General features: G+C 33.6%; 11 protein-coding genes and 1 non-coding gene across 14 annotated transcripts; 3 read left to right on the forward strand and 9 right to left on the reverse strand.

Annotated features, from left to right (window-relative positions):
* The first annotated feature begins 1,536 nt into the window (after nucleotides 1-1,536).
* Nucleotides 1,537-2,067, forward strand: LOC133297603 (uncharacterized mitochondrial protein AtMg00810-like). Its single transcript, XM_061496770.1, has one exon. The coding sequence runs from the start codon at nucleotides 1,537-1,539 to the stop codon at nucleotides 2,065-2,067; it is 531 nt and encodes a 176-aa protein (XP_061352754.1).
* Nucleotides 2,068-6,453: 4,386 nt separating this feature from the next.
* On the reverse strand, nucleotides 6,454-6,525 carry TRNAW-CCA (transfer RNA tryptophan (anticodon CCA)). The gene has a single exon. It is a non-coding gene; the product is annotated as a tRNA-Trp (tRNA).
* Nucleotides 6,526-6,745: 220 nt separating this feature from the next.
* Nucleotides 6,746-11,316, reverse strand: LOC133297611 (nuclear poly(A) polymerase 3). The gene is made up of 10 exons (XM_061496779.1): nucleotides 10,670-11,316; nucleotides 10,499-10,576; nucleotides 9,905-10,012; nucleotides 9,669-9,731; nucleotides 9,417-9,578; nucleotides 9,042-9,155; nucleotides 8,714-8,776; nucleotides 8,310-8,615; nucleotides 7,895-8,059; nucleotides 6,746-7,513 (listed from the first exon to the last, which is right to left on the reverse strand). Exons 1-10 carry the CDS (start codon nucleotides 10,871-10,873, stop codon nucleotides 7,124-7,126), a joined length of 1,653 nt encoding a protein of 550 aa, XP_061352763.1. The 5' UTR covers nucleotides 10,874-11,316; the 3' UTR covers nucleotides 6,746-7,123.
* A 7,758-nt stretch (nucleotides 11,317-19,074) lies between these two features.
* Nucleotides 19,075-23,767, reverse strand: LOC133297612 (uncharacterized). The gene is made up of 5 exons (XM_061496780.1): nucleotides 23,661-23,767; nucleotides 22,585-22,726; nucleotides 22,081-22,276; nucleotides 19,855-19,874; nucleotides 19,075-19,436 (listed from the first exon to the last, which is right to left on the reverse strand). The coding sequence occupies exons 2-5, from the start codon at nucleotides 22,698-22,700 to the stop codon at nucleotides 19,406-19,408; spliced, it is 363 nt and encodes a 120-aa protein (XP_061352764.1). The 5' UTR covers nucleotides 22,701-22,726; nucleotides 23,661-23,767; the 3' UTR covers nucleotides 19,075-19,405.
* Nucleotides 23,768-28,440: 4,673 nt separating this feature from the next.
* Nucleotides 28,441-30,424, reverse strand: LOC133297604 (ferritin-like catalase Nec2). The gene is made up of 3 exons (XM_061496771.1): nucleotides 30,099-30,424; nucleotides 29,288-29,513; nucleotides 28,441-28,824 (listed from the first exon to the last, which is right to left on the reverse strand). The coding sequence occupies exons 1-3, from the start codon at nucleotides 30,422-30,424 to the stop codon at nucleotides 28,441-28,443; spliced, it is 936 nt and encodes a 311-aa protein (XP_061352755.1).
* A 2,856-nt stretch (nucleotides 30,425-33,280) lies between these two features.
* LOC133297614 (protein REGULATOR OF FATTY ACID COMPOSITION 3, chloroplastic) lies at nucleotides 33,281-37,364 on the reverse strand. The gene is made up of 5 exons (XM_061496781.1): nucleotides 37,045-37,364; nucleotides 36,545-36,599; nucleotides 36,363-36,419; nucleotides 34,800-34,877; nucleotides 33,281-33,823 (listed from the first exon to the last, which is right to left on the reverse strand). Exons 1-5 carry the CDS (start codon nucleotides 37,342-37,344, stop codon nucleotides 33,345-33,347), a joined length of 969 nt encoding a protein of 322 aa, XP_061352765.1. The 5' UTR covers nucleotides 37,345-37,364; the 3' UTR covers nucleotides 33,281-33,344.
* Nucleotides 37,365-39,263: 1,899 nt separating this feature from the next.
* LOC133297610 (uncharacterized) lies at nucleotides 39,264-45,256 on the reverse strand. Of its 3 annotated transcripts, XM_061496777.1 has the most exons (11): nucleotides 45,013-45,255; nucleotides 43,826-44,723; nucleotides 42,902-43,031; nucleotides 42,237-42,685; nucleotides 41,914-41,994; nucleotides 41,728-41,826; nucleotides 41,002-41,160; nucleotides 40,740-40,826; nucleotides 40,514-40,585; nucleotides 39,689-40,054; nucleotides 39,264-39,510 (listed from the first exon to the last, which is right to left on the reverse strand). In XM_061496777.1, exons 2-10 carry the CDS (start codon nucleotides 44,642-44,644, stop codon nucleotides 39,737-39,739), a joined length of 2,214 nt encoding a protein of 737 aa, XP_061352761.1. In that variant the 5' UTR covers nucleotides 44,645-44,723; nucleotides 45,013-45,255; the 3' UTR covers nucleotides 39,264-39,510; nucleotides 39,689-39,736. The 3 variants fall into 3 exon arrangements, with proteins under 3 accessions (XP_061352761.1, XP_061352762.1, XP_061352760.1); XM_061496778.1 differs by having other exon boundaries at nucleotides 39,264-40,054; nucleotides 43,826-44,657; nucleotides 45,013-45,256; XM_061496776.1 differs by having other exon boundaries at nucleotides 39,264-40,054.
* A 2,362-nt stretch (nucleotides 45,257-47,618) lies between these two features.
* Nucleotides 47,619-49,017, forward strand: LOC133297605 (serine/threonine-protein phosphatase 7 long form homolog). Its single transcript, XM_061496772.1, has 4 exons — nucleotides 47,619-48,150; nucleotides 48,272-48,336; nucleotides 48,425-48,703; nucleotides 48,877-49,017. The coding sequence occupies exons 1-4, from the start codon at nucleotides 47,619-47,621 to the stop codon at nucleotides 49,015-49,017; spliced, it is 1,017 nt and encodes a 338-aa protein (XP_061352756.1).
* Nucleotides 49,018-55,970: 6,953 nt separating this feature from the next.
* LOC133297609 (F-box protein At5g49610) lies at nucleotides 55,971-57,924 on the reverse strand. Its single transcript, XM_061496775.1, has 2 exons — nucleotides 57,472-57,924; nucleotides 55,971-57,375 (listed from the first exon to the last, which is right to left on the reverse strand). Exon 2 carries the CDS (start codon nucleotides 57,363-57,365, stop codon nucleotides 56,283-56,285), a length of 1,083 nt encoding a protein of 360 aa, XP_061352759.1. The 5' UTR covers nucleotides 57,366-57,375; nucleotides 57,472-57,924; the 3' UTR covers nucleotides 55,971-56,282.
* A 3,071-nt stretch (nucleotides 57,925-60,995) lies between these two features.
* On the forward strand, nucleotides 60,996-61,791 carry LOC133297615 (uncharacterized). Its single transcript, XM_061496782.1, has one exon. The coding sequence runs from the start codon at nucleotides 61,134-61,136 to the stop codon at nucleotides 61,602-61,604; it is 471 nt and encodes a 156-aa protein (XP_061352766.1). The 5' UTR covers nucleotides 60,996-61,133; the 3' UTR covers nucleotides 61,605-61,791.
* A 1,043-nt stretch (nucleotides 61,792-62,834) lies between these two features.
* Nucleotides 62,835-70,922, reverse strand: LOC133297607 (protein AGENET DOMAIN (AGD)-CONTAINING P1). Its single transcript, XM_061496773.1, has 4 exons — nucleotides 70,485-70,922; nucleotides 69,772-70,254; nucleotides 68,685-69,251; nucleotides 62,835-62,989 (listed from the first exon to the last, which is right to left on the reverse strand). The coding sequence occupies exons 1-4, from the start codon at nucleotides 70,920-70,922 to the stop codon at nucleotides 62,984-62,986; spliced, it is 1,494 nt and encodes a 497-aa protein (XP_061352757.1). The 3' UTR covers nucleotides 62,835-62,983.
* Nucleotides 70,923-132,042: 61,120 nt separating this feature from the next.
* LOC133297617 (gibberellin 2-beta-dioxygenase 2-like) lies at nucleotides 132,043-139,779 on the reverse strand. The gene is made up of 3 exons (XM_061496785.1): nucleotides 139,400-139,779; nucleotides 133,167-133,536; nucleotides 132,043-132,489 (listed from the first exon to the last, which is right to left on the reverse strand). Exons 1-3 carry the CDS (start codon nucleotides 139,777-139,779, stop codon nucleotides 132,235-132,237), a joined length of 1,005 nt encoding a protein of 334 aa, XP_061352769.1. The 3' UTR covers nucleotides 132,043-132,234.
* Nucleotides 139,780-144,179: the final 4,400 nt, after the last annotated feature.

The raw sequence follows: 144,179 nt of genomic DNA on the forward strand, positions 1-144,179 counted from the left end.
AGTTGTAGATGATCACACTCGTTTTACTTGGGGTGCTCTTATGAAATCAAAATCCGAAACTAGAGGCCATATTCAAGCTTTTGTAACACTTCTTGAAAATCAGTTTGGTGTTACTGTCAAATGTTTTCGAAGTGATAATGGCCCAGAGTTTTTAATGCATGAATTTTTCAGAAATAAAGGAATATTGCATCAAACATCTTGTGTGGAGTCACCTCAGCAAAATGGAGTTGTTGAGAGAAAACAACAACATATTTTAAACACAGCAAGGGCTCTTTTCTTTCAAAGTAAACTTCCACACAATTTATGGTCTTACTGCATCACTCATGCTATCTACCTTATTAATAGACTATGCTCACCAATGCTGCAACAGAAGTCCCCTTTTGAGCTCTTATATAGCAAACCACCTATCATCATCCATTTAAGGAATTTTGGATGCCTAGCATATGCCTCTACTATTCACAATGGTCGGTCAAAGTTTGATCCACGTGCTAGGAGATGTGCCTTTATAGGACATAAGGATGGTGTTAAGGGTTATGTCCTCTATGACTTTTTTCTAAACAAATCTTCTTATCAAGAGATGTCATATTCGATGAGAAGTTCTTCCCCTTTTCTGATTCAGGAAATTCAAAGGAAGACACTCCATGGCCTTTCACAGTTGACTCCTACACCTCATATGACCCAAGCATTCCACAAAAAAATCATATGTCATCTACTCCTACTCCTGCACCAGTTGAACAGCAACCTCTTATGCACGAACAACAACATTCTGCACCTATAGCAGATATTTCAAATGAAGAGATTCTTTCACATTCAGAACACTCCATTGCTCCTACTGCTCCACGAAGATCCACTAGAATGAAGGGATCCAAATGGGTTTATCGCATAAAACATAATGCAGATGGCTCAATTACTCGATACAAAGCAAGGCTCGTGGCAAAGGGTTACAATCAAATGGAAGTAGTAGACTATTTTGAAACATTTTCACCAGTTGCCAAGTTGACTATCATTCGACTTCTCCTTGCTGTTGCTTCTTCTCGTGGATGGTTCTTAGAGCAACAAGACATCAATAATGCATTTCTTCATGGAGATCTCTCAGAAGAAGTATACATGTCAATCCCAGAAGGTGTTGTTTCTCCCATTCCAAATCAGGTTTGCAAACTTGAAAAGTCTCTTTATGGACTTAAGCAAGCTTCACGCCAATGAAATGCCAAATTAACTACTGAGCTTCTCACACTGGGATATGTCCAATCTACTGCTGATCATTCCCTATTTACTAAACAAAATCATGATTCATTTACTGCACTTCTTATCTATGTCGATGACATGATTTTGACTGGGAATGACATGAGTGAGATACAAGCTGTCAAAAGTCATCTTGATGATTTATTCAGCATCAAGGACCTTGGACCCCTTCGATTCTTCTTGGGTTTCGAAGTTGCACGATCAAAATAGGGCATTGTGCTGAATCAAAGAAAATACACACTTGAGTTGTTATCCGATAGTGGTTTAATTGGATCTAAACCTGCTTCCACTCCTATGGAGCCTACCCTTCGTTTGTGTCAAAATCATGGAACACCTTGCCATGAACCAGCAGTATATCGCAGACTTGTTGGACGTCTTTTGTATCTTACAAACACTAGGCCTGACATCTCCTTCGTAGTTCAACAACTCAGTCAGTTTGTAGCTCATCCAATGCAATCCCATTTTGATGCAGCCACTCGTGTAATGAGGTATCTTAAAGGGTCTCCATGCAAGGGAATTCTCTTTCCTTCTCAGAATTCTTTGCATTTATCCGGGTTCACAGATGCAAATTGGGCAACATGCCCGAATACAAGAAAGTCTACAACCGTATTTTGTGTTTTTCTAGGCTCATCTTTGATTTCTTGGAAGTCCAAGAAGCAAAGTACAGTCAGTCGTTCTTCAGCAGAGGCTGAGTATCGTGCACTCGCTACTTTGACATGTGAGGTGCAATGGTTGACCTATCTTCTTCATGATCTTCATATTCCAATTTCTGCTCCAGCTATGATCTATTGTAGTACATTTAGCACACAACCCAACATTTCATGAAAGAAGTAAACATATAGAACTCGACTGCCACATCACGCGAGAGAAAATCACCAAAGGATTGATCCATTTGATTCCTCTTTCTACTAAGCAGCAGCTTGCTAACACATTCACAAAGGCACTTCACCCAGCCCCCTTTCGAGAGTTTCTGTCCAAGTTGGGATTGTATGATATCCACCTCCCAACTTGAGGGGGGATGTTGAGTATCAGTTAACTCAGTTAGTTAGTTTTCTATTATGTTAACTCAGTTAGGTAGTTAGTTTAACTCAGTTAGTTAGTTTTCTGTTTTAACAGCTGTCACTTTCGTTATGTATTGAACTAACTACATATTTAGGGAACTGTGTATTTTCTAGATTGATTTGATTCAATGAAATATTCAGTTTCTACTTTCTCTCTTCACCCTCAAATGGGTTCCTTGAGTTTCGCTTGTTTCAGTAGGCCAGGTTGAACGTAGGTCGGGCAGTAGGCTAGGCCAGGCCAGCCTGGCCCATTTACACCTAGCATGATTAATGCTAGGCCTCTTACATCTGCACTTGAGCTATGAGGGTATGCTTCAAGGAGTTGATTGCAAAGATCAGGATCGACTGTTTGCCTGCGTGTTTGCTCCTTGAGTTTCACATCATTTGGCTGATAAACTCTGCAGTGACCAAGTGGCACTGAAATTGTATATAGAATAAGAGTGCTACATATAAGAGATAGGTGCTTCAAGTTTGCCATCTTTTTTAGAATAAGATGGGTAATTGAAGTGTAGAAAATTTAAGAGGATGGATGAACTGAGAAAGTGAAAGGAGAGAACTAAAAAACTGCAATCAGAGTGAATATGTGTGAACTTCTTAAGCTTTCAGCATCTAAATAGGAAATTGTCTCTGTCAATCACAAGACACATCATTTGGAGCGAGACATCAGATGGGATTTTCACTCTAAAGTCAGCTTATGATTTGCTAAATAACAACACAGCTACAACTCTAGCTTATCAATGGGACAATATCTGGAGGTGGATGGGACCGGAATGAATACGTATGTTCCTTTGGTTGTTGGTTGGAGAAAAGTTATTGTCTAATAGTCGGAGGCTTCAACGTCACATGACATCTTCGGGTGTTTGCCCTAGATGTGATATCTCTTGTGAAACTAATCTCCACGCTATCCGGGATTGCCCTCAGTCAAAAGAGGTTTGGAGGTTGGTGGTTCATCAAACCAGTTGGCAGGTATTCTTCTCGCTTAATCTGCATGACTGGATCTTCTCTAACTTAAAAAATTGTAGAAGCTTGGCAATGGACGATGATTGGCCTTTGACTTTTGGGATATTAGCGTGGAGCATTTGGAGGAGCAGAAACACTTGGGTTTTTGAAGGAAAAATCAATAATGCTTACACAATTGCCCACTCAGCCTTGGGGTATAGCAATTGTGTCAAGCATACAGCTACCACTCTCCATGCAGCAGGTCTTCAACCGAGAAAAAGTGTAGAGAAGATGATAGCTTGGTCTTGTCCTCCGTTAGGATGGGTTAAACTTAATGTTGATGGGGCTAGAGCTGGTAATGGGAATAGATCAGGATGTGGTGGTGTTATTCGTGACCCGTCCGGAGCTTGGATTATTGGTTTCTGCAAGAATTTGGGGCCAGGTACTGTTTTGCATGCAGAATTATGGGCTTGTTTGGAATGTTTGCGTTTAGCTTGGGAAAAAGGATTTAGAAAAGTGTGGTTGGAAGGAGATTCCCTCTCAGCCCAACAGATTATTTCTAATGGGTGTCATCAGGATCACCCTTCGTCGAGCTTGGTGCAACATATTAGAGGAATGTTGCAAAGATGTTGGCAGGTGCAGATTTCTCATGCCCATCGTGAAGGAAACAAAGTAGCTGATTTCTTAGCTTCACATGTGTATAGCTTTCCATGGGATGTGCAAGTCTTTGATGACCCTCCTCCTGGCTGTCTTCAAAGTTTATACAGCGACACTGTAGGTGTTCGCTGGGCTAGGTTCTGTACTTAGGCCTTTTTGCTGTGTTTTTCATTTCCATTATCTTTCAAAAAAAAAATTAATACACTAATTAATACTTTATTTGGTAAGTAATCAATATTTTTGTGGGATGAAGCAATATATTTATTGCTTTCTGAAGTAATTAAATACGCTATTAAATATTACTTATTTTGTAAGACTTCTTGAAGTAATTAAAGATATTATTAATTAATTACATTTACTATTGCCTTAAAAATTAATTGATTACACTATTACGTATGAAAGTTTCTTTAGTGTTATGGATACGTCGAATTTATTTTTTATCAAACCATCCTCTCACCTGATTTTAAAATAAATTATTTATTAATAATTTGACTAAAATAAGACACATCACACATTATGAGTGGAAGATGCACCGAAAACTCGGTGCATCCGTAACACTAAAGATATTCTCATTAAGTATGGCTATTAATTTCATACAAAATTACAAATAGTTTTTAGTCAAACTACAATTAATATTATTATTAATTATTCAAGAAATAATATTAATTTGTGAAGTAATTAAAAACATCATTAAATATTATTTTTTTCATCATTAAATATTAACTATTAAGTAAATTTTCTTGAAATAATTAAATATATCACTAATTAATCAAATTTAATAATAAAAAAAGTCAATAGTCTTCCTTTTGTTTCAAAGTATCTGTCACTTTTAAGAGAATTGATTTCTTTTAACTCATTTTTCTCTTTAGAGAAAAATTAATAAAAAGGTAATATTTTGAGTATTTAGCTAAAATCTAATTAAATTAAATATAGTTTTATTTTCCGAGTATTTAATAGAATTCTTAGTCATTGTGCCTTACTTTGTTGATATATTTTGATATATGTTTCCTTTAATTTGAACACATGAGATATATGAAAAAATGTTACTAAAAACAATTTTTTTTTTTTTTTTTTTTTGCATTCTTAACACATTGTGCATTACTTTGTTGATATTATTTGAGTATTTTTTTCTCAATTTTATTAAAATTATAAATTTATAGATATATTTGCATTATTTAAAACACTTTAAAACTGTTAAACAAGTTGATATTACAAATGATTTTGAATCAAAGTTTAGAAAGTGAATTATAAAATATCTCTATATTATAATTAAATATTAGAGATATTATAATTAAATATTTTTAAATTATTTACAAATACTTTACCTATTTTTTTTTGGTAAATCATACTTTACCTATTTTAAGTGTATCAATTCTATTATCTTTCAAAAGAAATTCCGTAATCGTTATCTATCCTATTTTAATTTCTAACATATTTTTAACGTAATTTAAATTATTGGAAATTAATTATAAATTTGATGAAGTAGCTGCCAACATAAATTATACAAAAAATTTAGAGAAAAAATTAAAAAAATTCAATATCATACATTTTAAAAATAAAGAAGAAAAAATCACATTTACTAAAAGAAAATTTTAAATTTTATCCTACAAATTATTAGTTCGTAATGAATTTTATATAATTTTGAAAAGTAAGAAAAGTTATAATTAAACTTTAATTATTAGTAACACAGGGCGTTTGTTTTAAGCATATAATACAAGGCATTTAAACTTGCAAGAATAATAAACTTTGTTTAAAATAAATTTATTCAGACTTGTAATATGGATTCAAATTGTAACTAAAATTATCAAATTTATAAATGTTTAAGCTTCAGTAAAATAAAGCATTCAAATTTGATTACCAAAAAAAAAAAAAAAAAAGCATTCAAATTTAACATTCTCTTTCAGCATAAAAATAAAGTATATGTTTTAATTTAGATGCTCAATTTTATTATGTTTTTATCCAAAGATTAATTTGTATTATTGTCGGATGTAAATTCACTATTAAGGAACGCATCATGTTTTATAATACTAATATTTTTTTGGGTATAAAACTTCTCCTGTAAAATCCAACTTTTCCTACCATTCTCACATGAAAAAACAGCCATTTCTTTTCTTTCTTTTTTCTAAAAATGGTAGGGCTCGCTTGCTTTTCTTCTATCAGTTGCAAAAATTATTTTCTCTATAAAGCCCTAGTTTTTTTATGAGGTAGGATATTTTTACTACCAAAATTTTCTACTACTAACTTACTACCTATCTAATCACCATTGAATCAAAGAGAGAGAATACTAAAAAGTTTTTGAAAAAAGATAAAATATTGATCCAATGATGATTAGATAGGTAGTGAGTTGGTAGTAGAAAAATTTGGTAGTAAAAATATTTCTCCTCATTTTTTATAACAAAACTTTAAATTACTAATCTTTTAATATTAAACTATAGTATATTTTTCGTGTTATTCCTAGGAAAAAATATTATAATATTGGTCTCCCAACCGTATGAACATTAAACATATATGAAATATTAACTACTGAAAGGCTAACAAAAAAAAAAAGTAAAATTGAACCCGACGTGAATCGAACACGCAACCTTCTGATCTGGAGTCAGACGCGCTACCATTGCGCCACGGATCCTCTTGATGTTGAGGTGCATCATAAATAATAGAATTTATATACCCGAATCCTCAGTGCATATTATTAAAAAGGCTTATTAGAACGTGTCATTCTCTGATGATTCATGAAGATGTCTCATGATTCAACCACTTCATATGGATTATGATAATGCCACATAATATACAATATTCAATGAAGCACATTGATAACTACGTGACAAGGACAAGGCATGAATACATGGCTTGTTTCTGTTTCTCTGAGCTTTCCCATTATATAAATTGCGTACAATAGTAAACATCATTGACACCAACACACGTGTCAAAATTGTGTGTATGTCTTTGCTGAGCTAGTATCATTTACCTTAAAATATTGTCAGAACAAGATGTAACTTTCCAAGTTCCAACTAACCATTCCTTTTGTCTAACACTATTGTTTGAAAGGCAAACTTTTCTTTTTTTCCTATTGCACGAGTAGAGACTACTCATTCAAGTGATCCTGTGTAACCTATGCTCCTACTGAATCTAGAATCAGAATACAGAATGGGAGAAGAAGAAAAAAAAAAAAAAAATACAGGGCTATAGTGCATACATGAAGCTGGCAGATAAATTAGAAAACATATCTAGCCACCAGAACTTAGGCACTCAGCTTCACCACTAGGTGCCACATGGCCAACAAGGCAATGTGAAAGATGCTGTGAGTAGACTTGGCTTCTTTTCTCATCACAATCAATTATTTTCCAGCAATGTTTTCTACCCTTAACATTCCCATCATCAAACTGAACATTCTTAGGTAGCTCAGAAGCTAACAGGGTAGACAACTCCATCCTCCCAGAAGAACCTTCACGGCCATTGCTCACAATCTTCATGAACTCTCCCTCTACCAAATCTATGTCCACAAAGTTATTCTTGCCTGGTTGCAAGCCCCAGTAGAAAACCACATTTGGTTCTGTTTTCTCATTGTCAACATATTCTGTAGGGTTAGGGTCACAAAAACCTTGGACCCCCTCCAGCTGCAGCAAACAAAACCACATGAGGAAATGATGATCAAATATATGGAAAGATGAACAATAAATTCCTGTCATGATTCATGATCACAAGTGAAGTTCCCAAAAGCAACAGTAAAATCTAAAGCTGAAGAGAATATTTTTACTCCATAAATATTTATGCCTAGTCCTTTCGTGTCATCTTGATATAGTTATAATCTATAAAGCATCATGTTCAATAATAGTGGAATATTTACAAATAAAATGGAAAAGTTTTTTCCAGTATGATTGCAGTGAGTGAATCGCAACCATAGTCAATTCTACACTGCCCCCCCAAATTTTCTAATGTCAAAGTAACCATAACTATATGATGAGTTAGCTAGATTTACCATTAGAGCTACTACTTACAATGAGAAGAAGACCACGAAAGCGTGACTTGACCCAACCAACCCAGTCTCCAAGCTCACATTGATCAGGAGTAGACAGGTAAATCTTGACAAATTGGGAATATCTTTTTGAGTATGGAAAAGGCTCAAATACATTATCCCAAGTGAAATCTGGCTTCAAAAGATCCTTCAATGCAACCAAATAAAAAAAATGAGCAAAAAGCATACTCAAAGGGCAAGTTATTTTAAAAAAGCATCCATGTACTTCATCAGGTAAAAAAATAGCAGCATCAACTTTAACTCCAGTTGTCCAAGCAAAAGCAGAAAGGGAGAACAATATACAGAACATTATGATTAACTGGCTCTGAATAAAAGTAGTAACACAAACAGAAAAATGTATAGCAAAAAGGAAACTTAGGTTAAACAACATAACATACCCTCGTCATATTATGTGCCCGTAAAAACTCAGACCTGATCCGGTAGAATGTGCTTTTAGTTACATTTGAATGGACATACTCATAAGGGCTAGCTGGCAGCCGAATAGGCATGAAGGACCGTATTTCCATAGCATCTTCAGCTGTTGGTAACATTCCTTCCTGCAGCATCACTGGTGTAGGCCAGGGCCAAAATGCAAATGTTCGAAAAAAATTCACAATTACACCATTTAAGGTGGCATCAGGATGTCTTTGACAAACATAAGCTGCAAGAACCGCCAAATGAATTCCTCCCAAATAACCAAGTAACTGCAAAGGAAAAATGTTGCTTCATATGAGCCATGAAAGTTGAGTTCATGCATGAAGTTACGGAAGTAAACATTACTTAAAAGTACAAATGCACTTACAGTTCCATACACTCCTCGTCTTTTCGCCCATAATTTGAGACATCGTAGCACGGATTGATAATTCTGAAATGCATAAGTTTTGCATATGAGAGACCACAATGCACAAGAACAATAAAACAAAACTAGACCAACGGTCCTCCCAGTCCCCCACATGCATAGAACTAAAGAAAAGGGGGATCTACTATCCATCCTCTAGTCTCAACTACAAGAACAACAACAAAAGTTGACATATTTTAAGTCCTTTGCATGATCCAGAAAATTGTCTGATTTTTTATGAATATGATTATTTTCTTTTATGGGGGGAAGAAAGGATGGACATGCATCATACCTCAACATTTGGAACTAGCTGAAGAATGCGTTTGTTTGCACGTACACCAGACAAGCTTTTCCAACTGGCATCGTTAATATTCCTCATGAAGAATGGGTTTAGTATGTCAACATTCTGTAGAATAATTAACAGCATCAATGAAACAATAATTTATTTCACAAACCAAGTTCAGAAGACTATTAAATATAAAAAGAGTATTGTGGTGCTAAAACATAATGTTAATGCACAACTCAAAGAGCCAATGACATTATTTTGAAGAAATTTTGAACATGAATGTTCACAAATTTGAAGGGTCTCCACACATGCACTAGTCCAAACTTCATTTTAAAGTTTTTTTTTTTATTTGAAAACTAGATTATGTTTCTTCATACTGACCTGAGGAACGTATAGTACTTTAAGTCTAGCGAATGGAAGATCAACGGAAATCCCATCAAATTTAAATCGCATTAGAGGAACTTTTGCACTCTTTACACAGTGAATCTCTGATACTTCAGGTCTCTTTTCGAGCATGTTGAGCATCACAACAAAAAAATCGTCCTGCATAGATCATATTCCGTAAAAATTAAGACAAACATTACATATCCAAAAAGGAAATGATAAAAAAGATGAGAAATATAATTAACTTACTGCAATGGAGGCAAAGAAAGGAGCAATGCACAAAGCATCAATGTCAGACTCGGAGCTGTGAACCTGAACATCATTTGAAGTTTAGAAGAGAACAAACTTTAGACTTGTCAACAAGTTTAAAAGTCAGATGCCAATAAATTAAGAGAATCTAAACTTAGACAAACTCTTTAGCTCTCAGCTTATAGACCAAGAAAAACCAAGTAAGTAAGGGAAAAACTAAAAAGGGAAGAACTTACTCCAAGGCCATAAGATCCAAATGTCAATATGGTGGCAGAAGTAACAGCAATCTGGTGCTTTGGTAGTCGACGCTGCCACGCAACCTTCTTGATCCATGATGAGACTATCTGCAAAGTGAAAAGTATGATAAATAAGGTAACAAAATAGAAGAACAAGATTTGTAATTAAATAGCAATACGTTCAAGACAGTACTACAAGGTGAATAAACAAATATCGTGATACAAGAAAACTAAATTTATATTAACAAACAAATACAGGGATTTGTTAACATACAAAATATGGTTTCTTTTCCCGTGTGGACAGGAAATTTAAAAAGTTGCAACACTTATAGCTATGTGATAGTTTCATGTGTAAGTCTTATCATCAAAATAAGTTCACTGAATTGTGCAATTCTGAAGAACTTACCTATTTTCTCAATCAAGCTTTGAGAAAAATCCCCAGAATATATGTTAATAGTGCATCCGACCCACAATTTATGCATTGACCGAAGAAGTATGAAACTTTAAAAGGGAATAAAAGAAATATTCAAAATGCCACAACAGAAACACACCACCAAGTTAAGGACAAACTGGGGGAATGTTGTACAAGAAAACCTGTTTGAGCTTCTGAATAACATGTTTCCTTTTCTCTTCCTCTTCTGGCGAGGGAACAAGTCCTTCATCAGCAATGAACTGCAGAAAGTAGAACCCCCCCAAAAAAAGAAAAGTTATAAACTTTAAAGAATACCAACCAAAACCCAAAAACAAAAAGCAAAAAGGGTTCACCTGAAGCAGAGACATAGACCTTTGGTTATCCATTGTGAAGAACAGAGATGGGTTCAGAGGGAATGCAAGCAGCCCCCCGGAGGGTGGTGGTCGTGGTGGCGGCGGCGGCGGCAGAAAAGGGTCAATGACCGTAAACGTTGGAGAAGGAGGATAAAAAACGACGTCACTTCTGATTGGGTGAGAAGTTAAAGCTTCCAATTCCATAAAACTTCGGAAAACCCCTCCCGAAATTGCTAAACCCAAAAATAATGCCTCCAATAGAGAATTCAAACAAAGTAAGGACAGCAAATTAAAAATTATATATTTTTATTTAAAAAAATAAAAAAACAGCTATTCGTGCGTTATCAGAATTTCTAAAAACAAAAAAGAAACACAAAAGTTAGCGGTTTTCTGTTGAGACCGTCCACAATAAGAATCCTGCCACCTATTTTTAGCATTAACAACATTCACAATACCCTCTTTGTCTTCTTCTTCGTCTTTTCTTTTCAGCTTCTTCACTTCACTCTCTCTGAGTCTAAACTCTGAACTCCATGACATTTCTTGTGTCCAAGGTTTTTGTCGGACACGTGGCAATGCATTTAGAAGCCAACTGTCAATTTACGATCCATCAAGAATGACACGTGGCAATTAAAACTGTGATATCTTGATATCAGAATCAGAACAAAGATGCATGTTTTGCCATTTGGATTACGATTTTTTAAGCAGTCAAGTTTGGTTTGTTTTCATGAAGTTCACGGCATCAATTTTGGGGTGAGTGAGTCAGTCAAGTTGAATGTTGACATAATCAAACAATCTAGAAGAAGTTCTGCGTAATGGTAATTGTGACTTGGAGCTTAGCTAGCAGATAAACACCCACCACCAATTCGCATTTAACAAGCAGGTAACTGGCTAAATTTACATTACAAATTTGCATCTTTCGCGTGCAAAAGTGGTAACGTGAGTCTATCATATTATTTGGTTATAATCACTTATTTAAAAATTATATATTTTTCTCTCACATTACCACTTTTTAATATGGGAGGATACAAATTCAATTCCCGTTACAATACCCCTAAATTTTTTATTTTTTATTTTAAAAGAAACTCTCTTTTTTCAAGATATTAGACAAATGAAACAAAGAGATTTTTGTTTATTAAAATTTCAAAAATGTAAGTAATATTTTTCTTTATTTTTTTATATATCCACCTATTTATCAATTATCCAATTAATCTAGTTTGAGCAGAACCTATTACAAGGGGTGACTTTTTTAAAATCATTTTTTTATTTCCTAAACACATCAAAATAGTAAATAATTTTAGGAAAATATAAATATTATGTCACAGGAATGAGTTTTTTGGTCGTGCAACTATTTTTTAACTATATACTAAAGATAATAGATAATTAAAATATTAAAGTTGGTGATGAGAAGAAAAAAAAAAAAAACTCTGATATTATAATTGTAGCACACGGACATTAATTTTTATGGCTCAAATGTTGCTAAACCTAAGCTGGGAAAATTGAATTTGTGCCTACTGCCGTGTGCCTACATTATATATTCAATACAAATCCCACCTCTTTCCTTTTTCACCGTCAGATTATTAAGACAATGGTGGTTATTAAGTGCCTCTTTGCTTCCGAGTTTGCCGTCAATAGAATTGCCTTGTTAACCTTCAAGAATTTTTTTTTTTCTCTCTCTGTTTTTTAGGGAACTTCAAAAGTTATATTTATTAATTAAAATATGTTTGGCTCCACCATTCTTTGGTAAGAATAGTTAATTGAGTTTCAGACCTTATATTCTATATAAAATTTCTTCTCCTACAATGTGACATGGAATTTGTTTTTAATTTTTAATTTTTATTTATTACTTTATTAATGATTTTTCATTTCTCTCATTTATATTTTTATTTATTTTTCATATTTTCAACATTTTATTTTTTTAATTTACTTAAATATAATTTTAAAGTAAAGATTCATCTGTTTTAAGTAATACTTATTTTTTAATATAACTTAATTTCAGTTTTTAAATCTTTGTTTATTAAATAAATAATTAAAAACAACTGTACTTATATAAATAAATAAAATAATAATAAACTAACAAGCTAACCTAAATAACTCATATAGGATTGGATTAAATCAACGGACCAAATTATATTTGATACACTGTAAAACTCAGCTCGCAACAAACCAGGCCTAATGAACCGCTCAGCTCGAATTGACCTTGTAATGAAAGGATTTTTTATTTTTATTTTTTGTTTACCCACATTTCTTGGCTCTTACAGTGAGAATTCAAACATGACACAAAAATTTGTGTTCCAATTGAACTATATTTAAATTCATACTATGTTTATGGTAGTAAAATATATTTATCCTTTTAAATGACACAACTTATGTCATTTCACTCTCACAAAGAAATAAAACTCACACTTTTATTTTTTTTGTCAATTTTCTTTTCTTCTTTATCTATCATTTTCTCTCTTAAAATGAGACAATTTTACATTATTTAAATAGCACACACTTTTCTCTAAAATATATCACATAAAAATTTGTGCCACATCGTGCATACACAAATTTAACCCATATTTGTTTGGCTAAATTAGTGCTTTGACCTTATAAATTTGTAGTTGTAATTATACTTATGCTTTTCATATCGTATTGTGTCAAAAAAAAAAAAAAAAAAAAAAAAAAAAGTGTGAGAAACGAGTTAAAAAAAAATTGGTTTTCCCTTTATTTTAACATTTGTTATTATTAAGTAAAATCTTATTTAATTTAAAAATGTTTTTATTAAGTAAATCTCAAGTTTGCCTTTACTAAAAAGGAGTGGTCATGTTTTTTTATTGCTCCACTAATTTCTGGGGCGAAGTCCAGTTCGACCCGGGTAGATTACCTAGCATTGACAGGTGAGTCTCCCAGCGAGGATTTTCTGCATACACAAGATTTCAAACTCAAGTCCTTGAGTAAGCAAACCCAAGTACCTTACCACTTGAGTCAACCCTCATTGGTAAAACGAGTGGTTATTTAAATAAAGGGTTTTATTAGTGTTATCTTATATGATTTAAATGTTGTTTCCAACACACACAATAAAATAAAGAGAGAAAGTAAAATGATGAAAGATAAAGAAAAATATGTAGACCCCACCTCTTTAATGTGTTTAGAAAAGTGATGTTATATCATGTTACATGGATAAACATAAAACCCTTAAATAAACCATATCACATTCTGCCCATGACCTATCTTCATTTGCCCTTTTCTAGTGTGCTCTTGGTGATACGCAGATCTAGTAATTGTAATTGTTGAGTTATATTTACAAATTTGCAAAAATTTATTAAAAAAATTTATAAACGATGCTTCCATTGTTTGTTGTAGAATATGTGAAATGTGAGATTAGAAAATAAACCATTATGCAACCCCAAAGGGAAAACCAGAACGTATATGTTAAAAGCAAAATGTGTTTTATCCTTTTAATCTGCCACAATCTAAAAAAAATTTAACAATGATTCACTCACATATCTACAATACAAATGTCATGTCATGAAAAATATTTACAGAAAAACAAAATAAAGAAAGAAAAAAAAGGAAGGGAAAATTAGAGAGTACAACCACAGCAGAGGAAGAAGGAGCAAAGCATAGTGGCTAAGACTAAGGACTCGAGAACCGTCACAAAAGTCCAGACCACATCGTCCACCAACGACAAGTTCCACTGCCGCAGACTCTCCAAGTTCCAACCTGTGCTCCAATACGACCAGCGGAGCATCGACCACGGCAGCGATAGATCGATCTCCGGCCACCGGAAGTTGGACGTGTACCACCATCTGCCGGAGCCAGACCAAGGGCACATCCTGCCTTTATCTTCCAACTCTTTCCTCGTTGTTCCTTTTTGTTCTTTTTCTTTCTTTCTTTTCTTTTCTTTTTTAGGAATTTCTCTTTACATAATGATGTCGGGGGGCATTTATTAGTCTTGGGCTTGGCTTATAAGTGAGGGAAAGGGTCGGGATGGGGCATTTGATACGAGTGGATGAAAGAAAATTGTGCGTAACACGTGTTCACCCAAAAATGTTTCCACCGATTTTTCTCTTCCGATAATCACGTAAATATATTGCAAAAAATGTGTCACGTTTTAAAAAATGTAAATTTGGATCATTTTAATTGAAAAATATATATATATAATAGAGGAGAAACAATGAACAAAAAAAAATAAAAATGTAAATCTCACCTCCTAATGACATAACTTTTGTCATTTATAAAAACAAATATTTTTTCCAAATATAATTTATATAATATGGTTTTTATAATACGTAGGGTATTTGTTGATATTTATATGAAAAAAAGAAGAAGGATTATATTATAAATGTTTTTTATATTTATATCAATTTGATATTATTTTGTATTCCATTTTTACCGTTGTTTAAAATTTAGTATCTTTTTTGTCTGTATAAATATGATAATTAATAATACTTTAATAGTTAATTTAATTTTAAAACAACTTTTTGTGTGAGTAATTATAAAATTTTGTGATTACTGCTTTTTAATATTTTTGATTATTAATAATTTTCTTTTTGTTTTTAAATGTTGTCCAGCACCTTTTATTTAATTGTACATTATCAAGAATATAATTAGTCCAATAGCTAATGTTTTTTTAATAATTAGTCAAAAACAGAATTAGAGTCTATGTGACTATGTCATCCGATCAGTCTTATCACATACCTTATATGTTAATTAAACTTTTATTTTAATGTAAGACAATTAGTTAATTGTCATAGACCGATTTCTCGAAGTTAGTATAAGCAATTTTTTAAGACAATGCTTTTACACAAGTGCATTGTTTAATATGATCTACTCAATTTATGTAAGAATATCAAAGTTTAGATTTACATACTGAAGATGTGATTTTTGATATTTCAAAAGATTGTCTTATTTGTTTTGATGTTCTTTGCAAATTAGTTCTTGTTTTGATGTGATCTACTCAATTTATGTAAGAATATCAATGCTTTTACGCAATTTGTGCATTGTTTTGATGATCTACTCAATTAGTTCTTGCATTGTTTAATATTTGTTTTGTTCATAATTTTTTTAGGGCAAATTGTAAAATGACTATTTTAACAACTTGGGTAAATATAGAAATAAGTGAGTCAAACTTGTCAACTTCGGTGCGCTTTTTGTTATGGGTCTATGAGCTTGTTTGGATGGACTTTTTTTTCTTCAAAAGCTGCTTTTCTTAAGAAAAAAAAAGCACTTCTCGAAAAAAGTTTGTTTGGATGTCTGTTTTTTAAAAAACAGAAGTCATAAAAAAAATCAAAAACTTACTTTTTTCGAAAGTTAAAATTTTTAGCTTTTATAAAAAGAAGAAGTCAGAAGTCAAATATTTTTTTTCATAAATCAAATATTTTTTTAAAAATCTAAATAGCTGTAAATTTTATAGAAATTACTTTTTAAAATAAGGAAGTGATAAAAAGAACTTTCTTCAAAAGTCAATACAAACGACCCCTATGTGTTAGACCTATATTATAATTCACATTGGTTAGTGTTATATTAGAAATACTTTTCTTATGTTGTAGGAAAGTAATTATCTCATGTTGTAGAAATAAAATTATAAATGGGACACACAGATAAGAGGAGAAAAAATGGCAAATCCACCCCTCTTTTGTGTGTAGAAAAATTATTTATCTCATGTAAAATGAGATAAATATAACCCGTGTTATATATATTCAAACTTAAACACAAAAATCATTCTATTAAGTGTTTATAAAAAAAATCATTCTATTAAGTGAGTTTTACACTGCATCCTTATATAAATCATTACTTGGCCCATTTTTATTTAAAAAAATTATAATTAATTGAAGCCCACAACAATTAACAAAATTTTAACAATTTTTTACTTTATATTTTATTTAACATTTATATTTAATATACAGCTAAGCAAAGTCAAATAATTTTAGCTTCATGGGTGAAATTATGCCGGTATTAAGAGAAAAATGGACGTTTATATTTTTAGAATAAGCTTTCCCCAAAAATATTTTATTGAAAAAAAAAATCGCCCACAATCCACATCATACTTAGCTCATCAATTTTAGATCTACGTTAATCCCCTCTTTAAATTAATTAATAAGTTCAAGTAAAGGTTGATGGATCAAATGAATGAACACAGAGGCACACGATGTTAGGGGTTGGATTTTCTTCCTTTTTATGAAAAAGGTTGATGGCTATGACAAGCCATTCGTCATAGAATCAAGTTGGACTGGGCTTTTGGCATAGTGGCATTACGATCTATTGAATTTGTTGCATTTGGATTTACGAGGAACATCTTTTTTAATACACGTTGTGGCAGGAGTTAGGTCACCCAACTCCCTCATTTTCTCTCTATTTTCAAATTTTATTTCAATTTTTTACGTAACTACTTTTAAATTTAACTGTTGGGCTTGTCAGGAAACTACTACATGACGTGGGAATAAGTATATAATCACATATTTGTTTAGTAGTATAGAAACATGTGACGTGCGAGTATGTATATACAATCACAGACATAGGGAAGTAAAATAATCAAGGTACATGTGAATCAACTAAAGCACCACTGAATCACATTACAAAAAATAAAGAAAATAAAACTTCACTCATTGAGCCATTGTCATTATATTTCGATTTGTTTACCTAATAATATTTTTATCAAACAAAAAGAAAATATCAATATCATTAGGAGGATTCTAAGTTGTTCATGAGGTGTTTAGGTGTCACGAGTGATGTAAAATAAAAATATAGTTAATTTAGTTAAATAAGTATTTAATTATATCATTTTTTGTAAAAAAAAATTTAGATCAAATGGATATATGATTACCCAATATTATGTAGTAAATGTAAGGATTTATTTATTTATTTATTTATTGAAAATATTCTAATCGGTTAATGGTTTCACGACTAATCCGATTCGGGGCGGGTAAGTTTTAAATTCCTCCCAAATGTGATACTATCGAACGCATGCTCTCACTCCCACCTGTTCAGCTCACTTACACCAACTGAGCTACTACTGTTTGGTTTGATTAATTTAGTTTAAACTTGGTTAATTAGTGTAACTCGATATCATATTAATGCCTTCTACGAAATTTTACAATAAATTTTGATAAGTCTTTAATTTCATAAATCGTTAATCATTTTAGGGTCTTTTAAAAATGCATTTAAGTTTATAGATAACTCGATGCATGGTTCGGTTTTGGTCTATAATTTCAACTAATGAATAACTGGCCTTACGAGGCCATTTTGAAAGAAGAAGAAAATGTATATTCCACTTTATATACGTTGTTAATGATTCGTTTCTCTTTTCTACACACAATATGGAAACGTATACATATTGAAAATATATTTTTCTATTTTTTTAACCATATCTATTTATTTTACTTGCTCTATTATTAAATTTTTTATTGTTATGTAGAAAGTGAATCGTTCTAATATGCGTATCGATGACGGCGGCTGCAGATGGAGCATATCTTTAGTACTAGTGTAGTATCTACTCCTTTACTAAAAGTAGAAAATAACGATGGTTTTGGAGAAAATAACCATACAAGGAAGGATAAAATGATAAAAAAATATATATTATATTTTTTAAATTGAATAAATAACGCACCGAGTCTTCAGTACTACTGTAGATATTTCCCTGCAGATGGCACACCACCGGATTTTTGTCATGTAATCTCATTTAATTTAGGGGGGAAAGTGAAGAGTTGTTTAAATTTACTCTTTCAATTTTCTCATCAAGAATTGTAACTCGAACCTTTTTTTGTTATAAAGTAAATTTCTCACTTTAAAGGAGTTATAAAGTCAAATAGATAAGTAGTTTCACCAAGCAAAAAACGACATATAGTGCCTGCCTTTAATTATAAGAAATGTTTTTACAATTTAATCAAGTCGCAAATATCTTGTACATTGCATAAATATTTGTAATTTTAAATAAAGAATAAAAATACAAATTTTTAAAACATTAAAATTACATAATCAATTCAAATAACATCTAAAAAGTAAAAACACGTATTACAATATTTAAAATTGTAAAAAGATATACATCCAAAACAATTTAAGTTTAAATTTAAAAATAAAAAATAAAAAGTGATGTGTTATGATAGCGCAAAAAAAAAAAAGATTTAACAGCATTTTAATGAATAAATAATAATTTAATACATAAGATTGGATTCTGATACTTTTTACCCTACTCCCCTCATGATTGGAAATAATTTCTTTATAGAAAACAACCATTTTTGTCAATAAAAAAATCAACTTAAAGTTTTTGTTGAAAAGCCTTTTTCAATACAAAAACTAATCTTAACATGCACAGTATAAATGTCAATCCATCCATTTTACCATCTCTTCAGAACTCACAAATTGAAAAGAAACTAGGGTGCAATTTAGAGTTACTCGGGGCAATCGGAAGGTAATGCTACCTAAACATCCTTAGAATATAATTTAGCATTAAGTTTTAAGTAGTATGGGTTCATGGCAAAATTGCAATAACACAAAGCAAACTCCAAGAACAATATCCTTGAGTCCAATTTGACAGCCACAAAAGGGACTACGTTGTGCGTCCTTCCCACTTGAGATTCTATTTTAAATAATACATAAACAGATAAAATAATGGAAGTAAAGCTTACAAAGTTTAAAAACGGTAACATCATGAAAGCTATCTAGTAGCCGGAGGATGTAACTGCATTCTGGCAAGGATCAACAGAAGCGACAAAAGCCAAAATTGCCTTCTCTTGAAACATTTGCACGATCCATCCATCAAAATATATGAACAATGTCATATGCAAATCTTTATTTTGTCAAGAAGCACAACATAATAGCAAGAATTTCAGCACAAGAGATAAACACGGTAAGTTCAATTTTGTTAGGTTGTGTTTTGGTAGAATGCCACTAATGTTTAGTCAACCATAGCACATATCTAATAAACATGGCAATGGCTGCTCAAGAGCATCTAAAAATTTATACTATTTTACTCACAACGTTTGGAAGTTGTTACTTTTTGTAACTTGAACATAGTAAATATACTCAAATCCCCACCAACCCCACTTTTTTTTCATATTTATGAATTAAGTTCTAGTGCAATTTTGAAAAAACTTAGTCCATTACTCTTAGGTGCGACTGTGCTAGACATACAAGTATATGGTATTGAATTAAATTAAAATTTGCAATCATACTCCATCGAGTATTATTATAAAAGAGAAGGATACGTCCAGAACAGCACGAACGACTGCAGAAGTTTAAAAAAAAAAAAAAAGTTAAAATGCTGAACACATTACACATCCACAGACAAACAGTGCAATATATATATATATATATATATATAGAGAGAGAGAGAGAGAGAGAGAGAGAAGATAACACAAACCCCCCGCATACACATTATGATCTACATATACTGTATGTTTAACTGGTCACATAAGATCAGTAAGACGACTACATAGACCTCTAGTTCGGAAACTGCACAAACCATCCATTTGAAATTTGAATATAACATTAACGCCCCATCTTGTAATTTCAACAAACCTCAAGGACCTCTACATAACTTACCAATATATCAAGTAAATTATGCATTTGATAAACCCCCCTTCTTTAACTATTCTGTTCTCCCTTATTGGCCAGAGGAAAAAGCCCTCTTTTTGGCCTTCTCATATTACAAAATTTTATCAATGTTGATCAAAATTTTCGGCACCAAACACATGTCACACTCAAAACTAGAAATAATGCAGAAGAGAGTGTCTTTTAAGGTATGCCAATAAAAGAAAAACACAATATTTTCCAATGTTACAATAGCTGACTAAAGAAGTTTGCACAAAATCATGATCAGGTAACCAAGAAGTACATTCCGAATAAAAACATCAGGAAAATTTCTTATGGCTACTAATAGCAAAATTCAAGAACTGAGTAGTTTACATTACAAGCTTGCTAAGACAGAGACCACAGAGTCAAATGCTTCAATAGGAGATCACTCAATTGCATGAAATTCATAACTGTTGACTAAAAAATGAAACAGTATCAGATTGTTTTCTCCTTTATTTGATTGTTTTGAATTGGATTTTTTATTTATGTAAAAAAAAAAAATCTCTTAAAGTAATAGTTGTATTCCAGATGATATAAGAAAAGCAAGTTAGATACTTAGATTCTTGGAGGATCTTAGGGTGGAGCCCGTGGGGGATATTCCCTTTGTGGAGGCTTTCCCTTGACTCTTGTATTTCTTCCCAGCATCAATGTTCCATCCTAAATTTCTACAATACTAAAGATTAAATTTTGGAACTGTTATTTCCTTAGGAGCTTAAATGATAGAGAAGCTTTTCAACTGGAATCTCTTCTATACATGCTTGACTCTGTTCATTTGTCAAGTAACACAGAAAAGAGGATTTGGACTCTTGATTATTTTATCATATACTTATTTGTAATTCATTCTTTGACTTTCTTAACCATTTTCATAGTCCAGACTGAAAAGCTCATTGAAAATTCCTCAGTTCCTAGTAAGGTCCATTGACTTGGACAGAGTAGTGCTCAATATGATCAGAACTAATCATATGTATATACATAGACCCAACAAGGCTGTATTTCCAAATATGTATGTCATGGGTACCTCTAATTTAGAAAATGATGCACATTTATTTTTACATTGTTCAGTAGCTAAGTAAATCTGGAGTATGCTATTTGGCGTGTTTGGAGTGTGCTAGGTTTAACCTCTGGTTTTCTTTCAATTATGTTCAGAGAATCGGCCGGAGTATTAGGAGGGTAAAGTGTTATGGTAGTATACTTTGTATGCTATGCCTTGGCGTCTTTGGCTGGAGCAGAATGCTCATTTTTTAAGGGAAAACATCTGACCTAGACTTGCATTTCCATTTCAGCACATAGGTTTTTCTCATAAGGAGTCTCCTTGGTAAGCAAACAGAGAGCTTCTTTTAATAACTTTGTTTTGCTCTACTAGTTGATTGCTTTGTCTGAGAATATCTTATCCTAAATTTCTTTGCATTGCTTCCTTGTGTCTAATAAAGTTTATTCATTATAAAAAAGAGAGAGAGAGAAAATCAGGATCAAAATAGTATATAAAAGATATGGATATGTTCAGTCTGTTTAAATCTTTGCTGCTAACACAATTTCATGGACAAATCTTTGCCACTGCATCTTTTATGGGATAAAGAGGTTTTTTTGCACCATTCATGTTGTTCATCTAATGGTTTGTTTTGAGGGGGGGCTTTCAGTTGTATATCAGCAAAGAGTTTGGCTATGTCTACATCGTTGGTGTGCCTTTTGTTGCTTTCCCTGACTTTTTTAATTTTTATTTTCTTCCAGAATGATATATAATCCTCTAATTGTATACATCTCTAGCTTATCCAAACTAATTGCTTCTTTCATGAAAAATAAAGAAGTTTCTCATACACAAATCATGCCAAAGAAAGATGAAATGAATATAAACAATGTACCATTAGGCCACCCAAGAAGCCATCAAGTAGCACTCGATTCCAAGAGTCAAAGTATGTATGGATTGAAAATCTTGCTTTGGCTGCGAGTCCAAGTGATGTAACTGCCATAAGAAGTAAATAAAAGACAAATCCTTTCAAGCCTGTAAATCCCAAAATTCCAGCAACAACTCCGCCAATTATAGCCAAAAATGTTCGGCTGCAAAAGAGAGAAAGAAATTTTGATTGTAAACCATATACAATGTCAAACTGCTGCTTCTTTTCATGTTCCCCCCACCCCCATTTTCTCCTTTCTCCAGGAGTGCATTATATTTACATCTCCATCCATATTAAAATCACTATCCCAAACAAATTTGGGTCTCATACTGTTCCATAATGTGGTAGAGAAAGAAAGGGAAAAAAAGCATTCCTGCAGTTCGATAGTCCACCCCAAATACAATGCTCCTAGCTATATGTATATATTCAACACAGTATTAATAATTAAATTAATCAGCAGTCAAACCAAACCTGTAATAGACAATTTTCATGTTGCTTTGCATATTCTCAGCATTAAAAGTCAGCAACTCATTCAGTCCATTGCTTGATTTCTTCTCTGATGAACCTGACTCAGAATGTACAGCCATTATATCTGCCTTGTGATGATATGTTTCTGCAAACAGAAACAGAATTGAGTGATTTTGGGAGAAATAAAATAAAATAAAATAAATAAAGCTGTTGAAAGGGAAATTATCGGACAGGAACATGATGGACCACAAAGTCATGAATTCCATCCTAATTAAATCGCGTCATTAACAAATAGGATACTTGACACAAACACAATAACACACAGAAACAATGAAACAAATTAAAATTAAAATATTGGAACCTAAATCCTCCCAAAAACAATCAAGAATAACTCCCAAATTTCCCAATCTGTTCAGTTTCAAATTTTGCATATCTCGATGCTTACCCATTCCCACCTGGATACTCTTAATTGGCACAGATATGTTATTGCCAAATAAAATTTCTAAACTGCAGCAAATTTAACAGAACAAAAGGATAGAAGCAGAGAACATCATATATATCCAAATGGCCATAAAATAAATAAAACATAATTGCTATTTAAACAAAACCACGATTTAGGGTTTAGGGGGAGGAGGGGTGTACAGTTTAGCTAAACTAGTAGTTGAAACGCTAAACATTGAGAATTGAACTCCAACATTCTGCTATGACCACTCTCGCAATTCACACAAAACACCAATGTTGAAATTTCAACCGATGCATGAATTGAAACCCATTCAAAAGCATAAATTTTGCTCCAAAACGGCAACAGTTGACTATAAATTATCAATTTTAATTCAGCGCAGAATTATGGGGAGCATAGAGCAATCTCTTAATTCGAGAATAACCAAAACGCGGCGAAAACCGACTTCGTTGCTTGAATCGATTCACATCGAAAATTGCGAACTCAACAACGTTCTGATACTTTGGTATAAACATTTGGATTGGAATTTTTCAATTGAAGAAAAACATATTCTACATGAAATTCTTGTCGAAGTAAGAAGATCGAAAAAAATGGAGAAACAAGAGTTAGATTCGCTTACCAGTGGCTTGTTTCGTTTGTATGTTGATGTGGTGCGGTCAATACACTCCCTCACACCACCCTTCTTAGTTCTTAACCCTTTATTAGTCTCTTCTGGTCTTCCTCATTTATATATGGGATTTATCTAATATTAATCTCCTTATATATATATACAGAGTGAAAGTTTATTATTTCTTTTAGAATAAAGTTATTTTCAAAATTTATATAATAAATAAATTTTTTAAAATATACATCTATAATTATCTTAATTTCTAAAACAACGTAATTTTGTGATTGCTAAAAATAATTTTATTTTATATGACAGAAAATATATATATATATATATATATATGGATTTATTATTTCTCATATAACATGAGATAAAGTCATATCCTGCAACTTTAAAATTATGTCGTTTTGAGGGTTATATGAATTAGTGAATAGTGTTTTGATAAAATTTCTATAATAAAAAAATTACTGAAACACCCTTTATAGATTCACCTACCCTCAAAACGACGTTGTTTTATATATATAAAAAAAATATTTCTCTTGTCATATGAAATAAAATTATCTCCAGCAATCCCAAAACTTGAGAATTGAGAGAACTAATGAAGATTATTTCAGGAATTTTGTTTGTTCTTAATTATATAAATTTTATAAAACTACTTTTTATTAATTCTCTCAACCTTCGAAACGACGTAATTTTGAGTTGTTAGAAATAAATTTTTTTCTTGTGACATAAGAAACAATAATAAGACTCATGCTAAAGAAAAGAGAGAAAATACTAGTAGGATTACTCATATAATGTGACTCGCTCACTTTTATATGTGTATGATAAAAAAAAATTCTGCAAAAAAATACAAACATTAAACCATATACATATGAGGGAGAATATTCATACTACCTTTTTTCCACACCTCTCTTATTACTGTTGAATCAGCATTTTTTCTTTGAAAAATTTTATGAAAAAAAAGAGAAAAAAACTTTAATATTAAGACTTTGTACTTTTCGAAATACATATCTACAGTGGATGGTAGTATATAATAGTGGGGGGAAAAATGGTAGTGTGAATATTCTACCTCTATACATATATAGAAAAATATTTTGTCCTTTTAAAGAACACAACTTGTGCCCCTTTTAAAGGACAAACTATTTTCCGTACGTATATATCAAAAAAGTTTAGACGTGGTTTCGGGATTTGAAAATTTCACTTTTCTTTTATATCATAAAGTACTCTGCATTTTTTTCTCCTAAACTCCAAAATGACGTTATTTTAAGCTTGCAAGATATATTATCTTCAGGTACAGAAAATAAAGTTAATCCATATATAATATGACTTTAATGTTTTTACAATGAATATAGATAATAGATAAGTTATCTATATTCACTCTTAAAACGATGTTATTTTGGGTTAAAAAAATTATAATTAGAAAGATTTTTATAACATTGAAACAAATTATAATTATAAAAATACCTTAATTTTCACTTCAAAATGACATCGTTTTAGGCTCAATACAGATAGTTTATCTACATTGATTGCAGAAAAAATGAATCATATATATATATATATATATGAATTAGGATCATTTTATATTAGTATAAGTTAAAAACATGGGGCGATATTTGGGCTCAATGATGCAACATGGAAGAGCTACTAGGAATTTATATGAGAATGTTGTGGAGAAAGTTAGAGGGAAACTTCATATATGGCAGCAACAATGTCTTTCTCAAGCTGGCAAAATTGCTTTGGCTCAGTCAGTGATGGCAGCAGTTGCTTATTTTCATATGCAAAATGGTAAAATTCCTAGAGGTATCTGTTTGGAGTTTGAAAAAAATTCAGCGTCGGTTTATTTGGGGTGATAGGGAGAACCATAGGAAGTATCATGATATCAGTTGGGATATCCTTACATTGCCTAAGAATAGTGGAGGTTTTGGTCTGAAAAGGTCGGAGGTGATGAATGATGCCTTCCTAGCTAAACGCACTTGGAAACTTTATCAGAATTCAAATCAGCTTTGGATAAAGGTGCTTCAAGCAAGTATTGTTCTGGTAGACGTCGAAATAGCAACTTCATAGATAGGAATGGTGATTCGAGATTATGGAAAAGTATGTGTAGACTTTGGAAAGAATTGGAAGTTCGGCTTATTTGGAAATTGGGTGATGGTACAACTATTAACTTTTGGAAGGACAAATGGCTATTAACCCAAGAAGCTTTGGCGGATGTTGTGGATATAAGGGGGAATAACATTGATTTAAATAAATCGGTGGCTCAGTGGATAAATGATTATGGTGAGTGGAATTATGAAGAGCTAAGAAAATATTTAATTGGGAATTCAATTGATATGTTCTATAATACTTTAGCCCCTTGCAGAATGGATGGTCCTGATAATAGGTTCTGGAACCTTTTGGGAGATGGTACTGTATCGGTTAAAAGTCTATCTGGTTGTATCAGTGGTATTAGAGGTAATGGGGTTGAGGAGTCAAGAATATGGAAGAAAATATGGTGTTGGAAGGGTCCTCAAAAAATTAAAATATTTATGTGGAGAGTTGTTCATGGTAGATTGCCTACGAAAAGCATCTCTGCTTATTGGAATAGAGGGGATAATTCATGCCCGGTTTGTAGTATGCATAATGAATCTATTTTGCATGTTCTAAGGGATTGCCATGAAGTCAGGAACTTATGGCATACGATTTTACCTGGTCTTCTATGTGTTTCGTTCTTTAATTTGGACTTAAAGTTGTGGCTTGAGAAGTGTATGGATGTCGAGAGAGAGCCTTCAGAAGCGGGTCTATGTCTCACTACTTTTTTTTTAACTTGTTGGAAATTGTGGAATTGGCGTAATAGTTTTATACATGGTAATGTAATTCCTACTTTTGCCCACAAGGTAGAGTTGATTCGAAAGCTAGTTCATGAGGTGTCTGAAGCTTATTTGGGAGAAAAGGACATTGCCATAAATAAGAGATCCATGGTTATAAATGTTTCTTGGCAGTTTCCAATGGAGGGGTTTGTGAAGCTGAATACGAATGGTGCTGCGAGAGGCAATTCGGGTTCTGCTGCTTGTGGTGGTGTTATTCGGGATTCTCGTGGTAATTGGCTAAATGGTTTCGCCTGCAAGTTGAAAATTTGTAGTTCTTTCAAAGCCCAGCTCTAGGGTGTGCTTAGAGGCTTAGAATTGGCTTGAAGAGTTGGGTTCAGACAACTTATCTTAGAAAGTGATTCCACAAGTGTGATCAATATGTTCACCCCTCATGGTGTAGCAGCTCGTGAGAGTCATTCGATTTCTCGGATAGGAGCATGGCTTCATGGAGATTGGACTGTTAAAATTAATTACACGTACAGAGAAGGAAATGCTTGTGCAGGTATGACGAATTTTATTCTTAATAAGGATGATAATGTGCAACAGGTTACTTGTGAATAGCCTCCTACTGATATTCAGCTGATTTATTTGACCTTGCTGCTGTGGGCAGTTTGTGTGCTGTTGGTATACAGTGGATCTTTATTTTATTTTATTTTTTCTTTCTTTTTGGGCTCTAGCCCTTTTGTTTACCAAAAAAATAATTATATTCTTAATCTTAATCGTTAATTTCACTTATATCTAACTGCTTTAATTTTTTAATTGTAAATTGGATGTAGTTAAAATTTTTTGGATGTAATTAAAATTTTCTATAATGATATGCGTGAGTTTGTATCTCGAATAACGTTAGATCAAAATTTATCTTTCCATTTCTATCTCAAGATTCCAATATAATGGTGTTGAAGAAAGTAGATAAAGTATGTATAAAAAAAAATAGACATAATATCATATCCCTTATTATATAGCAAAATATTTTAACGTTACTTTTTTTTGTTTTTTGTTTTGGGTACACTCTGACCTTTCTTGCTTGCATAAAAACGATATGATACGTCGATTAAACGACTCTCTTTAATTGATTTGAATGATGTATTTATCAACAGGTGATTCAACAATTAGACTAGATTTGAATTATATTTCAAAAAATAAGATAATTAAATTTTTTTCTGTTTGCATAATTAATTTTTTTTTTTGGTAAATAAATAAGTAAAAGTGTGGGTGCTGTAGAAAAATTAAGATACTCTTATATTTAATAATAATAGGGTAAATTATTCTTCACAATCTTGAAGCTTGCTAAAATAACAGTAAATATTAAACTTGATCATAAATTTCAATATTTAATTGTCCCTGTTTTTTACTAACTATCCACTACTTTAAATAAAAATAATATTTTAAGTATAACTTTCTATTAATTACATTTGTAATAAACTATATTAATAATTTTTCATGTAAAACTTAAAAAGTTTTTAAAATCAATATTATTTCTTTTTATGTTTTGAATTAACATTTCCTTTAGTTTGTTATGATAGGAATCAGCTCTTACTCAAATTATATGGATTAGGTAATCCTCACTTTGCCGCTGGCCAGGTTCCCTTATAATGCGAGTGCAAAGCATTTACATTGGTTGTAAAAAATTAAAAAATTACTACAAGGCAACACCATGTCATTGCATGATATTCTTGAATTTTGTAGTTGATATATTAAATAGATTTTGCTAATATGGTGATGTTGAATACTAGATTATAATATAATATTTGGTATCATTCTGCAGTTTTGGTTTGAGAAATTGCAAAAACTTTTGCTTGAATTCCTGTCCTTAGGCCTAACTCTATATCAGTAAATCTTGAATGCAACATAAGGAAATTTTCAAACCAGATCGTCACATAGAGTGCTTTATTAGTCATTATAATTCATTGTCTGAGGTAGGCATAACAGTTTGACTAGAATTATGCTTAGTTTAAGGTACTCTGTAAGTAAGATCTGGCTATACGACCACCTGCACCATGAGGGTGGAAGCCACCAGGGACATGTTCATCACCTGTACCATATATTATCCTCAGTATTTCTTGTGGGGTTCTGGGATATGACAGTGAATCTCTGTCAGCAGAGAGAATGTTGCCAGAGACTCTGCCCTCAGCACCTTGCATCCTAGGAACCACAAGACCCTCATCTTTCAAACCTGTGTTTCCTAGCCTATCCCTAAGGGCTGAAATGCGGTCTGTGAACTCTGCCACACTTATTCCATAGGGCAGAACCTTCAAGGATCGACGTTCATATAGCAATGCTCTGATAACTGCATCTTGGCCAGACTCTACTCCCAGAAGACCTGCAACAAGCTGTACATGCAGCATCACACTATGTCATTATATGCATCATCTCTTTGTTTTAAGGTGCATACCATTTTGATTTTGATTTTATTTTATTTTTGGCAATTCTTAATTTTTGGGGCACCAAACATGTTAAAATTGTTTATTTACCATGCTATTTTCTTCTGTCCCATTTTTAACCAGATCAAATAAACATTATAACAATTATATGTTCCTTTTCATCCTAACAATTGGGATTTTTTGGATATCTTAAATACTTGAATTAGATATCTATAGTTAGCAATTAGTATATTAGGGAATTTGGCATTCCCTAGTAAAAAGTCTCAGCCAACTTCTGTAAAAAATACTAATTGTAACATTTCTTGACAAGTCTCAACTTCTTGTACCATATATTTTATAAACACGGGTATATCATATTTCATGTACCTAAAATACACATTACACCAAATGTTTTTGAGTTTGGGGGCTGTACCTTCTTGGCAGTAGCAGTTTGCAGAAGTGGATTGGCTCCAACATAACCAGTAAGGCCAACATAAGGAATAACATAAGATGCAAGCAGAAAGTTGATCTCATTGGCATAAGGATCAAAAGGAGGATGCAGAGGTCGCCCAAAGGCACTGTCCATTACTTTAGCAAATGATGCTGTGCTTAGATCCAGCAATGGTCTAGGGAACCCTCTCACTGTGCTCTTTATTGCTCTGCAACGAGAACACAACTTTACTTTAGAACTCTTCTCTTGGAAATACATATACATATACATATAAACTAATCCAAAATCCATCAAATTAAGGTCTTACAACATATATATATATATATATAAAAAGGGCCGACCCAGTTCAAATACCCACTTCGTGAGTGTCTGGGGAAGGGAATACTCTAGGCAGTCTTTCCCCTGCTTTTTGCAGGGAGGCTGATTCGAACCCGCGACCTGACACACCACGGCAAGCAAGCTTACCGCTGAGCCAAGCCGGAAAATAATTTCTACAGCCACTTTAGATAAGGTTGTCTACAGCTACCCCTTTTTCACTAAGTACGACCAGTCGTACTTAGTTATAACAATAAAGCTGTTCTTTTTTTCTCTTTCCTCAGACATTGTCGGCTGACGTGGCAGAGAGAGAAAATACAATTTCAATATACGATCGGTCGTACTTAGTGAAAAAATAGTAACTGCAAACAACTTTATCTAAAGTGGCTGCAAAAATATTTTCCCCGTATATATAACATAAGATATTGTAATTTTTTTTGCCTAAAAGAATTATAATTGAAGAGAGAAGAGAGAGAACCTCAAATGTCCAACTTCCTGCAAACCAAACTGCAAGATAACATCCTTAACAAGGATGTCAAGGTTGGCCAATCTGGCACCAATGGGAGGGGGTCCTCCCTCTGCTAAGTGTGGAGCAACTACATCCAATCCATGACCCAAAGACCCAAACAAGAAGAACTCAGCCTCTAAATATTCTAAATTTAGAGGAAATTCCAGAAGATCAACATCTGATTCTGGGGTTGCGTCACTTGCAATGAGCACAGAAAAGTAAGATTCTTGGGGGAGAACAAGGGAAGCTAGCAAAACAACAATGGAGGCAGTGACTCTAGAAATGTGGGGTGCCATGTTTTTAGGCTCTTTTTCTGGGTGATGATGTGCATATATATATATATATATGTCACTTATGATCCCGTCACATATTGTGCACTTATATATATAAACAATCTTTTTGGTTCATGCGTATGCTAGATACGTGGCCTGAGGATGCATAACATAGTCTAATAAGAATATCTTCAGTGATACACGTATGCAATGGATACTAAGTTTTCGGTGCATCTTCTACTCATAATATGACACGTGTCTTATTTTTGTCAAATTATTAATAAATAATTTATTTTAAAATCAAGTGAAAGAGTGATTTGATAAAAAAAATAAAACACATGTCATATTGTGAAAGAAAGATGTACCGAAAATTCAGTGCATTCATAGCACTAAAGAAAATTTTCTATTATTGGGATTTGCTACGTGGAGTAAGATACTAGCGGCTAGGATTTAGAGAAATAGGTTTTAGAGCATGTGTTCAATCTTTTTTAATATTATATTTGAGAGAGGTTCAAAACTTTAATTCTGATACCCGTCCCAAATCGGACTAGTCGCGATAAATCAATTAAAATATCTCCAAATTAATAAAGAGAAGTAGGTTTGAGTCATTAAATGGTGGGGGCACCTTGGAAGTGTGGAAGAAAATGATCTTTCTCTTCATTTGGATAGTGCTTCATTATCTTTGGTACTTGGTAGAGATATGTTGGTTCTCTTTGGGTTCAGGCTTTGGTTGGATTTGGAGTGTTTCAGTTATGAGGCACCGAAAGGATGCACTCATGAGTTAAACTAACTGATGATAATATCAATGGTTGCAGCTAATCTCGCGGTGGTATGATCTTGTATGATACAAAGTTTTATGAGTATATAGAATTAGGACGGGAAATAATTGATGCACAATCTTTTGAAAGATTGTGTAGTATTCAAATATAGCTCTATCTTTAAAAATTATTACAATTTCTGTTTAAATAAACTCTCTGAAAATAAGAAAATATACACATTAAGAAATAATTTTAAAAAACACATGCCATGCATTTAGTGCATGGTGGCTGTTTACTTTTACCAGCCAAACAACATAGATGGAAGAAAATTGTACTTCATCTTTTCTTTCATTTTAATAATTGCCAGTTTATAAGGGAGTGGGAACACTGACCCATCACCTAACCGAGACTTGTTAGATTTCATGGAGGATTTATGCACGAAATCTCCATCAATTTGTGGAGTCATTTAATCAAACCCGGCAGTTTTAGCGGATTGGGAAAGAAAATTACATTTCAATATTTCGCAGTATATATTTCTTTTTTCATTTTTGTTTCTCTTGACACGCAAAGAAAAACCAAACTTTGTGGTAAGTGACTCAATATATTTTAGGATGAATCAGTCTTCCTCTTTTAAGACATATTCAAATTATAATTCTGTCTCTTTTATTTTTTAAAAATCACATTTGTCATCTCTGGAAGATAAAAATGTTCTACTATATATATAATTTGAGAAAGATTATTCTCACAACCTATTTTTGTTTATAACCTCTTACAATCATATCTTAACCGTTGATTTTCGTCAATAAACAATTATCATTTATTGAAAATTAATAATTAATTAATAAATTTGATTGGCTGAAATGATAACCGTTGATTGACATAAATCAACGGTTAAAATATGATTATAAGATGTTGTAAACAAAAATAGATTGTAAGAATAACTTTTCTCATATAATTTATGGAAAAAATATTTGTCCTTTTAAAGAATATAACTGTATGTCATTTTACATAAGAGAGAGAATATAAAAAATTACCAATTATGCACCAAAATAACGTCGTTTCATTTAAAATGATACAAAATTGTATCATTTAAAAAAAATCCCATAATTTATTCTAATATTCAAAACTATTCATTATGAATATTAAGTTGCAGGTAATGAACAACTGCCCGAGATATACTCATTCATGACTACTCATAGAACAAGTAGATGGCAGCTCTTCAAATGTATATTAAATCTGTGAAACTATTCATATCTGTTGTTGTAAAAGTGTTGCTTTCAGAGAGAAAAGAACTTCTCATAAAAATATTGCGTATATACAAAATCATCCCAACCAGGTAGTTTACGACAACGATTTAGTTTGACAAAATCAAGGCCTAATTAATATAAGTTTGTGTGTTATGTCATCATGTGACCCGGGTTTCGTGTGAGATGGTCAATTACTAAACAACACCATTCAATGCTTTCTTGTGCACCTCATGCCCAATATTTCCTTGAAGACAATGTTTCTTACGCAAATGCATCCAAAGAATTAAATTATGTCCAACATCACCCTAACCCAAACTATTGCAAATTCTGGTACCCCAAAATTCTAGTTTTCATCTCAATTCTGAATCACTTGAATCCGGGTTCTACACCTTAACATATTTACAATTTTAGTCCAGTGCTCATTCCTTGTACGAATTACACATAGCGAATGTATTATTTTCATTTTCCCTCTTTGCTGGTATCAGCTTAAATTCCCAGCTATTCATCATACAAACATTTTATAATTTAATAATTTGAGCAAACCAGACATCCTAGTTACTTAGATCTTGATGTAATTAGAGCCATAATGTTTAGAACTGCTCTGCATTCCTATGGAAACAAAGGAACAAAAGAATCAGTGATAAAAGATAACGGTCTGTTTGAAATCTATTTGAAAAACAATTTTTTGATTCTCAGAATAAAAAAATAAAAAAATCGATTTGATATGATCTGTTTTAAAAAATAAAATAAAAATTGTAACTTTTTTTTGTTTTTACAATCAAATTTAGATAATATATCTTGAGTTAATTTTGTTTGATATTTTAACTTTCAACTTTCAAAACAAAACAAAAAAAAACAAACATAAAAAACACATATTCCATTAACTATTCTACAAAACAGTTTTAAGAACACAAAAAACAAGAACATATCCAATATTATCTACCTAACTACGTTCTCATCCCTCAATTTTCTTATTTCTGGCTTTCTAACATTTGTTAATGTCTCATTTCTAGAATCTATATTATTGCCATCGCCATCTATAACAATAATTTCATCCCCTCCATCATCATCATAGCCATCCATCTCATCTTCACCATCCAACTCATCATCATAATCTTCATCAAATTCTTCTTCTTCATCATCATCATCATAATCATCCGCATTTGCGCGCAGAGTATGAAACTCCGGAGGAGGAGGGCAATCTTCAGTGATTGCCTCATCCCTCTTTATCAAGAGATGCCGAATGACTCTTTCATCTTTGTCCAACAGAGTCTTGAACTCGTTGATATATTTGGCATCCAACTCGAAGTTCATCAAAATGTAGTGGGCATTATTAGCTTTCTTTATTTTGTAAGCTAGCTTTCTCATGCCCCAATCATTCAGTCGCCACACCCTGCCTTTCTTCTCCCTCAAAAAGTCTGCAAAGTGTTTCCAAAAATTTATGACAAATAACCAAAACAATCAGAAGCTAATTTTCATCAGAAGATAAAAAAAATATTTTTTTTTGTTAATCTATACATTGCAGCAACTTTTTACACTACTATATCATACAATTACAGTATCCACTATCCAGGTAATTATTAAAGAATTCAAACAGCAGATTTTGTTTGAAGTTCTCAAAACATAATCCAATTCTCAGACTGAGACTGTTGTTCTTGTATTTCCACAACAAACATTTTACCACCACCAGTTCTATGTGGAACATAAAGAGTACCGAACGCCAAAGTTTTGCATAGCATGTTCTTCCTACTGAATGAATATGGACAAAAGAATCAAAACCCCTCATGAAAGTTCCAAATAGGGCATTAGAGAATACTATTACCAGCTACAACTTGTTAACTTTTGGCGAAGGTAGGTTAATCAATAACACCTAAGAGTTAATTCCACAGGTAAGGGCTGTAAGAAAACACCTAGCCAAATTATAGATATTGTAAAGAACCAATTCAACCCAAAAGCTTAAGCTATTGGGTAAGGCTACATTAATGATTTTATATATCTCAACACGCCCTCTCACATGAAAGCCCACTGGGCTTAAAGGGTGGACAATGCACAGGCCCACCTACCTGTGCGAAGAAAGAAATTCCACTACAAAGAAAGTGGGGGACGGTGAGGTTCGAACCCGGGACACGAGGCTTTGATACCATGTAAAGAACCAATTCAACCCAAAAACTTAAGCTATTGGGTAAGACTACATTAATGGTTTTATATATCTCAACAGATATTTTGCATCTGTCACAGACCACCTGATACTTCCTATCCCAGTATAGCCATTTTAGAGATAGCTAGAGTAGGACATGACACCCAGAAATGGTAAACTACTGAACTCATTTTATATGGCATCAGGGGAATATGAACAGTTAAAAAAGAAGATGTGAGTGAACTGTGAAAGATTACCTTGAACTTTCTGATTGACAGCTGCAACCTCTTCTTCATGCTTCTCATGAATTAAGTAAACAACCTCGTAGTGGCGCACTGCATAAGTAAAGAAGCAGAGTATGAGAGATAGAGCACTTAACTTGCTCCAAGAGATATAGACAAATATTGGCTCACGGCTATTTTCTATTCCTACATACTGGCAGAAGATAGGTAGCTACGATAAGAAGCCATATTACATCTTAAAATCTTTAGGGTTAAGACACATACATATATATAAAAGGAAATTGAATATTACAACATTATTTAAAAAAATAAAAATATCCATTTTAACTTTCAGCAAAGAAAGGACTACAAATTCTTCTAGCTAGTAGAATGTGTAAAGACCAAATCTTTGAACGGAATGGTTGATCACATTATTTCTATATGAAAAACCATACACATAAAAGAGTTAACGGCTTGCAAACAAATAAGAGAGTTACAAAAAGGATTAAAATAATTAAAAAAAGAGTCGCTACAAAATTACTATGATTATGCAATTGCATTAGTGCAATAGTTACGTATCTTCTCTAACATACCCCCCCCCCCCCCCCCCCCCCCGCGCGCGGCAACACAAATCAAAAAAAAAAAAACCAAGATGGTGGACATATCATGGGCAAATGACATTGGTGTCTCACGACGAGTGTTAAAGTGAGGACAATGACGTTGAGGCCACAAATTTGCAAAAGCTGGAACATAAGCCGCCTACTGTATAGATAACAAGATCCAGATTGTAAAAGGAAGGACAAATGGGTGCCAGTCATTGGAGATGCTCTTTATAGAGCTATGGTAGTCCGTGACTGTGGACATTCTTTTCTTAATGGACGCTAAGTGTTCCTTGAGAGACATAATCCTTGAGCGGGAATGACTAGCATAAGCTTTACTGAGGCTATTCCAAGCCTCAGCAGAGGTGTCCGCAGATGACATAAATGGAAAGTGCATTGGCCAGTTACGAGCTCAGAAGGGTAAGATATAGGAGTTGATCCTGAAACCCAGAAGTTGTGTGCAATGTTAAGAACATCTACATCATTGGCCTTGATAGTTTGGGGTGGGCATGGTTTGGTACATCCAACAAGGTCTCGGCTGACTAGAAGAGAATGCCATTGTTTGTGCCAGGTAGGACAGTTGGCACCCGTGAGTTTGATGGAGAATGGATGGAAGTGTTAAATTGGACGAGGTCCTTGGTGTCATGGGAAGGAAGGGGGTTGGAGGTTTTGGTGGGGAAATCAGCAAATATCATTGAAAAAAGAGAGAAGAAGAGAAGGGGCAGGGGAGGGGGAGAAAGAGTTATGGATCATATTGTTGGTTAAAGATTATGAGCTCCGGATACCATGTAAAGACCAAATCCTCGAAATTGAAGGGAATGGCTCATACATCATTGCTATTTGAACAACTATACAAGAGTTGACAGCTTGCAAACAAACAAAATTACAAAGAGCATGAAAGTAATAACAAAAGAGACGATACAAAATTCCTAGATTATGCAATTACATTAGTGCATTGTTACATTTCTTCTCTAACAGAAACGAGAAAGAATCAACTTACTTAGTTCGACGTCCATATCACTTTCCAGGTCAAGCATCAGCGATTCATAGAGTTCTCCTGTAAATCAAAATGGAAATTTGGAAAAAAGCAATAATCTCAGCGCAATAATCCAAACCATTTAGCCTACCAAGACAGATGCAACCAACTAGGAAAGATTGAATAACTGAACTATAACCACTCACTTTCTTCAGCATCTTCAAACTCCGGGAGAAGCTTACCATCTTCCTCAACTGTCTTCTGAAAATTGAAGTTAAAAACCCCAATTCAATATCAATGAGAAAACTCATCTCATAAAGAATAATAACATAGTTAACTCAAAACTAAATTCTTCAAACAAGGCAGGCACAAAGGATGCAATAACTAGTGCCATATGCCTCCTTCCTTGTCTGCTGTCTAAAACTAAGTCATATACTATCAAAATGTGCAAAATTATCCTTTGATTGTGAGGAATTTTCCCTTCTAAACAAAACAGATTAAGATAAGGTTTTTCAACAGAAAAGAAAATGGGTTCAAAAAACCTTAGTAGTACCAGTAGCAGTGAAATTCCAACTAATATATAAGTCTAAACTGAACGAATCTTCAAAAGGGTATCTCGTTCTCAAAACTAAACCCATAAAAACTTGCACTAAACTGAGAAGAACAAGAAAAGCAAATAAAGGGTATGTGTAAAAAAAAAAATCACCTTTTTAAGGAGCACAGCTTCGGGGAAGAAGCCCGTAACCTCCTCTGGTTTGGGTACAAAGCTGTGGCTATCTTCTTTCTTGTCTTTCTTGCGGGCATTAACAATCACTGATATTGATTTTCTGGGCTTATTCAGAACAGAAAATGACCGTGAAGAAGAAGAAGGGTACCCATTTGCGAATATGAAGCATGGGTTATGATTAAGATTGAATCTAACGTAGTTGCCTATTATCATCGTTGTTTTTGGAAGCTTGGGTAGGAGATAAGGAGCAAGAGATGAACCCTGAAGCAGTGCCTCCATTAGAGAGAGTGACCAAACCCTGAAGCTTATGTATAGTTATTTTATGGATTTAATTTCTTACAACACTATAAAACATAATTTAATTATCATTTCTATTTTTTTATTATTGGCTTTAAAAAAAATAATATCAATAGCAAGGAATGTAACAAGCAAACTAAAGGTTTTAGTTTTTAAAATGTTACTTGTATAGAGAATCTAACTCCATTGTTCAATGTTTCAATATAATTCACTCACATTCAAAAGATATAATAAGAATACATTGAAAAACAAAATAAATAAATAAGTAGTATTAATAAAACTGGATTACACTCTCAAGTATTAATAACATCATAAAAATAACCAACCTAAAAATTCATAAGAACATTCGGGAAATATTTAAGAAATAATTTTTTTAACAAAATTATAAGCTGATCGGTTAAAATAAAACCCATCAATAGTCATCTAATTATGAGTTTTGAAAAGAAAACATTTTTAGAGTAGACTATATATATATATATATATATATATATATATATATATATATATATATATATATACTTTTTTACCTTATGATGAAATGTTCAAAATTACTTTTAATGCTTTTCTTTAAAAAAATCTTATCTAATAACATTACAATTTTTAGACAGGTTTTAAACTTAAAATGTTTTTTTTTTAAGAAAAGAAACAAACAATTGAAGTTATTTCATTTACTACTAATCCATTTTTCTTCTTTTTTTATGTAAAACAATGAGATATCTTCATAAATTCAGTCCAATTTGAACTATGTGCATGATGATGAAAGCACAAGTGTTATGCTATCTCTTAACAAAAATCCTTGAACTCACATTTTATTCTAGGAGATATTTTTTAGGATTCTCGAAAAATCGAGATGGTAATCTTATTTACCTATGTTTGATATAAGATTTCTAAAAAATTTCCAAAAATTTAATTATTTTGCGATTTTATTTTGTGTATAATTTTTTTTTAAAATACTATCCAAAAATACCACCAAAGGGGCGGTATTCTAGGATTCCCATGACAAGGGAAAATATAACACAATCAAATATAGCATCAAAAAAATTAACTCAACATTTCCAGGAATATTTTGGCCAATCAAATAATTTTTTGATAATATTTCCGGAAAACTCATTTTTTCCATCATATTCTTGAAAATGGTGATTTCCGAATAAAAAAAAATTCTCCTCTATCAAATGCCCCCTAATAATTTACTTATTATTTTTTTATGAAAATATTTTCTCATTTTGCTAGAGAAAATATTTCTTCTGACATTTATTTATGTGTCAATTTTTATTTTATTTTTCTTAACTGTGAGCCCACCTAAAACATGTGTCTGCACGAAAAAATTTCCTCTTCAGTAAAGCAGAAAAATAAATCCCTTATTTTATAACATCCATTTCATGCTCCAATTTTTCTTTCAGGAAAACATTTTTTAGCATTTATAAATTTAGTGGTACGACACAAATGTGAATTTACAAGTTATAAAGTCATTCCAAATCCTAGATATGCATACTAACTATATTAATCAAAAAGCTGCATTTTTTTTTTATCAAAAATGGTAGCATTTAGAAGTCACTTGCACTTCAGGTGACAGTAATTTATTTTCATATATTAAATTAAAGTATATATTTTTAAATAATTCAATTAATTAGTTTACTCTTATTTCAATTTTTGAATGATTAGAAATTTAAGTTCCTTTAAACTAATTATGTATATCACATAATAATTAATAATTTTTTAAACAATTATATTTTAAATTTTAACTAAATTTATAATAACAGTACAAGACACAAAAAGTATACATACTAGCGATATAGTTAGTTCTAGAAAGACAATAACATTTCCTCTCATTTGTGTTATTTTGTGAGCAAAGTTGACCATTTCTAGCAGATATATAGCTAAATTCAATACCAAGCTAACCACAATCATCTTTTATTTCAATATGTTTATAATTTGAATTAACTAATTATTTCAATTAACCACTATAGAGTCACAAAATTATGAATTGAACCAAAATATGGCTAATGTTAGGTGGCATCTTTGCCGCCTGAAGTACTAGTATGGCCTATTTCTGCTGGAAATTGCAGCTCGGTACATTTTGTTGCCTCTGGTATACCATTAGATAAAACATTCCTTTGTCCCACATCATGATTCATGCATGAGTTGCACCTAGACAAGGAAAATCATGTGCAGAAGGATCATTGCCACAAGCCTGTACTTTGCTAAAGGGATACCAAAAAAATCATTGGACAACAAAAAATACACTTTTGAAGAAATAAAAACGCTTTACAATGGACTCCAACTCTATTTTGGGGCTTCATTAACAGATAGCTACTCTGAAACTTACATGCTTTCCAAGGCAATATGGCCATAATGGTAAAACATGATCTGGTTATCACCATTGCTTTTTTCCCTTTTTCTTTCTTTTGCTGCCACTACCACTACCACTGCCAGGGTTTTTTGTTCCATTTCCAGATTTAGCAGATGGGTTGTCTGTTGCAGTGCTGCTACTAAAATTGTCAAACGCGCCTGTGTGTACTGCATTCTGTAACCACTCAAAGAATTCTACCTCATTCATGTTTTCATCCATATTAGGTGTTGGTCGCCCACCTCTTTGACCTGAACTAGGTCCTTTGCCAGAATTATGCTTGGACATTAAACTGGTGTTTACATGAAAACTTGGCTTGTGGGTATTCGCGGGACATCTCATACCCTGCAATAGAAGTGTTCATTGTCAATGCCTTACGCATTTTTAATCTCAACATGTCTCAATTCTCAAAGTGCAAGCTATGCAGTGTGAACAATGAGGCAACCCACCAAAAAGAGATGACACATCTCTAGCACATATAACTATTCACATGGCATTGCTGAAGAAAATAGACCTCAACCCATTAACACATCATACTGCAAAGCTGGCGGTCTAATAATCAAAGCGCGACAAGCGAATCACATAAATCCCCTAAGGCACTTAAAATAAAAACTTTGGTACAAATTTCAGTTAATACACAATCAGAATGACACTATGCTGCAATATTTACAAAATCATAAAAGTTTTTTTTTTTTTCAAACAGACACTGTTGGTATCTTATGTGAGCTGAACCAAATTCTTTCAACAAGCATGTCAAAACATTCACACACAGATTCCCGTCAAGACAATAAAGAACTAAATTACCTGACAGATATACCATTCCGTGGCATTATATATCCTGCTATCAGCACACACGTATGCAGAAGGAGAGTCAACCTAAAGATAAAACAAGCCAAATTATTAAGCAAAATCATATTCCGACTTCTTATCTCATGCATCCAGGAATTGGCTCAAAAATGTAAACTTGAACTACAGCTTATACGGTGTTTGAGAATAAGAACACTTTTCAACATGGTACATTGATACATACCTTCTGCAGTAAGCCAAAAAGAAATGGTTGGGAAGATTGTTCAACCCATCCATCACCATCCTTGGCTTGATGAAAATCTTGGCAATCCTTCAAAAGGAAAAACCCCACTGTAAAGCATTAGCACCATGCCAGGTACAAGGGAAAGCATGCTGACTGTGACAGAATACTGGCAAATATCTTGTAAAGATGTAATATGCTTAGCCAACTGTCAATTAAGCACGCTACCTAGGCTTCATTGGGATTAAAAGGATGAAAGAGAAACCTGGCACCATCTTGCCCGAGACTTCTGTTTCTTGGTGTGTATCCAGACATGAAAGCCACCACACCTTTTGCAGGCTATTCGCCTTGAATCACCAAATGGGTCCTCACCGTCTGCATCTGACCGTGCAAATCCTGAAGGAAAGAATCCATGCCTACCATTCTGGCAAATCATTTGCATCCACCGCTAAAGTTAGACAAGATAATAATACATTAAATCAGAAAATAGATTAAAAGGTTCTCTAAATGGTCTGAATAGTTTAGAGAGCACAGGAATGTCTAAAGAAAAAAGAGACAGCAGACGGCCCCTTCCAGAATCCAGATAAAAATTACGTGTATGGGTACACATCAGATGTAAAACTCTAAAGCAATTATGTACATACCATTCAAAATCACCATTAAAACAGGATTCATTACAATTTTGTTTTTTCTGGATTCTAGACTCTAACTTAAGCTGTGCCACCACCTGTGATCTCAAATTTCTAAAAATGGGACAGATATATGTTATATTCATGACTAGAGTAGAAATGCTTCACTAATCTAATATAGTTCATGAACAATGGATACTCATCCTTTCTGGGTCTCCTATCTTTTCACGGTTTTTATTCTCATTCCCAGTACTCTTCATGAACATTATTCCTCACCACAATGTGTCAAAAGCGATAAAATAGGATATTTATGTGCAGTTCCCACAATACTAAAACAGCTGGAAAAAATGCATAAATCATACCTTATGGGAAGCATTATGAAATCTGTGAAATACACTCAAAAGCTCTTCTCTCCTTAGCTCATCATCATATGCTTTTCGTTTCAAGGAATCCATTAGAATCTGGGAATCATTATAACAATACAGTATATCTTAGGAAAGGATTTTCTCTTTTGATTCTCAGGGTGAGCAAAAACATATAAAACTTACCTCATATGCATTTTGAAGTTTCTTAAAGGCTTCTACAGCCTTTTCATTACCCATATTTTTATCAGGATGTACCAACATTGCCTGATAATCAATGTAAACAGGTTATTAGAAATGAGGAGAATTATCAAGGAAAATAACAAGCTGCAATAAGGTGTGTTGTAAAGTTATAGAATAAAATTCAACTTTCATCCTACAAGGAACTCATTATCCAACCTCTAATGACTAAACCATAACTCCCAAAAGTATGAAATCTAAGAAAGACTCCCAAAAGTAAAAAATAAAGCATGGCTATGCAAGTATTGACATCAGAGAATGACAATGACCTTCTTCCTATATTCCCGCTTTAGTACTGAAACATCTATATTTTGATACCGCGTCAAGCCCAATGCTGAATAGTGATCAGAGCAGTTCAACAAACGGACAACTTCATCCTCAGAAGTTACATCAGAATCATCTCCACTAGTTGAAGGGACTCCAGCATTACGATCTCCAGATGGTCCCGTCCCATTTTCAGAGGAAGAAGGCTGCACCGGATCATCATTAAAGAAACCTGGTTGACCATGCATTCCAGCTCTTGGCTCAAAAGGATTGGACCTATTCTGTTGATCTATGTTTTTCTTGAGGAAGTATATCAGAACATCACTTGAGATAAAAGCTAGATTAAAAGCCAATAGCAATCCAAGCCACCCAACGTACAGCCAAGCACAATAGACAGAATATACAGTGGTGATAAGTAATGCTACACGTTCATGGCTTAACATAAATGCCAATCCTGATTTCAAATAAAGCCAAAGGATTAGTAAGTTTGGCAAGAAAATACATCAAACAGCACATATCTATACTTTTTTCTTTTTTTTTGGTGAAAACACATATCTATACTTTGTATACATATCTATGCACAATTAACACTTATATTCCACTACCCATAGAAATGATACACAAAAAAGCAGACAGAAATTCAAAGCAGCACAGAAAGGCAACAAATCACCTCCAAGGATCATGAAAAATGCCGTTGTCCAAAAGCTACCATAAAACCACAAGGAAATAATTCCAAGGATTGCAATTACCAGAATTGCAAGTGTGAGACCAACAAAAAATCCAATCAAGGCAGCCAGGCCCTGATCAATTACAAAAACTAGTTAGCATAGGAAGGGGGAAAATTACAAGACCAAATTTAAGAACAGAATAGAATGAACAGATACACAAAGCAGCCAAAAAATAACAGAGGATTAAGTGAGGAAGTGTATCCAGAACTAAGACTTTCATGCTTGCTAAATTTAGCACTGTTATATAAGGGGCTCGAAAGTCAAATAGTTCTAGGAGAACTGAAGCCCAAGGTGATTCAACGTATGTATAAACTGAAACATTTTGTATAAAGGGTTTTATAATTAGTTATGCACATTCCCAGCCCACATGAACGTTTGTTAATTGGACAAAGATTTACCATGTAGCTTTTTTTCCTCTCACTGGATTATCACTGACATATCTTAACCTAAAATTTCATCAAACAGAACAAGTGTGTGCCAGGAAGTTGGAAATTGCATCCAATATGTACAATCTTGTGATAGTAAAATAAAAAACCACCGAAATGAAATTATAAAGCAATAAAAAGTAGGTCAACAGGGATAGGTTTTAAATCATACTGTTCAATGAACATTTTTTATAGAGCTTTTTTTTCTAGGTAAGTAAATGTAAATGCAGGTGATTAATCAACAAAATATACTAGAACACAAATGTTGCATACACATTAGATAAGGGGGGAATATGAATAAATATATGTGTATCTTAGAAAGAACTAACAAGAAAAAATTGAATTAACACAATAATTATAAAAACTTCAATTATCAAGATTTGCTCATCAGATTTAGCTCTCAAGTAATAAGAAGCAAGAACAATTGCGACCAGGGCATACCAGGATAACAAAAAACTTGAGCATCCCTATCATAGTAATGACTGAGAATATGCTGCACCATATAACAGAGAAGAAGGCTGTTGTACCCATCCGTACAAACGAATCGACACCCCGAAGGGCACAGTCCAACCAAAACACTGATATTAGGAGCATTATGTTCCCAAAATGCATGAGCCACTTCAGAACAACCGGATATGCCAGCTCAATTTTCGTTCTGAGATTATAACAAGCTTTAAAAATTATGGTCCAAAGAGATTCTAACAATGGCTTCTGCCTTGTTAGCCACTCAGTAACTGCTGCAAAGATGGAAAGTACTGACAACCTTAATCTCCAAATAATCATATTATCAGCAAGCTCTACTTTTTCTATCACATTTTGCAGGTGCAAATCATCCAGTAAACAGCTCAATCTACTCTTTATACTCTGTTGACCTTGATTACTTCCCGGTAAAGTCCCATTTTCTTCTTGTATTGGAACTTCGGATTTCAGACTGCCATCCCCTGAATTACTCCCAAAGGACAATGATTCCTCCAAGTCATGCTTTCCAACCATCCCTTGCTTCTCTTTCCTAGAAAACTTCTCAGACTTTTGCTCATTGTTATTGTCATTACCAGCAGAAGTAGTTTCACATGCATTCTGCGAAAGACCGTTTGGCCGGTTGCCATTTGCGAGTTCCTCTCCCGGATAAACCTTTACCTTTTCCGGCCCTCCTTTAGCATGACCTTTCATACCCGGAAGTACACCCTCGGAATCCCCTTTTTTGTGATTCAATCCATGACGGTCCACTCCATTCTTCTGTTGACTACCCTTCCGAGCCATGAAGCTTTTAAACCTTGATGAATTACTCAAAAAAGTGGGTTCCAAGTTAAGCCATTTCAAACTCCATTAGTACTAACACCTGATTAGTAGAGGAAAAGGAAAGACTAAGCCTGTAATTACCGTGCAGTAATCAAGCAGATAACAACAACAACAACACACACACACACACACACAAAAGGTTATACGGGAAGAAAATTGAAATTCAATAACCCATTCGATCAATAAACCCTAAAATTGCAGATTCCCAGTAAAAACAATTGAATTTTATTCACCGCATGAAAAAATAAACTGAAAAAAAAGGGGGAGACCAAAAATACCCAAATGATCATATAGGAGAAATAGAGTAAAGATCATGGCGAAGAACATACCTTGAGCAACGCTGTGCGACGATGAGAGAGAATATAGCAAATTAGAGAGAGAAATAGATAGCATCAAAAACCCTAAGGAAAACGATCGTCTTGTAGAGAGAGTGAATCAGAACAGAACAAAACTACAGACAGAGAGAGAGAGAGAGAGAGAGAGAGAGAGAGAGAGAGAGAGACTCACTAAGCTGTGCAATGTGTAATGCTTGGACATGCCTTCTTTTCATCCACTCACATGTCCAATGCAAATAAGGGACTGTTTGGCTCTTTCATATTTCCTGTTCCACTAAAACCAAACACACCTGTTTGTGCAAACACAAATTTGTGACTTTATTGTAAACAAAGAATACCATGTAACAAGCCAAACAGATCTTAATTCACGTATAACTAGGGATAAAAATTGGTTGAGTAATGAGTGGGCCTTTTCTTAAACGGGCTTCATTTGTTTTTCTAAAACTAGGGTCTGAGTTTAGTCTATTCATTTCATATAGACTTTTTTAAGGTTTCTTTAGACCTTTTGAAATAATTTGGTATAGTGTACTAAAAAAAATTGGTATAAAATTTATTTAATAATAATACTTTTAAATAAACAAATAAACTTATTTTTGAATAGGCTAATGGATTTAGACTTTCATATAAATAATATATTTAAACTTTAAGATAGTCTAACAAGTACATGATTCTAACTTTCTAAGACATTTCAATACAACAATAATAATAATAATATGATTTAAGGATACAAGCATTAAAACAGGCTTTTTCACCCTTTTACTTCTTATTAATTAATTAATAACCATTTTGCCCCTGATTCGAAACTATTTATCAATCTGCCCCTCTTTAGTCGACTACTTTGCATTTTTAATCGACTAAATGGCCAAAACAGACAAAAAATGGCTGCTGGGAGATTTAGTCGACTAAATCTCCCTATTTAGTCGACTAAATCTTCATATTTTACAACAACAAAAAAATAAGTCAGTATGATTTTAATCGATTAAGTAGAGAGATTTAGTCGATTAGATCTCCCAACAACCGTTTAGTCGATTAAAAATGCAAGGTAGTCGATTAAAGAGGGGCAGATTGGTAGATAATTTCGAATCAGGGACAAAATGGTTATTAATTAATTAATAAGGGGCAAAAGGGTGAAAAAGCCCATTAAAACATTGAGAAGGTTCTAATTGACTGTCTAACATGATTAATAACTAATTACAAAATACTGTCAAATACTTCTTTTTATTTCAATATTAAAATTAGTTATTATGTGCATAAATATAAATATAAATCTGTCTACCAAGGGCAAAAAAATTAAAATAATGCATTTAAATTAAATAATTACGCATTTAATGCTGTTTTGTAAAAAATTACACATCTGTTGCACAATGAGACGCCACCTTTGGGCGTCACATGTGACGCCCCAGTGAGGCGTCTCTCCCCTGGAGAAGACGCCCCATTGGGGCGTAACATGTGACGCCCAAAGGGGGCGTTTCATGTGCAACCTATATATACCCCACTTTCCTTTTTTCACTCCTTACTCATTTACCTATCTAACCTCTCTCTAACCGCGGTTCGTAGCAAAGCTCTGCCAACGTAGGTAAGGTCATAATACCTCATATGTATACATTTAAATAACAGTGCTAGTTAGTAATACATGTTAGGATTGATTGTATATTAGAGACTTGGAACATTAGGATAGTCACTTAGAAATTTTGTGGCATGCTATGAATGTTGTAATGATATAGTAATTTTATTATTACGTAGTTATTATTATTAATTTTTAATCATGCATTAGGGTTTAGCATATTAATTAGTGATTTATAAATAGTGTTTGGGACTTCGTAAATTTCGTATGTATGATGTTATTAATGCGGTAACTTTGTAGTTAGTTAGGTGTGATGATTAGTACGTATTGGACAAATTGGTAGTGACCTAGGGTTAAGTATTCAGTTAGTATTATATTATTTTTGTCCGATGTATTATTATTATTTAATTGGAAATAAATAACTGTTGTACGTTTTGGCGGGACTTCATAAATTTCGATTCTAGTTAAATAAATGACGCATATGCTTAATTTTTGTGATAATTAATTATGACATTGCTTAATTAAATTGTAAATAAAATGGGTTGTTACATGTGATTAATTTAAATGTTGTTTTATATTATATAGTTGAGGATAATGGCTGAGTCATCATCTTCATCGGGATCTGAGTCGGATGTAGAGCCCACTGATCCCAGCATGTGGATCATACCTGGGCCGTACAGGTGGGAGGTCCTTCGAAAGAGGACGCAAAAAGCTCATATTTCACAACGAGTGTGGAATACAGAACATGTACGAAAAATTAAGACCGGGCGTGGGAAGCCACAAGGGGGGCCACCTACCGGTGCTATTCCACAGGTTGTCGAAGAGTACCTAAGACAGGCGGGATTCATACATGTTGCCAAGATGCAACATATCCAGGTATGTTATTTACGTCGTTTTGTATTTATGTAATTATTCAATAAAATTCGTTAACACGTGATAACTGCGCAATTTATCACAGATCGATACATTTTTAATTAGTGCTCTGGTCGAGAGGTGGAGACCAGAGACACATACCTTTCACATGACCCAAGGTGAGATGACGATCACCTTACAAGATGTGGCAGGCATATTGGGCTTGCCGACTGACGGCATTGTCGTCACCGGATCGACCTCTGAGGATTGGCACGCTGCTTGTGCTGCTATTTTTGGACATGTTCCAGAGGCCGGTGAGTTCCATCATTCCGGCGACCTCCGCATCTCATTCTTGGATCGGCATTATACCCGATGGACTGATCATGAGGGGAATCACGCTGCCGAGATCTACTTCACAAAAGCCCACATTGCCCGGATGTTGGGGACTTGGTTGCTGGCGGACAAGTCTGGAGGTAGCAATTTTGGTTGCCGGCTTGTCCCGTTGCTAGGTGGAGGATTTGAGGACATTGGCCGATTCAGCTGGGGATCTGCGGTTTTGACACACTTGTTCAGGAATTTGTGTGAATTGACAGATGCCCGTCGAACTGACATGGATGGTTGTCATATTCTCCTTCAAATTTGGGCGTGGATACGATTCCCACCCATTGCTCCACCCTTCCTCCTCATCCAGAGTCGGGCACACATTATGGATGCCGGTATGATTTATTTACTTCATTTGATTTCGATAATGTATGGTTGATAATGTATATACTAACTGTATACTTTTTTATTATGATTGATAATGAATGTTTCTGATTGACAGGTTTAATACTATAGAAAAGTTTAAACCTCATGAGGTCACCCATTATCGGGCAACATTGGACACACTCTGTAGAGATGAGGTTAGGTGTTGGATACTTACGATGTTGTTATTTCTCTATGGGTTTATTTTTTTTTGTAACTCTATATATTGTTTCGCTTTTTTTTTAGGTGGTTTGGCAGCTATATATCGATTATGAGTGGCTTGACGTGACTCTAGAGCAGCAGTACTTGTGGCTTGCTGTCACACCTATTATCTACTTCCACACAGTAGAGGCATGTCAACCGGATAGGTGCATGCGACAGTTCGATCTTGATCAACCCATCCCGGATAAATCTAGAAAGTTGAGAGGAATACATGATCATACTCTACGGGGGAAGGTTGAAGAGAACTGGAGACGTAAGCTGAAGGATCACATTGATCGATGGAATACCAGGATTCAGCATATTGTACTGCCACCTCCATTATATGGTTTGATGTCACCTAATCATGCGTACATGGAGTGGTTCAGAGAGGGGAAAGCGTTACATATCTCGGAGGGCAGCAAAGATAGGCCGCATAGTGAGTTTTGTACATATTTTACATTTGTTTCACATTTCTAACATGTTTTCGTAATATGCAGATTGACGGTCTTGAAATGCTTTATCATGCAACAACGGTGGAGGAGTTTCCTCGATTTGGCCTAGAGTATATCCACGAGGAGATTGGCCGGATTATTGGAATGTTTCGCGAGAGTTCACGAGTTGATGAGCCTGGACCTTAGGCACCCACCGTGCAGACACAGCCTGATCCTCAGTTGATTGTGGATGTTCCTCGTAATAGACGGGAGGGACGCGGATTAGGACGTAGACGTGAGAGAGTTGCTGCTGAGCCTGTCCCGATTATAGCACCGAGACCAGTGGTCGAGACTCAGGGATGATTCAGACCTCCAGTCATTGGTCCTACTTACGGGTCACAACCGATTTATCATCACGGATCGCAGTATGCGGCAGGTCCCTGAGCATCCTTACATGAGTGGACAGGAGCCAGTTTTCCAAGCGAGTCTGATGGCTATGGCAGGAGCGGATCTGGCATCCTCGCAGCCTGATTTCCAGCCATATTCACAGGGACTTGATGTCGATTACCACTTTTGGTCTGCAGAGGACACGATTGAGTGGTATCGCTCTGTAGGCCTGGTTACAGAGAGCCATGACAGTGGGGAGACTCTAGCCACATATTCTCACAGTCAGGGACACACCCCTTTTGATGTGCCAGGCAGTAGTGCAGGACCATCAGATGATTTAATTTGTGCGACGGTGGATGACTTCCACACTCCACCACCACAGGCACAAGTGCATCAGGGAGACCCAGTCTGGGACAGACGGATACTGCCAGATAGGGATGCACGACATAGGCCATGGCCGCCGTGGTCGTAGTTTCATTGCCATTTGGAGTATTCACTATGTTGTGAACTGTTTCATATTGTTATTATTTTATTATTTTGTATTAGTTATGATTGTAGCATGTTGTTATTTTGTGGATGCTACATTATTATATTATTTGGACTATTCACTATGCTTTATTATTTATGTTTTGTTTGTCGTTCTTCGCGCATTTATGTTACGGTAACTAATAGCATCAGTTACTTAATAATACAAGAATAAAAACATACATCAACAGAACGTAAAAAGTCCGCCATAACGGACATTACAATTCATACAATAACATAACCAACAGCAAAATAATGACATAATATGTATCTCAGTCGTTTCTCCCACGACTTGGACATCGCCGACGATTATGGTCGTGTTCCTTGCAAAGTCCACACCTGATACGGCTCTGGCTTGTCTCAACTTCATCCATCTCGTTGCGGATGCGAGTTGACTTTGGACGACCTTTTGCACGCAACATAGTAGAATCAGGAATAATCTTTGGGCCACTAATTTCAAGTATTGTTTCCTCATTTCCGATTGGCTCCCACAGAAAAGAATAAGCCTCGACCAAGTTAGTTATCAAAAAGACGTCGTCAACGTAAGTGAACGCACTCTGCCTAACACTTAACGCAGCAGCAACGACGTGACTACATAGATACTTAAATGCCTTGAACTTTCCACACTGACAGAATCTCTGTGGGAGGTTGACAGAATATGAACGCTCCCAACCTGCGTCAACCTCGAAGACAGTATGTTCAACATTGTATGCACGAACGTGGTGGCCTGTTGCATCTACCTGGTTCTTCTTGACCAATTCAACAACAACTTTGGAGTGACGATGAGCTGATTGAAGTTGTGCAACAGCATTTGTTCCTCTCTCAACAAAATATGCAACCAATCTACTATATGTATGCTTAACCAATGCTGTTATAGGCATATTTCTGGGCCCCTTCAAAACCCTATTGACAGATTCAACCAAATTTGTTGTCATATGATTGTACCTTCGTCCTTCAATATCGTAGGCGCGCTGCCACTTTTCCTTAGGAATCGCATCAATCCACTCAGCAATTTGAGGACTACTTTCACGGAAACTCGCAAGATTCCTTTCAAAATCAACCATTGCTAGAGTATAACCTGCACAAATTGGACATGAACGAATTAAACATAAATTCACAGTCATTATGGAAAGAAATAATTACGCATCGTGTCAATGAGTATACCTAAATTTTTTAACATCCGCTTCAAATCTTTATTCCGAAACTTTTGATTGAAATTGCTTGCAATATGACGAATACAGAAGACGTGATATGCATTTGGCGGCTGCCAATTAGGGTTATTTTCCACAGCAGATATTATGCTTCGATGCCGATCGGATATCAAACATATGTTTGACATGGTAGTAACATGAGCACGAATATTAACGAGAAAATAATCTCATGCTTCCAAAGTTTCGCCTTCTACGATGGCAAAAGCAATCGGTAAACATTCATTATTACCATCTTGGGCTGTGGCCACCAACAATTTCCCTTTGTACTTCCCATATAAATGTGTTCCATCAATTTGTATGACGGGTTTGACAAATTTGAACGCCTCACAACACTGTCTAAACGTCCAAAAAATGCGATGAAAAACCTTTTTTTCCAGAAACTAAGCTATGCTCCGCATAAAGATCATTTGTTTGTATATGATAAAATGAACCTGGAGAAAAGCGAAGCATGTATTCGCACCACCTTGGCAAAAAAACATACGATTCCTCCCAATCACCGAACATAATTGCCATCGCTTTCTGCTTTGCATACCACGCCTTTCTGTAGGAAACTTGAAAGCCATATTTAGCAGTTATCCTTTCTTACACCAAAGAGATTGACACAGATGGTTCTGACTTTATCATCCCTGCATTGAAGAGGATATCAGTGCCTCGATAACATCGAACGAATTTAATTGCACGACAGTACGTAAACATTGACATGTCAATACGGTAAATAAATACGTACCTATGACGAGATCTGCAATAACGTCCGCATCGAGCTGTCTATGACCCTGGGAAATGTGCTCATTCACACATTCGTGTTTTCCACCCCATCTCGTAATCTTTCAATTTTCACGAGACACCGGTTTGATCGCCCTTACGCGCCACGGACAACCTTGATCATACGCACAACATTTCATGGACAACTTTGCAGGCGTGCTCTCAATTACAATGGCTTCTTGATGCTCCCTAATGAGGTTATGCTTAAGTGTCATTTGGACATCTTTTTTTGTTACAAATTCTTGATTGACAAATAACATGTCACCCAGTTGCCACAGACCTTGTATTGAAGCCGATCCAGAGACCGAACCATCAGTACATGATTCTTGTTCGCTCTGATAACTCCAATCAATGTAGGAATAATGCGAAATTCTTTCCCAAAAAGGAATAACATCTGTGTCACCTGCAATTGCGGATTATAATTTTTTAATACAAACTTACTAATTCAGGTATTAAATCAGTTATCTATTCAGCTATATACAAATAGGATCAATTACCTTCATGGTGAATACCGAACGGGGCAGACGTAACGTCATTCAACTGCGGCATTTGCGCGAAGACTGGTTGATGGAATATTGGGATTTGAGACGCACCCATCTCACGGGATTCATCTCCTTCTGAAGCACTAGCATCCTCCACCAGAAGACGTTCTTCCATTGCCATATTTTCATCGTCGTCGTCGTCATCTTCGTCGTGCATTTCCCAAGTCGGATCATTTTCATCTCCCTCAGAAAAGTTACCAACAGGAGACGCATGAGCGGCAGGAGAAGCTGGAAGACGGGGAGAATTTAAATAAACTGACCTCACAGGTAAGGGAGCATTCTCGGTTGCGGCGATGTCGACATACAACTCTAGAAAATCTGTCCTTGACTGGTTGCAAAATTCTTCAATTGTCATCTCCAAGTCTTCATCATCAAGCACTTTCACACTAATGTATTTATCACCTTGCCACACCCTTGTCGTGATCTCAGTGATACATTGGTTGTCTGGAAAACTTAACTTCTGCCGAATTCTCTGATGCAGTTCGCCAATGGTTGTGTTGCGTTGGATACGTGTCGGCCTTTTTTCACCTTCGAAGATGACACCTCGTCGACCTTCTACCTTCCTACCATTGTAATATAACACAACACAAACAGAATCAGGATTTGAGCTCATTTTTAAATAGAATAAGAAATAAAATTCAAATACTAAATTAAAGATAAAGGAATGTTGGTGGAGAAGAGAGATATGAAGAGTGAGAGAAGAGGTGAGAATTGAATGGAGGGGGTGAGAAAATATATAGAGCACATATGTGAAGCCACTTTTAGGCGTCACATGTGACGCCCCAATGGGGCGTCTTCTCCAGGGGAGAGACGCCCCATTTGGGCGTCACATTGTGCAGTAGATGTGTAATTTTTTACAAAACAACATTAAATGCGTAATTATTTAATTTAAATACATTATTTTAATTTTTTTGCCGTCTACCAAGTCTGAAAGACATTTTTAAAGGTTAAAAATATTTTTTTTAAAAAAAAAAAAACGAAACACAGCTTATTGCTAAATGGGTTAGGAAAATTCAGATCATACATAAGTTAGGCCGCAAGGATCTTATGTCCGCTGGTTTATTCTAATATTCTCACCTATAATGTAATTATACGATTTAGAAGTCTTGGTAGGTGATCCATAATAAATGAAAAAACGTAAAGTAAAAATGAAAAAAAAAATTGATTATAAAAATGATGTTTAAGATTTGAGTTTAATGAGCAAATTTAAATGAGTTTATTTAATTTTTTTAGTTAATCATTTTTTTTTATATTTTATTTATAGATTCGTTTTGTCGGCAGTAAACGCAAATAAATTATATGCATTGAGACTAAAACGATATCGTTTTAGAAATAAATATAAATAAATTATCTGTATTCATTATACAAACATTAAAACCCTTATTTATTATACGAAGTCAAGCAATTATGAAGACTTTTTAATTTTGATTAATAACCAATATAACTGTTAGAACCTTTGCTAGTTTCTAGTATCTTCTTTTGGGTATTTGTCAGTTTTTTGTGTTAGTGATATAAAAATTGTGATACAGATATCAAGTTGCAACGGAAATTCGGCGCAAACGAAACATTGTGCAAAGTGAAGTGCGTGTTCAGTTTCACATGCGGCGAACTTGCTCACCTCTTTCTCCATGGGATATCAGCCTCTCTTTTCGCTCTGAAAAGTTTGTTAACAAAAGATATTAGAAACTGGCAAAGGTTCTTCTAACAATAACCCCAGGGATAATTGCTCTAATTTCTCCCTAAGTGATAATTACACTTACACTTTTGTGATTTAGAAAATTACACTTATCTCCATTGATTTATGTATTTCCTAGGCTTTGATACTCTTGTATTTTATTTTATTTTATTTTTAAATTACGTATACTTTCTTGTTTTTATATACGGTTTATGCACATGTAAGTTTAATATTGTATGTTCAACACTGGTGAGGCAGGCCTTACTAAATTTACCATTTTTGTTTCTGATGCTCACGATATACATCACGCACGTGGCATTGAATGGGTTGGTAGAGTGAGGTTTGAGTTTTTGACTAAATGACTAATCCCTCCAGAACCAGAGAGTAGGTAATTCCAAGAAAAATACAAGTGAAATTGACTTTAATATATCTCTAATTGTAAGATGCCTACTAGTCAATGGTCACACATTAATGCAGGGGAATTAAAAGGAACAGTGATCAAAGTGTCACTGTTGGCAAAAAAAAACCAAAATGTCACGTCAATAGTAAATTTTATCAAAATGTCACGTGATATATTTCGCTACACTGTGTAACGAAATATATGTGCAAATAATTCGCTACACAGTGTAGCGAAATATACCACGTAGAATGCACATGATCAAAAATATCACGTGTCAGACAGGGAGAATTTCGCTACACTGTGTAGCGAAATTTTCCCTGTTTGACATGTGACATTTTTGGTTCTGACGTGGCATATTTCGCTACACCGTGTAGCGAATTATTTGCACACATATTTCGCTACACAGTGTAACGAAATATGTCACGTGACATTTTAACAAAATTTACCGTTGGCGTGGCATTTTGATATTTTTTTTTTTGCCAACAGTGGCAAAATGGTCACTGTTCCGAATTAAAACCCACAAACAGAGCAAAATAATATAATTTTGTTTATATTCAGAAAGCATGACCTACCCTACTTTAAAGAAAATTTAAGTTAGCCATACATATCATCTTCATTATAGATAGCATCATCATTCAAATTAGGATTGATTCTTATGATAATGAAACTAGAACGGAAAGAGTATGCATGCTTTTAAACGAATATAAAACAAAATCTGCTATTTTTCTCTATGGACTACAATATTTAGAAGAAGAAAAAAAAAACAAAAAAAAAACTCTTTAACCTTAAAATACTATTTGTTAAACACTTTTGATGCCCACAAAAAAAGGTAAGCTGTATCCTTCAATCAATAAATTGTATAGTAAAACAACAAATGAGTGTATAGTCCTCCGCCATTTGATTACCTACAAGATTTCCAATGTTTTCTTTTCGAGTTAGTAAAAAAGAACGTGTTCTGTCATAACAGTAACTAAATTATTTCAATTGCAAAGATTTTAAGTTTTTAAATACGTGACACAATGCCTTACTGGTAACACAAAACTGTTTTACATTATGAATTCTCTTTAGCTCGTATGTGAATCCAAGAGTTATGATATGTCATGGTTGCAAATATTATATTCACAAGCATACAACCTATTCTATAACAAGAATGCTAAATTAGCCTACATAAAAATTGGATGGCATGGATATCTAGAACTTGAATTCATCCCTAGAAGTTGTCTGCGTATGAAAAAAAGGGGCAGTACTCATGCAGTTTTCAATTTTGTACCAGGAGAAAAGTAAATTATTAAGTAATTGAGCAAGTTGTATATCAATGAAAAAAGTTGCATATGAGAATTGAATAAATTTAACAAAATAAAATCAGAACCCAGCACTTTACATAAGATATAGCCTAATGAAGGAAGATATTAAGATTGCACTGTTTCAGCTGGAGAAGATAATCAGATAGCATAAAATAGAACAAGTAAATAACTGGCTAATACCTCGAACAAGAGATATATTGTATTTCCATATAGTACAAGTAACATAACAGTTTTAAAAACAGAGAAATCAATTAGATGATGTTTATATATGAGTATAGATACTGCATAAAAGGACATCCATCGCAAAGCCAACATAACAGTTTTAAAATAAATATACCATATCAGAAACATACAATATCTACAGCAGATAACAATGACCAAATGAGTATCAAATACTTGCAACTAAATTATATTTACAAAGGTTATTTAATGAAGCCACACCTAAGTTAGAAGAGAACATGGAAAATACTACACCTCCATGGAAAAACCAATATCACAATGGCTAAATGAGTATCAAATACTAGCAACTAACAATGGCTAAATGAGTAAATATTTTATGTACCAGAAACATACAATACCTTCCGCAAATAACACTGGCTACATAAGCATCAAATACTAGCAACTAGAAACATATGTACAAAAGCTATTTAATGTAGTCACCATGCCTCAGTTACATGAGAACATCGTGCTGCGATATGCATGTGCTGAAAACCATAATGGGAGTGTTGAGCTATACTTCACAGAGTACATTTCTTTCCAAACTTGACTCTTGCGATGATACACTAAAACCTGCTTATGAGTTGCCAAAAAAACATATTCACCTGTCTGACTGATTGGGAAAATGCCTGGAACCATACCTCTGATACACCTCAGACTCACCTTATCCACCATACACCATTCACCTTTCCAATAATCTTTTAGCACCCATATGTTCATCCATGCTTCTGAAATTTGAACAACAGACAAGCAGCCATCGAAGTCCAAGAGATAAATCCTATTTCCCATTCCATAAATCAAGTCATATGGTAATGGCATCTTCCTCCAAATGTCACAACTCAAATCAAGCACAAGTATATAAGTGGAGCTAACAGTCAACCAGTGCAGAGCATTATTGACAAAAACAACTTGGTTCTTATTCATATGAGTAAAATGGTCATCTTGGAACGAAATGAACTTCCTCCACTTGTTCAACTCCGAATCATACACCAAACATATGAAACTTCCATCCGGCCTATGACCAAAAGTGCGATGGCAACCTGCTAGAACAACATTGAACTTCTGATATGTTGAATCGCAGGCCAAGCCAACCAAGGTAGCTTCACCATCCGGATAAAACCGAGTCACAGGCCTTTCCCTACTCTTAGGTAGCAACCTGAACTCACGAGTGACAGGATTGCAAACATAGAAGACACCCTTATCAGGAATACTAGAGCAACACAGCAAGCCATTACAAGATGCTCGAACCTTAACTCTATCATTCAAGAAATTCAGTGAAAATTCAGAGACACCCCTTAAATAATCAACACATATTAAGCTAGATTTGGAGTCAGATGAATCTGAAATCTCCACCAGAATCATGGAGTTCTTCCTAGACACCTCATTGTAGAGATTAATGAAATACTTATCCAAGGTCAACCTATACCAGAGTTTACACACGGTTTTGCATCTAAAAAGGGGCTTCACAGGCAACCTTGCAAGAATCTGAATAACCACCTCATCCGGGAAAATCCCATTTCCTCGTATATCCATAATTGAAAACCTCAAATACGAAAACAAGTTTTGAATAACAGATTTGAAAAGAAAATCAAAATATGGGTAACCAAAAAAACAAGATAAAGTTTCGAACTTTGCTTACCGGAACAAAATTTGGGGTATCCGATGAAGCTGCACCTTGATGGAATGGAAAGAGAGAAAGGATTCAACTTTTTAGAGGTGGTGGATTTGTGATGGTTGAAGAATAAGAATGGGAAAATTGGGATTTCAATTTCGTTTCCCGTTTACATTTGAACAAATAATAGGGTTTAATGGAATTTCAGTTGTCATTTTCGCCGCGCGCACACACACACGCAAGAACAAAATATATATTGAAGCAATAGCGTTTACCCAAAAACCCACACACAAAAGATAGAATTGGGTATGAGTAATGTGTGGACCAAGTTTACTGAGTTTAAGGATTCATACAAGAAAGAACGTGAACTTGCTCGTTCTACAAGGATAAAGGGGCAAAAGAAGCAGAGAGAGAGAGAGAGAGAGAGAGAGAAGGGGATCGGAAGAACGAACGAGTGACACATCGACGGAATATGCGACACGTACACCAAAGTACGGGACTGATGATGAATATAGAATGCTGACTGAACGCTTATTTTTTTATATGTTATAATTTAGTATATTAAGATTAAAAATATTTTAATTTAAATTAAAATAATAATGAATACACACTTACTTTTATTCTTTATCGACAAGCTTATTCATTGACAATGACATGAGCTTGCTATAACCTATTTTCATATTTATTAAAATTATGGACCAATAATTGAGATGGGTTTGGCTTCATTATTTTGTTATTCTAAGAAAATATCATTAATAGTTAATTTGATCCTATATTAAACGGGATAAAAGATCCCGTTCAAAAACATCTTAGGCGGCGTTTGGTATAGGAATTTTTTTTTTAGTCGAGAATCTCAATTTTTAAAAATATGATTTTTACATTCAATTTATGATAATATTCATAAATGTAAAATTTAGAAAAATTCAATTTCCCGATAATCTTGAAGAATCCCGCGTACCAAACGCCCCCTTAAAGATATAAACTTAGTCCGTAAGAAAATATGTATAGACAATGAGAAAAGTGTGTGTCCTTTTAAATGACACACACTTATATCTTTTTAAGAGAGATAAAAGAATAAACTATGGGGGAGAGAGAGTGGAGGGAAAAATTTAAAAAAATGCACTACATTCATCTAAAAGGACCATCCTTTTAAATGATAGACATTTTTCCCATAGACAATCTCGGAATACACAGCTAAGTTTGATGACATCATATGATTGATAAGTCTCCTTAATAGTAATACTAGTAGTGTAAATAGGTTAGGTTAGATTTGATTTAGATAGGCTAGCCTGTATAAAATATCTTATGTCTAACTTGGCCTATTAACTTGTGTAGGCTCCAAATTACACGTCTGGTTTGACTTATATTTAAAAAATAAAAGTATTGATATAGACCTGATAGTCTTTTTAAGCCTATTAAGTATTTAACAATTAAAAAATAACTAACATAATATTAATTTATTATTCAAAATTATTAAAATAATAATTTTATTTATTTTATTTTAAATAAATAATATGATATAAATCGACCTGTAGACTTATAGACCCGACATGTACAAAAAAAAACTATGGTCTGCTTTCTAAATTGATTTTATTAAAAGTCTAAGCATGTTCTATTTGATTATTTATAATAGGTCAAGTCTGGCCTAATGTAAGCTAAGTCATAGGCCTTTGTAGGTCGACTTATCTCATTTACACCCTTACTTAATAGCCAATAACTAAAAAAAAAAGTATAGGTTCCAGTCATTCTAAGTAGAGCTGGCAAAATGGGCTTGGCTCGGCGGGCCAACCCGCCCCACCAGCTAAACGGGGCGGGGGCGAGCTGAGTTTTTAAACCCATCTCAAAAGCGGGTGAGGTGAGCTCGTTTTTTGGCGGGCATAGGCGGATCAATGTAAAATAAGCTTGGGCTGACGGACCAACCCGCCCAACCCGTCAAATGGGGCGGGGCGGACATAGTTTTTCAGCCCATTTTCAAAAGTAAGGCGGGACAGACTGACTCATTTTTTGACAGAGTGGGCCGGGCGGGGCAGACCACCAACTTTGTCACCTCTAATTCTAAGCATCGTAGTCCACAAAATGGTGTCCTAATTACAAAATAAGCTAACAAAGTCACCATGACTTACCAACAAGAGATGTGCCACAATATTAAAGCCATATAACAAGGCAACAAGTAGGTTATGCTACTATTATAAAAAAGAGAGGCTAAAACTTCAATTTACTTAAATTCATCACTCAAGTACTGATTTGAGTATCAAAATGCATTACAGGTACTCATCTCAATTGTTCTTGACAAACATATTTCACCAAAACTAACCATCATCCCACACATATCATCATATCATCATGTGTAGCTGAACACCAAATCCTGCTATAACAATCTATCAACCATCAATTTGGATTAAGCCCAACCATATGTGATGAGATACAATTTCTCTTAAATTGATCAACATTTAAAATCCAAAATTTGATAAACACACTTGTCATGAAAAGTAATTATAAGTTAATTTTAAACTCTAAATAGATAGTTAAATATCACAATCTTATTTCTAAAAAAAAAAAATCACAATCTCAACGATAGGCCCAATAGTAAAAGCAAGTATCTAATGGGTAGTTAAGAGCATATATATTCAAATGGTTTGATGTTTGTGCTTTTACAGTAGAAAAATTCATCTATCACACTAACATAAAAGTAAGTAGATTTCATTAATCTTTTCTTTCTCTTCTATTTATAATGAGACTTATTTACTTTTATGTGAGTGTGACAGAAAAAAAAATTCTGTAGTAAAAGCAGAAACATTTTTCTCATATTTAAAATATAGTTTTGTTAATTTTTTGTGATCAAATTGTTAGTTTTTTTTTGTATACTCTGAACCTAAATAATATATCTTTAATGATATCAATTAGGAAAATTAGTTTAAGAGACCCGCATAAGTTAGCCCTAACATTTAATTATAAAAAGCGTGTATTATTTTGAATTCTTTCACTTTCACCCACTAGTAATTTCAAAAGCGTTAAATGAGTTTAATATAAGGAAAAAATGTGTATCATTTTAAATAATATAAAGTTGTGTCATTTTAAGAGAGATAAATCATAGGAGAGAGAGTTGGGGAAATTTTTTTTAAAAATGTGAATCTCACCTCTTTATAAGAGTAAAATGATATAAGATGTCATTTTTTCCTTAATATAATGATGAGATTTGCATTTATCATTTAACATGACACAACAAACTTTCATACACACATAACATTTTGTGGAGCTCACACTTTTTGAAGAAAAAAAAAAATTGCGGCACGCAAAACGAATCTCTATAACATTACACAATCACTTTTCCTACAACATAACTCTTATAAAATCTTTCAACCTAATATACTTGGGGTCTGTTCAAAAAAAAGAAAGAAAAAGTAATATATTTGGGTTTGGCAGCAAATGTCAAGTATTGAAACCCCAATTGGGCTTTCTCCCCCCCAAAAAAAAATACCTCAATATTGGGTTGAACCCAAAAATGAGTAATCTATCTATTGTGGCAAGTTGTGGAAGCCCTCAAAGTTTTACAACTGCTTCATATTCCCAATTCCTATAAGTATATACCCTTCTAAGGATAGATTACATAAGAAGAATCATTTGTAGTCACCAACACAAGCACAAGCACAACAAGCACCAGTTTGTGGTTGCTAGACAAAGAAGAAAGAATGACTCTTGTAACAGAGGAGCTAAAGGCCAAAGCAGAGGTGTGTTATGGAGACCAAGTTTGCAGGGAGAAGTTCTCTTTGTTGCTGGCAGAAATAGGCTTACCAGATGGATTATTGACCATAGAGGACATTGAAGAATGCGGTTATGTGAAGGAAAAAGGCTTTGTTTGGCTCAAGCTTGAGAAGAAGAGGGAGCACAGGTTTGATAACATAATTGTTTGCTATGATTCAGTTGTCACTGCTTATGTTGAACCAAACAAGATCAAGAATCTCACTGGCGTGAAGGCTAAGGATTTCTTGCTTTGGTTCACCTTGAATGAGATTCATGTCAAAGGCCCTCCAGAGGGATCTGTCATTACCTTCAAATCTATGGTTGGCTTGTCTATGTCTTTTCCAGTTTCTCTCTTCCAAGCTGGGAAAGAAGTTCAGGAGGAAACAAAAGAAAAGTGGTGGAGGATGATCAAATTGTAATTAGATAAAAAATTATAATAAAAATTATTGTAATTTATGGATTATGCTGATGCTATGTATAGTTTTAATTATTTAATGCTTGTATTTTCTCAAGAATTAGAGGACCTCTGTAAAAGATGAGGTACCCTCATCAGAGAATATGCTAAACAAGGTTTATTTCCTCAAGAATATGCTTACAAATGGCTTTTGTCTCTTTCCAAATTCTTTACGTAATCTTCAGAATAAAGTAATATGTGCCTTCCTTTTGCAAGGGATGAATGTGAGGTGAAAAGAGCAATTAAGGGTCACTGTCAAGAGTGAGGAGTAGTGTTTTGGAAAGGAACATTATTATTATTACGAATTAATGAATGACTAGGTCAAGCTTCCAATGGATTTTTCTGTCCCTATTTATGTCACTTGCTTCTCTCATTAAATATTCACACACACACACACACACAAAAACCACGTTTTTGCAATTATTTTTCTCCTAATTTATAGTCTTTTATACTTACCTTTTAATCAAAAAAGACAAAAAAAGAGACCAGAAATTTGAATCCATGAAGCTTGTGGTTGTTCATTTAACCAAACCCATTGTCTAGGTGCACTTCTAACAAAGGGACCACAGCATCTCATTTTTTCATGTATGTTTTCTTTTTTATTTCTTTCACATGGAAATCAGAAAATCCTCCAGAAAAAGGTTATTTTTTTTATAATCATTGTATTATTGTTTTCCTTCCTATTGAAAATCCTAACTTTACAGGTTACAGCAATAAAGGGTGCCTCATAATCCTCTAGAATGTCTCCATCTTGAGAAAAATGTTACCCTGACTAGGCCATCCCTGCTTGAACATACTTAAGTGTGTGCACTGTACAAACTAAAAATCCTAAACCATTTTGAAAATGTTATAATGAAACTTAAAGTATGATCTAATGACTTAAAATAAGTATGTTAAAGTATACAAATGTAAATATATGAAACATTATTACTCAATTTTAAATTATATATTTTTAGACATGTGATTCTTTTGGAGCAATAGTTGACTGAATAATAATGTCAATGTAACTAATTTGCAATTAAGACACAGACTCAATTCATTATGTCATCATACATGAACTTTCTGGATTTTAGGTTTTAAGTATATTAACATCGTATATATATGTTCAAAAGTAATGTCAGTGAGATTAGCATCAGGGTGGGCATGGGCAATACCAACATGTTCCACATATTTACAGATTACATTTCAACTCCAGAAAGCGCTCAAAGGAAATGCATTCAGCAAAATTGCAACAAGCTAATTAGATGTGGGAGAAGTGAGCCTGTGATGGTTGCAGAAAACATCTTGAGTGAAGATAGCAAGGTGGCAGGAAGCACCTCAAGTAATTCACTAATGATCATATCTTCAACCCTGAAAGGAACCAAGAGAAAAGAACCAAAGCATTCAATTTTACCCCCCTGGTAAAAGGAACGTGTAATGCAATCAAGCACTCAACTCATAACGAAGTAAGTTTAGTCATCAGCTGATAATCCAGCTCAAATACATGAAATGAAAAGAGGAACAAAGACAAGTTTCATTAAATTACTAGGGGAAGAAAGGTATCAAAATTGTAATAATCTAAGACTACAATTTTTTGTCTTAATATTTTTTCAAGCATAACTGCTTAAGCTTTTAATTCCACAGAATTTCTAAATGCATTTAACATTCCAAACTACAACTATCAGAATTATTCACATGAATCCGCTAATTTGGCAGAAATTGGGAAACTAACAATTAGCATTTATCAAGATTCATGGGTAAAAAAATCTCCAAAGACTAGAAAAGTACACACACCCCCACAAAAAAAAGGGCCATGATCATGAATTCTCCAATAGAAAGGCAAGAGAAAAGAAGGCAAACACTTATATTGGAGAAAAAACTCCGGTAGGGATCAAGAGAATTTACTCGGAATTGACAGAAATTGCAGAAACAGGTACTAGTTCCATTGATATGAAAGCAATATCAGTGATATATGTGTCTGTTTAAAGCATAGAAATGGAAGAAAACGAACAAAATAGGAAAATGAAGATAGCAGCTGGCTTTAGAGAGGCCAGGTCTCTCTTCCTTCTCACTTTTCTCTTAATACTTCCTTACCCCTCCCCTTTCTCTTCCCTACTTTAATCCATCTCCGTCAGCCAAGACCCACACCATTCGAAACAGAACGAGCCGATCTACAAGTTCCAAGAAGGACCACCGGATTCTACTGAGCCACGCACCCCCATGCGCCAGAGAAAGGATGGAGCGTCCGCCATACGCGCAGCCACAATACATCACGTGCAAGCCACGCGCCTCCCTGCAGTGCTTTGTTTCAGTTCGGAGAGGTCTCTTTCGGCTTTCTCTCTCTTTCCTATCTGTTTGAAATAGGGGTATTCATCAACCGATCCAAACCGATTCAAACCACGGTAAGCGAACCGAAAAATCGATAACCGAATAAACTGAAAACTGAAAAACCAAAAACCAAAAAAAAACCGCAAATTTTAATTGGATTAGATCGATTTTCGGATTGATAGATGAAAACCGATCCAATATATTAATTTCTCTCTACCTACTTGGGTCTTTTCCCAATCATAGCCCACAAATTTCTAAATCCAAGACCCATTAACTAAACTCAAGAAAAAATCTAATCACATCTCATCAACAAAATTTCATCTATGTAGAGCTTCATATATCATTGTCCAAAAAATAAACTATATTATTGTTTATTGATGCTTTTGTATTTAAAAAAAAATTACAAAGCCAATATATACAAAAGATGTTATTTGCACAATAATCATGAAACAAATTTTAGGATTTTCAAAAAATCGAAAATCGATCCAATCCAAACCGAAAAAAATTGGATTGGATCGGATCGGATTTGAAAAAAATCCAAACCGAATGGATGATTACATGATCAAACCGAAGGGATTGGATCAGATGATTTTTTGCTTCCAAAACCGATCCAATCCAGACCGCGAACACCCCTAGTTTGAAGGCTCAAATAAGTGATTAGAGACTTTTTTTATTTCGGACTATGGCTATCCAAGAAAAAAACAACTTAGAGAGTGACTGTTGCTACTGTTGGGCGCGAAACAGTTCCACTTCTGCTGTTGTTTCTGTAACAAACTCCAAGTTTTCTGCCTTGGATGACTCAAAGAGTATCATGTCCCATGCCTTAGCTTCCTCTGTGTTCGAATTGGATACGTTAGCTTCCAATTTGATTGAAAGTAAATTTCCATCTAGCAATGTTGCTCAACAAGGTACGGCATTGCATGTTGATAATAGTAGTCGTTGGATTCTTGATTCAGGGGCTTCTAATAATATGACAAGTAATGCAACCTTATTTTGTTCTTATACCCGTTACTATCAACAGTCACGAATAAAAACAGCAGATGGCAGCTTCTCTACTATTGCTGGAAAAGGATCCATTAAACTTTCTGAACACATTACTTTGAACTCAATCCTTCATGTTCCCTCTCTTACTTGTAATCTCATCTCTATAAGCAAACTTACCTCTGAGTTACATTGTGTTGCCAAGTTTTCTGTCGATGCTTGTTTTTCCAGGAACAGGACTCGGGGCTAATGATTGGCAGTGCTAGAGAGGAAGAAGGACTCTGTTATTTTGAAAAATATCCTTGTGAAGAAAAAAAATTTGTGAACCCCTCGGTATCTTTGTCTGATGATTGTACTGATGTTTTGTTGTGGCATTATTGGTTAGGACACCCAAATTTCATTTATCTTCACAAGTTGTTCCCAAACTTATTTATCAATAAAAATCCCAATTCTTTTTCTTATGATATTTGTCAGTTTGCAAAACATTCTCGTGTTTCTTATCCTCCTAGAGTCCATCATGATTCTTCTTCATTTACCTTGATTCATAGTGATATATGAGGTCAAGCACGTAAAAAAAAAAATCTCTGGTGCTCGTTGGTTTATAACTTTCATTGATGATCACTCTAGGGTATGTTGGGTATACCTTCTAAAGGATGAGTCTGACGCTACATCCACTTTTAAAAACTTTCATGCTATGATTCAAACTCAGTTCCAAACCTCTATCCAAATTCTTCGAACTGACAATGGTACTGAATATTTTAATTCTGTTCTTGGAAACTATCTCGTCCAGCATGGTATTCTTCATCAAAGTTCTTGTCCTAACACCTCTCAACAAAATGGGATGGCTGAATGAAAAAATAGACATCTCCTTGAAGTTGCTCGAGCTCTTATGTTTACCATGTATGTCCCTAAATATCTGTGGGAGAAGCTGTCTTGACTGCAGCATACCTCATCAATCAGATGCCTTCTCGTGTCCTAAATTTTCAATCTCCTTTATCTTGTCTTACCCACACCTTTCCTTCTTTCCGAGCTCACTCTTCCCTTCCTCCCAAGTTGTTTGGCTGTGTGACTTTTGTACATGTTCCTCCCCATCAAAGGTCCAAGGTCGATCCTAAGTCTATTAAATGTGTCTTCAGAGGATATCCTCCTAACCAAAAGGGCTACAAGTGTTACTCATCTTTTCTTCGTAAGGTCTTTGTTTCTATGGATGACACATTTGATGAGAGACAATCTTTTTTTCCTTCGACTTCTCTTCAGGGGGAGTCTATTGGGGTAGATGAAGATAAGTTTTGGAAACCAAATGATTCTGTTGTTTTACCTTTGTCGTTGGAGACAGGGGGAGTCATTATGCAAAAGACAGGGGGAGCTAATGTGTCAGATAACGGAGATCCTCCTGGTAAATAGGGAAAGTTTTACAGCAAGCGAGAATCATCTCAAGAGCCTCTAGACTGCCAGAATTCTAACTCGAGTCTTAGTTCCAGCAACACTGATACAGCCGACCTAGATGTGCTTATTGCTCTCCGAAAAGGTACTAGATCTTGTACTGCTCATCCTATTTCTCATCACATTACATATGAAAAGTTGTCCCCAGGTTTTTGTGCTTTCAACACTATGTTAGACAGTACAAAAATACCAAAAAATATCCAAGAAGCACTTGATAATCCAAAACGGAGGAATGCAGTCTCTGAAGAAATGGATGCGCTCAACAAAAATGGAACTTGGGAGTCTGTAGCATTACCTAGAGGAAAGAAAATAGTAGGTTGCAAGTGGGTGTTCACAATAAAGTTTAATGCAGATAACAACATCAACAAGTATAAGGCCAGACTAGTTGCTAAGGGATTCGCTCAGACTCATGGGATAGACTATCAGGAGACATTTGCCCATATTGCCAAGCTTAACACTATCCGAGTTCTTTTATCACTTGCTGCCAATCTTGGTTGGCCCTTGCAACAATTAGATGTAAAGAATGCCTTCTTGAATGGTGATCTACATGAAGAAGTTTATATGGATCCACCACCTGGTTTTGAAAAAGGAGACGGTTTAGTATGCAAGTTGAAGAAGTCTCTCTCTGGTCTCTTAAACAATCCCCTAGAGAGTGGTTGGAGAAGTTTACTCAAGCTGTTAAGGGAAGAGGATTCCTCCAAGCTCAGACTGATCACACTTTATTTTTAAAACACTCTAATGGTGGTAAAATTGCTATTCTCATTGTTTATGTTGATGACATAATTGTCATAGGTAATGATTGTGAGGAGATAAGCTCTTTGAAGAAGTGTTTAGCTGATCAGTTTGAACTGAAGGATCTTGGATCTCTCAAATATTTCTTGGGCATGGAAGTTGCTCGAAGTAAGGCAGGAATTTCTTTAACTCAGAAGAAATATATTCTAGACCTGTTACAAGAAACAGGAATGCTTGGGTGCAAACCAACAGAGACTCCAATTGAACCCAATATTAAATTGGGAATTGAAGATGGGAAAGAAGTTGACAAAGAGCAATATCAGAGATTGGTGGGGAAGTTGATCTACTTATCTCACACTCGACCTGATATTGCATTTACAGTAAGCATGGTTAGTCAATTCATGCATTCTCCTAAGGAAAAACACTTGAATGCAGTTTATAGAATTCTGAAGTACCTCAAAAACACCCCTGGTCGAGGATTGTTCTTTAAAAGAGGACACTAGAGGATGATTTAAATATATACAGATGCAGATTGGGCTGGCTTTGCATTGGACCGAAGATCCACTTCAGGATATTGCACCTATATCTGGGGAAATCTTGTGACCTAGAGAAGTAAGAAACAAACAGTTGTTGCCCGGAGAAGTGCAGAAGCAGAATTTCGGGCTCTAGCCCATGGTATTTGTGAAGGAATTTGGTTAAGAAGACTCATTGAGGAATTGAAAAGCTCTTTTTCCCTACCTGTCAGAGTATATTGTGATAATAAGGCTGCTGTCAGTATTGCTCAAAATCCAGTTCACCATGACAGAACAAAACATGTGGAGGTTGATCGCCACTTTATCAAAGAAAAAATAGATGATTGAAGTGTATGTATGAGGTATATTCCTACCAAAGAGCAGATTGCAAATATCCTCACTAAGGGCCTACATCGGCCAGCCTTTGAAGACCTGATTGGCAAGTTGGGAATAATCAACATTTACCTCCCAACTTGAGAGGGAGTGTAGAAAATCAGGATTAGAATCTTTCTGTTTTTATTTGGGATGCAATCATATCCCTGATTTATAGCCTATTAATTAGAGATTTATTTTTTCCTTTAATAGGGATTTTAATTTGTTTCTCTTTTTTCTCATTTACTCTTGTATAGATATACCTTTTCAGTGTAAATCAAAAAGTATCAAATAAGAAAAACTTTTGTCTTACATCTCACAATATAATCCCCTATGCATCCTCCTAGAGTAGACTCTAGTAATGGGTGGCCTAACATCTTCACAGCTGAGACGGAACGCAAAAGAGAAAGAGACATTATTTGTTACCTTTAAATAAAGACATCGTTCTAGAAATGCTGATGGAACTACTATATCAAAGCCTAATAAGAGATCCATAGTAACAAAAATAATATTTAAAATGTGGGAAACAATAAGCAAAATTCCACACAATGAGCAGCCACGAGCTTAAAGGGTCATTGCCAGCACATTGTGAGATTACTAAGTAAATATAATTGTGATGAAGATCAGTGAATTATACCAAGCACATCACATTAAAAGGCCAAATTAACAAATCAAAGGATGTGTTGTTGAAGACATACCGAAGAAGCAAGTACCCATCTTCCATCGATCCATTCCTGATGGGGCCTCAGGTGACAATGATCAAATTCTAGCTCCTCTTTTGTAGTCGAAAAGTAAACCCTGTACTTGAAGCCACGAAGAACAGTAGATACTTGACCTACCCACCATCCATCATTATACCAAGCATCAACCCATTCCCGCGGCGTAAAGTGGTGACGATGATTGATATCTGGTGGATATGGCCTGATATCTGAAGCATCTGCCGCTTCTTTTAGTTGTTCAGTTAAGTCATCAGTTTTCAAGGTCAAATACTCCACCAAGTACTTGCCATTCTGCAAAGAGTTAACAATAAGGGCAGTATACCAGGCACCTTGGTAGCCTTCTTCATCACTTCTAACTTCTACCTTTGCACCTTTACAGAAATGTAACACAAATTTGCTTCCGGTGTTCGTGGTCCTTGACATTACATCTGTAGGCTTCTTCGCAAGCTCACAAGGCTTTTGACATTTAAATATTAATTTATTTCCAGTAATATTCTTGGCTTTAGACATCACATCTCCAAACTTCTTTGTCAGCTCACTTGATTTCTGATATTTTAAAATCCAAAAACATTGTCAGGTACATTTAAACATTCCCCGCATAAACAAAATTTAATAATATAAGAAAAATAAGGAAGCAAATGATACCTTTGCACATAACATTACCGCAGAATTGAACTTGAATCCAATTTCAAAGCAACTAAGAAGACATCTTTAAATTAAGTGACAAACACGAACAGTTCACAAGTTAAACAGGATGTCAATGCTTTGTTTTTGTAAGTTCCTTTGCCAGAAGTTTTTACAAAGCTTTATCTTGGAATCATTCCATTGATATCTCAAGTTTCAACAGATCGTAGAACTCTTTCAGAAAAACTGATTCATAAGTAACAAGACACATGATAATCTAATCAAATCTAAGAGAGTAAAAACTTTTAAATGATTTCTACAAGTGATAATGTTTGAAGTTCTATCATCCCCTAAATCAATTTTGGGAATTGTCAATATCAACTGCAGTTTCAGAAGAAAAAATTCAATTTATAAAAGGGGAAAAGCTTCAAAGTGATTTTACCTTGGAAGGCATGTCCCATCTTCCGTTAACCCAATCCTGATGAGGCCTTAGTTTAGAATTTTCACATCTCAACACATCATTGTCAATGAAAGAAACAAAACATTCCCTGCTATTCAGTACTTGAAGAACCACACCTTCCCACCACCCATCATTGTACCATGCATCAACTTCTTGGAACTGTTTGAAAGAAGCAACAAATGCAAGTTGAGAGGGGCAAGGCCTAATAAACCTTGCGTGTGTTTCTTCTTTCAAATCCTGGGTACCATCATCTGTAGTAAGGTCCCTATATTCTACAAGAAACCTGTCTTTACCTATTATATCAACAACAGTAGCAATAAACCAAGCACCTTTATAACCTTCATCATCGCTTCTAACTTCCACTGTTTCCCCTTTCTTAAACTTTGATTCCTTTAGCGGTTTCCTACTATATTTAATCTTAAACCTTAAATTTTCAGGCTCTGTCACCATCACAGGGTGCTGCTCCTGCCAACTCAAAGTTTCACATATATTAATTATCAAACATAAACATGCGACGCAACACAACACAACAACTACGTATGTGAAGATGCTTGATGCAATGTTGCAATGAGAGGAATGGGAATTGAAATTGATTTAGGTGAAGTGATTAATGTATATTAATTACTATATAAACATAAACATATATTAATTACCAAACATAAATATATTAATGCCAACAAAACCTAAACATAAACCTTGTCGGGGAGAGGTGGGACCCAATTCCCGTGGACCCAATTCCGGTGAAGGCGGAGGTTACAGTGGTCGACGGCGGCGGAATCATCATCGTGAAATGCGACGAGGTAGTTAGAGTTTTCGAGGATGTCGGAGACGGTTCCGGGGCACCACGCATTGTGGGTTTGACGGTAAGCGTCGACGGCGTCACCGACTTTGAACCATGAATTTAACTGGTGGGGAAGCTTGGGCCTCACGCTTGCGACGTTAACGTTCTCTCTGAGGTGTTTGGGTGGTTGGGATTCCTCGGAGGGAGCGAAGAGGGTTAGGTACTCGAGGAAAACGAGGTTTTTGCGCTTCGAAGGAGGTCGAACCACCGTGGCAGGGTAGTAGAAGTTGGTGGTGGTGGTGGTTTTGGGCTTGGTGACCTCGACGGTGTCACCTTTGTGGAAATGAAACATGATTGTGAACCTAAGTGTGTGTGTGTGTGTGTGAAGAAGGTGGTCGGAATTGCAAGGGAGGTGAAGCGAAAGAGTTCACGGGAATGTGATTGCACTATATGTGTCTCTGTCACATTCTCAATTTGTGTGTTCTGCTTTTTAGGCAAGTGTTGTATCATTTTTCAGTATTCAGGAAATGATAGAGGGAACACTATTAGTGACTGACACAAGTAAAATCAAAATTTTAAGAAAGTATTGGATGTCATAAATTCTTTATTTAATAGTGCAGAAGTGCATCGGGATTAGGATTGGGTTTAGAAAAATAACAAATGAAAATAGATTCATTGATTGTGTATTTATTTGATTTTATGAAAAAACAAATATTGACCAAAAATGATTTTTTTTAAGATGTAATTGGATTCCGGAATTAATTATTAACACGAAAATAGGGGTGTGTAAAAACACTGATTCACTTGTCCTTCTTGAATTGACCTTGAGATGGCCCATAAATACTTACTTTTTTAAATTAGTTTTAAATACCGATCCACTTTTATTTGGGTCAGTTTTAAACCTGACTTATTTTAATAATTGACACATTGATCCAAAACTTGACCCATATCCATTAAGTGAAAAAAATAGAAAAAAAAATCACAATTGCAGTTTTCGTTTTTAAAGTTCTCACTTCTCTTTTTTATCTGTCGATATTCTTCCACTCCACCGAAGAGGATCAGCCATCGCAATCACAATTGCAGTTCAAAGTATGCTTCTCGACTTTTCTTGTGCTTAATCCCGAGCTTATTGATTGATATGATATGATATGGCTAAATATCTTATTGTTGTCATGTTTTGCTATAATGGTCTTTTTGTTATTGGCTTTGGATCTAACTCTCTGATCCTTCCAACATCGCCTCCTTCATTTTCATAACAAACATTAGATTTTCTTTCTCTCTATTCCTTCATTTTTTATTTTATTTTAGGGTTTGGTGTTTGTCATTTTAAATGACATAAGTTATGTTATTTTAGGAGAGAGATAGACACAGAAAAACGGAGATCATGGGAGAGAGAAAGTGAGTGGTTTTTTTTTTAATTTAAAATTCAAATAATTTTTTTTCTGTGTCTGTCTCTCTCTTAAAATGACATAACTTTATGTCATTTAAAATGACAAACACTTTTTCCTTTATTTTAATAGTTTTTACACCGTAGCTTTTTTTCTCTCTTGAATTTTGTTGTTCATCTTCTCTCTGATGTAATTCATTGTATTTGGATTTTAAAATTAAATAACCTTTTTTTGTTAAAAAAAATTACGTTTCTTTATTTATTCAATAAATACCAAATTTATTATATAATTTATATATTTTAAAACAAATAAATAATTAAATTACATGAATTTAAAATTTAAATCAATAACTATACAAAAAATCAAATTAAAAACATGTGTTGAAACCAAATCAAAAACGGGTCAGGTCGGATTTGACCTGATTTTGAAACCAAGTCAGACTCACTTCAGAAATCAAGTCAGGTCAGATTCGACCGGGTTCTGAACTAGTTCAAAAAAATTCAAACTAGATCAGACCCGACTTAGATCAAATTAAACTAGGTTGGGTCAAAATACCTAACTTATAAAAATCAAGTTGGGTTGGGTCAGCACAAAAAACTGACCCGACCTGACCCATACACATCCCTACACGGAAGTTTTTGCGCGTTCTAAAACTGGTGTTCTACAAGTTTATAAAAAAAATCCTTACCAGTATTTATTTTTTCTATTTTCAAAATAAAGAACAATAAATGTTGATGGAAATTTAGTTTTGAAATGAAAATAGATGAAAGAATGAAAATAATTCAATTTTGGTTTGACAACCCAATTTATGCTTCTCTATACCCCTTCATGTAATGAAAAATTTAAAAGCACATTGTTTTTGTATAAAACATTTGTTAATTAGTTTATTTTTTTTTAATTTTTTTTGAAGATATTCCAATCAGTTCATGAGCTACAATCATTTGATTACTTAATTTAAAATATGAAAAATATATTTTATTCATTTAATTTATTTGATTTATTTTGAAAAAATTTGCATCGCTTAACTATACAATTCATATGACTTTATATAAAAGTTACAAAATCAACATACTATCACAACTTATCTAATTTATATTTGGATTCAGATTTAATTTTCTTTGGAAAATCTTGAATCATGTAACACCCCAACTAGTGGGAATATTTATACTAAGAACAAAAAAAACACATTTAAATTGTAGCATACGTCATTACACACTTGTATTATTGTCTACATTCTTATGCACCAACATTCATGATACAATAATTTTAATACAAAAGAACAAAATGTATTGACTATAAACATATCGAAACATACAGAATACATAAAAACACATTGTACATAGCACACACTGTCAATCATCCTTCCGGCTGCTAATCTTGATTTGATATACTGAAATGTTTCCAACAAAGATGAGATGCGAATCTCAATAAATTATAAAACTACCATTCTTATTCTGAGATTATGTCCTGCTTATGATATCTTATAATAACAATACTTCTAATGATTTTATGATAAAGAAAACATGCACGTACTCAAATGAAAGTCACTAGTCGTCTAAAGCTTTTATATAGGCTTTTAGGCCCCGGATAAGCTTCTGTTTGTATTGCATATAGCAGTTGTGCGCCTGTCCCTTATGGACCTGTAGATGTATTAAGTTCAAACACAATGAGGTGTTCCTCACAACAATAATTGTGACACCTGATATAGCATATAGACAATGGGGTTTGATTTTTTCATGTTGTATGAGAATTGAATTCTCATGTTGTGACTCAACTAGTGATGGGCCCCACATTTATTAAAAAGAAAAAAAACTTTGCATGTAAATCGAAAGGTCACAACATGAGAATTGAAATCTCCTGCAACATGAGAAAATATTTCCCATAGATAATACACTTATGATTGTAACATGTGTTGAAAATTCCTTGATAGACAAGTATGCTAAACTTGGCAAGTAACAATTAAGGTAATCGTGCAATATGTAAAATATCAATCTGCAGAGGCCCTTGTTGAGTCACTCACTGGAGCGAGCTGCAAGGAAGACCCGAGAGAATAAAATGACAGAGGTAGCTCGCTGAGCAACTCCTGGGCCGAGATAACATTTTTTTTCACAAGAACTGCTCGTTGAGCTGTTAGCTGGAGCAAACAGTTCAACAAGTAACTCCAGATAACGCTTTTTCTCACAGGAACTGCTCACCGTATATGCAGAATTTGATTTCTGTAACTTCACTGGGGTTTTTCAAGTCCAGAACCCCACTAGAATAGTCTCAATCAATGTTGATAAAATTGGACCAATCTGGCTAGGTTGACCCGGGAATCGGTAAACCGGTTGTTGCGATTACGGCAAGTATACCGATCGTTTCAAGTAATAAAGTAGTGAATAAGAATATCGTTCCCATGAGGATTAATGCGTCAAGTACTATTATAACTATTCTCTTTAATTTGGAAAACTCGAATTGATTGTTGAGAATAAGTTTTGAATTTAAATTAAAACTAAAATTAATTGCAGTAAATAACAAGAATTGAGAATTAAATTAATTCTTTACGTAATCTTCAGAATAAAGTAATTTGTGCCTTCTTTTTGCAAGGGATGAATGTGAGGTGAAAAGAGTAATTAAAGGTCACTGTCAAGAGTGAAGAGTAGTGTTTTGGAAAGGAACATTATTATTATTACGAATTAATGAAGTCATATGTTTTTCTCATGTTGTATGAGACAAGTTATCTCATGCAACACACACAAAAGTGAGTATGACTCATTTTTCCTTTCTCTCTCTTCTTCCTAGTGGGTCTCACTCACTTTTTTATGTGTTGCATGAGACAACTTGTCTCATGCAACATGATAAAAACATTTCCCATTAATGAATGACTAGGTCAAGCTTCCAATGGATTTTTCTGTCCCTATTTATGTCACTTGCTTCTCTCATTAAATATTCACACAAAAAACCCCGTTTTTGCAATTATTTATCTCCTAATTTATAGTCTTTTATACTTCCCTTTTAATAAAAAAAGACAAAAAAAGAGACCAGAAATTTCAATCCATGAAGCTTGTGGTTCATTTGACCAAACCCATTGTCTAGGTGCACTTCTAACAAAGGGACCACAGCATCTCATTTTTTAATGTATGTTTTCTTTTTTATTTCTTTCACATGGAAATCGGAAAATCCTCCAGAAAAAGGTTATTTTTCTATAATCATTGTCTTATTATTTTCCTTCCGATTGAAAATCTTAACTTTACAGGTTACACCAATAAAGGGTGCCTCATAATCCTCTAGAATGTCTCCATTTTGAGAAAAATGTTACTCTGACTAGGCCATCCCTGCCTGAACATACTTAAGTATGTGCACTGTACAAACGAAAAATCCTAAACCATTTTGAAAAATTTATAATGAAACTTAAAGTGTGATCTATTGACTTAAAATAAGTATGTTAAAGTATACAAATGTAAATATATGAAACATTATTACTCAATTTTAAATTATCTATTTTTAGACATATGATTCTTTTGGAGCAATAGTTGACTAAATAATAATGTTAATGTAACTAATTTGCAATTAAGACACATACTCAATTCATTATGTCATCATCATACATGAACTTTCTGGATTTTAGGTCTTAAACATATTAACATTGTACATATATGTTCAAAAGTAATGTCAGTGAGATTAGCATCAGGGTGGGCATGGGCAATACCAACATGTTCCACATATTTACAGATTACATTTCAACTCCAGAAAGCGCTCAATGGAAACGCATTCAGCAAAATTGCAACAAGCTAATTAGATGTAGGAGACGTGAGCCAGTGATGGTTGCAGAAAACATCTTAAGTGAAGATAGCAAGGTGGCAGGAAGCACCTCAAGTAATTCACTAATGATCACATCTTCAACCCTGAAAGGAACCAAGAGAAAAGAACCAAAGCATTCAATTTTACCCCCTGGTAAAAGAAACGTGTAATGCAATCAAGCACTCAACCCATAACGAATTGAGTTTAGTCATCACACTACAAAAAAAATTCATTTTTTCGACGGAAAAATTCCGTCGAAAATGGTACAAATTTTGTTGAAAATAAAGTTTTCGACAGAATTATCGACAGAATTTAGGTCGTCGAATATGTCTTCGTTGATAACCCATTTTTCGACGTAATTTATTTCCGTAAAAAATTTTCGACGAAAAATTAATGGAATTCGGTCGAAAACTGATGTAAAGATTTTCGACGAAAAACTGAGTTCGTCAAAAAATTTCGACGAAAAATCAATGAAATTTCGTCGAAAATTGTTGTAATGATTTTCGACGAAAAACTGATTTCGTCAAAAAATTTCGACGAAAAATCAATGAAATTTCGTCGAAAATTGTTGTAATAGTTTTCGACGGAAAACTGATTCTGTCAAAAAAATTCAACGAAAAATCAACAAATTTCCTTCGAAAACTAAGATAAAGATTTTTGACGAAAAACAAATTCCGTCGAAACTTTCGACGAAAAACCAATGATTATCCGTTGAAAATTGATGTAAATTTTTTTGACCAAAATTTAATTCCGTCGAAAACTTTAAATTTGTTATAAAATTTTCTCTCCAAAATTGATACTACTTTTTTACACTACACTTGATGAGAAAATATAGTCAAATTAAACAACATATCAAAATCAAAACTCCTTAATCAATATATTAAATGAATGTTTTCCAAAAAAATATATATATTAAATGAACAAAAGTTCATATTATATATTAGGCTAAGTATTAAAGAAAGCTTATACAATTAGCGAGCGGTGTACAATAAGTATATATTGTAACCTTAAAAAACTAAGGTATAACAATTAACATATCAATACACAATGCAAAATTGACTTTATAATTGAACGAAATGGAGCCCAAAGAGGAATGCCTTTTCTTCTCCTTGCATTTGAAGCAGGTGGAGGAGGCGTGGCCAGATACATATCTTGTGTTGATCCAAAATTGTTCCAAGAGGTTTCTTCGGCAAATCTCACAAATATGAGTTACTTCTTTTCCAGATTTTGGTTGAGGCCTCAAGTTCAAGAATAGAAACTGTTAATCACATATGTCTGAACTCCACTTATGTCCAACACCTTCTGAATTTTTGCGACCCTCAGTACATCGTGATACGAAGATCTTCTTATCTAATCAATATTAACAACACCACAGTTTAAATAGGAAAAATAAAATAAAAATGACCATATGTATAGAATTGAATTATTATTCTCTAGAACATTATAAAATCAGCCACATTGTCTAAATGCATATCAAAACCCATAATAAGATATATGAGAAATAGGAAATAATTAAATGCTTATACATACACACATATATATATATATATATATATATTTATATACATGAATGGGCACCCAGTTCATTAATCAATTAGTTGTACTACTCGACCTACCTGAAAGACTTGATGACTTTTTCTTTTTTTTGAAAACAATGACTTGATGATCTTTGTATCTTGAAGAACGACAATAAAAGCAAAAAAAGCATTGCCATGGCAATCAAGGTAATACATGTTTCAATTTAAAAAATATTTTTACAGTTCTCTCTTAAATAACAACAATATAAAAAAAATCAATTTTATAAACCAATAAAACACATACTTTGGACCCTTGGATTAGCAAAGTTCTTTTTACTCTATTTAAAAAAAAACTATCAACTCACTAGCCAGGTCGTGTAAATTTAGGCAAAATTCACATTATAATAGTTGTTTGCAAAATTAGAGGTCACTTCATTTCTACACAAAAGTCAAACTTACTAGTCATGCTTGTAAAATAATCCACAACCATCATGCTTCTTTTCACTTCTCTTAATATAAATAGAAGAATATCCTAAGTCCTGCATGCTTCCTTTGTAAAAGCTATCAAACTCATCAACTTCCTGAAAAGATTAATGATAACAAGAATAAGATTATTCGAAAGAAATTAATCAACAAACTGAAATGTAAGACAAACGTTTGAAGAGAACAAGAAACATAAAATAATTTTAAAGAATGGTACATGTAGGCAGAAAAAATTAGCTATTTAGATACACATCATTTAGGAAGCAATTAGCTAGTAGCGCCAGAAGCAAAAATCAGCCAGAGACATCCACGCTCATAGAGCCAGACTCACGCTAGTTGCGTCACAACCCACGCTCACAGCGTGGGAACCACGCTAGTTGCGTGGGCTTCCAGAACTGTGAACAAAATTCTCACGCTATCAGCGTGGGAGGTGCGGAATAAATCAGTAACAAATCTCATGCTGAATCAGAACGGATTGGACCCAGATACAAATTGTGGATTTAAATCAAGATATCCGAGCAAGGAAAAAACTCTATAAATAGAGACTCAGACCTCAAGAGAAGGGAGAACTTTTGCACAGAGAAGAAGACGGAGGCAGAACGCAGAGCAAGCTTCTTCTCCAATTTTCTGGTTTTTATTTATTTATAAATTCTTTTCAATACTTAGAATTGTCAGACATGAATATGTCTGGCTAGTCTTTTATTATTGTGGTAAGGGTCACAACCCTTGATGTGAACCCCTTGTAGTTTGGTTAATTTTTATATTTAATTATTTCAATTGCATTTATTTTATCCTGTTCTTCATCTTATAATTCTTTTAGAATTGATCACTCTTTTGGGATTGCTAGGGTTAGGGTTTTCAATAGGAATATTGAGATTCTAGTTCCTGACAGGGGATAAAATAACAGTTCATGTACGCACTAGGGATAGGCTACATAAATTGAAAACGTGAAAAATTCACTGGTTTTAAAGATTAACTTGAAAAGGAAATTCTAAGGGATTAGGATTCTAATAGGGTTAATAAAGTTAAGATCATTAAGGAATTAAGGCTTAACTAATCAATTAATAGATGGTGAATTGTTTGATCAATGGGTAATTAACTGTAAACTTTAATTAATATTACAAGGTGGGGATCAGAAAGGTGTTGGCGTCCTTTACTGCAATAACCTTTTAAATATTTTTCTCAATCTTAGTCTTTTATTCTTCAGTTTTCAAAACCATCTTTGAATTGTTCACAAGTTTTGAATAATTCTCAATTTTTACAAATCACAAATATTCTCAAACCACTTTTATTCATCCAACAAGAAAGGAATAGTTAAAATAATTTCAGTGCCTCAATCCTCGTGGAGACGATCTCTACTCACTATTTTATTACTTGGTACGATCGGTGCACTTGCCGATTTTACGCAACAGTGGCCTGTAGCTAGATGTTCGTTGTGCTTGAGCAGTTCAACAACATTTTTGCAATGACGATGTGCAGATTGAAGTTATGAAGCAGCTGCTTTACCTCTGATAACAAAATAATGAACCAATATGTTATATGTGTGCTTAACCAGAGCAGTTATTGGCATATTTCTTGCCCTTTTTAACACCTTGTTTACAGATTTTGCCATGTTAGTTGTCATATGCTCGTATCTGCGTCCTTCAACATCATATGCACGCGTCCACTTTTCCTTAGGGATGACATCAATCCATTCTGCAACTTGAGGACTAGCTTCACGTAATCGAGCAAAACCTCTTTCAAAATCAACCATTGACGGGGTATAACCTGAACAAAATGTTAATAATACCAGCTTCAAGAACTGCATACATAAAAAACTGGATAATTACAGTTGAGCCAAAAATACCTAAATTCTTTAATGTCGGCTTCAATCTCTCGTTTCGAAACGTCTGATTGAAGTTGCTTGCAATATGACGAATACAAAACACGTGATATGCATTTGGTGGCAGCCAATTACAGTTATTCTCTACAGCAGATATTATGCTACGATGTTTATTGGAGATGAGGCATATGTTTGACATTTGCGTAACATAAGCATGAATATTAACAGGAAAATAGTCTCAGGCTTCCAATGTCTCACCTTCAACGATGGCAAATACAAGGGGTAAACATTATTCATTTCCATCTTGGGTCGTGGCAACCAACAATTTGCCTTTGTATTTTCTATATAAATGAGTGCCATTAATCTGTATGACTGGTTTAGCAAAATTGAATGCCTCGCAACATTGTCTAAACGTCCAGAAGATACGATGAAATATGCATTTCAGGAACTATTTCATGCCCTAAATAATAATAATTTGTTTGAATATGATAAAAAGAACTGGAGAGAAGCGAAGCATGCATTCACACCACCTAGGCAAAAAAGCATACGATTCCTCTCAATCAACGTACATCATTGCAATTGCTTTCTTCTTCGCATACCATGCCTTTCTGCACGAAACTTTGAATCTATATTTAGAGGTGATCCTTTCTTGAACCAGTACAATTGAGACTGATGGTTCTTCCCTTATCATCCCTAGCAATAAAGACGTTACATACACATTAAGACTAACGTATATAAGCAGTAATGCCTCTTTCAAAATTGTATACACATTAAGACAAAATACGTACCTAGGATAAGCTCCGCAATAATGTAAGCATCGAGCTATCGATGACCCTGAGAAATGTGGTCATTCAAAAATTTGTGATCCCCACCCCATCTGGTGATCTTCATATTTTCACCAAACACTGATTTTATCACCCTAACGCGCCACGAGCAACCCTTATCTTACGCGAAACATTTCATGCTTAACTTTGCAGGCGTGCTCTCAATTACAATTGCATCTTGATGTTCCTTCATAAGGTTGATCTTCAGTTCCATTTGAACCTCATTTTCTGTTGCAAATACCTGGTTCATAAATAAGTTGTCACCCGGTTAACATGGACCTTGTATTGATCCCAATCCCGAAACTGAACCATCAGTGCATGATTCTTGTTCCCTCCAATAACTCTAATCAATACGTGTGTAATGTAGAATTCCTTTTCAAAAAGGAATAACAACATCACCACTTGCATATAGGAATTAAAACTTGTTAATACATTATTTAAACACCCTAAATCATATACGAGTTATTTAGTAAAATACCTTCATGGTGTTCTGCTAATTGTGCGGAGCCCATGTCATTGAGTTGCGGGATTTGAGACTCCACTGGTTCATGGTATACTGGGATTTGAGACACGCCCCTGTCACCATCGTCATCTCCTTCAGAAGCACTAGCATCCTCGGCCAGAAGACGTTCTTCCATTGCGACATTTTCATTATCATTGTCGTCATCGTCGTCGTGCATAACCTAAGTAGGATCATTTTCATCTCCCTCAGAAATGTTAGCAACTGGAGAAGCATAAGCAGCGGACGTCGATGCATGACATGGAGAATTTAAAGCAACTGACCTCACTGGTAAGACTACATCCTCTGCTCCGACAATGTCCACATACAACTCCAAAAAATCTTTCCTTGACTAGTTGAAAAATTCTTCCATTATCATCTCGATGTCTTCATCATTAACCACTTGCAAACTAATGTATTGATTAGATTATCATAATCTTGTGGTGATCTGAGTGATACATTAGTTACCTTTAAGAATTAACTTCTGACGAATTCTCTGATGCAGTTCGTCAATGGTTGCGTTGCGTTTGATACGTGTCGGCTTTTTTCATCTTCAAACATGACACCTCGTCGGCCTTCCACCTTCCTAACATTGTAATATAACACAACACGAACAGAATCAGAATGTGAACTCATTTTAAAATGGAATAACAAATAAAAAAAAGACTAAAATTAAGCTAATAATTATGTATTTAAATGTAAGAATTGATGGCAGAGAAGAGTGTATAGAGTGATAAGAGTTTATATAGACATTTTTGCATCATTCACGCCCTTGGGGTGCATCATTTCTGCATGTGTCACACCCAATTTGGGCATCACATGTCACGTCCCATTTAGGCGTGACCCACGTGGGTGTCACGTCTAAATGGGGCGTGACATGTGACGACCAAATTGGCGTGACATTGTGCAATAAATGCATATTTAATTTCAAAACAGTCATAAATTTATAATTTTTTATTCAAAATACAATAAATTAATTTTTTTGCCATCACAACTTATCTAATTTATGTTTGGATTGAGATTTAATTTTCTTTGGAAAAATCTTGAATCATGTAACTCCCCAACTAGTGGGAATATTTATACTAAGAACAAAAAAACACACGGCTAAATTGTAGCATACGTCATTACATACTTGTATTATTGTCTACATTTTTATGCACCAACATTCATGATACAATAATTTTAATACAAAAGAACAAAATGTACTGACTATAAACATATCAAAACATACAGAATACATAAAAAGACATTGTCCATAGCGCACAATGTCAATCATCCTTTGGGCTGCTAATCTTGATTTGATATACTGAAATGAAATTCCCAACAGGGATGAAATGCGAATCTCAGTAAATTATAAAATTACCATTCTTATTATGAGATTATGTCCTGCTAATGATATCTTATAATAACAATATTGCTAATGACTTTATGAAAAAGAAAACATGCACGTATTCAAATGAAAGTCACTAGTCATCTAAAGCTATTGTATAGGCTCTTAGTCCCCAGATAAGCTTCTGTTTGTACTGCATATAGCAGCGTGTGCCTGTCCTTTATGGACCTGTAAGTGTATTGAGTTCAAATGCAATAAGGTGTTCCTCACAACATTAATTGTGGCACCTGATATAGCATATAGATAATATACTCGTAATTGTAACATATGTTGAAAATTCTTTGATAGACAAGTATGCTAAACATGGCAAGTAACAATTAAGGTAATCATGCAATATGTAAAATAGGAATCTGCATGGGCCCTTGTTGAGTCACTCACTGGAGCGAGCTGCAAGGAAGACCCGAGAGAATAAATGACAGAGGTTGCTCGCTGAGCTACTCTTGGGCCGAGATAACGTTTTTCTCAAAGGAACTGCTCGTTGAGCTGCTCACCGTAAATGCAAAATTTGATTTCTGTAACTTCCCAGGAGTTTTTCAAGTCAAGAACCCTACTAAAACAGTCTCAATACATCATGCCATACCTCAAAAGACAAAGAAAGAATGCATGCAACCTATGCTAGTCAATTTATTACACTCAAAGCATGGTCTATTTATCACATTGCATGGTCTTATATCAACAGGGTTCCAAACTAGCAGCAAGTTCATATTTTATCTTTCTCTTTTTCAGTTAAAATGACTCACACACAATCAAAATACATGCATGCATCTCTCAAGGCATACTTTCAAATTCCACAATAGAATATACAAAGATGGTTATATTACTTACCTAATGGTGGTGACTTCTTCAAGGTTCTTGGTCTCTAATGATTAGAGGTTCCTCCTTCACAAATTGCTTCTCTCCCACGGACTTCCACCTTCAAGCTCCTGATCAACTACATGCAAGGAGATTCTGCCATTCCAGCTTCAACTACCACTTTTGTCCAAGCTCCCATCGTTTGAATCTTTGGTTGCATGTAGAAGAACCCACAAAATTCAACTATTATAGTTCTCTTTTCTCTTCCTTGAAGGTCTCGGCCCAGTCACTATGAAACAGAGACTTGGGTAAAAAACAATGAAAATAGAACACACCCAGTCTAGGTCGGGTAGTCTCGATTTTGTAAGAAAAAGAAAAGCTACAATAATGATGGAAAATAAAAATAAAGGGTGGGATGTGGGTTGGGATAAAAGAAAGAAAGAGAATTAGGTGTTGTTTTCTGACTCTCTTCCTTTTTTCTTTTAGGGCCTGTTTGGTTTGGTGTAACGTATAAGACCTGATAGTATAAGCTTATACTATACGTTATGATATTTTCAGTTGTTTGGTGTGACTATCGTATAATATAAGCTTATACAACAGGACCTCTTAATACATCAAAACGATGTATAACTTAATCCGGCCTGGGGGGGAGGGATTAGGCCTGATAAATGGTTGATGTATTAGTACAAGTATAATTTTCAAGAACTAATATATCATCAATATTAATATATTAAAATAATTTTTTTAATATATTAATTTTTAAAATATTGGAAGATATTATCTTATACAATACCATACCAAAAACTGGATATCATTAAAATTTAATCAGGTCTTATACTATCAGGTCTTATGCTATCAGGCCTTATCTAATACTATGCACCAAACATGCCCTTAGAAAAAGAATGGGTCTTACAAATTATCAAACTATGAATAAGTTTTCCCAATTACTTAATCATTTTAATTGAAGCAAAATAATTTTCAAGACTTTTTAAATTTTTAAATTAGTACAAGTTGAATATGAAATTTATGGATTACCAAGGTCATATATGTAATAAGTTATCACAATCCATATAATTAAATAGCTATTTAAGATGATTAATTCGAATAACAAAAGAAAACTCATATTATTGAGAAAAGTTATAATTACTATCATTTTAAGCTTACTACTCTTCTTACCTGATTGATTGTTGGATTAATTTGAAATCAACGATAATCAATTTTTTCATTTTTAAACTGTTGATTTCTAATTGATCTAATGATAAGCCGTTAGTAGTAAGAGTGATAAGTTTAAAATGGTAGTAAATAACTAGATATAACCTCCCCGTCATTAAATTATTACAGTTCAAATAACTTAAAAGAATTAATTGCAACTCATTTAATCTTTATTTTTGTCAAGGTAGGGAATTTGATTTTTGAAAGAATTTTTTTTTTCAAGTTAGTGTAAAATTAATAATAAGAATGCGGCATGTAAAAATGCAATTACTATAAACATTTGCGATCAAATAAAATAAAATATACAAGTTAAATAAGGAATTAAACTAATTTTTAATTAATTTTAAAAGAAAATTTCCTTATATTTTATTTTTATTTGGTTGTATCTATTTTTATTTATTATCTTTTTTATCATTTTAAAGGAAATCGTAATATATTATAAATAATATTATATAAGAATTAATTCTTATTATTTATTCAATTATAACTCAGAATGTACAGAGAGCCTATAAATAAAGATACGTACTGTTTATTGTTAAGAGTGTTAGTGTTAATAGTGTAGAAGTCCCACATTGAGTGTGTCTCTTTGTATTCTTCAATTGGTTTGCTATATAATAGCACCAATGTTGTGTAGTTTAATACAACAAAGATTTCTATCATTTCCTCTTGTATCTATGAGATTTAACATGGTATCTAGAGCCTAACAAGAGGAATCTTAATCCATTTAACTTAGTTCTATTTTCCATAATTTCAATATGGTTATAGAGAGATATCACCCTCCTTGAGGGATTCCCGTTGTTATTTCTTTTTCGGGTTTTTCTTAGTATGCTCTGTGACTGCAGCTTAGACTGATCTGTCACATCAGAAAAGAATGATCCTTGGGAAGTTGTTGGGTTGACCACCGTTGTCGTTGACTGACCACCGTTGACCGCGTCGTCCACCGTTGACAGCCGTCTCCGGCGACTTTTCCGATGACTTTCCGGCGAATTTTTCGGCGATCCACCACCGTCTCCGACGACTTTTTCGACGACCCACCGCCGTCTCCGGCGACTTTTTCGATTCCGCGAAGCTTTGTTTTTCTTTAATCTTCTTTCTTCCCAAGATGGAGTATTTATACTATTCATCATCCATCTTGAGGGGGAGCACTGTCCATGTTGCTGATGTCTTTGCCGATGATAATTCCGACACTGTTTAGAAGTTCCTCTTGAGGGGGAGCACTGTCCATGTTGCTGATGGTCATTCCAGCACAATTGTCTTTGCCGATGATAATTTCGGCACTGTTTAGAAGTTCCTCTTGAGGGGGAGCACTGTCCATGTTGCTGATGGTCATTCCAGCACAATTGTCTTTGCCGATGATAATTCCGGCACTGTTTAGAAGTTCCTCTTGAGGGGGAGCACTGTCCATGTTGCTGATGGTCATTCCAGCACAATTGTCTTTGCCGACGATAATTCCGGCATTGTTTAGAAGTTCTTCTTGAGGGGGAGCATTGTCCATGTTGCTGATGGTCATTCCAGCACAAATTGTCTTTGCCGATGATAATTCCGGCACTGTTTAGAAGTTCCTCTTGAGGGGGAGCACTGTCCATGTTGCTGATGGTCATTCCAGCACAATTGTCTTTGCCGATGATAATTCCAACACTGTTTAGAAGTTCCTCTTGAGGGGGAGCACTGCCCATGTTGCTGATGGTTATTCCAGCACAAATTGTCTTTGCCGATGATAATTCCGGCACTGTTTAGAAGTTCCTCTCGAGGGGGAGCACTGTCCATGTTGCTGATGGTTATTCCAGCACAATTGTCTTTGCCGATGATAATTCCGGCACTGTTTAGAAGTTCCTCTTGAGGGGGAGCACCGTCCATGTTGCTGATGGTCATTCCAGCACGATTGTCTTTGCCGATGATCATTCCGGCATCTTCCATGTTGATGTTCATTTCGACGCCATTTTTAGCACATTGTTGATTTTTGGTTTCTCATTTAGGAGATTTATTTTGATGTTATGTTACTTGGTCTTTCTTGTAATAAGCTTGTAGCATAGTCAAGGGGAAACCACGGCTTCTCACCAACTGTTAAATGAAATGTCTGAGAGGGATCTTGATGCTGATGTCCTGGTCAGCTCAGTTGTCTTTGCCGATGATAATTCCGACACCATCCATGCTCTGATGTCCATTCCAGCACTGTCTCTTTATCAGCTCTTCAGACTAATGGTCATTCCAGTTGATTTGTTGTACTTAGTCATTTCATTTCGTTGATGTAGCATTGTTGTTTTTGGTTCCTAATGGGAGTATTATTTATGTATCAAGCTTGTAGCATATGATCTATATGCTACAGCTTGAGGGGGAGTGTTAAGAGTGTTAGTGTTAATAGTGTAGAAGTCCCACATTGAGTGTGTCTCTTTGTATTCTTCAATTGGTTTGCTATATAATAGCACCAATGTTGTGTAGTTTAATACAACAAAGATTTCTATCATTTCCTCTTGTATCTATGAGATTTAACATTTATCAAAAAAAAAAAAAAAAAAGATACGTACAAAGTTTCAAAGAGACCACAATATAATAGAAAAGTCATTGTTTTTTTACCTTTCTCACTTATCTTTTTTTTTTTTTCTAATTATCTTGCATGTATTTTTTCAACCACAGTGGGCATATGTGTAGCAAATTAAAAAGAGGGTGCTGGTACTTGATAAGAGTATGGTTAATGATTTGATGGCGTAGCTATTAAGGGATAACATTGTGATTGCCAGTTGATAGGGAGCTGTGAAGCATAGCAAACAAGAAGTTGCTGCGAAGGTGGAGGATCAAGGCTCATCTTGTGCCTCCAACTGAGGAATGCTTTCCTTTTTTTCCGTTTTGTCCTAAAACAATTGTGGTCCAGGACAGCTGGCACGGGTACTAGATTTTTCTCCTCAAGTTCTCAATCATCATTCTTGTCGTCTCATTCAAAGTAAAGTAGCAGGAGGAGCAACAAATTGCAGCATAGCAGCATGATGAGCATGGCGAGTACCCGAGTCAGTTACTTTTTTTTACCAAACCAGTGTCTTTTGGTAAAAAAAAGATATTTATTTAATTTTTTTTTTGAAAGATATTCCAAACTAATGTGATTAGTCCCGCAAATTGAACTCTTAAGTCACGCAGGTTGCAATCTCACATAATAAATATATGAGACTTTACAGCAAATATGCAAAACTTATATGCTGGTATTAAGTTTCGTATGATCAACACGCAGGACTTAAAAGAGTCGTGCATAGTAAACGTGTGAGACTTTCGCATTGACATTAAGTCCCATATTATTTACATGTTTTAAAATTGTTGTTCTCGATTAATTGTTCAAATTTATAAAAAGCCTTAAAAGTATTTATTACATTTGTTTTTAAAATTAAAAAAATAACCAAAGAGGGCTAGTTCAAGTGATATATACTTGATTTCACTTTAGTAAGGTCTTTGGTTCAAGTTCTTATGAATGCAAAAAATCTTCTTTGAAAGAACTAGTCCTACCATGATGTGGATATTCTTGGTTCGAATAACATTGCCTCCCGTGGAAGATACATATGGTTTATCCAAAAATAAAAAAAAATAAAACTTGATGAAAATTTAATTTTGAGATAAAAATATATGAAAGAAGGAAAAGAAAAATATATGTGAATTCAATTTTGGTTTGACACATGATGATTTATGCTCCTCTATACTCTCTTCATGAAATGAAAATTTTAAAAGCACATCATTTTTTTCATAATATATTTGTGAATTAGTTAATTTAAATTATGAAAAAGAAATATATTCATTTGGATTTATTTTCGAAAATTTGGAATCTTAACTATACAATTCATATGACTCTTGATAAGTGTTATAAAATTAACAAACTATATCAGCATAACTAATTTATGTTTGGAAAGAAATTTATTTATTTTTGAAAAAATTTAAAACCTTAAGCCGTCACTCACGTCTTATATGATATTTAAAATACAAAGTTAATAAATTTTTGCCGCTAGTCAATCATTATAATACAAGCAAATTAATTTTCAACGATTTTTAATTTTAAAATTAACACAAGATTAATATAAAATTTATGGATCATCAAGTTATTATGTCCCGATTAAATGTTACAAAAGTAATAAGTTATCACAATTTATGTAATGCTTGAAGATGATTAATTTGAATTATGAAATAAAACTCAGATCATTGAGCTATTATAGTTCAAATAACTTAAGAAAGTTCATAATATTAATAAACTAATGCAACTCAATTAATATTTATTTTTGTAAAGCTAGGGAATTTGATTACCAAAGGAAATTATTTCTCAGATTGGTGCAAGATTAATAACAAGAACGCGGCAATGTATTGTCAATAATATAATTACTATAAACATCCACGATTAAATAAAAAAAAATACAAGACTAATTAATTAAGGAAAACTCCATATATTTATTATATTGTTTATATTTACTTGTCTAGTCTTATATATTTCTTCATTTATTATTCATTTTTGATATTTCAAAGAAAAAAACCATAAAATTCTTTTTCGACATTTCATATTCTTCAATTGTAGCGGTCTAACAAGTCTGCTGTCCTAAATTTATTTTGCTACTCCTATTACAAGATCATGTAATTTTGCTACTTATTTTATCTTATTGGTTAGGGGAATTGTTTTCTAAGGTAACATAAGATAAAATAATTTGCTTGCACACATATATAAAGAGATGAGACTTATGTATGTATTTTCTCTCTCCTATATTCTCTCTTGTCTCTCCTCTACATGTGTTCGTAGGATAATTGTTTTATTTTATATTACATAAGAAAATAATTCCCCTATTTTTCATCTAAAGAGAAACCCGTAAGCAAAAATGAATTGTCAGCCCTGCTATAGGAAAATAACAAAATCCAAACTTACTCACAAAACTTGAACTTGATCTCAAACTCCATTAAAACAGAGACCTTGGATGGGCTTTTTTGTTTTTTGTTTTTGCAAAAACAAGTGCTTTTGGGTCATTTTATGCGTTTGGATACGAACTTTTAAAAATGCATAATTAAAAAAGGGATAGGTTATTCTATCTACCATTTAAGGCCTGTCACTCTAAAACATCATTAGATCAGAATCTTAACTAACATTTATCTTTCTCTCTCTTCTTGAGATTCTAATCTACCAATGTTAGAGGATGGTAGGCAAAGGTGGGTAGAAAAAATAGTCGGTAAAATAACCTATCCCATTAAAAAAATTAAAATAATACTTTTTTTAGAAGTCAGGATTTCGTGCTTCTGAAAAAAGCAGAAACCAAAAGTCAAATAATTTTTTGAAAATTTAATTTTATCTCAGCTCCTCTCGGTAAGAACTCGCACCGCTAAATGGAAATTTTAGTAATTAATAATAATAAAATAATGATTTAGAGAAATTATTCCATAATCAAAATAGAATAATTAGAGGGTACTTAGAACTATTAATTACTTCACCTTTCAGAAGAAAAGTACAAATAATGTGTATTTCGCGATAAAAATGTATACCGGCAAAATAACCCAACATATGAAAATAAGTAAAGGAATATTAATAGAAAATATATTCAGTCAGAAAAACAAAGTTTGAAAGAAAAATGAGCGTTAGAAGCTTTAGAGCTAATAAATATGGGTTAAGTGAGATAAGTCGATAACCTATTATAACCTAAACTTAGCTATTTCTCTCATTTTCCCTAAAACTTCTATGTAGAACATTCTCTAACACTGGGTATTTTCTATTTTCTCCCTCTCCAAGTAACTTGAGCTTTCTTCCATGGAAACCTTCTTCCATTCAAACCTTCTAAACACTTGAGAGCAAGCCTTATGAGGGAGAAAAATCCATTCTTGGAGCATTGTAGCTTCTATTTTAAGAGGGTTGAGGGATGCCACTTCTTGTTGTGTGAGTTGGAGTCATTTACACCACCATTGAAGCACCAAGAAAACACCTTTAGGAAGAAAGGACCAACATATACCAAGGGATTTCCGTGTTCATAGCTGGACAGAGGTTGGTTGTGGACTAGAAGCCTTGAAGACTCTTCCTTTTTTTGTTTTTAAATCCTTGGGTACATGTCTCAACCTTTCCTTTGGGGTTTCAAGTAAAAAGAATGAGTCTTGGATATGAAAAATGAGTAAACATGATAACCTATGTGACTACTAGCATGAATATACCTAAAAATGCAAACTTGGACCTCAGTTAGTGGTGAAAAATGGAACATTAGACGATATCTTCGTGAAAATGCATTTCTGCATTTTTATAGTGAAATATCTGAATATGGACTCAGAAATATCCGCATATGTCCTCCACAAATATCCATATTGCCCTATTTTCGAGTTTCCTATTGTATTGCTTGGACAAAACACTTTATAATGATCTAGGACCCTTAATTGAACTGTAGAGACATTTGTAAAATGAATATAAGTCAGGACCTATGAGATTAAACACTTGTGACTTTGGAAATAGCCGTTTCGAAAATGAAAATGAAGTAGAGTCTCTCTACAAAATTTGGACTGGAATATGTATAATGATTGTATGTATACTGTGGAAAAATATTGTGACACTGTTGCATACCACTTTGGTGATCTCTTGGACATCGAGTTATTGTTGGAGGATTTACCTGCAACAGGTAAGCTTTCGGTTCTCAAGGTTTATCCTTGTTGGTTCCACCAAACTCCATGGGAGGACAGTTTGTTGATTTATGTATATATGATAAACTATTTTGTTAATTTGAGATATCGACATATGTTTATGTGTTATGATTTTGTGATTAAACTTGTAGTATATGTGCAGATATATAAATATATATATATATATATATATATATATATATATATATATATATATATATATATTATAAAAGTGATGTTGTTTGACTACACAATATGGCGAATCCTGAGTGGAGAGGCAAGAGGGAAAGCCCCTACGCCTAGGTAGGTAGCAGACGTATGTAATACCTACATTGTTCTCTAGCAAGTAGAATAGAGTTTATGCACATTACATAATATATACTGCCATATACTATTTTATGAGAAAATATTGTTTTTCCATGAATACCATATTTTTAATTATTATGATGAGAAGTAAACTTGGGGCGAAGTGATCTTTCGCGAATTCCAATTTACTGAGATTTGTCAAAATCTCACCTCGCTTGGAGAATATTTTTCAGGTGCTGGTATCTATGAGATGGGTGCGTCTAGAGGCAAGAGACAGGCGTGGATCTTTTAGCATTGACATACCTTGTTATTATTTGACATGCCTGTTTTACTGAGACATGCTTAATATTCAGAATATTATGTATGTTTTATTTGATGTGAGCATAAAGGTTGTCTATGTCACTTTTAAATAATCTTGTTTTGTTGATACGAGGACATGTATTTGTCTACACCATATGGATGTTGTCATGACTACTTGATGTAGGCTCATGACTAATTATGCTATTGATAATTATGAGATTAATCCATGTTAGTTGTTATTGCAATACATAAGATAAAAACGAAAAAGTTAATTCACCTTCGAGTTTAGAATCTTGTTAAAATTATTACGAATAGCTTTCACGTTTAATTAATTGAACAAGATGCGCTTAGTACCATAGTATATAATACATTGGGTGCATACGGGGTGTTACACTCTCCAACTACTTCATCCCACAATCACCAATTCACCACTACCATGACTCACATATCATTTTTAATAATTTTTTTTATAAGAAGTGCTTATTAATTATAACATCCAAATAATTTTTTTATTTAAAAGCAATTTTTATGCATTCTATTCAAACATAAAATAACTTTAACTTTCTAAAAAAGTCATTCTAAAAAAAAAATCATAAAAGATTATTTTTAAAAGCCCATTCAAACGAGCTCTAAGTCTATTTAAGCCCAATTAGATTAGCCTAAATGTACCTAAAACAGTCCGTTAACAACAAATTTAAGCTGATTAGGGGTAAAAAAACACGGGTAAGGAACACCAAATATACCATAAGAGAATGTACCTTAAGCACAAACTTTTATGTTTGTGAGGTCTTTTTTTTTTAACTTCTCTTCTTCTTATAAGTAAAAACTAGGTCAAACATATTTTTGCGAAAATTCTTATAATAAAAAGAGTTCTTTTTTATAATAAAAAAAGTCAAAAGACAAAAACTCCTAGAATAAGCTTTTTTTGCAGCCAGTACGTGAGAGAGAATAACTTTTATTTAAGAAAGTATTGATTATCATTTATGTATAGGGAAAAATATTTCTGCAGTAACTGCAGATAAGTTATCTGCATTTATTCCCAAAACGACGTTATTTTGGTATTGAAATCTTAAAAAATTATAATATAAAGAATATTATAACCCTGAAATAAATTAAAATTATAAAAATACCATGATTTTCGCTCCAAAACGACGTCGTATTGGACTTACTACAGATAACTTATATGCAGTAACTGCAGAAAAAGCGAACCCTATATATATAACAAGGGGATTGTCTTTTCTCATGTCATTGAAGATAAGAGTATCTCCTACAAACACATTTTCAAGTGGGTCCCACACTATAAAAAAGAAAGAAAGAAAAAAGAAATTGATGGCTCAAATTTCGAAGAATCTATAGCATGAGGTAAGCTTTCTTCAATAGCATAAAAAAAACATTACCCTATAACAAGTTGTATATTTAATTTTAGTTGTTGATTTCGTTTGAATTTAATTGCTTAATTTATTAGTTAAGTGAACCTTTCGCATTTGGTGACCACCGCTAGTTAAGTGAACCTTAGATACAAATGAGATCAACAACAAATTTATATATCAATTGTTAAATGAAAGAATATTAATATCCTAATTTATTAATCATGTGATCTAAAGATAGGGAAAAATCCGTTTATAATTTTTTTTTTACAAATTACACTATATATGACCGGTCATACACTCTTGATTGAAGTATGTAGGGATGTGCATAGGTCGAACCGAACCGGTTTTTTTGAAAAACCGAACCGAATTGGTTTAAATGGTTCGGTTCAAAACTGGTTCGGTTCAGAAGTGGTTCGGTTCCGTGGGAAACGGTTCGGTTTGGAACCGATTCGGGTCGACCCTCTTTTGAAAAGAAAAAAATTAAAAATTTTAAAAATAAAGTTATAAAAATCAATTTGGTTCGGTTTGAAAACGGATCGGTTCAGTTCAGTTCAGTTCGAAAATGGTTCGGTTCGGTTCAAAATGGTTCGGTTCTTAAATCGGTTCTAAAAATCGGTTCGGTTCATGAACTGGTTCTTTAAAAGCCGGTTCGGTTCATGAACTGGTTTTTTAAAACCGGTTATTTTAAGGGACGGTTCGGTTCATGGTTCGGTTCAGTTTTTTGGTTATTTCGCACACCTCTAGAAGTATGACCGGCCATACTTAGTGTAGTTTGTAAGAGTTTGTAAATAAAAAGTTTGTAAATATAACCTTCTCCCTAATGATATATTGTTATTATTATTGAAAAATGAAAGAAAAATATGCATCAATAGCGTTACTCTATGGCTAGTAACATTCAGTTTTCACACAGTGAAACAACTCGTATGGTGAACTTTTATTTACTTATTGGTTCTTTGGTGAGGGGAAGGGTTACTAAGTTTGTTTTTTATTAACCTCCAAAAAAAAAAATTGTTTTTTATATTTTATTTTTGGTAAAAGCAGGTTTTCTATGGGCCTACATGACAACATATCAATTTTTTTTTTTGGACTTGAACATTTTCCAGAGTTCTATTATGGGTCTGAACAATGGATATATAAAAGCTCCACGGCTTCTTGTTTTCATTGATATATACTCATGTTTAATTGGGCCTGTCTTGGGTATTTTACTTGATTGCTTGGTCCCTTTCGCATTAACAATGTTACGGTCAAAAAAGGCCAAGAAAACAAGCAGTCCACTAAGCGCGCGCATATATATATATATATATATATATATATATATATGAAGTAGGATCCTTTGACAGAGGTGTCAAATTTCAAATTTGACACCTCATCTGATAGCCGTTAGATAAAAAAAGATTAATGGTGTCACATGTTTATAAATCAGAGTCGTTGATCTTTTTTGATCTAACGAGGGTGTCAAATTTAAATTTTTACACTGGTGTCAAATTATCTTACTCTTCTCTATATATATATATATATATATATATATATATATAGACACACGTCAAAATTCAAAGCACATAGCACTCCGTGCACAATTGCACATGGATAGCATAGAGGAATTGCATTACTGTTTCTGAATACTGCAAAGAATGAATTTCATAGCATGAAGTTGTTCTGAAAGTGGGTGTCACTCTTTTACCCGGAAATTGATGATATGACCAAGTGGACCACAATGGAAGCCAAAATTCAAAAAAAATAAAAATAAATAAATAATAACTCACTCATTTAATTTTCCTTAGAGAATCTTTGCAGGGTTATTTTTGTTCCTTTCTCCTCCAAAATGGGTGTATGGAGGTACAGAATTAATGCCGGAACAGCTCCACTTTGGCCACATGCGAATTGCTAAGGGACATGTACGGGTTGGGATACACCTTTCATGCTACCCTTTATCCTTATGTTGTGCATTATTGTTTTCCTGATTTGGTTGTGCACAGTTTTATCATCCAGAGTCACTTCTTGGAATAATTCAAAAGGGTACCCTGCCCCTCAACACTTTCTTTTCACTTAGCTACGTAACATGTTTATGTGTATATTTGCCCACCTTCTATTTCATATACCCTACTATTGCGTGTCTCATAGTTTTCAAGCGATTCCTTGTCCAAATGTGAGCTTCATCATTTTTGCATGTTACTCATGAGTCACATCAAACCAACAAATATATCCCACCCAACACAATACCACAGCTATTTTGCTATTGCAAGTGGCACTTATTCAAAGTCTTTATGGAAAGTTCAAGGGCTCCACCCAAATTGATTTTGAACGTGAAAGTGAATATATGGCGTACCAAACCATACTAGGTCTAGACACTTTGAATTTAAACCTTTTTTTTATATATATTTTGTCCATTAATTATAAAGTGTATCTAAGCTACTTAAATGCATTCTTATTTATTTCATCAAGAAAGTGCTGTCAAAAAGGGCTTATGTGGGAAGTTTTCTTGATATGATGCATTTGACTGCAAGTGAAACTGTCTCCTTTTATAAGGACTAAGAATGGGTAAAAGGAAAGATCGAGAGATCAATATTATATCAACAATGAAACATATATCATATGTAGGGCACTGAAATTTGGCTTTTGCAATCTTTTATCTGGCTAAAGTTTCTGGGGATGTCCAAGGTGAAGAGAATAAAAAGGACAAGCAGTGGTCCTGAGACCAAAAACAGAACCCAACCTTATTAGCAACTTGTTGCCACTATGAACATTGCATAATAACATTGATTTTGAGTTAGTTGGCTTATACTAGAGCAATAGTTTGAATAGCATGGATGGGTCCATAATTGCAACTTGAAAGGGGTCATGAACATATAGAAATTCATGATTTGATTTTGGGGGCCATAATTGATTTTCTCTATGTTTTCCCCCCTCCAAAAAAAAAAGAAAAAAAGAAAAGAAAAGGGTCCATCTGTTCACATATATGTTACAAGCACACGCAGTTAAAAGTACTATAACTTTTTTTTTTTTTTTTTTTTAATTATCACCCTGTTTGTCACACATCTACATATTCATGTGTGTGCGTGTGACTGACATTTCCGATGCTGTCCTGTAGTTGCAGGATTATTATGGTCTCTTTGACCTTTAATCCCAACTTACAGGATACATTCACTGACAAGAAAGTTTGAGTACTAAGGGCATACACATATATATAATAATAATCAAATGAAATCTACAGTGAAATAGCAAAGCAAACTATTGGTATGGTCACGGAATGGAATAAAGGGGCTAGGCATATCTGAAGGGTACCCGTACTTGTTGTGCTTACATGGTGCATGGGTAGAACAGGAAAAAGGGCACTGGACTGGACCCTTGCTGCCATGTTATTCACAGGCTCTGATGGCCAAGGCAAAGAAAGAGTAGTGGACCTTAATTAGCATTGAGCAAAAGGGAATAGTAGCAGCTGTGGGGACACTTGACTCTAACATGGGGTACAAAGACTTTTGGTCAATTTCATAAGTATCTATAAAAATTAATTAAAAAAATCATATACATTAATTAATTTAATTTTATAACTTGCTAGCTGCAAGAGAACTAACTCCAAAAAGTACTGGAGGCAGTTTGTGAGAGTGAGAAGGTACACACAAATTCTTATTTAATTATCAAGTTAGCAAGCCAAGGAATTGGGGAGGGTGTGACTTTGTAACTTGTTTGACCATGTAACATTGGAGACTGTGATGTTAGTAAGATTTTTCTCACTGCCATCATCGTTATAACCCTACTTTTCCTCGAGTATTTAGAAGTCTCGCCTATAGTTTAGCATATTTTCTTTCGGTTACCTAAGATTCCTTGTTCCCTTCACCCATCACTTTGCGCAAATACACGTTTTTTTGTTCCCTCTTTTCCGGGTAACTCATTGGAGTAGCTTGAGTTTTAAGCATGTTCCCAAGTAACCATGTTTACGTATATATACTACCAAGCAGTGCCATCCAAGAAAAAATTCAAAGCGAGAAAGATCTTAAAAACAATGTGAGAAAGAAATCATTAATGAATTCTCATGTCTCCATCTCACAGAATAATACATTTCACCCACCATATTAGTCGACCACGTTCAATGCCATCCACATGGGTCATATTCAAAACCGACCACTTTGTTTTTTGGTCATTATTATTATTATTATTATCATTATAAGCTTGAACCTTGAGCTTAGTTGGAATATTAGTTTTTAATAATAATATAATTTTGCACACAATATTTTGTTTGAGAATATTAACAAACTTTTTCCTGTGTTGAACTCAACCATGTGTAAGCGTGTACTGTGACTACAGTATTTTGTAGACGACCTTCTAGGGTGTGTCTTTGTTTTTATATTGGGATTTTTATTCCATTGAAGTTAGTCCAAATAGCAAAGTGCTTCAAAGGTTTTAGAAGGAGTAATCTGCTATGCTGAGTCTCAACTTGGACTCAGAAAATTGGGAATTTTGGGAAAGCACACGAGCATCACTGAGACACAACAACCAGCCACATGGCCTACACAAAGGCATAAGACCCTTTAGTCCTCCCTTAGTACGGACATGGACTTTAACATTACACTGAATAACATTACCCTTTTGTCCTCCATTATTCACTTGCCCTGTAAAAATCTTTCTAAGGAAACTATCATAATTGCTTGATAACCAATTGTAGTGGAAGAAATAAACAAATATCCTTGAAAAGTCAAAAAGTAATTTATGAGATTGAGTTTAAAGTTTCTCATTCTTATAGATACATGAAAGTATCTGAGTCTAGGTTTTTTTTTTTCCTCTCTTTCTCCTTATATAGTTTTATATGAGCTCTATATATTTTTATGTATGTACAAGAGATATTTTATCTCCTATAACATAAGAAATTTTAAACCCTTATAAAATACACGAAAATTATTTCACCTTTTTTCTTGGAGAATGTTATATTTACAAACTTTTTGTTTACAAGCGCTTACAAACTTTTTGTTTACAAGCGCTTACAAACTACACTATGTCTGACCGGTAATACACTCTTGAGTAGAGTATTACCGTTCAGACATAGTGTAGTTTGTAAGTTTGTAAAAAAAAAGTTTGTCAATATAACCGTACTCTTTTTCCTTTCCTAAATCAGATTTTGGAAAATAAATTATTAACATCTTTCTTTATAGTTTTTCTGACCCTGGGCCCTGCTGACATCATCAGGTCTGTTTAGATCTTTCTGGGCCTTGGACCTGTCACAGTCAGGTCCATTAGGAAAAGCCCACTGGCCGCCTCATGCACCATCTTTCCTTTTTACCTCAATATAAACCTCTGCATTTCCTTCCTTTCCTCCTACCTTACCATAACAAAAAATGTTCTCTTTCTCTCTCTAACCTCTTTCACCCTCTTAAAATAGACTAGAGAGAAAAAAAGGGCCTCAAAGATGAAACCAAAAGACGGGTTTGTTAAAGGTAAATAGTATTGAAGTTCTATAATAAAACTTTATCATATACGCTCATAGCTAGCAACCAGTGTAAAATTCATGTTAAAGGTATATTTTTTGTGCTAGCTTTTTCTATATGATCATTATACTGTGACTGAACTATTTACTTTATGGCATAATAGAAGATATTCTCTTGTATATTTTAAATTTTTTTATTTTTTTCCTTTCTGTTTATATAATCTAAAGCTGGCTTCTGCTCCTGCCATTCTTCTTCATTCTCTGCACTAATTAAGAGTATGATCCATGATACAGGTCCCTATAAGGGCTATGTCATGCATGTGACTAGCAGCAAGGTCACCATGGTCAACCCTTTGAGAATTGGGAGCTGTGACCAAAAGGAAGCCATTAGTGACTCTGAAATTGAAGCTGCTGACAGCTACTCTGGAATGGTGGCAGCAGCAGCAATAGCAGGTTCATTCTAATCGGGTGCTATCCTATCTGAGCTTTTTACCTTCTTTCTTTCTTTCTTCATCTAGTTTCTACCACACACGCTTCTTTTGTCTTCTTTTTTCTCTTTGTTTTTCATTAGAGTCTTCTTGACCTTGTAAGACCTTTTCTTGACCTTGTAAGACCTCATGCCACATCTGTTTTCTTTGTTTTTGCTTTTGTGGAAGACCCTATATCAGAATCCACTGATATAGAGTTTGATCTCATCCTTTCCCCGTTACCTCCCAACTCATCCTCTCTTTCCTTGTCTATCCCTCCTGAGCTGTTTCATTTTTTGAACAAGCATGCAACAATATCATGGTGTATGGCTTCAAAGAAAGGACCTTATAGAACCTCTCTGAATGGGGGTTGTTCTTGAAATGCATGTGCTAGCTATTTTTTGGAGACCATGACTACTTCAAACTACAATTGGGGTTTATTTGTTTATTTTTATTTTTATTTTTATTTCTAGTGAGAAATGTAGTTTGTGAAGCATGCTTGATCGTGGTCCTTATTATGGTGTAGTAGGTTGTAAAAAGTTAATAATTAGTGCTGCTTGTATTCAAAAGTCATCTGAATCATATTCTGTTAAGGCAATCAATTTCGCTTGTATCATTGTGTGCAGAATATTTATGTTGTTGCAGGCATCAGTTTCGTTGTTTTATATGTTGTTTGGCTGAGAAAAGTGTGTAACAGCCTACATATTCTTTTAGATCTAAGCTAGAGTCTCCCTCGTGACTGCTCCAATGTACAAATTATCCACTGTATTATTGGAGTTATCTCTGTCTTTCTCTCTCTTTTGGAAATTCAGAGACCATTGTACCCATTTCTTCTTTTTAAAAAGGCTGAAAATAATATCCACTACTCATATAATAAAAGTAAAACTGATTTCTGTTTATAATTTTTTTTTTACACCTTAAAATGACGAGAATTTCACCCCAAGAGATAATTGAAGTAATAAGTTGTTAGGAACCATAAATGTTTAAGGTTTTTTTTCCTTACAATTTAGTCACAGTTCTATTTATTTAGAACCAATAAATTTTTTCGCTTATCCCTCCTCCTGTTTAAGTCTTCCCCCTTTTTAATAAACTAACTAATTTTTACTAACTATAAATATTCTTAGAATAACTACTTGTGGCTATTTATTGGTAAGATTCACCTTGTTCATAGGTGAAGGGTTACTTGAACTTAATTTTCTTTTCAAGCGAGTCAGATTTTTTGGGTAGCCCCATAATTCGGGTAGGAAAAGGGCCAGTATATGCACAAGACTAATCTCGAGTCCAGTAATGCAACAATTATTCAGTTCCGATCACAAGGCTCATATTACCACTTGAGCATACCCTAAATAAGGGATATGATGCAAACCTCGCAAGAATTACGAATCCCGAGGACGTTTGGTTGAGAAGAAATTTTTTGAATACTAGGAAAATATAATTATTAGAGAAATGGTTGGAAAGTGAGTTTGATAGGAAAATATAAAAAAAGTTGTTTGGTTGACCGAAATATTACCAGGGAAATTTATTTAAATTTGCAAAATCTATGTTCGGGAGAAACTTCGCACCTGTTTTTTCACTTCCCCAGTTATCTCAAAATACCACATCTCAAGTGGTATTCTGTAACATTGAATTTCATCCAAAAATCAACACAAAAGTCATTTCCCATCTATCGTATTTGCCTAGTATTTTTTTTCAAAAATCTGAACCAAACGTGGTATTTTTCAATATCCACTTACACTTTTCCATCAATCCCAAAATAAATCTTCTACCAAACACTACCTAAGGAATTAAAGACCGTTTTACAACCAACTTTTGGATGGGAAAATATTGATGTTACTTGTATTGAGGACACTATGGGTGTGCATGACAATTATTCTATTCCCTAGTACTGTTTCTGAAAAGAAACAATTCTTTTCTATTTCTATGTCTTGGAACAATTTCTGAGAAAAAATGTGTTTGATAACATGTTCAATTTTTATTCCAAAACTGAGAATTGTGTTTGATAACACAACAAATAATATAATAAAAAATAATTCTTATTAAATATAAAAAAATTTCGGATCATCAATTTCCTTTCCATATGGTGTGGTTGTGGTGGTGGTGGCGGCGGGTGGCATGGTGGTGGTGGTAGCAGTGACATGGTGAAGATAGTGGTGGTGGTTGGGACGGCAGTGGCTGCGACGATGGCGATGGTAATGGTGTCGGCGATGGTAGTGGTAGTGGTGGGGATGGTGGTGGTGGAGGTGACGACAGTGGTTGTGACAATGGTGGTGGGTATGGTGTTTGGTGGCGGCAACAATGGTAGCAGTGACATGGTGGTGGTGGTGGTTGTGAAGGAATCATAATGGTGGTGGTGGTGGCAATGGCTGCGGCGGTGGCGGTGACGGTGGTGGTAGTGGTGGCGATGTCGTGGTGATGGTAGTGGCGGGGGTGGTGTAACTGTGGCGAAGGTAGTGGTGGAGACGGTAATGGCTGTGACGATGATGGTGGTGGTTGGTGGCGGCGGCGGCAGCGGCAACGACGGTGACGGTAGTGGCTGCGGCAATGGTAGTGGTGGTTGGTGACAATGGTGGTGGTGACGATAGGGGTGGTGGCAGTGGCGTGTAATGGCGATGGTGGCGGTGGTTGCGATGATGGTGATGGTGGTGGTGACGGTGACAATGATAGTGGTGGCATCGGTGGTAGTTATGGTGGTGGTGACGGTGACATGGTGGTAGTAATGGGTGGAGGTGGTGGTAAAGGTGGCGGTGGCATCGTAGTGGTGAGGGGTGGTGACGATGACACTAGTGGTACGATGACGGCGGCGACGATGGTGGTGGTGGTGATGATGGTAGAGGTGGAGAGTGATTGAGAGAGATAAATGTTTCTCATTTTGTGCCGGGGAACAAAAAAATAGAAATTTTCTAATTCTTTTTTCTGTTCCCCAGCACAAAAATTAAACCGGTTCATCCCGGTAACAAAAAAATAAATCGATTTTACCAAACGAGTTTCCTATCCATTTATCTTCCCGAGAACAGAAATTAAAAAAAAAAATTGATTCCGGGAAGGTTGTCATGCACGCCTAGATGATTGTGAAAATTCAAGAAAAGGATCCTCTAATGTGTTAATTAACATGATCATGTCATGTAAGAGGATCCTAATCATTCATAGATAAATCAGTGGTGGAGATTTTATTATTTCCTATTCTGATATTTATTCTCTCTCATTCCCCATCACTATTGATTTGTCCATAAATGGTTAGAATTCTCCCACATGACATGATCAAATTAATTAACACGGGAAATGATTCATTCCCGAAAATTCATTTGATAAGTTGATTGATAAATGCCAAGAGAAATTATGATAAGTTCTATAGTTATTTAATGAATCAAAGAGAATACTCTCAAATTTCATAAAGGGAAAAGTGTCTATCATTTAAAATTACACAACTTACATCCTTTCACTCTCACAAAGAGGTGGGACCCACACCTTTATTTTTTTTGTTAACTCTCTCTCCTCCTTAATCTATCTCTTTCTCTCTCTTAAAATGACACAACTTTATATCCTTTAAAATTATACACACTTTTCCCTTTCATAAATAACCAATTTTCTCTCTCTTTTAATTGATGTACATCTTTATATAATCAATTACAAACCTATCTAAAAATTAGGGAAAGTTTTAAAGATTAAAAATGTGATTACAAACAATAAGCATTAAAAAATTTTAAAATAAAGAAATAATTATAATTAATCAGACATAAAAATTAAAGGATAGATTAGAAAACTTTGTAATTATCGAATCTCAGTCCCAAAATATACCAAATTTGTTATTGTCCAAATAAAACACACCCAATTTTTTGTTTATAAAAAAAAAAAAAACACCCAAATTTTTTTGCTGTCCACTTTTTTTTTCACAAATTACACCAAAACTTGATATTATATTTAAGTTAGGTTTTGGCGGAAGTTAAAATCTCTAACTTAAATGTTCAAAGAAGCAAACAAAAACCAAGAATGAAGCAGAGAGAGATAATTCCCTGATCTTTCCCTATCTTGTTGATTTGTTTTCTTCTTTTATACAAGACAAGTACGATAAATGTCACGAGCAAGCTCAATTAGGCACTATATGTGTCCTGAACTGATAGGGCCCTTCTCTACCCATCTGCCATCCGATGCACATGACTCAACACATTAAAATCACCCTGTCCCAATTGAACAATATTACAGAATAACCATTCGGTTTTTTAGTGTTGGGTTTTTATTGTCAGTTGAATAAAAAATGTTCAATAATCCACCACATAAACTGTGTGTTATAAGTTTCCAACCAAGTGAAGTGGCTACAATTTTGAAGCTCAAAATGCTGTTTTCCTATCCTTCTCTTTATTAGGAAGGGTGCTTCAGCCATTCCTTTCATATAGCTGAGCAAGGACAAACTATTTGGGATAGAATACAACTTGAGCCCATAAGGAATATTACACACCCCATCGTATTGATGGGGCAGCGACAGTGACCTACACACCTCAAATAGTAAAGAGTTATAGGTTGGAATTATTTAGTTTCTCTAATTTCAATTCAATTTGACATAGGATATTTGTCGGTATCAAAATTAAAATAAACAATAAAAGGGATTTGCATTCATCATTTAATATGACACAAAAAGAATTTCTACACACACAATATTTTGTGTGATCCACACTTTTTGAAACAAAAAAATAAAAAAAACAACCACGGCACGTAAAACGAATCTCTATAACATTACACAATCACTTTTCCTACTACATAACTCTTATAAAACCCATTTTTAACCATAATAAAAATGGGAAAAAACTGATGTGTTTTTAACCATATATCAATTTTGAGGCTGCGTAACAAATTGTTTCCATCAATCATCTACACGTGGTAGCCCTACCTATTAAAATGACATGCGTAGACAATGTCTTTATCTGTATACGTACTATATTCAGGATATTCCAAAAGGGGTGCATATGATTTAGTGTATGAAGTATGAACTCTCATTGTGGTTTTGCAAGTTTGGAAAAAAAAAATTGTGATATATTAACTAGGTAAGTGCGTAGAAATTTAATTAAGTTGCATACTAAAGTTTTAAGTAGATCTAGTTGCAATTTAAATTAGTTTAGTAAAACTTGGATTTTAGTTTGAAGATTTAAAAGTAAAGTGGACGAATAGTATGAAAATGGATAATTTTTATACCAAATGATGGTAGTTCAGTTGGCTTATAAGAGTTCAGTAGGTAGAAGAGAGAGCGCGTGTTCGATCTTCCTAGTATCATATTTAATAAGTATTTAAATCCTTAATTCTAAACTCACCCCGAACTCTAGATTAGTCTATAGAAAATCAATGAAATTTTTGGGAGATAATCTAAAAAAAATAGATAATTTTTATCAACTATTAACGTGCTTTCCTAAATTGAATCTTACTGTTACTTAGAAACGTTGTGAACTTTGATTGCCACTTCTTACTTCTCAGATCAAGTTGCATCAACAAGGAGTGGTTTTTTTTTATTATTATTATTATTGCAGTAAGACAAGGGAAATTAATTTTTCAATATTATCCAGTAAAGTGAATGTAGTCTAAATTCAATCTGTAATGTGTACCATATAGAATGGCAGAAAAGTCTGACTCTACAGTTATGTGGAGCTGTCAAAGGTAATTATAAGATGAAGGTAAATAAGTCAGTAAAGGTATAAGAAAAAGAACTGCTTTACATTTTTTAAGTGCCCAAAAGAGGTCTAAGGTAGGTGACTTCTTGCACAAAATGATGGTGTCTACGAATGGACATTGAAAAGTTAAATGCCTTTCCCTTGGGTATGAGAGTTCGCAACTATTTACCCCTTCCCCACTCCTCTCTGAGGCCCCTCTTTTTTTTTTTCTTTCTAGTTTGTGGCAATGAGAGAGTGACAACATAAAGACTGAGCTTGAATTGAGTTATGGTCACGATATACTTCACATATTCCTTTTGAAGTCATTTTGTATTAGGTACTACCAGCATTGGCCCCATCTTGGTCAAGCCTTTTTCCACCTTTAGGTTACATGCGAACATGGCCCCTTCATTCGGTTTACTTTTGCTCAATATCATTCCATTCAAGACCTTTGGAAAGTAAGGGAATGACATCTCAATAATGTCCTAATGGAAAAAAAAAAAATTTACTGCTACTTTTCTAGGAAGTAATCAGAGAGGGGTAACGAAGATAGTATACCAAATTTAACCTATATAAAGAATATCTAGTCGCACAATTAGTAAAGATAATTTATTGATCTTGTAGAGGGATTTTTTTTTTTTTGAGATATTTCAATTGATTTATCGCTTCGCGATTAGTTCGATTCAGGGCGAGTCCAGGGATTAAGACTTTAAATTCCTCCCAAATGCAGTACTGGGGAAGATCGAACACATGCTCTCTTCCTACCTGATCAGTTCTTTGGTGCCAACTGAGCTACCATCATTTGGTAGAGATTCATTTTTTTGTTCTATAGTATTTAGTCATATGTCTAGCATTATTACTTTTATATATATATTAAAATCATTTCTCCTGTCACTTGACGTTCAGCAATGACAGGTGTATGGTTATAATTTTTCACATTTAATGTTGTCACCTATATACATGGTAAATAATTGTGTGTGTGTGTATATATATATATATATATATATATATATATATATATATATATATATGGTAAATTCATTTCTCCGCCTGCTAGATGTAGGAAAGCAGGAATGGACAAAATGTCTTCTGCTGCTATCTTATCTGCTAAAATGGACAAAATCTTCCAGCAATAAATCTTACACCGTTCATTAATTATAATTCTTCACATTTAATGCTTTCACCCACCTTTATATGGTTATAATTCCCCGAATTTATTTGCTTGATGTCAAGCGGCTGGAGAAAAGTAAAACCATATACACACACACACGTGTGTGTGTGTGTGTCTGTAAATATAATGCCTCGTCTGCAGTCAGTTAATTAACATTCATATGATAGTAAGTGCAGCATGCTCAACTTAATTAATGCGGAAACTAACTAATTTTTTTCTCTTTTTCCTTATGTATTGCAAACTTAACAACTTCTATTTTTAAGTATCATGGATGACATTTTGTCTGTATCTTGGACTATTAAGACTATCTCCCATCGTCACCTGATTAACAATTTACTATATCAAATAGGCAATTAAGCCTTTCCATCATATAACTTGTATAACCAAAATAAATGTAAATAGGTTTACATATCATCACCACGCCGCACCATGGCTATCAAATAAATAATGATACATAAACCTATACATGCAAGCTTAGCCAACATACATATGTATATGCAATGACATAAACATCTCCTATGTTCTCAAAAGAATACATGGTATACACAACTCAAAATAAAACATGTCAGGTACAAATCTAAATATCTACCAGACCCACCCTGACAATCATGTCAAGTAGTATCTCTCATCTAGCCTCTTGCTACACGATGTCTCAACACCATCAGCTCATGTACCTGAAATGGTGATCCCTATACCACGGGGTGAGATAATATAATTACCTCAGTAAGCTAGGGACCCTTGAAGGGCTCCTCCACCCCTAAACTCACTTATGGTATAATCACAAGTATAAAAAAAATCTATATATGCATCAGAATATGAAAATCAATGAATGTGTGCAATAAATAAATTCTACTGGCCAGAGAATATAACAAGTATGCATTAAGCAAGAAAACACCGTCTTGCAACATACCGTATGAGAAAACATCGTCTCATACTATGCATAAGGAAACACCGTCTTTTTCCTCACACAAGGAAACACCGTCTTGTGTGGCACACAAACATACACACATATACAGACAACATATAACAAGTCATATCCACATACCATATGAAAGAACCACCTTCCCTTGGAGTTTGGTGGAACAAACGGGGAATTAACCCCAAAGACCGAAAGCTTACCTGGCAAGTAGTGTCCTCCAATAATTCTCGTGTCCACAGAGTTACAATCACGATCTATCACAAAGTTACAACCTAGTTCCAAGATGTGAAGACCATCAGTATTCATATATACTAGTCTACTACATTTTATTCAACCTTATCTATTATTAATTTAAGCCTTCAAAGCTTTTCACTCAACACATACCCAATGGCTAATTAAATTTTTACTTAAACTTACTTTTTATGTAAGTTTAAAGGAAATTAGGTTTTCAACCCAAAGTTGCTTTCAATGAACTATCTTCAACCATTGAGTCACTTTGCTCAAAACTACATAATCAATAACATGAATAACCATTAATTTCCATCATCAAACTCCACCCAAACCTCAAATAGCATAAGAGTTAATACTTTTTTATGACTAAAATCTCAAAGTGGTCTAAATGGTAAGTTCATCGATTTTTCCTTATCAAGAAACAATCCTAAGCATATTTTGCAAAGGAACATTAATCTAAATCACTCTCTCAACAGTCTATCATGCATTCTCACACATGGTTACTCACTTTGATCTTTTACATGTTAAAACCCTAAGTATACAAACCCTAAACTTATGCATTTGTGCAAAAACATAAGAGGGGGTTAGGGTAATTACCTTGGGTGTCTCAATCTACAAAATGGAAGACTAAACAAGCTTCCAAGCCAAGCAATATACCTCTTCCAGCCCCCAATTCGAAAATCGATCCTTCAAAATATGTTTCCCTCTCATTCAAATGTAGCTACCAAGTTGAAGGGACGAGGGAGAGGAAGGAGAACAAGATGGAGAGAAGGAATGAGAGTGATTTCTCTTGATTTCCTTAAGGGTTTGATTGAAATAGAATGGAAGGAAGGAAAAGAGCTCTCCTTCATTTGAGAGACACGGATTGTCGTGGGAGAGTAAGGAAAGAATGAGAGAAATGAAAATTGTTTGGTGCTTTAAGTGGCTCTTATATCTAACTGGGTATAAGTTTATTTATCTCGCTTACTTAATTCTCATTCTAACTCTACACATTGGTTTACAATATTTTTATGGTAATATTTACCACTTTACTCTTCATTTTCAGGTAACTTTGTCTACCCATATTTTTACCTCTTACTGTCATTTTAATTCCTTTTTCATCAAAGATGACTTTATTTATTTTTCTTACATTTTCTCTCTAATTATTCTTCAATATTATAATAAAATTATTAATCCCTAATTAAATCTACAATTACATGTGAGGGTTATTATAGTAAACACATTAATAATAAATAACATATTATCACATTTTAAATAAATATCACACTTATTTTATAAATATAAATTTTTTAAGACCAATGTGTGAAATTTCTCACGGTAAAACATTGAATTAATATGAACAATTTTCTGTGTTTCTAACTTCTTCAACTAAATGAAGAGAACAAAATTTCAATTATTTTGCTAAAATCACAGTAAACTAAACTTAACCAAAACTTCCATTTCATCTCTCTCTCTCTCTCTAACTAACTATTAATTTAAAACCATCGACTATATATTTTCAAAACCAAAAAAATGACTTATTATTGATGGTTTAAATACTTCTATATACATTATAACAAAAACATTTTGAAGATGTATAATTTATGCATTTTTCTTAATAAAATTAAATCAAACCTTTAATAAAAAAATTAAAGATATAACTTGTAATAACCGGATTTTTTTTTCTACAAGAGGTACCTTTTTATAAAAATTAATGAGCATTATATCAATGAATAGTGATTATAAGATGTGAAAAAAATTAAAATTTTCTAAATACCTACGATTACAAATGGACTAAACTGCCCATGTCTAGATGACCCTCTTTTATAACAAGGGCAGTTCTGTCTTTGTATCACTTACCCTTACAATAAGTTATTAACTGATTGAAATGAAGTATCTCCCTCCTCACATCTGACCCTAAATTTTGATGTTAATTATTATTATATATATAATGATATTTTTAATAATAATAAACTATTAATTCTGATATTCAGTCTCTTCTTTTAATTTTCACCCCTCGTAATAAAATTTATGAGTTGACCACTCCCCTACAATCTCACCATTTCCTCTCTATCTTCTACAAAAAAAATTTCTACTCAACACTCAAACCTTTTTCTAGGAACCATCCTCAAACTTTCAGCACCAATCTTTCTCCTCCCTTCTTAATAACCCAATGTATTTCTGGTACTAACATGATTGTCTGCAGTTGAAAAAATCAACTGTACGCCGTTAAGTCTAAATCTTACGGCTGCGAATTTTTAAATTATGTTTATATTTTTTTAAACAAAGTTTTTTATGGTGAAAATTGTATGTGTTTACTTATCATCTTTGCCTCTGTATTGGTGTACAAGTATATATAAACATGTCAGATAAGCTAGATTATACGAGAAAACTTTTTGTACAACTGCTCTAGACACATTCTTATGAAACTGGGAAAGTTTTTGGTATTTAAAGAAAATTATAAAAAAAGATATGAGTTAAAATGCAATTTTTTTTCTTATTTTAATAAAAAAAAATACCGAATTCGGTACTCATGTAATATTTAAAAAATTTCTAGACTATACATGGGTCTGTCTTTAATGTGGTCTCAAAGAATTTAAAAGAACCTGGACTCAGCTAAAGCAATTTAATAATTTATGGGCTTAATTTTTGGGAAATTGTTTTTTTATATTATAGAAGAATGCAATCTCCTGCGGCTCTCACATCGAAAAAAACAAGTTATTGTTATAAAATAAAAAAAAAAACAAGTTATTTTTTTTTTAAAAATAACAAATTGGTATGCCCTATTTTATTTATTTTTACAGGAGAGAAAATTTCTTTTTTATTACAAGAGAAAGATTATGCTTACACAGAACTAACGAGTGATAGTGAGAAGTTGAGAGTAATTCCAAATATATAATGATGACAATACACTGACATCTGTATGCTTAATAAATACTTGACCTTTATGAGGACAATTTTCCTTAGAAGTTCTCTTATCGAATTCAAGTTATATCGTTCAATACAATCTTAGGAGTGAAAAAGGGTGCAAGTGTAACTTGAACACTAGTAAAGGCGGTGTGCGTCTGAATCAACAATATAATAAAATACACTTTTTTTTTTTTGGTTAAAATACATTTTTACTTTTATTTTGCCCATTTTAGGAATAAATTTTTTTTAATTTTTTTTCTTCAAATTTATGCTAATACTTTTTTTATATATATAGAAAGGAAGCGCAAGACTCGGTGAAAAAGAAATAAAAAGTGTGTGCAAAGTGCAAGCAGCCAGATTCGAAATTTGAATGAACAAGAATTGGGAATGAAAAGAAAAGAAAAGATAATTTAAGATTTTAATGAACCAGAATTGGGTGCATGTTTTAATGCCATGGCTGTCTGCCTGTGCTATAATCACGGAGAAGAAAAGGATCGATGTTTGTGGACCACTGAAAAAAAAATTCAATTATTTTGTTAAATTTAATACCGGCCAAAATAAAGGTTTGACATGTCACTTATGATTTGACTTCGTTTTTTTTGGTAAACCCTTATGGATTTGACTTTAATTGTATTATTTTATGTTTCAAGAAACTAATTTTTCACTTAAAATGTGTTTAATTATTTTTAAAAAGTATATATTTTGTTTATTTCTTTATAATTTTTTTATTTTATTAATATAACATTGATTATGAATTATTTTGAACACAAAATAAATTAATGTGACTCATATTTTCATTGATGAAAAGATCAAAGACAATTTTTTTTCATACAATATATATATATATATATATATATATATATATATATATATATATATATATATATATATATATATATATATATATGCTCCTTTGACACCTGTGTTAAACTTTGAAATTTGACACTAAATTCTAACCGTTGATTTTCGTCAATCAACGATTATCATTTATTGAGAATTAATAATTAATTAATAAGTTTGATTCTCAATAAATGATAATCGTTGATTGACGGAAATCAACCGTTAGGATTTGGTGTCAAATTTTAAAGTTTGATATCGGTGTCAAAGGATCTATCCCTATATGCATAAAGAGATAAATGTTTCTTATATTATAGAAAATAATTTTATCTCCTACACACATATAAAAGTATGTGTGACCCATTTTTTTTTTCTCTTTTCTCTTCTCTCTTCATACTACCCCACATGGCCCCTAAATTTTTATGTGTATGTAGGAGATAAAATCATCTCATATAACATGAGAAATATCTCATATAAGGATTAATTTTTTATGCTGTAGAAAATAAATTTTATCTACTATACATATATAAAAGTATGTGAGGCTCAAATTTTTTTTCTCTATCTATTTTATTTTTTACTTGATCCCACATGAGCTCCACAAATCAAAAGTGGAGCACACTTTATATTTTTTTTCTCACCTCTTTTCTTAATTTGTAAATGTACGAAAGAATTTTTCTCTATAATTTGAGAGTAAATTCCCCTTAAACTTTTTCATCTGTATTTTCAATGGGACGCCAAACAATATGTTACGTCTCCTTAAATCTGGGCCTGTTGTGCTCGAGAGAGTCTATTGCGAATAGGCCGCAAGTTGTATGAACGTTATGCATGTGGGTTATGGGCCTTCTGGGGAAATTAATGGGTATTTTGTGTTGAGATCTTTCAGTAATATTACAAATCTGTTTTTATGACTGCTCCATTTGGGTTGGAGTCAAGGGTGAAAGTAGGTTGGGCTGAACTGAGCTTTGCTACGAAAAGCCTAAACTTATGTCAAAAATTTTTAATTTGGCCTGGTCCGAGCCTAGTATGACTCTAACGGTTAACCTAGTTTGGCCTGTTTATAAAAAAAGCAAATGGTCTGCCTTGTCCCGTTAGCCTATTAATTATTAACTTTCAAACAGAATCATGAATCAACTTCACAAAATACTTAAATTTTGTTGCTAAAACAAAAATCATAATTTCAACGTCCAAATAGAACCATGAATCATAACAAAACTCATCACAATCTGTATTTAAGTCACTTTCAAAAGTAAAATGCTCAAACTAAATAACATATATTTCATCAGATCCAACAAACAAATCTAAAAAAAAAAAAAAAATCACTCCTCGTTAAACCCGACTAGTGAGTGTGAGGTGGAGAAAATCCTTGTACGCAGCCTTATTCTTGTAGAAAACAAAAAACAAGAATAAAGAATAGAAACAAAAAAATAAAATTAAGAAACAAAAAATCTTTTAATATATTCATATAGGAGATCTCACATACTGAGATGTTGGTTCCTCCTATATAAAAAATATAGCCAAATTTCTATTAAAATTTAATCGAATACAATTAAATTATAAAATAATTTCAATTGATTAAATTTATACCTTTTATTTTTTCTTCAAGTCATAGTTATTATGTAGCCAATCTTCGTCGTATATCAACGCTTGGATGGTATCTTGAGTCAAGCTAGAACTATAGGCATCAATAATGTTGTTTATTTTTATGGTACTGCAGAGATTGGTACGGATCTTATGCAACTCTCAAAGATAGTATTGGTGAGGGAACGAACCTAGGTCCTTCCATCACCTACTTAGTTCACATGCACAAATTGAACTATCACAATTTGGTACTACTATGAATAATATTATTGTATTTAAATTAAAATAAATAATATGATATAGGCCGGCCTTGTAACACCCTAACTTTCATAGACGTAGTGTTACATTGCTTGTACTTATAAGTTACTTCGGGAGCTTAATCACAGCGGAATAAATTTCGTTTCGACTACTACCAAGTAGATGGTTACTTAAGTATCTTATGTGGATGGTAACTCGCGTTACTTATTTACTTACTTAACTTCATAGTCCATAAAACATAAATTTCAAGCGTAAATATCCCAAAATAAAGCACCTTATCCGCAGTTTAAATGTCTAAGATAATAGGAATAACATATTACAATCATCCAAAATATAAGTTAAGTACACCATTAGTAAGGTGCATCCTCAATCCACAAGGATTCAGTGTAGTCATAATGTCCAAATAACTCAAACCATACGGTATACATGGCTTGCAAAATATTTCCTTCCTTATAAAGTTCATTAAGTTTATTCGTAAATTGCTGCCTTTCGTCCTCTTCAAGACGTACCAGCCTCTTGCCTTCCCTTACCCATTTGGTCATTTTTACCTGAAAGGGGGATCCCCAAAGAGGGGTGAGATTGGGGGTCTCAGTAAGGACTCACAGTTGGAGCAACCTTCAAACCATGATGCTTACTCCTGCAACTGTCATATGATAACATATACAATAATAGAATGGAACACATTTGAAACATAGTTTGGAAAATAATCATGCTTTCATTTCATCATACCAATCCGGCCATGGCAATTACTCTCCACGGTCTTACGGACGAATACCCAGGGTCCTCGTCAGGTTGCCTCTGTGGTATTAGTGCACAGGCCATCACATTACAACTTGCATGAACAAAACATTAGTTCCAAACAATCAAACATATCATGTACAACATCATACAACAAATTGCAGTCAGACCACACTTTAGCATAAAGGGGTGGCAACCATAGGGAAACCACAACAACAACCGTAAATCACTTACATAATAGTCTTGTCTTATCACTTCCCAAGAGTTCAAGGTGGTTCTGATCCTTTCTTGTTCCTTTGGTTCGGCCTAATAACATAATCATCCTTAGTACATGGTTCCAAGATCGTAAGATCTAAACTTAGTTTCCTTCTTGATATAGGTTCGGCCCTTAGATGAAAAGAGATAATTTTCACTAGTTGCTTTCATGCATAGGTCCTTATTCTTTAGCATACATTTCGGCCACCATCATGGTACTAAGAAAATATTCATAAATTTCCCTTCTAAGCTTATTAGGGTTCGGCCATTTAGAGGGTGTATACCTAGGGGAAGATTTTATAACATGCTCATGGTTTTAATACTCATATACAATGGTTGAGTCTTAAATCAAACTTTAGACAATAAGTTAAACATCAAGTTCGGCCATTTAGGGTTAATGCCATTTAGGTGGTGATTCTTCAAATAATGCTTTCCTACATGTTGTTTAAAAACATTTACTTCAACACTTTTCATGTTACCTTAAAGAACATATTCAATATCTAGTAGGGTACATATAGATTCGGCCATTTAGGGTTAGGTTGCTTAGTAAATATTGTGAAGATTTAGAGGGTGCATGCATACCATTTAGGTTCGGCCATTTAGAGATGATATACTTAGGAGGTGATTTCAAGGGTGATAGATGCATGCATGGATTTATTAGTCCAAGATCTAGTCATGTAAATTCGTTAGGGTTCATTCTACTAGCTTGAAGAGATGAATGGCTCATAAGATCTTACCTTAATGATGATAGTGAGTTCCTAACCAATGTTTCACACTTGATCTTCAAGTAGTCTTCTAGGATTGAGAGTTGCTTCCAACAACCTCTTGGACTTTCTCTACACAAGGAGAGTGGGAACTTAGAAATCCTTATTCTACACCAAACGAAATGAGATGAGACTTTTTACCTTACCTCTGTGGGTGAAGACAAGGGAGTTTGGAGAGCTTAGAAGAGTATTGAGGTGATCTTAGGTCCTTTAACTTGATATTGCCGAGGCTTAGGAGCAAGGGAAGATGATGTGTTCAAGTGTTTTTGCTTGCTTGGCTTGTTGGGAGGGAGAGATGGCCGAAGCCAAGGTGTGAGGAGAAGAGAAGTCCTTTGCCTTATGTCTTGGTATTGCACGGCCTTGTGGGGGAGGGGGGAGCTCTTTGCCCTTTCTTTTATTTAGGCTTTGTCATCATTTGCTTTAGGGTTTTGGTGAGGTGTACTTGAGTGTTACTTGGGAGTGTGAAGGAAGCTTCTAATATGCATTGGGGGAGGATGGTGCTTGAGTGTGGAGTGTTTGAGTGAAAGAAGAACACTTTCTTGTCTTGGTGAGCATGGTCGTGACATGTGGGGTAAAGGGAAACCTTTTCTTAATTTTTTATTCAACTCTTTTCATGTCATAGGCGCTTGATTCAAGGAGGGTTTGAGTGTGATAAGGTTTCTTGGTTCCTTGTGGGCGGTTTGGCCGAGGTTGAGAGGAGAAGGAGTTTTGGTCATGTGACCCTCTTGGTGACCGTGTAGGGTGCTTGGGGAGAAGGGAAAGCCTTGGTTCTTGTGGTGTGTCATGCATGGCTTGGAGTGTGGAAGAAGAAATCTTTCTTTTCTCATCATGTTTGCGTCGTCCAAGGTGTGTAAGAGAAAGGAGAGTTGCTTTTTGGATAAAGATGATCACATGCATGGTTAAGGCTTGGAGTGTATCTTACACAATCTCTTACTTGTCCATTCTTTCCTTAAGTGGCGCCTAGGGAGTGTGGAAAGCAACACCACTCCCTTTTCTTCTTGTCATGGCCGAGTTTGATATTTGAGGGGAGGTGGAGCTCATTCAAATTCCTCCAATCATGTGATGACACCTCATCTAGGGTTATTCCTTTGAATTGGGTTGGGCTTGGTGGTTGTTTTCGGCCCATTGAGGTAGTAGATGTTGGATCATTAGTGATTGGGCCAAGGCTTGGTATAAGAGATGTGGGCTTGGGTCTTTATGTGTATACTAGTTGGGCCATGTCTTATTCATAAAATGGGCTTGCATTTTCTTTGGGCTTAGATCCTTTCTTACTTGGTCTTAGCTTATGTATATTCTTAAGCCGATTGGGCTACGATGATGGTTGAGCTTTAAACTTCATTGAGTTGGGTCATTACTTATCTTAGTTAGAGTGGGTTCAAGGTCGTTCTAACTTAGGACTAGTTCTGCTAATCGTTCACTGAATATGGGCTTGACCCGTTGATTCCATTTCATTATGCTAATCTCAAGTACATGATTTTTTTGGGTCGTTACAGGCCTATAGGCTTATAGGCCCGGCATGTAAAAAAAAGCCTATCACCTACTTTCTAAATAGGCTTATTGAAAAGTTCGAGCCTGTTTTATTTGACTATATGTAATAGGCCAAGCCCAGCCTGATATAGGGTAGGCCGTAGGCCCCTGTAGGCCGACCCGACCCGACCCACTTTCACCCTAGTTGGAGTTATAGCTCTTCTTCAGTCATAACTCAACCAAAAATTAAACCCAGTTTCTTAATATAGCCATCCAGAAAAATAAAAACTAATCTTATTATCTTTCTCTATATTTTCTCTTAAATATTTTGACTAATAATTAATTTTCCTTCAAAGTCTGAGAGGAAAATTTATGAAAAGAAGAAGAAGAAAATATGTGCACCTTTATTAGATTGTACCCTGACAACCGCAGAGAGTATTAGTGAAGAGTGATGAAAGGCGCAAGCACGATGGGAAGAACATCACGGATAAACCAAAATATCCATGGATTCAGGAAAGCCCGATCCAACTGCTCTAAAGTCATGTATCGCTTGCATCCTTGGGGGGCGTTTGGTTGGTGGGTTTTTGAAAAAAACCCAGGCAAATGAAGATAGGTTTTTGGAATCAGTTTTGAGGATCTGCGTTTATTTCATGGATAATGGATTCCATGGATTAGCCTTGAGGATCTGCGTTTATTTCAAATCAGTTTTGTTTCCCTTCCCAACTCAGATTGATATCGTGCGATCGTGGATATTCAATCTGAGGTTCGCGATTGCGATTATGAAAAGGGATTAATCATCAGATTTGATGATTAGGTTGATTGACCCTATGACCTTAAATCAAGCGGGCTGATACTTTGCGATTGTATGAGTAGAAGCATCGTCTTTGATCAAATGCTAAGCGATCGCTTAGAGAGGGTTGTCAATTGGAAATAAGGATTCTGATCCGATTGACAAATCAATCACGATTCTGATATCTTCTTATCCGAGGAAAGACGTCCATGGAACCTAAACCTTAGGTTGGTTATTTTTAATTACGAATTTTTATTCCAAATTTATTTTCTGCCTCTTTAATTATTGAATCAAAATCTAAAACCCCCCTTTTAATTTTCTGTTCTCATAAGCGATTTTAACCAAAACAATTTCCTTGAGAGACGACTTAGGGTTTCCACTTTACTGCAAATTTTCTGAACCCTAAAGAATTAATTTTTAATTTGCGCGAGTTCGACAGCTCGTGTCAAATTTGGCGCCGTTGCCGGGGAAATTGCATTGGTCTAAATCGTTTTCTGATTCTTGGTCATCTTCTTTTTCATCATCATATTCTTTTTCTTTAATTTTCGTTTTTGTAAAAAAAAAAGCAAACAAAATAAAATAAAAAAAAATCAATAAAAAAAAAAATTGGGGAAATCGGTAAAACTTCAGTTTGAGCGATTGGTTCCAGGACGTATCGGGTATTTCTGAACTTGTTCAACTTGCTCTGATCGCTCTGAAAATTGGTGAGTTGAAGGAGACGATCATCCCTGTCAAAAGTCGTGAGGCTTTGCCTCATGAATCAGGCCCTGGTTTTGCCAAATTCCTTTGTTTACTATTTTATTTTATTTTTCGAAAAAAATTTATTTGATTTTTGAGTCCGTAAGGTCAATTAGAGTTTAGGAGAGTTGGTCCCATAGTATTCTGAGTTCATTTAGTATTTTTTATAGATTTATTTTTGCTTCTGTTTGCTATGAATCCAATTTTTCACCCTACAGATGTTTGTTCTTCCTTTCCAGACAGCGGTTTCCAAGTTGATCAGTCTGTTGCTGCAGTTTTTCCTGCAAAGCCACAATACCAGCAGATGCAGCAGCAGCAGCAAAACAACCATTTCTCTATTGCATATAATCATGGCTGGAAAAATCATCCAAATCTCAATTGGAATCAGAACCAGCAAAGTGCACCATTCCAACAGAGGCAGCAGTTTGCACCTTCTCAACAGAGGCAAAATTTTCAACAATTTGCACCTCTACAGCCAATGCAGCAGCAAGCCAGTAGCGATGGTCCTTCTTTGGAGGATTTAGTGAAGCAGATGGCAACTATCAATCTGCAGTTCCAGCAGATTACTGAGTATTCCCTCCAGAATCTGCAAACACAGATTGGCCAGCTTGCAACGTCAATGAGTCAAAATCAACAAGCAAGTGGCAGCTCCCTTCCATCCCAAACAGTTCCAAATCCAAAAGGAAGCGGAAATGTGAGTGCTATTACTCTGCGGTCTGGCAAGCATATGGAGGAGCCAAACCACACTGCTGCTGAGTCATCTAAGGGAAGTGACACTAGCTCCAAGAAGCAGACATCTGATCATCTTGTTTTCTGCATTGATGTGATAGATGAAGTTGTTGAGGATTTTTCTCCTGAATTCCTTGCTGATTTTTCATCTATTCATGGTTCTGATTTCTGTGATTGTAGTGATAGTCAAGAGTGCATTGTGTGTGCTGAAATAGCATCACATCTTTCTGGTTTTAACGATGCACTTATTGATGAATCTGATTCTGAGTGTGAATCTGCACTTTCTGAATTGCCTGCTGATATTATTGATGATCCTAATTCTGTTTCTGAGAATTTGTTTACAGGCATTGCTGCTGACTTGTTTTCTGCAGAATTTGCACCACCAACTACACCTCTCCCATCCACTGAGCAGCCTCCGAAATTGGAGTTGAAGGTTCTGCCCAACTACTTGAAATATGCATTTCTTGAGGAAAATGAACAGTTACATGTGATAGTGGCCAAGAACCTTCTACCTGAGAAAGAGGAAAAGCTTTTGACATTGCTGAAAGAAAGTAAGAAGGCAATTGGATGGACTTTAGCAGATAATGTGGGAATCAACCCTTCCATGTGCATGCACCGCATTTTACTTGAAGGTGTTAAACCAGTGAGGCAGAAATCAGGCTGTTTGATGCTGTTTATTCTCCTTAGGGAGTTCAGGGAGTTCTCTTCCCTCTTTTTCTTTTCTTTCTGTTATTTGCATTTTTATTTTTCTTTTCCTTTCTTTCTTTTAGTTTTTGACTTTTTCTTTTCTTTCTGTTATTTGCATTTTTATTTTTCTTTTCCTTTCTTTCTTTTAGTTTATGATTTTTTCATAGGTAGATTTTCCTTTTCTTTCTGGTAATTATTGAGTGGTACATAGAGTAGACATAGATCACAGTGTTTGATAGCATAAATCTGTTGGGCTTTGATCTCGATTCTTGGATTACAACTACCTATTGATTGATTCTGTGCTGTTGATTGCATGACTTGGTTTACCCTTGTGAGGTTTTGAGCCTGCATACATGGCATATCTTCTGGCCATGCTTTCTTTCTTGTGTGTTTCTGCTCTTGATTGTTGTCCTCTAGAACTTGCTCTTGTTCTTTTTGAAACTATATTTTTCACTTGCATGCATGAACATGATTGAGGCATTCTTTCTTTTATGTACCCACTTTAGCCAGATAGCCGTCCCTTATATTATTATCCCTTGGTGAGCCCCTTTGAGCCTTTATATCTTTTATTTCTTAAGCCGCATTACAAGCCTAAGTGAAAAACCAATTAATTCCACACCCTAGAGTTTTACTGAGCATTGGTTTCATTGTGATGTTGTGTTTAAGTGTGGGGGTTTGCCCGAGACGGACAAAAGTTTAAGTGTGGGGGGTGACCATCTGATTCATTTCTGCTATGTGGTTTTACTTCTTCAAAACAAAAAAAAAAACAAAAAACAAAAAAGAGAAAAAAAACAGAGAAAAAAAAAAAAGTGTTTATCTTTTCAGTATCTTTGTTTTATGTTCTTAGTTTAGTTCTTAACTTTTGCTCTTTGTAAAATTCTGGGGTGTTTAGCTTTCTCTTCCATATTCATCCATACCTTTACCTCAGCCCCATTACAACCCTGCATAAAGCCCTCTTGATTTGTGCATGCATGTGTTATGAGCAGTGGAGAAGTAGAACTTGAGCAAGCCTATGGTAGGATGATTTTCTTGAGTTGATTTGAGTGATGTATTGAATTAACTGATACACTTGAGAGAAAAATTGAGAGCATCTTGTGAGGAACCATTTTTATGCAGTTAGCAGTTGCAGTTGAAGTTAGCAGGTCTTGTGATTTGAGATTAGGGAATTTCTGTCCTGATTGATTTATCTGTAGAAGACTTGTGATCTTTGTATATTTTCTGTATGCTTGGTAATTGTTAGAAAGGATTGGTTGATCTTAGTATTTACTTTCAATTTTAGTTTTTGCCCAGGAGTGCAGAAAGATAAGTGTGGGGGAATTTGATAACACATATTTTGTTACACTTATTTGTTACTCTTGATTAGTATTTTTAGGATTTATTTGAATAAAATAATGATTGTTAGAGTTAATTTAGGTTTTTAGTTTTTAATTGGGTTTAATTTATTTTCGTCAGAATTTTTCAGCTTTACGTTACTTCTGTATTTTGGCCATATCTCGGTCCATAGTTGTCGGATTGACTCCGTTCTTGTTGGGTTTTTCAGATAACACAGAGAGCTACAATTCTTATGCAGAGCTCTAAGCCCAATTCGGACTAGAAGCTGGTCGATTTCGGACACCAAGTTGGACGCGTTTTGCTGAAGTTTTGTTTGACTATTGGGCTTGTAATTTAAATTAAAACCCAATTACTTAAGTGGCCCAAAGCCAAGTTTTATTGTTTCATTTTATTTTATTCGGTTTTTTTATTTTATGTTTGGGCTGGAGCGATGAAACCCTAGCCGTCCTGCGTGACGGCTATTTAAAGGGGACTCTAGGAAACCCTTGGTAGTCAGTGTTTACAACAGAAAAGTATTTTCTCTGAAGCGTTCTTCGCGTTCTTCATCTTTTTCTTCTTCTTCTTCTTATTTCAATTATGCTTACCTTAGCCATGCGAGGCTAAGAACCTTTTAATCAACCTAAGGGTAATGGATTCCATGGATTAGCCTTGAGGATCTGCGTTTATTTCAAATCAGTTTTGTTTCCCTTCCCAACTCAGATTGATATCGTGCGATCGTGGATATTCAATCTGAGGTTCGCGATTGCGATTATGAAAAGGGATTAATCATCAGATTTGATGATTAGGTTGATTGACCCTATGACCTTAAATCAAGCGGGCTGATACTTTGCGATTGTATGAGTAGAAGCATCGTCTTTGATCAAATGCTAAGCGATCGCTTAGAGAGGGTTGTCAATTGGAAATAAGGATTCTGATCCGATTGACAAATCAATCACGATTCTGATATCTTCTTATCCGAGGAAAGACGTCCATGGAACCCAAACCTTAGGTTGGTTATTTTTAATTACGAATTTTTATTCCAAATTTATATTCTGCCTCTTTAATTATTGAATCAAAATCTAAAACCCCCCTTTTAATTTTCTGTTCTCATAAGCGATTTTAACCAAAACAATTTCCTTGAGAGACGACTTAGGGTTTCCACTTTACTGTAAATTTTCTGAACCCTAAAGAATTAATTTTTAATTTGCGCGAGTTCGACAGCTCGTGTCATTCACATGTAAAACGCTGAAAACCAAGGCAAACCAAATGCATATCATTCCCCAATTTGTGCCTTTTACCCATCTATCCGCACTGTTAAAAAAGCTAATTGAGAGCTGGGTTTTTAGAAGATAGGCGGCTAGATGGTGTGGCCCCATAACAAATGAGACCCTTTTACCCTCTAATCCGCTCGGTATGTTCTTGGTGGCAAACACATGCTTGTTCCTCGTCACCCCACCCCATCAACCACAACAACAACAACAACAAACCCTTCAACCCTGGTTGATCCAAATCCGCCAAGACGCAGGTGGCCGAACCAAGCTCTGTTACCCTTTCTTTTCTTTTTTTCTTTTTTTTTTGGTACATCCAAGGGGCAAGGCCCCAAAAGCAAGAACAGCACAAACAAAAAACTAAAACCAGAAACTACAAAAACTACAGAAACACAAGAAAAAACAGAACAGAAAGGCAGAAAAAACTTCAGCATCTATGACCAGAAGACAGATCACGGCCCGGGTCCAAAAGATCAGTTGCAAGAAGATTGAGTAGCTCACAGGGGGAAGAGAAAATTAAATTCAGACCATATGTATCATCCATGGCCTGTTTCGCATCTTCCACATCCTTAAATTCGTTGGAGGACAAGTGGCAACGCACTGGCCACTTGTACTCCTAATGGGATATTTAGTAATAAGGTTAAATTTGTAATTTCCTCCCGTTTATCCTTCTAAATTTTACCCCAAACCAAACATATATTTTCTAAAAGTTACCTAATTTTTTCAGTAAAGTTTTTTCCCACCAAACAACTTTTTTTTACATTTCTCTACCTATCTCACTTTATCTATCTTTCCAATCATTTCTCTATCTATCTCATTTCCCTACTATTCCAAAAAAAAATTCTGAACCAAACGCCCCCTTAGAGATAAAGAGATTTGAACTTCAATATATACTTCTTTTAAGTCTAAATTAATAAATTTCATATGCGTAGATATAATTTGAAAAGTATAAATTAAAAAAAAAATACCATTAATTTATATCAGTATAAAAATAATAAATTTTACACTTGATTTTTCTTATAAAGATTAACACTTAATTATAGATTTATAGAGATTAACACTAAATTTTAATTTTAATGACAATAATTTATTAATTAATTATTCATCTTCAATAAATTATAACTATTAGATGTAAATAGATTAACCGTTGAAATTGAATGTAAGACTTATTAAAAAATTCAAAATTATAAAAAAATATGCATAATTGAATTTAAAAATAAAAATTTAGAATTATATATGTCATTCTTGAAGAGATAATATACTAAAAAATTAAGTTAAGATTTGAAAATATATAAAACAGTATGAGAATATATAAGTTACAGTTAAAGTTAATATATAAGATTTGAAAAAATAAGTTAAAGTTAATAATTACAAATAATTACTTTGAGAATAGAAAAAGTTAAAATTTAAGAGAAAAAAATTAACATAGAAAGAATATTTAAAAGTATTTAACAATTTGAAAGTAAAAAAAGAAGATAAAAAACATATTAAACAACGGTGAAGTTATATATCTTAAAAAAGAAGAGAGTATAATAAAAAATGGGAAAAGCTATACTTACAATCTATGTAGCACCGATACGGCATGCGACACGTGACACGACAAAACACGATACTCCGACACGTCAATCCTAAAAAAATATGGATTTCGACACGCTGTGACACGTTTTAATATTTAATAATATTTTTAATTTATATAGTGTATATTACATTTAATATTTAATAATTTAACAAAAAAATGAAACTAAATTAATAATACACATCAACACATTATAAAGATGAAAGCTTTAATAAAAAAAATAAGAACTGGGATGAGAGAGATATATAATATCAAATAGAGAGATCAAATCATATTAGAGACAGATCAGAGAAAAAAAGATACAACAAGAGCGTGATAGGAATTGACAACAATGATGCTGAGATGATCTCTTATCTACTTAAGGGGAAAAAAGACAAAAAAATAAAATTGATATGATCAGGTGGAAGCTTTATTAATATATTTTAATTTTTTTTTAAAAAAAATTTAAAAAAAATTACGAAAATGCCATTTGACTGTGTCGGACACGGTCAATTTCGTGTGTCGGAATGGTCAACGTGTCGGAAAAAGTTGACCGCGTGTCCGACACCGTGTCGGAGCGTGTCGGACACGACTCTTCCTGTTTTTACAAGTGCCTGTGCTTCGTTGCTTACAACCTATTTTTGTTTACAACCTCTTACAACCCATATCTTAACCGTTGATTTTCGTCAATTAATGATTAAGATTTTCGCAAATAAAATTTATTAATTAATTATTAATTTGCAATAAATGATAACCGTTGATTGGCGAAAATCAACGGTTAAGATATTAGTTGTAAGAGGTTGTAAACAAAAATAGGTTGTAAGTATAACTACCCCATAAAAAATTGCCCAATTCTTAAAAATAAAGACTTTGTATGATTATATTAATATGAATTAACTCATGACAAGCTTCTCGTTTGAATACAAGTTGCACTTGATTAAGTTTAGCAGCAATGATGGGGCCGTTTATTGAAGATATTGTCCTAATCAAAACACAGCTGAAATACTAGAATGTATGTAGCACCAATACTGACACGGGACACGTGACACGACACGATACGACACGATACTTCGACACGTAAATTTTAAAAAATGTTAGATTTTAACACGTTAAGACATGTTTTAATATTAAATAATATTTTTAATTTATGTAGTGTATATAATATTTATATTCATTAATTTAACAAAAAGTGAAACTAAACTTATAATATTCATCAATTTTGCAAAGAAACATAATATATCCCAAATATTTATATTAAACTCAATAAAATGGTAATCATAATCCAACGAATCTAATGGTTAAAACTAAAAACTCAACATAACGCATCGTTTGAACCTTTTTTTGAATTTCTATAATGTGTGTTGGAGTTTCGGGGAGTGTCGGAGTGTCGGAGAGTGTGGGAAAGTGTCGGACACGACACATCAGGATTTTTGAAGTGTCAGTGCTTCATAGACTAGAATTTCATACATATCCTAATTCACACATGTAAAATACCACATGTTTAATGGTTTAAACTTGGTTTGGTTATTTTAAAGAGAAAAGTTATACTTACAATATATTTTTATTTATAATTTTTACAATTATATCTTAATCGTTAATTTTCGTCAATCAACGATTATCATTTGTTGTGAATTTATAATTAATTATTGAGTTTAATTTGCGAAAATAATAACTGTTCATTAGCAAAAATCAACGATTAAGATATGATTGTAAAAGATTGTAAAAAAAATAGATTATAAGTATAACATTCCTCTATTTTGAATATCCAAACTGTTGTGGCAAATGAATAACTGAACCTAAATCAAAATTAAAAAAATTGGATTGATTTTTTGAACAATTTGAAAAAATCGTTTTTTTTTTTTTAAATTGGTTCGTTCAGTTCCTGAAATGATTTACATCATTTGATTTTTTTTAACACCCCTGGTATTAATCAGTTAGCAAAATAGGAATATAAAACGGAGTTCTCTTGATTTTTCAATTGAATGGTCTGGATGAAATAATTTTCATCATTTTTTTCTGTTTCGTTTAAATAACAGCCATAATCATAAATTATTAAAAAATAAAAATGAATTTTGAAAGGATAGAAAAAGAGTCACATGATTATTAAATAATAATTAATTAAAACCGTTCGATCAAATTAGAACAATAACTGAAATGAAATATAATACTTTTATTCTCAAGCTTATATAAAATAATACGATCATATATATATATGCATTATATTTATTTTATGTTGTAGAAAAATAGTTATCTCATATTTTAGAAATAGAACCCAATTGGTGCAGCTCAGTTGGTAACTTGGCGCTGAGTTAGTGGGGTTGGATATGTGTTCGATTCCCGCTGAATGCATTCTTGGGGAGGGGGCTGAACCTTTAGCCATCACTGTTCCCCCGCATTCCTGATTAGTCCCATAGCCGGCTCAAAGAGTCGAAGCTCGTGGGGATACCGGAGGGAGCCAACTCGTCTCAAAGAGATAATTAGGGTTGGGTAACTCCAAAAAAAAAAAATAGAATACCAAGTGGGACTCACATGTAACAAGAGAAAAAAAATAGATGTTGGACCCACCTCCACTTTGTGTGTGTAGGAAGCTTGTTTATCTTATGCAACATAAGATCAATATAACCCTATATATATATATATATATATATATATATATATATATATATATATATAGGAAAAAATGAAAATAAAGTGACTGGATGTAAAATTCGGTCCAGTGCACTATGTTCTCCCGCGAGAACATAGTGCAATAAATCTTATAATAGTGTTCTCCCGAAAGAACAAAGTATAATGTTTACTATAATTGTGTTCTCGCGAGAGAACATAGTGCACTGGACCAAATTTTACATCCAGTTCCTGTACACTCACTAAACCTATATATATATATATTCTACAAAAAAATTGGTAATTAGCCACATTTAGAAACATGGCTAACAAAGACAACCACGCTCTTTACAAACGTAGCTAATTGTGGCGTTATAATATTGTAACCACATTTATTGTTTTACTTGGCCATATTTTTTTAGCTACGGTTATTGATTATATTTAGCACGATTTAACCGCGGCTATTTTATTGATGTATTTTTTTATAAAAAAAATTAATAGCCACATTGTGGCTAAATTCACAAAATTGAAAAACAATAGAGTAAATACCATTTTTGGTCTCTAACAAAAAACACGGTCCCCATTTTAGTCCCTTACAAAAATAAATTAGTCAGTTAGTCCCTAACAAATTCAAAGTGGACCCATTTAGTTGAAATCGTGGTCCCTCACAAATTCAAAAAAGTTCCATTTTAGTCCCTCAAAAGGACTAAAATGGATCTACTTTGAATTTGTTAGGGACTAACTGACTAATTTATTTTTGTAAGGGAATAAAGTGGGGACCGTGTTTTTTTGTTAGGAACCCAAAAAAATATTTACTCAAAACAATAAAAAGAATAAAATTTAGGGTGGGGGAGGGGGGTCATGGATATAAATGCCATTAAAGGCAACTTCAACAATAACTTGTTTATCTTATGAAGTAACCTAACATTTTCAACATTTTTTCTTTCAAACTCAATTCTATCTTATTTGAAACCTTAACCAACAAAGACCTCCTCCAGCAAAGGAACCTCATCAAATTTAAAAAAAATAATAAAAAAAGAAGAAGCCTCTTCAATTTGTATAACATCAATGCCACCCTTTCCAAGGTCTTCCATTTTTTTTTCCTAGATAGCCAATCTCATAGCAGGTCTCATATCTGCAAAGACATTCATGTTAGAAATTTATGTAATAATTATAGGTTTCAATCAATTGTAGTTTTTCTTATTTTAATAAAAACGGGCTAAGTCATGATACATATATGGGTGCAGTATAAAGCCCAGTTAATTAATGATCCTTTTGATTTGGGCTTGGATATTTGTAAACTGATTAATATGAGTAACAGTGTAGACTTAACTCATGGGCCCATGATGAGAAGGGGACTAGGGTTAATAAGTTTAGCTAGGTCCTCTCTGCATTAATAACGTGTTAGAAAACCGTTACTTCACAACTTGCCTCATCGACGGTTGTGATAAGGGAGTGGTGTGAATTGCAGAGGAAGATCCTAGTCTTTCCAATCTTTCAGGAGCATCAGAGCAAACAAGAGCAAGAAAGCCTTCAAGAAATCAAGAATCATATGAATCGTGTCTTCTTACATTTGGTATGAGAGCCAAGATTATATGAATTAGGACCCAATTATTTGTTATTGTACGTGATTGCATCTTTGTGATTAAATTTGTTTCTCTTTTCTTGAATATGAAATTTCCCAAATTAATCTTGAATTGTGATTCTCGATAAAAAGCAATTCAAAATTAATCATGGATAAGATTTCGGAAGAGTGACCAACTTGATTTTAACTAAGTTCGCCTATGACCTTCATTTTTTTTTTTAAATTTGATACTTGTTATCCACTAAAAATGTGACACGTCAGCAAACCGAGTTCGCTACACCGGGAAGTGAACTTGCCCCGTGGCAATTGAGAAATAACACTGTTCGCATGACATTTAAGTAAAAAAGTTGGTGAACAATGACATTTTGGTCAGTATCCCTAAGATTTCAAACCAATTTGTTATTCCATCAATCATTATGTGTACTGATTCGATATTTTATGTTTCATTTGAAATATTAAATTATAATAACCAAATACTTTTACTTTTACAAAATTTGTAAATGAGTAGTTTTTAAATTTAGTTGACGGTGAGAATAATTTGCCCGGCATTCATGTATTGGATTTCGTGCAAAATTATTTGATTGCACTAAACATATTTAATTAATATAAATTTCCAAGTTTTAGGTGCAGGTCAAATAAAAGGATATTCGGTATGGAAAGGAATTAGATATTGGTTTTCATACTGCATATCGCATATATAAGGGATATAATGATATTCAATGATACCCAATTATATAATATTACATTATTTAAATTTAGTGTAATTTCTCTCTTGATTTAATTCATTTCAACCCTTGATTTATTTTATCATATTTTATACACACAATATCAAACTAGGAGAGAGTATGTTAGTCGGAGTTATATATGATTTGTTCTAGTCTTTAAGAAAAAAAAAATGAGATTCTCGCATGATTAATTTAGAAGAAGCTCTCTTTGTTTTGGAATTTAAATCCATAATAGATAGCATTTTTTTGATTTAGAAAATCCTTGTTGAATTTGATTGAAAGCTTTAGAGATATATCTTTATGTTTGTGATTGTAGGTTAAGGAAAATATTTGGATAGAAATAAATATATTAGCGTTGGTGTTTTTGTATTTAGTTTAAAACTATTTGGAATTAATAATTTAAAATAAAAGTTATTTAGTAGTTATTTGGGTTACATACATTAAATTCAACATGAATAAAAATGCATAAATCCATGATACCTTTGATGAAGATCTTTTGAGTAAAGCTCATCTGCAGGCTATGGAGCATGAGGCACTTGTGAGCTCAATAGTGACCTAATTTTACCAAATATTACTTGTGTGGTGGTATAATTAAATGTGTCATTGTAATATTAATAATTATTAGGTTTCAGTGTATATTTTGATATGTGTATATATATATATATATATATATATATATATATATATATATATATATATATATATCGAATAAAATGGATTTAATATATTTTGCATCAAATGTTGATGTGACTTGGAAGTTGTTATGATATAGTGATGATTGCTCTCACCTTCTATTTCTCGCTCTAATATTTTTGTTTATTGAGGTGCATGCTTCTTCTTGAATTGTTTAAATGCAAAATTTGTTTGGGAATGCTATTATTTTGAATTCATGATCAGTAAATATGTTGCACCTTGTGGTTCAATCATGGTTTTGGGAAATAAAATGTTATTATATTTAAACATATCTCTCTGTAAGAATTTTCATGAATTACTATAGGTAATTACCACCAAAGTGGGATTGCTTATATTGGTTTGTGAAAATTCTTTTGTAAAATTTGAGAAATAATTTTTGTTATTTTATGCAATTACCTGTCCAAAGAGGGTAATTGTATGTTATAACTGTGAACTTATTTGAGATAAAGTTAATGAGGTGCATTGGTCTAGATGATCTGTCTTCCCAAAGGGGACAAATCTCTAAAGCTAGTGTATGCTCATTGAGAAACTTTTCTTTGAGGTTGTAGATGGCTCTTTGGTCTAGGGATCTATCTGCCCAAGGAGGATAGATTTTCGAACCCAATGTTGTGCTCATTGATTAACTTATATGAGGTTCTGACCTTGGTTTAAACCTTGATTTGTGCATTCTGCCCAAAGGAAAATGTAATATTATGTTGGCCTTGTTATAACAACCTGTTGTGCTCAATGATTAACTCATCCTGAGCAACTTCTTCTTAAGGTTGTAGTTGAAGTTATTAGAGGCTCATTGGTCTAGGAATCTATCTGCTCAAAGGGGATAGATTTTCAAACCCAGTGTTGTTTTCATTGATTAACTCATATGAGGTTCTGACCTTGGTTAGTGCATTCTGCCCAAAGGAGAATGTACTATTATGTTGGCCTCATTATAATATCTTGATTAAATTGAATGTGTATATTGTCCTTTAGTTTACTCTAATGCATACCTGTTTTGCCTTAATAATGAATTTATATGTTAGTTCCTTTAAATAGATTTGAAAACATGTTTGATTCATTTTGAAATTAATATTCTGAATATTTATTTTAGTTTTTTATATACATAAATATTTATTTGGAATTATTTTCTCTCATTCATATTTAATTTTGTGAGCTCTTATTCATGTTTCATTCTGTGAAAAATATTTATGATTTTTTTTAAATTTTAATTAATGAAAATTATTATAGATTATGGTGATTATAATGTTAGTATTTAGTCTCCCAAATTTAGCGTAGGTTTTATATCTTTTGTCAATTAAGTTTGAATAAAATATATAATTGCTAATATTGGAAATTGAAATTTGTGACACATGGTGGTCCTGACGACAGTGATATTGGTAATAACATTAATAACATTGAATCAGCGATTTATAAAGCAAACATGATACATAATGGATCACAAGTTCGTATTTTAAATGAAACAAAATATTCTTAACTTCTATTTGAGTCATGGCAACCATAGGCCCAAAAATAACTGTGAATTTTAAAATGAGTTAAAAAGGAGTTATTGTGAATTAAAAAGGAAAACACAACTCAAATCCATACCTGCGTGGCCAAGTCCTTAAGTCGACTCCTATTGGCTATTGATATCAATAAAATTTGATGAAAAAAAAAAGTTATTGTGTAACGAACAAAAGACCAAGCAAGAATATAAGTGAAAACCATTGAATAGAGGACAACATACTCGCCAAATGAAAGAAATCACACACCGCCCATCGCCACTGCACGCATCACTGGAGAACTATTCTATAGCTATCGAAAATTCCAAGTTTCTTTCTAAATATCATACTTTTATAAACATTAATTACCATAAATAAATAAATAAAAATGTCAATATATTAACATTCGTTTCTTACCACATGTTCATACCACAACACCTGCAACAGTCAGAGCCTTCCTGTCCACATGTAATGATTCAAGAAAAATTATCCAAAGAAAATGAATATTAGAACCTATCACAAATGAAATATTGGACAATGATTCAAGATAATATCATACAAATACCAATTTATCCATTTAGTGAGGATTTTGAAGTAGGTCCATTGACAAATATACTAAAAAGATGGTTGAAATATTGTCTATATCTTCACACATATCTTGACTTTATGTTAGATTCATCCATATGGTTGTTAAAGTGACATGTCCATATTGAGGAAATATTTTTTTTTTCTTGTACCATGATAACGGTGAAAGTGATTTAATCGCAATACAATCAAGTATCAAACAGTATTTGGCCTACATTGATTCAACTTGATAAATTATCGTGTAATATATAAGATATACCGGTATATAAAATATATTATTTGTGTAATATACAAGGAGGATCTTACCAGGCAGATTACACAAGTTAGATCATACTCTTGTTTAATAGAATATGGAAGAATCAATATACAGAGCTGTGTACCTGTAGTAGAATAGAAAAGGATGGAGTGAACCACATAACACTTAACCAGTCAACCAAAGATGTGTAAATAAAAAAATGGGAAAAGGGGGGGTGACATCAAGTGGCAAATGTCTCATCTGATGCATACTTTATCATATTTCTTAAGTATTTTACTCATCGTAATAGCATTCATTGCAATGTACTCAATTAAAATTCTCCCTTCTTTGGCAAGGGTTTGTCTGTCATTTCTAAAGCACTGGCGCAAGCACAACACATATCTCTACAGTCTTGTTGCAATATGAAGATGAAGGAGATGCTTAACTCTTGAACTAAAGTATACTTAACACAGGAAAAGATGAAAAGGAAACTTATACCTTACGAAAATTTATTGGATGATGAAGATTGTGCTAGATCATATACTTACGAACTTAGAAATGGAGAGCAAATTGAAGAAATGACTTTAAATCTTTGTGCATTATAACCCCCAATCGAATTGTTTGGGATTCAGAAGTGAGGGAAATTATTTTAAGTACTTTTAGGCACTATCAATAAATTACAAATTTATTTTTCTCAATATACTTCTAGCCATTAGCTTTAAATTAAAAAAATTTATTTTATTGAGTAAAGCTCATTTTAGGTCCCTAACAAAAAATATGATCTTTACTTTCGTTCCTTACAAAAAAGAGAGTCAACTTTTGGTTATTCTACAATTTCAGTTTTTTGAAAATGTGGAACTAGACCCCAATATTCTTAAGAGGCCTAAAAGTTCACTCATGCTAGGTAATCTATCTATAAGTAAATGGTTAAGCTAATAAGGTATACACTCTAAACTCTCATTCTTAGCTGTCACTGTGCACACACTCTACTTTTGGGTATGTCGTATGTTATAGTGTTGCATAATAATCTTCTTATTTTCAAAGATATCTCCTCTATACATACATGAGAGAGAATATTTATATGCAAAAGAAATATTACCAATCTTTGATTGTACATACCTATCACTACGAAAGAACATAAAAAATCTAAAATTTCTATGTCTGACAGCAGGTCAGTGGCCATATTCTATCATAAGAATATTTTGATATAATAATGTTCCTCCGCATTAATATTATATCCTACGAAATAGTATTCTCACGCTTGGTATTCTTGAGAATATTTTTATCCCAACTTAGAACCAAATTCCACTCATAACCAACCAATTGACACAAGTACAGAACACATAACTGTTAAAGGGTACGCAGTTTATGAATAAATATTTAGTGCAACTGATGGACTTAAGATGCATTCATCTATTATTTATTTTATGATATGTGAATAAAAAATATCACATTATTTGATTAACTATCATTTAAATTTTTTTTTTCCAGATGTTGTAATATTTTTATTCACATGTCACACAAAATGAATGACAGATTCACTCAATTTGCACTAATAATTTATTCGCATTTACACATACAGTCAACAGTAACTTTGTTTCCCTTATCAAGTTAACTTTCACAGTTCCACTCAACGAAAAAATTTGTTGGCACATTTTGGTAAAAGTATATACTTACCCCCCCTCTTAAGGACACCAGAGGAAAACACAAAAGGAAAAAAAAAAAAACTTTACACTCTGGTGTTGGTACCAAATCTACTTTTGAATGCTCATGACCTATTACTCCACTTGTGTGCACTTCCTGAAAAGGTCAATGCGGCATTCTCCAAGCCTCAGAGAGTAGGTGGCTTTCTTGTATTCAGCCCAAGTGAATGGTTTGAAGAGTGAGGGCCTCTGTGGTGTAACCATAACTGGTGGAGCAACAATGCAGGCATGAAGTGGTGGAGCCCCAAAATATGCCACCGACATTCTGGACTTGCATGCGTTTGTCACAGCCCTATGTCTCACGCTTACAAATCTTCCATTTGTCATAACCTTTAGACAACACACTCAAGAATTAAAATAAAAAATCAGTTCCTTTTTTGCACCATATCTTGCACACAATTTCGAAAGGGTAACTTGTCAGGAAGCCTTAATTGTTCAACCAATCCCAAATTCTCCGATTATTATTCATTCCATCCATTTGTTAAGATGTGGTACATGACATGTTGGTCGTCCTGTATAACATGTTATGTCTATCTCTTTTTTTTTATAAATAATGAAAATGATGTCACCAGACAGAGATATATATCCAAATCCATTACCATTCATTATGTACTCTTTTTAGTATGTAGACACACACACACACATATATATATATATATATATATATATATATATATATAAATTTCATGATCACACACACACACACACACACACACATATATATATATATATATATATATATATATATATATAAATTTCATGATCACTGAAGCAAGCACTATTTATTTCAGTTTGTTCTCAAAAGCTTACCATAACCCAAGTACATTTATCTTTATAAATCTTAATGGAACCAAAAATTGAAGTCATGCTGTAGTGATTCCAGTGTCATTTCACTATCAACTATAAAGCTTTCTTTTAAGTAATATATGTAATATATGCCTACCAAAACGAATCCAGGTGGTTGAAAAAAATATATGTAATATATATGTGTCAGGATAAGAACATACCTCTAATAGATCACCCACATTAACAGAGAAAGCAGAGGGGTCAGGAGTGACTGGGTTCCACACCCCATCTTCAAGAGAAATTTGAAGGCCACCCACATCGTTGGATCTAAGGATGGTTATGATCTGAGGGTCAGAATGCTCTCCAAATCCAACTTTGCAACTATTGTAAGAGGGTGACTTGTCCCAGTGATTGGAGTCTTTGTTGAGTATAGGTGGATAATGATTGAGCCTGAGGACTGAGTCACTGTCAACCTCCCTGATCAACCTGCTGAAAACCAATGTATCAGGGACCCCCAGACCCTCTGCCATTAGCTCCAAAATCTCACATGCTAGCTCCCTCACACCATCTGTGTATGCACTCACCGTAGAGCTGTCATGTACAATCACACAGTAACACACTCAGAACCTAAAACATGTGCTTGTTCTTGTTCGAATTTCTAAGCAAAAGCCATGCCCACCCCAGAAGGAAATATCAGACTTTTTTGTGAAAATATTTGCAATTAAAGAAGCAGCTAGCAATTATATATATCACTCACAAACTTCTTTGCAGTAGTTAAGTGAAGGTGATGACAGTGGTGGTAGAAGAGTAGCAAGCAGAGTGAGTTTTGAAATCCAAACAAATGAAAAACAGTGAAAGAGCAGACACTACAATGCAACCATATGATACATAGTATTTTTCATTTCTACTTTTGGTTGTTTTGGTAACAAAAGCAAGAGAATATTGTTTTTTATATTAAGTGAGAAAATTTGTTTCATACAATATAAAAATATGAGTAAAATTTATTTATTTTCTGATTTTTTATTCTTTTTAATGAATTTTATCTTATTTTTTTATATTATATCAGATAATTTATTTCATATAATATTAAAAATAATATTATATTTTTTTTTTAGAGGTTACAAGGAATTGAACACAACACCCTACACTACACACACTCCTAACACACACACCCCACACCACTAGGCTAATCCTAGTGGTAAAAATAATATTCTCTGAATTAATTACTAAAGAATTTTTTTTGTTAATTTTTTTTGAAAATTTCGTTTTCAACTCATCAAAATCAGCTTTTAGTTATTGATTTGATGGGACGTTGCTGATGTATTTGAGATTTCTGCAAATATGAAACCCAAGCTTTATCCTAAAGGGCGTTTGGTACAAGAGAAATTTTTATTTGTCCGGGAATTTCGATTTTTAAAAATATAATTTTTGCATTCAGTTTACGATAATATCTGAAAATTTAAAATTTAGAAAAATTCAGTTTCCCGAAAATCTCTCAAAATTCTGCATACCAAACGCCCCCTAATAGTACTTTTTTCTGACCTTTCCTCTTTGATTTCTCCTTTTTCTAAAATTAATCATAACCATGAGTGAATCACTACCACGCAACTGTTATCAGTGTTGACATGACATCGACAGGAACGCATAAACATTGAAGAGTAGAACGAGATAAAAGGATCTCTCTGACATAGGATCCCACCTCGTAGGAGAGTACCTACATCTTTAACATAGTTCCATGTGCGACATCAATGGTTTTAAAATCTCACGTGCACCCCTCAGAATTTTTTTTCCCATGTCTTTTTCTTTTCTTTTCTCACGTGCACCCCTTAGATTTTTTTTTTTCCATGTCTTTTCTAAACTCTTCAACCAATTAACTTGTTGAAGTCGCAGGCACTGAATGATTCATCGCAAAGCATCGGTCTTCCGACAACGAGGGGAACAAAATGTCACTGTTAATTAAGTTTTTTATTTAAATGTCACGCGAGAATAATATTATTTTTCAATATTCTAATATGCGATGCGGACAAATTCGTTACAGTGTTCATCGAACTTGATAGTCAATGATTTGTTACATGTAGCATATTTTTTCAAGAAAAGTTTACTGCCACCTGTCCAAGTTCCCTAAACTGGTAATGAACTTGGTAGTCAATGATTTCATGACACGTGACACACTTTTACAGAAAAAGCTGACTGGATGAAGTTCGCTACAAGAGATAGCGAACTTGGTGTGTTATGTGGCTCAATCTCATTACCCGATCAGAATTAATATTCCAATCACAATAAAAAAACAGAAAACGATCGAATATGACAATAAATTGTAATTTGGGGATACTTAATAACACTGTTCGCGTGATATTTGGATAAAAAACTTAATGAACGATGACATTTTGGTCACTGTTTCCTGTATATGTTTGTCTTTATTTTATTTTATTTTTAAATTTTGACATGACATGGTACATCACTTTAAATGATTTAAATAAGGAAAAATATTTATTATTTTGAATGATATAAATTTGGATTATTTTAGATGAAATGATATCATTTTAATGCATATTTATTGATTTTTTTACATTATTTCTCTTCCATAAAAATAGGAAGAGAGAGAAACTGAAAGAGAGAAAATATATGCATCAAAACAATATCATTTCATATAAAATCATACAAAGTTATATCCTTAGAAATGATAAATATTTTTCTCTTTAAATAAAGGAAAATATATTTATCATATTATATAAAATAATTTGTAAATTGTAACATATAAAAAATGGGTGAAATTCATTAAGGAGAAAAGAGAAATAAATAAATAAATAAGTTTCACACACTTTGTGTATGTTGCATGAGATAAAATATATCATGCAATATGAAAAATATATTTTCCATAAATATATATTTTAGATTTTATTGCATTATGAAAGCTAACCCCATCAGGATATAAATATTCCGGACCCGAATATGATTGTCTTTCTTAGAGAATACTTATGATTTATCCAAATATATTAATTGATGCATTATTTTATTTAAGTTTGTGTCATATTTTTATATTTACTTATGCTTCTTAATCTAAATCTGTGTTTAAAGTAAGAGCTTTAAAAGATTAGTGTTTTGTACGAGAGAGGTTATATTTACTACATTTTTTTCTTACTACCTCTTATTTTCAAATCTTAATCGTTGATTTCCACCAATCTAACGGTTATAATTTATTGAAAATTAATAATTAATTAATAAGTATAACTCAATAAATTATAACCGTTAGATTGACGGAAATCAACGGTTAAAATTTAGTAGTAAGAGATAGTAAAAAAAAGAGATAGTAACTATAACCTCTCCTTTAATGTTTATAATATTGTAGGAGATTTATCTCCAATACATAAAAGTGTATATGATCTATATTTTTTTTCTCTCTTCTTTTCACATGGTCACACATAAGTCTCATATATTTTTATGTGTGTGTAAGAGATATAATTATCTTCTATAATATATGAAAAACAATAATCACTTGAAGTAATAAAAAAAAAACTTTAGCAACTTTTAAAAAATACTTTTTTCTAAAATAAACAGTTGAACTCCAAAGTCAAGAAAGCATATAAATACTAGGTTTTAGTTAAGGGAAAAATTGTTCTCATGAGTTAAATTTTTTTTCTTACATATCCTTCGATAATTATGCAATCTTCTTCTTCTTATTTTTTTACGTGATGGGCTCCACCACTATATATTTATGACATAATATTCATTATCTCATGCAACATAAATTAGATAAACCCTTTAATTAAATATTCTGCACACATTCCTATACTAACTCCCGCAATGAACATATTTTTCTTTTGAGGTCGAGAAAACCCTATTATTTCTTTTTTCGGTAGTATATATATTTTTTAATTCAGATATAATTAACATATCCATATTAATGTAAAATACTCAATAAAATTATTCATACTTAACCTAGTGATATTTTCATTTATTAAAAAAACAATATTAAAAATATAAACAGGAAATATTATTTTTACTCTCTTAATCACATCCACACTTAACCTTAATGCGGTTATTAATTATGTGAGACAACTATTGTCCTAGAAAACAATGTTATTGGCCTAAGGTTTCACTTCCCCCGCAACTATTACCCTAAAAAACAATCTTATTTATGTGGGAAGAGTTTCAAATTAATAGCGGGAGAAGCTCAAGTTGTATCAGAATGCAGATCTAAGGAGTAAGGACCACTAGCAAGTAGCAACATGCTGTTGCATAAAGAATAGTTGGCATTCCATCACTCTTAGAAGGAATAACGTTGACACTCCCAAACCACATTCTCTCTCCGTTCTCCGGTTGTCAGATACAACTCATACGAAGGTACGTAGTATCAAGCCAGAAGTTATAATTCATTGCTCGCGATGGTCACCGCGCGTTAAGCTGGCAAGAACTTACCAGCTGACATGGTCCATACAAACAAATAAATATCCTATGTGCTTCCCGTGCAAATATATTTATATATTACATTTTCAATGTTATGATTAAAATGATATACGTAATAATTTTTTTTTTTTTACTCCTTAAAACATGTAAGAATTTTTATTTACTTTTATTTTTATTTTTGCAATGTGAACAAAGATAAAATGTACACAACTCTCCCTTCACAAATAACTCCTGTAAAAAATTGAGGGACCGAAATTGTTTTAGTGTATGTAAAGCGAACAATGAAAAATTATCAGCCTCACTTTTTTTTTTTTTTTTAATGACCTTGTCACCCCCAACTGTTACTTACTTTTCATATACTTGATTTCGTGTCCATTGTTTGGTCACACCTTCACAAAAAGTGGCATGTAGCTAAAAATACCAAACCAATGGCGCATTTACTCTTCTATGACACAATTCTTTTAAAGTTTAAAGGTGCGGAGGGGAGAAAATTTTGTGTGTCTAAAAATTACAATTTTCATGCATATATTAGGAAAATAAATTTTTTAGAAATATTAACAAAAACTTATTTTGGTATATCAAAATATTTCTAAAAAGATTGATTCAAATTTTCTAATTCTATATTTAGTTAATTGTAAATTATTACTGAAAATATAAGTTGATTTTATAAAATTATCCTTTATAATTCGTTCAGGTTGAACTCGTTCCAACACCTCATCTGAAAAAGCTGAAACTCGGTTCAAGTTGTATGATTCTGAAGATTTCTTCTTTCTCTTACTCTCCATTTTCAACCCAGAAGCTCCCAAAAAAAAAAGAAAATTATAAAAATAAAAACTTTAAAACATCCTTGTGAATCAACAATGAGATTTGAAAGCAACCAACTTGGTAAACTATGGTAAAGACCAATACTGAAAACTTGCTGCTATGTATCCTTGACTCTTTGATGCATTTCTTCCTTGTTTTCTTTTTCAAAACAAAAGAGATTGAGGGGGGAAGTGGGTCGATGAAGGCTTCGGAAGATCCGAAGGTGGGGATTGGGATCGGATTTTGGGGTGGTGGAGGTGGTTGTGGTGGTGAGGGGCTGGAAGGTGGTGATCGGAGAGAAGTGGGATCGATAGATGGGTCTTCGAAGTCATCGTCTTCGGCTTCGAAACCTTCAAAATGGGAATCAGAGTGAACGAAAGCGACAAAGCATAACAGAACGAAGAAGACGCACCACAGATTCAGATTCAGATTCAGATTCAGATTCGGATTTGCCAATGACGAATTAGGAGAGGTGTTGCACTGAGTTTAGCTTTCGAGTCTAAGGAACAAGGGTATTTTTGTCCGAAAATATTGGAAATTTTTTCCACCGGACAAGAATATCACCCACACGGTAGTATTTTTTAATCCAATTTTATTTTACAAAAATAATTACTAAGAATCTGAGTTTTTCGAAAAGAAAAATTCACAATTCTTATATCAAACATAGATAAATAAAATTCACAATATCAAAATTTCCAGAATCTAAAATTTACTAAATTCCAAATGCCCCTAAAGATATTTTCTCTTTGAACTAAGAGAGCTTTTTAATCCGATGCAAAAACACTTACATGTCACAAGTTTAATTATTTTGAAAAATTATTTATTAATTTAATGCTAGTGTAAGGTACATAAAAAATGTGGACTCGTGCATCATCTTCGTATACAATTTGTGCAAAAATGTGAATAACGCAAGACGCACATCGTGGGGCGCACATTAAAATCACACGTACACTCCATATGCACTCCATTCCGGCAATGCTTCATATGACAGACACGCTTTGCCTTTTGCACAAATTGTGCCTAGGTGTGTTTCAATTGCATTAAATTAAAAAATAATTTGCTTACAGAATTAAACCGATTATATGTGTTGGATTTTGCCTCAAGAGTGGTAAAAAAAACCAACTAAAACACAAAAGAGAGAGATGATATAATAAACCAAACATGCAATAAATGCAAAAGTATTGGACAAGGACATATATAAAGAAAAAGAAAAAGAAAAAAACGTATTAATGAGTGCACATACCTGAAGTTTGATGGGTCATTGTAGATATTTTTGGACGGCTGAGCAATAGAAGGAGCATTAGCATTGAGAAGAAGGTACTCGACCTCACCTATGTCTCCATTGAAACCTATGTTCTTGCAACCATAACCAAAAGGGTTACCAGGCGCTGCTTGTTTCTTTTGGGCCAATGGTTTGGCAAAGAAATCAAAACCTGCTTCTTCCATTTTAGCTATGATGTCATGAGAGACACCATGGTTGATCACGTTGAAGAAACCATATTCTTCGCTTGATTTCACGATGAGTTTTATCAACATCGATCTTTCAGCAGTTAGGTCCACCACAGGAAGCTCAATGGGTATGATCTTTTCGCTCCTAATAGAATTTGTGGAAGCCACCACCATATCTGCTCCTCTAGATGAATACAAAGAGTGAAAGGGAACACAAGGTGTTGAAACCAGAAAACTAAGGTGGGTTCTAAGCTCTAACTCTTTGTATTATCAGTAGAAAAAAAATGGGTTGGGGATAGGTTCATGCGTTGATAAACGGTGGGTTATAGGCGAAAAAAAAAAAATTATATAAACAGAGAGAGAAAGAGAGGGAGAGAGAGAGAGAGTGAGTATGTGAAAGATGATGAGCGGAAGGTAGGGAATTGTAACAACAATATAGGGATATTTATGCAGAAACAATACGAGAACAATCTATATGGAGAAAAGAGATTAAAATGAAAATATTAAATTTAATGACAAGAATATTACTACTATTATTATTATTATTATTATTATTATAATAATAATAGTATGACGGTATAAATGAAATTTCTTTATTCACGTTTTATGGGATCTTATTCAAATAATGCAATTTTTTAAATTTATTAACAATATATATGATATTTTAAGAAAAATATGTGATGACATTAGTCTTTTAAATTATTTTATCTTTAAATTATACTTTCAAGTATTTTTATATTAGTCCCGCAAATATATACAAAATACTTTTTCTTTTGCTTCACAATTTTACATATACAAATATGAATTTAGTGACTTTCGACTGATTTTTTATATTTTCTAAGGGTTCATTTAGAAATAAAATATTTAGAGAACTAATATATGTAGACGATAACGACTTTTAAAAAATTAAGTAAATGATATATTCTAATTTTTAAATAATTTTAAAAATATTTATTGTTGTTATGTGATATGTCGGTAAATTTTGTTATTTCCTATACATTGCGTCGCATTTGGATGCAATTAATTTGCACGAGCTATGGTATCTAAGTCTTTGTCATATGACATATGACTCTCATTAAGTTAGACTCTCGAACATTTTGGATTCTTCCCTTCCGTCTCTTTTTCTTTCGCGCGATCTCTGCCTGCTTTTGATGCCATTATCTACAACCTCCCCAAACCTCTATTTTTTTAGTTATTTAAGATTGTTTTCGGTCATAGTTCATACCCATCCATTTCGGATGACAATGGTTTGGATCTTGTTAGAGTTCATTTTTAAACAATTAATATTGAAATAATTAGTTTTTTTTTTTAAAAAAAAATTGATATTAAATAATTAATGTATATTTCAGATTAATATAGTTTAATAATATTGAATGATTTCCAAGTACAACCATGGTTGGGAGAAGGTTAAGGAAAGGGACTTAATATGCATAAGTTTGTTCAGATTATGTTTTAATTAGTTTTGTATCTTTTTTCTATTTTCCCAAAAAAAAAAATGATTTTGTTTAGTCAATGTAATACAAATTCACTTTAAAGTGTCAATGACTTAAAAAATAATATAAAGTAATTTTTTATCTGTAAATTTTAAATTCGAATGGATTGCATCTTTTACCGGTGAGTAAAATTGAGTTTCATGGAACTTAAACATTCAAAAATTCACTTTTAAAATAATTTGTTTTGGCAAGCAAAAGTACTTCTTTATAACGCAAAACTAAACCAAAGAAAAATAAAGATGTGCAAATCAATAACAGTAACGCAAATGAAAGTTTGGATTGCAAAATTTAAAATAAACTTGCACTAACTTGACTTCTCTTGCCCTAAAAAATTAGGGTATTTTCGGTCACACTTTAAATTTTTTATTGTTTGGGGAAGCTATATTTAAGATGCTAGAAAAATAAAAGAATAAAACAACGTATATAATAATTTATGGGTTTAATGTGTGTCCTTTTAAAGAATATAAATATATATCATTTCACCTATTATAATTATGTACTCCGGATAGTACATAATTATAATATGAAAGTTGTTTTTTTTTTTCTCTTTCCACATCAGCTGATAAGTTTCTGAAGAGAGAGAAAAAATTAATATTATAACTATGTATTTTTCAGAGAACGTAATTATAAGGAGGTAAAAGTACATAAGTTATATATTTTAAAAGGACAAATAATTTTTCCATAATTTATTTATAAAAATTTTGGGAGGGGCCAGAGCCTCGTCGCCATATAAGAGGTAGTGCCCCTGTGTACCTTCTCTTCAATGAGTTTTGATATAGCATCCAATCATCCAAAGTGAATGAAGGTACATGTATTTAAGTAGAGAGAAGAGGGAGAAATTTATTTGGTGAAAGATTAAACGTCAAACACCAAGATCATATCTCACCGTTAAGAATGAAAATAGGCCCTTATTTATTATTGTTCCCGTTCCCACAGAATGGACACTGAGGTCCAAGCTTTGCTGGCTATGGTCACCCATATAAACCATGGCCAGTACTACAATCCCACACGTCCCTCTCAAACTCAAGTGTCATCTAGTAGTGAGTACTATCTCTTTAAACGATCAAGGTACCATTTTTTCAAATTGAAATTCACACCTCCCCCAGCTCATGAAAACCCTTCAAGTGTTAGTGAGTTTATACTTCTTTTTCTTGTTTACCCAATCTGTGCCCAAATCTGCTAAAGCTTCTTGATCTTTGCAGAAGCTATCTTAGCATTCATGCTTAATTAATGCTATTGTTATTGCTTCCACTTTGAATACATTGATTTCGTCGAATTGCCATGTGAGTGTAATATAAGTACTAGGTTAGAGTGGAGCATGCATATTGCATGTATAGGCCCCACTTCCAAGCAAACCTCTTATTTTGTACAGGCATTTAGCCGTTAGATTGATGTCAATGTATCGACGTTTTTTATGATTATCCTAAACAGTTACAACGATGCAAACCACATAGTACTTAGTCTTTTTTCATTCATTTGATTTTTTTTTTTATATATATATATATATATATATATATATATATATATATATATATATATATATTGCTTTCACAATTTTGATCTGAGTATGGTAAAGGCCAAAAGTCTTCCAAAATGCTTCTTCAATTATGGAACTTTCAGACTTAAATTCAAACAGCCACGTCCGTTTAATTAACTTGTCCTTCTCTCTTTAAACAGTATTTATTGCATAATATTATTAAATTATATGGTTGCATTTATTTCAATGCTAGCGAAATGGACATTGAAAATCTTTAAAAATATTTATTTATAAAAAGGGTAGATTATATACAAACAAGTTTGATAAAATAGTTTTTGGTACGTTTACCAAAAAAAAAATAAAAAAAAATAGTTTTTGGTATTTGACAATAAAATTTTGGTTTAATTTTATACGTATATATAATTAAATAACTAATTGTAAAAAATAAATTATTAGAGGGGGAACTAAAGTGGTATGTGAACAAGCAACTACGATTGGTCTAATGGTGAAAATTTTGAGTAATTTATATTATTTTATATGTTTAATTTTCACTATTGTATTAAAAAAAAAAAATTGATACGTGAAGCTTACTCTTAAACGCTGAAAAAGTAACAAATAAATGTTGAAAGGATCATAATTGTGATAATGCTCAAAAAAATAATCTCTCAATAATAGTGGAAAAAATACTTTGATAATAACAAAAGGTTGGATGTACTATTTATCGAAGGGAACAATATATAATTGAATAACTTTGAGATTGAAAAACGCACCATAAGCTGATTATATTTACCACGATATTATTTTTAATTTTAATTTTTTTAATTTTACTTCACATTTTTTTATGGAAAAAGGAAGATAAAAATTCAATTTTCTCTTATCTCTCTCACTTTTTTCTAATAAAAGAATACATAAAAATAAAGTGTAAATATTATATATATATATATATTATATGTTATTTGTGAGCTCCTAATAATCTCCTACCAATATAAGACATACTTTGCTTGATAGTATTTAATATTAGAGAAAAATGTTTGTCCTTTTAAATGACACAATTTATGTCCTTTCACTCTCACAAAGAGGTGGGACCCAACCTTTATATTTTTTTGTCCACTCTCTCTCTTTCTTTATTTATCTCTTTCTCTCACTTAAAATGACACAACTTTACATCCTTTAAAATAATATATACTTTTCTCTTAATATTAATGTATTTTCCTATGTAGTTGGTGAGCCCATAGTCTTTATTGCTAAATGCGACTCTTAACAAAAGAAAATGACAGAAAGGGCATAAGATATGCAATTTTCGACATTGGGAGAAAGTTCCTCCTTATCTTCCTCCACTCCATGATGAGTTTTCACTATTAGTTGGTCTTACTTGGAACCAGGTGTACTGTTTATCTTTATTTATTTTACGGGGTCAGTGTCATATTATTGTTTCAAATCCCAATGGTTCTTTGTTGTTTAAAAAAAATTGATTCTATCCAAAAAAGAAAAAATTGGTTTTATTTATATTATGGGTTTTATAAGAGTTATGTTGTAGGAAAAATGATTGTGTAATGTTATAGAGATTCGTTTTGCGTGCCTTAATTTTTTATTTATTTTTTTGT

Source organism: Gastrolobium bilobum, unplaced genomic scaffold (genome assembly GCF_033153095.1).
Source record: "Gastrolobium bilobum isolate Gb01-03AN ecotype WA unplaced genomic scaffold, APGP_CSIRO_Gbil_v1 utg8551, whole genome shotgun sequence".
Lineage (NCBI taxonomy): Eukaryota > Viridiplantae > Streptophyta > Magnoliopsida > Fabales > Fabaceae > Gastrolobium > Gastrolobium bilobum.

Coding starts and splice junctions, on each gene's coding strand:
- LOC133297611 (XM_061496779.1), bottom strand. CDS start 10,873: ATGGAATTGGAAGCTTTAACTTCTCACCCAATCAGAAGTGACGTCGTT. Junction 9,579..9,668: donor CTTTCTTTGCCTCCATTGCA/GTAAGTTAATTA, acceptor TGATCTATGCAG/GACGATTTTTTTGTTGTGAT. Junction 9,156..9,416: donor AAGTACTATACGTTCCTCAG/GTCAGTATGAAG, acceptor ATTATTCTACAG/AATGTTGACATACTAAACCC.
- LOC133297603 (XM_061496770.1), top strand. CDS start 1,537: ATGGAGCCTACCCTTCGTTTGTGTCAAAATCATGGAACACCTTGCCAT.
- LOC133297604 (XM_061496771.1), bottom strand. CDS start 30,424: ATGGCACCCCACATTTCTAGAGTCACTGCCTCCATTGTTGTTTTGCTA. Junction 29,514..30,098: donor CAGGAAGTTGGACATTTGAG/GTTCTCTCTCTT, acceptor TTCTCGTTGCAG/AGCAATAAAGAGCACAGTGA. Junction 28,825..29,287: donor AAACTGCTACTGCCAAGAAG/GTACAGCCCCCA, acceptor CTGCATGTACAG/CTTGTTGCAGGTCTTCTGGG.
- LOC133297617 (XM_061496785.1), bottom strand. CDS start 139,779: ATGGTGGTGGCTTCCACAAATTCTATTAGGAGCGAAAAGATCATACCC. Junction 133,537..139,399: donor AATGACCCATCAAACTTCAG/GTATGTGCACTC, acceptor TGTACATGACAG/CTCTACGGTGAGTGCATACA. Junction 132,490..133,166: donor ATGTGGGTGATCTATTAGAG/GTATGTTCTTAT, acceptor TGTTGTCTAAAG/GTTATGACAAATGGAAGATT.
- LOC133297612 (XM_061496780.1), bottom strand. CDS start 22,700: ATGGCTGTACATTCTGAGTCAGGTTCATCAGAGAAGAAATCAAGCAAT. Junction 22,277..22,584: donor ATGAAAATTGTCTATTACAG/GTTTGGTTTGAC, acceptor TCTCTTTTGCAG/CCGAACATTTTTGGCTATAA. Junction 19,875..22,080: donor GCTTCTTGGGTGGCCTAATG/GTACATTGTTTA, acceptor AAACTTCTGCAG/TCGTTCGTGCTGTTCTGGAC.
- LOC133297607 (XM_061496773.1), bottom strand. CDS start 70,922: ATGTTTCATTTCCACAAAGGTGACACCGTCGAGGTCACCAAGCCCAAA. Junction 70,255..70,484: donor TCCCACCTCTCCCCGACAAG/GTTTATGTTTAG, acceptor TTGAGTTGGCAG/GAGCAGCACCCTGTGATGGT. Junction 69,252..69,771: donor GATGGGACATGCCTTCCAAG/GTAAAATCACTT, acceptor TTAAAATATCAG/AAATCAAGTGAGCTGACAAA.
- LOC133297605 (XM_061496772.1), top strand. CDS start 47,619: ATGACGATCACCTTACAAGATGTGGCAGGCATATTGGGCTTGCCGACT. Junction 48,337..48,424: donor ACACACTCTGTAGAGATGAG/GTTAGGTGTTGG, acceptor CTTTTTTTTTAG/GTGGTTTGGCAGCTATATAT. Junction 48,704..48,876: donor ATACCAGGATTCAGCATATT/GTACTGCCACCT, acceptor CGTAATATGCAG/ATTGACGGTCTTGAAATGCT.
- LOC133297614 (XM_061496781.1), bottom strand. CDS start 37,344: ATGGAGGCACTGCTTCAGGGTTCATCTCTTGCTCCTTATCTCCTACCC. Junction 36,600..37,044: donor AAGCTGTGCTCCTTAAAAAG/GTGATTTTTTTT, acceptor TTCAATTTTCAG/AAGACAGTTGAGGAAGATGG. Junction 36,420..36,544: donor GTTTGAAGATGCTGAAGAAA/GTGAGTGGTTAT, acceptor TTTGATTTACAG/GAGAACTCTATGAATCGCTG.
- LOC133297615 (XM_061496782.1), top strand. CDS start 61,134: ATGACTCTTGTAACAGAGGAGCTAAAGGCCAAAGCAGAGGTGTGTTAT.
- LOC133297609 (XM_061496775.1), bottom strand. CDS start 57,365: ATGGATATACGAGGAAATGGGATTTTCCCGGATGAGGTGGTTATTCAG.
- LOC133297610 (XM_061496778.1), bottom strand. CDS start 44,644: ATGGCTCGGAAGGGTAGTCAACAGAAGAATGGAGTGGACCGTCATGGA. Junction 41,995..42,236: donor AGCGGGAATATAGGAAGAAG/GTCATTGTCATT, acceptor ATTGATTATCAG/GCAATGTTGGTACATCCTGA. Junction 40,827..41,001: donor CTCGGGCAAGATGGTGCCAG/GTTTCTCTTTCA, acceptor TTCCTTTTGAAG/GATTGCCAAGATTTTCATCA.